The sequence below is a fragment of the Accipiter gentilis genome, unplaced genomic scaffold (genome assembly GCF_929443795.1).
Source record: "Accipiter gentilis unplaced genomic scaffold, bAccGen1.1, whole genome shotgun sequence".
Classification (NCBI taxonomy): Eukaryota; Metazoa; Chordata; class Aves; order Accipitriformes; family Accipitridae; genus Astur; species Astur gentilis.
This window is the reverse complement of record NW_026060956.1, coordinates 1,364,747-1,508,925: the sequence shown is the minus strand read 5'-3', so window position 1 is coordinate 1,508,925 and position 144,179 is coordinate 1,364,747. Positions and strand designations below refer to the sequence as shown.

At 43.0% G+C, this 144,179-nt stretch overlaps 1 protein-coding gene across 1 annotated transcript; it reads right to left on the bottom strand.

Moving 5' to 3' along the window:
- Positions 1-24,011: 24,011 nt before the first annotated feature.
- On the bottom strand, positions 24,012-128,771 carry LOC126037170 (electroneutral sodium bicarbonate exchanger 1-like; the record flags this gene model as incomplete). Its single annotated transcript, XM_049797443.1, has 6 exons — positions 128,729-128,771; positions 128,323-128,436; positions 127,823-127,984; positions 126,959-127,210; positions 24,728-24,796; positions 24,012-24,185 (listed from the first exon to the last, which is right to left on the bottom strand). Coding segments are annotated over exons 1-6 (801 nt in total), but the record flags the coding sequence as incomplete, so codon positions are not given.
- Between the last annotated feature and the right edge of the window lie 15,408 nt (positions 128,772-144,179).

Below are 144,179 nucleotides of genomic sequence, written 5' to 3'. Positions count from 1 at the left end.
TGGCCGTGCCGGAGGCGTCGATCTCTACCAGCTGCCCGTCGATGTACTGGTAGCCGGGGATGGATATCGGCATCACTGGGCAGGCTGGAGCCACCCCTGTCCCCTCTCCGCTGGTGCCCCCAGGGTGGCCAGGCCCGGGGCTGCTGCTAGGACAGCCCTGGCTGGCCCCCACCGCGTCCGTGGAGCACTCAAATAATCTGAGGGCCTCTTCAAGAAGCATGTCCTCGGACGCGGCAAGATCACCTGCAGTGTCCCCCAGGGCTTGACTCTGGTGGGCAGCGGATGGGCTGGGGGGGACATCGCTGCCCGGGGGGATGTCACTGCCCGGGTGGATGTCACTCCCCGGGGGTGCCCCTGCAGGGGTGGCCGTGCCGGAGGTGTTGATCTCTGCCGACTGCCCCTCGATGTGCTGGTAGCTGGGGCTGCATGTCGGCAGCACTGGGCAGGCCGGGGCCACCCCTGTCCCCTGTCCACTGGTGTGAGCAGGGTTGCCAGGTATGGGGCTGCTGCTGGGACCATCCTGGCTGGCCCCCACCACGTCCCGGGAGTAGCCAAAGAGTCTGAGGGCCTCCTGCAGAAGCATCTCCTCAGTGACTTCGAGGTCGCCTGCAGTGTCCCCAAGGTCTTGGTTGTGGGGGGCAGCGGAGGGGCTGGGGGGGACGTTGCTGCCCGGGGGGATGTCACTGCCTGGGGGTGCCCCCGCAGGGGTGGCCGTGCCGGAGGTGTCGATCTTCAGCAACTGGCCCTGGATGTGCTCGTAGGTGGGGATGGAGATCGGCAGCGCCGTAGGGGCTGGGGCCACCACTCTTGCCTGGCGTTGGTAGGGGGCAAGGTACTGTGTCTGGCCCTGGGGGGTCCCCGGGGCTGCCCAGGCCAGGGTGGCCCCGCAGCCCCAGGGCCCCCAGAGGGCAGCCCCTGGCAGAGAAGCAGCGCCTTGGCCGAGCGTGGCGCTGGCCGGTGGAGGCAGGTTGGTGGCTGTCCACTGGATGTGGTAGAGCCGGGGGTCGAAGGGGCAGCCCCACGGAGCCATCTGCAGACCTGTGTGGGTGAGAGGGAGCCGTGCTGGGCCGGGGGGACTCTCTGGGGGCACCCACCAAGCCATGCCCCAGCTCTGCGCCAGGCGCGCGGGGAGCTGCTGTGCCGGTGGGACGCGGTTGCACGTCGGGGAGGGGACTCCCTTCTAGGAGGTGAAATGGGAGAGGTGGCCCCAGATATTTGGGAAGTTCTCCGCAGATTGGCTTGAGTGGGCACGCGTCACCCAGGCGAGGGCAAGGGTGCTCCCGCGGGCTTGCTGAACGCCCGTGCGAAAACTGCCGGGGGGACGGGTGTGACAGGGATGCCAAAGGTGCCAGAACAGACTGGGGTGCCATACCTGCTGGTGGTGCCTGGGGGGCCTGGAGGGGCCCCCATGGCAGGGGTGCCCAGGCTGCAGGGAAGGGCTGCTCCTGCCCGGGCAGATGGTACAGGTTGGCTGGGCCTAAGAGAGTGAGAGAGAGAGGAGCCGTGGCCGGCGGTGAGCTCTGCTCTTGCCCCCACGAGCGTCCCTGGGCTGCGGGGCTTGGGACCGGTCCCTACCTCCAGGGTAGAAGGTTTCGGGGAGCACAAAAGTCTGAAAACGCTGGGACGCCGGGGGGCCCCAGGGCCCACGCGGTGGGAGCTGCCGTGGTGGCCGCGCCATGGTCCCTTCTGGCTGTTGGCTGCTAAGGACTCTTTGGCGTCTCCCAGGAAGGAATGCGGGGGCTCCCTGTGTTCCACCCCCCCCCCCCCCCCCCAAGAGCCTCCCCAGCTCCTCCTGGGGAGGGAGAGGGTTAAGGGAGGCTGGGGGGCCCCTGGGGCCTAGAGGCGGCTCTCAGGGGCCGTGGGTGCCAATACTCTTGGCTTTCAACAGTATTTTTCCGGTGGGGGAAAAAGAACCAGTTGATTCGGCCGAGCCGAGAGGGGACCAAGCCGAGGCCACAGCCTCCTTGTGGCAGGTGGCCAACGCATTTGTGACTATTGGCCGTGCTTCTGTTCGCTGCCTTGGCTGGAGTGACGCAGAAATAGGAGAAAGGGCTTTGAGGGCGCGAAGGAAGGTCCCGCGGTGTCACTCGGTGGCGTGCTTTCCCCCAGCCCTGGCTCAAGGAGTGCTGTCAGGGCTTTTAGTCACCGGGTCGTAAAAGCAGCAGCTCTGGATCCCCGTCGGAGGGGGCCGCGCTTGCCCTGGGTGCGTGACACCCAGGAGGAGACAGTACCCGCCGCCGCGTGCTCCCAGAAAAGGCCTGGGTTCTGCACAACGTCCGATGAGGAGAGGCTGGGGCTGTTTGTGCTCCACAGGGATGGGGTTAGTACATCCCGTCCTGGTACTTGGAGGATTTGGCGCTCCCAAGGACACCCTCGGTAGGAACGCAGGCCTCTCGCTCCCGCTGTGGGAACGGTGTGTGGCCTGGGGGAGTGGGGACAACCGCCGTGAACCGGAGGCCCAAGATCTCTCCCGGCCTGTATCCTGTTAATGAAAGAGATTGCTCTCTGTTGGCGAGGCACCTCTGGCTGCCAATTTGTAAGTCGTGGCAGGGACCGATGCCGGGGGCGTGAAGGCAACCGCGCTCGTGAAAACATAAAACTGGATTTCATTTCAGAGCGCAGCTGAGCAACCCCGCTCCTCGACACTCTGCCATCTGCACCGACCGCTGCGGCTGGGACTGGGCAGTGCTGCTCATCCCAAAGGCCGCCAGCTCACACCTGTGTCCCTGCTGCTTTGCCAGGAGCTTCTGCGCTGCGAGCGATGTTTTGGGGGCTGATGTCCTGGACTGCGAGAAGTGCGTCCCCGACCCGCAGCTGGCCAGGAGGATTGTGTCCCAGGTGGAATTCTCCCTCTCTGACGAGAACCTGGCCAAGGATGCTTTCCTCCTGAAACACATCCCGAAGAACAAGATGGGCTTCGTCAGCATCAAACTGCTGCCGTCCTTCAAGAAGGTAGGCAGCGCGTTGCGTTGGCCAGCCGGGGTGGGAAGTGGCCTTCACGTGGAGGATGCCTGGGTGTTGTGAGAGACTGCAAGAGTTACCGTCTCAAACGCTGTGGTGGGGCAAGTTCTGCTTGAAGACAAAGCCTGCACAGCAAGGAACCAAGGGGAAAAGCCCATCAGCTCAGACCTCAGCAACAGGAGGGGGAGGGCGTGCTGGAGGCTGCCCAGCTCCCTGTTCTGATCAGCTGTTCTGATACAAAGATAAACAATGGCCATGTCTGCAGGCAAGGAGAAGTTACTCCCCAAATGACCCCCAAGCCCAAAGGCTCACAAGCTGCTCATTAACCTGAGGAGTTTGGGTGCCCGCCCGAAGGAGGGGCAAGGATGATAAAAGGACACAAACTGAAGCCCCGGGCGTGCGAGAACACCGGGACTGGACCCCTAGGCTGACTGGACACCTTGGCTGACTGAACCAACGCTGGAGCAGGACTGGTGAAATCTTTCTCTTTTCCTTTCTCTCTCTCTGTCTTCTTCTCTCTTTCCTTTTCCACAATCCCTAGACCTCATCCGTTTCAAGATATAAACGGTTGACCAAGTCTGAGACTAAGAGTGGATCCAGCCGCCCCTGGGCCCTTCTCTGAGGAGGAGTCTAGAAAGCCAGGGGGTCTGCTCGGAACCTCGTGACTCAGCGGGAGGGATCTCCTTAGGATACCGAAAAGCCGGTCGAAGAAACTCTCTGAGACTCGTTTTGGAGTTTTAGAAAGCAGGCATTCTTTATTGCAGCGCTGGATGCACGGGGGATAGTTCCACCTCGCGTGCATGCCACAACTTCAGCGCTAACAGGTTAGTTAGAATAACGAATTGCATATGAATCAGATTAGTATACACGTACGTAAAAATGATTGTAACTGATTATCTTAGTACTGCCTACACCTGATCACGCACAAGGAAGGATCCATTTGAGTCGAAGGGCTGCTTTTGCGACCACCGACCCATTTGAAGTTCTTGCTGGCTGTCCTTGAAGTCTTGATTCTTGTCCTTTGCTCTTGAAGCTTAACGCAGCTTCAATCACATGTGGCCACTTTCAACACGGTTCTCATCGAGCGTACAGGAACATCTAGTCCTAAGAGCAAAGAACTGCAAAACTTCTGAGTAACTACCTCTACTAGTTAATGGCTTGGCTATACTTTTGTCTTCAATCATAGCCTTAGGATAAGAAATCTAACAATTCTTTACCAAATCTCACTGTTACAGTCACCTAGCAGCCAACCAGTTTCCACGGCTGGTCCAAAACACTAAAACCATCAAAATATTTAGACATGCCGTACAGAATGTATGGGAATATGCTATCACTGCTTCCCTGAATTGATGTCTGTGGTTACAGCGTTTAGAGAAGTAGTCTTATGCCAATTCCTGTGGTGAGAAACCCTGCCCCCTGCTTCCACGCCTCCCCAGTTCCGTTCGCTTCTGTCCTAACTACAATCTTTAACCGGTCGTTTGGTGTCGTTTCACCCGAATTTAGCGCGAGGGAATTTCGCCTTAAACACGACTCCCTGGTCTGTCCAGTCTGGGTGGTGAGCGGTGGTGGCTGGGTGTGCTCTGGCTGTCTGCGGTGAGGTGGACGGGGAGGTCCAGGCTCTGCTCAGGCTGTCTGTGTCCCTGCAAAGCAAAGCACTCGCTGGTGGTGCAGAGCTGGGCCCTGCTCTCTGCCTTCCATGGGCTGCGGCAGTCCTCCAACCAGGGAGGGTGAACAGCTGGGGAAGCGGTGAACAGTTGGTTGCCTCAAAGCCAGCCCAGGGCTGGCTTCAGCTCTTCTGGCCACGGTTTCCCCAGGCTGCTTTGGGAGAGGAGAGCTCGTCCTCCGGCGCTGAGGCTCCTTGATGTTTGGGTTTGGGGCTTTTCCTTTTCTGTTCTCTCCTTTTTCCTCCTCCTCTCGAGCAGAAGAAGGGCTCTCGGTGGTCCCCGAGAGCTGCGGGCGGTGGTGTTGCAGCGGCTCCAGGGGCCAGTTTTGGGGCAAGGCCAGTGCTTGTGGCGAGTCGGCGTGCGGGGCGAGACGCTGAGCAGCAGCGGCACCGGGAGCTGCGCCGTGCTGACGCCGACGGGACTGCGCCTGCCCGGGGTCCGGAGCGGCTCCCGCTGCCCCAGCGGCACCCCTGGGACTGCCCGAAGGAAGGGGCTCAGCCCCCCCAACCCCCCGGTGCTGGGGGACCTCACCCTGCAGGTGAGGCTGCTTCTCGAAGGTGCCGTGGGCTGCCTTGCCTCTGGGTTGTGGAGCTGGGATGGGAAATGGGCAATAAGGAGAGGTGAGCTTTCCAGGCACTTGCTGGCTGGTGCTGAGATTTTGGAGATTCATTTTTTCCCCCCTTCCCGGTCTTGCGGCTGCCCAAGGTGCAGCCAGAGAAGGGGAGGAGGGCCCCTGGCTGGCCCGCAGCTCCCTCCCTCGCCATTCTTGGGGTGATTGGGGGTTATTTTGCTGTGTCGGTGAGGCAGAGCTGGGCTGCGGGGCTGAGCGCGGTGGGACCCGAGGAAGGGCGTGATCGTCTTGAGGCTTTGAAGGGCTTTGCAGCGAGCCCTGTCCCCGCCGGTCGGGTTCAAGACGAACGCCTTGCAGCCCTTGTTGTCGTGCGTGTCCGTGTGCCCCCCGGCCCCCAAGGTCTGTCCTTGTCCCAGGGCCTGCGTGCTGCTTTCTGCGTGGGGCCGTGTCTGTGAGTCCTGCAGGGACCTGTCTGTCCTGGCTTCCCCACCAAAGGGCTGCTTCCCCTGGGGAAGGGGACAGGGGAGTTGTTCCCGTTCCCGTCCCGCCCCCGCCCCGCCATCGCCTGCCGTGCTGGTGGTGACTCAGGCCTGGGGGTGGCTGGGTTCCCCTCGGGGCTTGCTGGCTCGGATCTGGGGCTCGGCGGGGCTTTTGCACCTCTTGGGGGCTGTTTCCCGGTGCCCCCCGGGCTCCCTCCCCGTCCCACACAGGCACGGAGCGGTTCTGGAGAAAGAGCTTTTAATGGGAAAGACAAAAGAAAAGGTCCCACCACAGCTGCTCTAAACCCACCCTACCCCCCACCCGCCTCCCACCCACCCCCTCAACCCCCCCCAACCAATCCACCCCCCTCCCCTCCCACCCCCCACTCCCCCCGTCTCCATCTCACCCCTGTCTGATCCCCCTCCAACCCCCCACTCCCCCTATCTCCATCTCACCCCCGTCTGATCCCCCCTCACACCCCCATGTCGTCTGCCAGAGCCCTGCGCTTGCTGGGTGGCATTGGCAAGGAGCTCTGCGCCTGCCTCTTCCTCGGCTGCTCTGCCGTGGCAGACGGGGATGGTGGCAGGTCCATCCCCGCATCCTTCCGCGGCTCCTGGGGCTCCATCCCGACGATGTTAAATACGTCGAGGCTCAGCGTGGTGTCGCTGAGCTCGGGGATGCAGGAGTCGAGGGTGAGCAGCTCGTCCGGCAGCGACAAGGGGCTGAAGTCCCAGTCGGGGGTGGCTGCGCCGGTGCCCTCGGTGTCCCCAGGCACGGGGCTGCTGCTGGGACCATCCTGGCTGGGCCCCACCGTGTCCAGGGAGCACCCAAGGAGCCTGAGGGCCTCTTCAAGAAGCTCCTGGTCAGGCACTGCAAGGAGCTCTGCGATGTCCCCCAGGGCTTGTGTGTGAGGGGCAGCGCAGGGGCTGGGGGGGACGTCGCTGCCCGGTGAGATGTCGCTGCCCAGGGGTGCCCCCGCAGGGGTGGCCGTGCCGGAGGTGTCGATCTCTACCAGCTGCCCGTCGATGTACTGGTAGCCGGGGATGGATATCGGCATCACTGGGCAGGCTGGAGCCACCCCTGTCCCCTCTCCGCTGGTGCCCCCAGGGTGGCCAGGCCCGGGGCTGCTGCTAGGACAGCCCTGGCTGGCCCCCACCGCGTCCGTGGAGCACTCAAATAATCTGAGGGCCTCTTCAAGAAGCATGTCCTCGGACGCGGCAAGATCACCTGCAGTGTCCCCCAGGGCTTGACTCTGGTGGGCAGCGGATGGGCTGGGGGGGACATCGCTGCCCGGGGGGATGTCGCTGCCCGGGTGGATGTCACTCCCCGGGGGTGCCCCTGCAGGGGTGGCCGTGCCGGAGGTGTTGATCTCTGCCGACTGCCCCTCGATGTGCTGGTAGCTGGGGCTGCATGTCGGCAGCACTGGGCAGGCCGGGGCCACCCCTGTCCCCTGTCCACTGGTGTGAGCAGGGTTGCCAGGTATGGGGCTGCTGCTGGGACCATCCTGGCTGGCCCCCACCACGTCCCGGGAGTAGCCAAAGAGTCTGAGGGCCTCCTGCAGAAGCATCTCCTCAGTGACTTCGAGGTCGCCTGCAGTGTCCCCAAGGTCTTGGTTGTGGGGGGCAGCGGAGGGGCTGGGGGGGACGTTGCTGCCCGGGGGGATGTCACTGCCTGGGGGTGCCCCCGCAGGGGTGGCCGTGCCGGAGGTGTCGATCTTCAGCAACTGGCCCTGGATGTGCTGGTAGGTGGGGATGGAGATCGGCAGCGCCGTAGGGGCTGGGGCCACCACTCTTGCCTGGCGTTGGTAGGGGGCAAGGTACTGTGTCTGGCCCTGGGGGGTCCCCGGGGCTGCCCAGGCCAGGGTGGCCCCGCAGCCCCAGGGCCCCCAGAGGGCAGCCCCTGGCAGAGAAGCAGCGCCTTGGCCGAGCGTGGCGCTGGCCGGTGGAGGCAGGTTGGTGGCTGTCCACTGGATGTGGTAGAGCCGGGGGTCGAAGGGGCAGCCCCACGGAGCCATCTGCAGACCTGTGTGGGTGAGAGGGAGCCGTGCTGGGCCGGGGGGACTCTCTGGGGGCACCCACCAAGCCATGCCCCAGCTCTGCGCCAGGCGCGCGGGGAGCTGCTGTGCCGGTGGGACGCGGTTGCACGTCGGGGAGGGGACTCCCTTCTAGGAGGTGAAATGGGAGAGGTGGCCCCAGATATTTGGGAAGTTCTCCGCAGATTGGCTTGAGTGGGCACGCGTCACCCAGGCGAGGGCAAGGGTGCTCCCGCGGGCTTGCTGAACGCCCGTGCGAAAACTGCCGGGGGGACGGGTGTGACAGGGATGCCAAAGGTGCCAGAACAGACTGGGGTGCCATACCTGCTGGTGGTGCCTGGGGGGCCTGGAGGGGCCCCCATGGCAGGGGTGCCCAGGCTGCAGGGAAGGGCTGCTCCTGCCCGGGCAGATGGTACAGGTTGGCTGGCCCTAAGAGAGTGAGAGAGAGAGGAGCCGTGGCCGGCGGTGAGCTCTGCTCTTGCCCCCACGAGCGTCCCTGGGCTGCGGGGCTTGGGACCGGTCCCTACCTCCAGGGTAGAAGGTTTCGGGGAGCACAAAAGTCTGAAAACGCTGGGACGCCGGGGGGCCCCAGGGCCCACGCGGTGGGAGCTGCCGTGGTGGCCGCGCCATGGTCCCTTCTGGCTGTTGGCTGCTAAGGACTCTTTGGCGTCTCCCAGGAAGGAATGCGGGGGCTCCCTGTGTTCCGCCCCCCCCCCCCCCCCCCCAAGAGCCTCCCCAGCTCCTCCTGGGGAGGGAGAGGGTTAAGGGAGGCTGGAGTGCCCCTGGGGCCTAGAGGCGGCTCTCAGGGGCCGTGGGTGCCAATACTCTTGGCTTTCAACAGTATTTTTCCGGTGGGGGAAAAAGAACCAGTTGATTCGGCCGAGCCGAGAGGGGACCAAGCCGAGGCCACAGCCTCCTTGTGGCAGGTGGCCAACGCATTTGTGACTATTGGCCGTGCTTCTGTTCGCTGCCTTGGCTGGAGTGACGCAGAAATAGGAGAAAGGGCTTTGAGGGCGCGAAGGAAGGTCCCGCGGTGTCACTCGGTGGCGTGCTTTCCCCCAGCCCTGGCTCAAGGAGTGCTGTCAGGGCTTTTAGTCACCGGGTCGTAAAAGCAGCAGCTCTGGATCCCCGTCGGAGGGGGCCGCGCTTGCCCTGGGTGCGTGACACCCAGGAGGAGACAGTACCCGCCGCCGCGTGCTCCCAGAAAAGGCCTGGGTTCTGCACAACGTCCGATGAGGAGAGGCTGGGGCTGTTTGTGCTCCACAGGGATGGGGTTAGTACATCCCGTCCTGGTACTTGGAGGATTTGGCGCTCCCAAGGACACCCTCGGTAGGAACGCAGGCCTCTCGCTCCCGCTGTGGGAACGGTGTGTGGCCTGGGGGAGTGGGGACAACCGCCGTGAACCGGAGGCCCAAGATCTCTCCCGGCCTGTATCCTGTTAATGAAAGAGATTGCTCTCTGTTGGCGAGGCACCTCTGGCTGCCAATTTGTAAGTCGTGGCAGGGACCGATGCCGGGGGCGTGAAGGCAACCGCGCTCGTGAAAACATAAAACTGGATTTCATTTCAGAGCGCAGCTGAGCAACCCCGCTCCTCGACACTCTGCCATCTGCACCGACCGCTGTGGCTGGGACTGGGCAGTGCTGCTCATCCCAAAGGCCACCAGCTCACACCTGTGTCCCTGCTGCTTTGCCAGGAGCTTCTGCGCTGCGAGCGATGTTTTGGGGGCTGATGTCCTGGACTGCGAGAAGTGCGTCCCCGACCCGCAGCTGGCCAGGAGGATTGTGTCCCAGGTGGAATTCTCCCTCTCTGACGAGAACCTGGCCAAGGATGCTTTCCTCCTGAAACACATCCCGAAGAACAAGATGGGCTTCGTCAGCATCAAACTGCTGCCGTCCTTCAAGAAGGTAGGCAGCGCGTTGCGTTGGCCAGCCGGGGTGGGAAGTGGCCTTCACGTGGAGGATGCCTGGGTGTTGTGAGAGACTGCAAGAGTTACCGTCTCAAACGCTGTGGTGGGGCAAGTTCTGCTTGAAGACAAAGCCTGCACAGCAAGGAACCGAGGGGAAAAGCCCATCAGCTCAGACCTCAGCAACGGGAGGGGGAGGGCGTGCTGGAGGCTGCCCAGCTCCCTGTTCTGATCAGCTGTTCTGATACAAAGATAAACAATGGCCATGTCTGCAGGCAAGGAGAAGTTACTCCCCAAATGACCCCCAAGCCCAAAGGCTCACAAGCTGCTCATTAACCTGAGGAGTTTGGGTGCCCGCCCGAAGGAGGGGCAAGGATGATAAAAGGACACAAACTGAAGCCCCGGGCGTGCGAGAACACCGGGACTGGACCCCTAGGCTGACTGGACACCTTGGCTGACTGAACCAACGCTGGAGCAGGACTGGTGAAATCTTTCTCTTTTCCTTTCTCTCTCTCTGTCTTCTTCTCTCTTTCCTTTTCCACAATCCCTAGACCTCATCCGTTTCAAGATATAAACGGTTGACCAAGTCTGAGACTAAGAGTGGATCCAGCCGCCCCTGGGCCCTTCTCTGAGGAGGAGTCTAGAAAGCCAGGGGGTCTGCTCGGAACCTCGTGACTCAGCGGGAGGGATCTCCTTAGGACACCGAAAAGCCGGTCGAAGAAACTCTCTGAGACTCGTTTTGGAGTTTTAGAAAGCAGGCATTCTTTATTGCAGCGCTGGATGCACGGGGGATAGTTCCACCTCGCGTGCATGCCACAGCTTCAGCGCTAACAGGTTAGTTAGAATAACGAATTGCATATGAATCAGATTAGTATACACGTACGTAAAAATGATTGTAACTGATTATCTTGGTACTGCCTACACCTGATCACGCACAAGGAAGGATCCATTTGAGTCGAAGGGCTGCTTTTGCGACCACCGACCCATTTGAAGTTCTTGCTGGCTGTCCTTGAAGTCTTGATTCTTGTCCTTTGCTCTTGAAGCTTAACGCAGCTTCAATCACATGTGGCCACTTTCAACACGGTTCTCATTGAGCGTACAGGAACATCTAGTCCTAAGAGCAAAGAACTGCAAAACTTCTGAGTAACTACCTCTACTAGTTAATGGCTTGGCTATACTTTTGTCTTCAATCATAGCCTTAGGATAAGAAATCTAACAATTCTTTACCAAATCTCACTGTTGCAGTCACCTAGCAGCCAACCAGTTTCCACGGCTGGTCCAAAACACTAAAACCATCAAAATATTTAGACATGCCGTACAGAATGTATGGGAATATGCTATCACTGCTTCCCTGAATTGATGTCTGTGGTTACAGCGTTTAGAGAAGTAGTCTTATGCCAATTCCTGTGGTGAGAAACCCTGCCCCCTGCTTCCACGCCTCCCCAGTTCCGTTCGCTTCTGTCCTAACTACAATCTTTAACCGGTCGTTTGGTGTCGTTTCACCCGAATTTAGCGCGAGGGAATTTCGCCTTAAACACGACTCCCTGGTCTGTCCAGTCTGGGTGGTGAGCGGTGGTGGCTGGGTGTGCTCTGGCTGTCTGCGGTGAGGTGGACGGGGAGGTCCAGGCTCTGCTCAGGCTGTCTGTGTCCCTGCAAAGCAAAGCACTCGCTGGTGGTGCAGAGCTGGGCCCTGCTCTCTGCCTTCCATGGGCTGCGGCAGTCCTCCAACCAGGGAGGGTGAACGGCTGGGGAAGCGGTGAACAGTCGGTTGCCTCAAAGCCAGCCCAGGGCTGGCTTCAGCTCTTCTGGCCACGGTTTCCCCAGGCTGCTTTGGGAGAGGAGAGCTCGTCCTCCGGCGCTGAGGCTCCTTGATGTTTGGGTTTGGGGCTTTTCCTTTTCTGTTCTCTCCTTTTTCCTCCTCCTCTCGAGCAGAAGAAGGGCTCTCGGTGGTCCCCGAGAGCTGCGGGCGGTGGTGTTGCAGCGGCTCCAGGGGCCAGTTTTGGGGCAAGGCCAGTGCTTGGGGCGAGTCGGCGTGCGGGGCGAGACGCTGAGCAGCAGCGGCACCGGGAGCTGCGCCGTGCTGACGCCGACGGGACTGCGCCTGCCCGGGGTCCGGAGCGGCTCCCGCTGCCCCAGCGGCACCCCTGGGACTGCCCGAAGGAAGGGGCTCAGCCCCCCCAACCCCCCGGTGCTGGGGGACCTCACCCTGCAGGTGAGGCTGCTTCTCGAAGGTGCCGTGGGCTGCCTTGCCTCTGGGTTGTGGAGCTGGGATGGGAAATGGGCAATAAGGAGAGGTGAGCTTTCCAGGCACTTGCTGGCTGGTGCTGAGATTTTAGAGATTCATTTTTTCCCCCCTTCCCGGTCTTGCGGCTGCCCAAGGTGCAGCCAGAGAAGGGGAGGAGGGCCCCTGGCTGGCCCGCAGCTCCCTCCCTCGCCATTCTTGGGGTGATTGGGGGTTATTTTGCTGTGTCGGTGAGGCAGAGCTGGGCTGCGGGGCTGAGCGCGGTGGGACCCGAGGAAGGGCGTGATCGTCTTGAGGCTTTGAAGGGCTTTGCAGCGAGCCCTGTCCCCGCCGGTCGGGTTCAAGACGAACGCCTTGCAGCCCTTGTTGTCGTGCGTGTCCGTGTGCCCCCCGGCCCCCAAGGTCTGTCCTTGTCCCAGGGGCTGCGTGCTGCTTTCTGCGTGGGGCCGTGTCTGTGAGTCCTGCAGGGACCTGTCTGTCCTGGCTTCCCCACCAAAGGGCTGCTTCCCCTGGGGAAGGGGACAGGGGAGTTGTTCCCGTTCCCGTCCCGCCCCCCCACCGCCATCGCCTGCCGTGCTGGTGGTGACTCAGGCCTGGGGGTGGCTGGGTTCCCCTCGGGGCTTGCTGGCTCGGATCTGGGGCTCGGCGGGGCTTTTGCACCTCTTGGGGGCTGTTTCCCGGTGCCCCCCGGGCTCCCTCCCCGTCCCACACAGGCACGGAGCGGTTCTGGAGAAAGAGCTTTTAATGGGAAAGACAAAAGAAAAGGTCCCACCACAGCTGCTCTAAACCCACCCTACCCCCCACCCGCCTCCCACCCACCCCCTCAACCCCCCCCAACCAATCCACCCCCCTCCCCTCCCACCCCCCACTCCCCCCGTCTCCATCTCACCCCTGTCTGATCCCCCTCCAACCCCCCACTCCCCCTATCTCCATCTCACCCCCGTCTGATCCCCCCTCACACCCCCATGTCGTCTGCCAGAGCCCTGCGCTTGCTGGGTGGCATTGGCAAGGAGCTCTGCGCCTGCCTCTTCCTCGGCTGCTCTGCCGTGGCAGACGGGGATGGTGGCAGGTCCATCCCCGCATCCTTCCGCGGCTCCTGGGGCTCCATCCCGACGATGTTAAATACGTCGAGGCTCAGCGTGGTGTCGCTGAGCTCGGGGATGCAGGAGTCGAGGGTGAGCAGCTCGTCCGGCAGCGACAAGGGGCTGAAGTCCCAGTCGGGGGTGGCTGCGCCGGTGCCCTCGGTGTCCCCAGGCACGGGGCTGCTGCTGGGACCATCCTGGCTGGGCCCCACCGTGTCCAGGGAGCACCCAAGGAGCCTGAGGGCCTCTTCAAGAAGCTCCTGGTCAGGCACTGCAAGGAGCTCTGCGATGTCCCCCAGGGCTTGTGTGTGAGGGGCAGCGCAGGGGCTGGGGGGGACGTCGCTGCCTGAGGGGTCGTCGCTGCCCGGTGAGATGTCGCTGCCCAGGGGTGCCCCCGCAGGGGTGGCCGTGCCGGAGGTGTCGATCTCTACCAGCTGCCCGTCGATGTACTGGTAGCCGGGGATGGATATCGGCATCACTGGGCAGGCTGGAGCCACCCCTGTCCCCTCTCCGCTGGTGCCCCCAGGGTGGCCAGGCCCGGGGCTGCTGCTAGGACAGCCCTGGCTGGCCCCCACCGCGTCCGTGGAGCACTCAAATAATCTGAGGGCCTCTTCAAGAAGCATGTCCTCGGACGCGGCAAGATCACCTGCAGTGTCCCCCAGGGCTTGACTCTGGTGGGCAGCGGATGGGCTGGGGGGGACATCGCTGCCCGGGGGGATGTCGCTGCCCGGGTGGATGTCACTCCCCGGGGGTGCCCCTGCAGGGGTGGCCGTGCCGGAGGTGTTGATCTCTGCCGACTGCCCCTCGATGTGCTGGTAGCTGGGGCTGCATGTCGGCAGCACTGGGCAGGCCGGGGCCACCCCTGTCCCCTGTCCACTGGTGTGAGCAGGGTTGCCAGGTATGGGGCTGCTGCTGGGACCATCCTGGCTGGCCCCCACCACGTCCCGGGAGTAGCCAAAGAGTCTGAGGGCCTCCTGCAGAAGCATCTCCTCAGTGACTTCGAGGTCGCCTGCAGTGTCCCCAAGGTCTTGGTTGTGGGGGGCAGCGGAGGGGCTGGGGGGGACGTTGCTGCCCGGGGGGATGTCACTGCCTGGGGGTGCCCCCGCAGGGGTGGCCGTGCCGGAGGTGTCGATCTTCAGCAACTGGCCCTGGATGTGCTGGTAGGTGGGGATGGAGATCGGCAGCGCCGTAGGGGCTGGGGCCACCACTCTTGCCTGGCGTTGGTAGGGGGCAAGGTACTGTGTCTGGCCCTGGGGGGTTCCCGGGGCTGCCCAGGCCAGGGTGGCCCCGCAGCCCCAGGGCCCCCAGAGGGCAGCCCCTGGCAGAGAAGCAGCGCCTTGGCCGAGCGTGGCGCTGGCCGGTGGAGGCAGGTTGGTGGCTGTCCACTGGATGTGGTAGAGCCGGGGGTCGAAGGGGCAGCCCCACGGAGCCATCTGCAGACCTGTGTGGGTGTGAGGGAGCCGTGCTGGGCCGGGGGGACTCTCTGGGGGCACCCACCAAGCCATGCCCCAGCTCTGCGCCAGGCGCGTGGGGAGCTGCTGTGCCGGTGGGACGCGGTTGCACGTCGGGGAGGGGACTCCCTTCTAGGAGGTGAAATGGGAGAGGTGGCCCCAGATATTTGGGAAGTTCTCCGCAGATTGGCTTGAGTGGGCACGCGTCACCCAGGCGAGGGCAAGGGTGCTCCCGCGGGCTTGCTGAACGCCCGTGCGAAAACTGCCGGGGGGACGGGTGTGACAGGGATGCCAAAGGTGCCAGAACAGACTGGGGTGCCATACCTGCTGGTGGTGCCTGGGGGGCCTGGAGGGGCCCCCATGGCAGGGGTGCCCAGGCTGCAGGGAAGGGCTGCTCCTGCCCGGGCAGATGGTACAGGTTGGCTGGGCCTAAGAGAGTGAGAGAGAGAGGAGCCGTGGCCGGCGGTGAGCTCTGCTCTTGCCCCCACGAGCGTCCCTGGGCTGCGGGGCTTGGGACCGGTCCCTACCTCCAGGGTAGAAGGTTTCGGGGAGCACAAAAGTCTGAAAACGCTGGGACGCCGGGGGGCCCCAGGGCCCACGCGGTGGGAGCTGCCGTGGTGGCCGCGCCATGGTCCCTTCTGGCTGTTGGCTGCTAAGGACTCTTTGGCGTCTCCCAGGAAGGAATGCGGGGGCTCCCTGTGTTCCGCCCCCCCCTCCCCCCCCCCCAAGAGCCTCCCCAGCTCCTCCTGGGGAGGGAGAGGGTTAAGGGAGGCTGGGGGGCCCCTGGGGCCTAGAGGCGGCTCTCAGGGGCCGTGGGTGCCAATACTCTTGGCTTTCAACAGTATTTTTCCGGTGGGGGAAAAAGAACCAGTTGATTCGGCCGAGCCGAGAGGGGACCAAGCCGAGGCCACAGCCTCCTTGTGGCAGGTGGCCAACGCATTTGTGACTATTGGCCGTGCTTCTGTTCGCTGCCTTGGCTGGAGTGACGCAGAAATAGGAGAAAGGGCTTTGAGGGCGCGAAGGAAGGTCCCGCGGTGTCACTCGGTGGCGTGCTTTCCCCCAGCCCTGGCTCAAGGAGTGCTGTCAGGGCTTTTAGTCACCGGGTCGTAAAAGCAGCAGCTCTGGATCCCCGTCGGAGGGGGCCGCGCTTGCCCTGGGTGCGTGACACCCAGGAGGAGACAGTACCCGCCGCCGCGTGCTCCCAGAAAAGGCCTGGGTTCTGCACAACGTCCGATGAGGAGAGGCTGGGGCTGTTTGTGCTCCACAGGGATGGGGTTAGTACATCCCGTCCTGGTACTTGGAGGATTTGGCGCTCCCAAGGACACCCTCGGTAGGAACGCAGGCCTCTCGCTCCCGCTGTGGGAACGGTGTGTGGCCTGGGGGAGTGGGGACAACCGCCGTGAACCGGAGGCCCAAGATCTCTCCCGGCCTGTATCCTGTTAATGAAAGAGATTGCTCTCTGTTGGCGAGGCACCTCTGGCTGCCAATTTGTAAGTCGTGGCAGGGACCGATGCCGGGGGCGTGAAGGCAACCGCGCTCGTGAAAACATAAAACTGGATTTCATTTCAGAGCGCAGCTGAGCAACCCCGCTCCTCGACACTCTGCCATCTGCACCGACTGCTGTGGCTGGGACTGGGCAGTGCTGCTCATCCCAAAGGCCGCCAGCTCACACCTGTGTCCCTGCTGCTTTGCCAGGAGCTTCTGCGCTGCGAGCGATGTTTTGGGGGCTGATGTCCTGGACTGCGAGAAGTGCGTCCCCGACCCGCAGCTGGCCAGGAGGATTGTGTCCCAGGTGGAATTCCCCCTCTCTGACGAGAACCTGGCCAAGGATGCTTTCCTCCTGAAACACATCCCGAAGAACAAGATGGGCTTCGTCAGCATCAAACTGCTGCCGTCCTTCAAGAAGGTAGGCAGCGCGTTGCGTTGGCCAGCCGGGGTGGGAAGTGGCCTTCACGTGGAGGATGCCTGGGTGTTGTGAGAGACTGCAAGAGTTACCGTCTCAAACGCTGTGGTGGGGCAAGTTCTGCTTGAAGACAAAGCCTGCACAGCAAGGAACCGAGGGGAAAAGCCCATCAGCTCAGACCTCAGCAACGGGAGGGGGAGGGCGTGCTGGAGGCTGCCCAGCTCCCTGTTCTGATCAGCTGTTCTGATACAAAGATAAACAATGGCCATGTCTGCAGGCAAGGAGGCTCTGGCTGCCAATTTGTAAGTCGTGGCAGGGACCGATGCCGGGGGCGTGAAGGCAACCGCGCTCGTGGAAACATAAAACTGGATTTCGTTTCAGAGCGCAGCTGAGCAACCCCGCTCCTTGACACTGCTTTGCCAATCTTCCCGGGGGAAAAAACTCCTTCCTGAGCCCAGCCCTGGTGCCCCGAGCAGGGTCCGGGGAGCTCCTGCGGGGGAGCGCGTTTGGGGTCAGCAGCCAGGGTCCTTTTCCAGCCTGTTGGTGCAAAGGCATGGGTGGGCATGGGGCATCAGTCCCGGGAGAGCCGTGGCTGACTCCTCTTTCCCGGGAAGGGCAGGTCGCTCTCGCCGTGTCTCTGTCCTGCGCCCACCCGGGTTTCTTTGTCCTGCCAGCTGCTGCCCAGCAAGGAGGGTTCGGCTGAGCTCAGCAGGGATGTCCCGGGACCCGCCGAAGGAGAGCTCCTGCTTGGTCAGCATCCTGACCGCTAGCCCCGCTCTCGGGACGGCACGGCACGTCCCACGCGTGAAGCGGTGCCTGGGCTTGCCCTGGGAGCGGCACGACTCGGGAGCGTTCTCCGGCTGCTGCGGCTCCCGTCCGTGCGATGGACGGAGGCGGCGGTTTCCCTGGCGGCTCTCCGCTGGTCTCGGCCCGCAGGCCGCGACCCCTCGGGCTCCGTTTGGGCAGCCCTGCCCCGCACGCTGGGGATGGAAAGCGGCGCGATCCTGCTGCAGCTGCAGCTGCCGCGGGGACAAAGCCATGGGGGAGAAGGGGTGGGTGCTGCGGAGGGGAGGCGGGCGGGGCTGGGTGGGCTCTGGGCAGCACCCCCCGGGGCTGTCCCTGGCGGGGGTCTTCCCGGCCGGGCCTCCAGGATGGCTGAGGAGGCCGGTGCCCGCTTTTCCAGGGAGGAGCTGGCCAGGAGCGTGAGCGTGAGGAAGGGCAGCTGCCCGGCTTTGCGCTCCCCGGGGGCCCTCGGGCCTCCCAAGGGGCCGGGCCAGGCCGGGCTTTCCCCCCTGCCCGCCCGGTTTTGTCCAGCTTTGCGCTCTGGCTGCACGCGGCGCTTTGGCGTCGATCGGAGAAGCCTTGTTTCCTGCCCTGCAAGGGTGACTGAGGGACGCTGGCTTCCCTCTTACGGATGAACGGGAATCTGGCCTGGAGCTGAAAGCAGAAACTCCGTGGGCTTTGGCACTTGGATTTTCCTAGCTTGCTCCCGCCAGCGTCCGAGGGGACTCTACATTTCGTGGAGCACCGTCGGTCAGGACGTTGCTCTCGGGGAGGGGCTTCGGGCCTGTTTCTGGACAAAGGTGGTGGCGGCGGGGGAGTGAGCGAGCGAGCGAGCAGCCTCGTGGTGCTTGGTCGCTGGCTGGGCTGAAACCACCATAGTCCTTTTTTGCTGACATCATCGCAACTGGGGAGAGAAGGGGCTGAGCTCCCAGGGCCACTGCCAGCAGACTGTCATTAGGCACCAGAGTCAACGTTGACTCGAGAGGCCTGGGCAGAGCCCAGACCCCCCTGAAAGCAGCTGCAAGACCTGCCACGAGGTACAGGCCAACTCCTCTGATGCTTCGGGCTCACGCTGGAACCCCAAGCGCTCCAAGCCCCAAAATGCAGCTGCCTCTGCAGCGCAGCAGCAGCAGCAGCCAGTGCCGAGCAGCGTGGGGAGCTGGAGCAGAGAGGGGGGCGCCCGAGCCGGGCTCGGCTCCCTTCGGGTCCACTCGGCTCCCTTCGGTTCCCCTCGGCTGGGCTCGGCTCCTCTCGGCTGCGCTCAGCTCCCTTCGGCTCATCTCTTCGTCTGGGCTCGGCTCCTCTCGGCTGGGCTCGGCTCGGTTCGGCTCCTCTCGCCTGCGCTCGGCTCCCCTCGGCTCCGCTCGGCAAATCTCGTTTGTGCTCGGCTGCCCTCGGCTCCGCTCCGGCCGCAGCCCCGGCCCGGCCCCGCCTGAGGCAAGGGCGGGCGGCGGGCGCGGCGGGGCCGGTGGCCGTGGCGGGGGCTCCTCCCCGTCCGTGGAGCGGTGGGCTGCCCGGCGGTCGCCAGCGCCGGGGCTGCCCGGGGGCCTCGCAGGCCGGCAGCGGGGCTGAGGCGGCGGCGGCGGCGGTGGCGGCATCTCCCCTCGCGGCAGGCCGGGGCGCCGGGTCCCGGCCTTCCCCCCGCAGGCCCGGCCAGCCCCGGCCCCTCCCTGCCGCCCCCGGGGCTGCGGGGGCAGCAGGGGACTGCCTGCCGCTGGTGGCTGTCCGGCGGAGGCCGGCGGGCACCGCGGAGACGTGCGGCTGTGTGTGGAGAGAAAGGAGTTTCTGCCGGCTGTCCCCGCAGGGAAGGGACCCGCAGCCGCCGGGGGTCTCCCTCCCTCCCTCCCTCCCAGCCTGGCGTGGGTGGCGGGCTGCGACACAGTCCTGCCCGGGCGTTCTTGGCAGCCCCCGGGGCAAGAGGCCCTGGAGGGAGCTTCAGGGAGGTCGGCAGTGGCGTTTCCAGAGCAGTCGCGTCCCGTTGGCTCTCCTGCTTCCTTCCCTCGGCTGGGAGAACGGAGGACGTCCTCGACAGCAGGTACCTGTCGGTTGCCTGAAACCAGGAGGTTCCTAGGAGACCCTCAATTCGGATGGGACGGGGGGGGCTGCTCTTTTCCTGCCCTCTTTCACTGACCGTGAAAGCGGTCGCTTCCGAGGGGCTACTGCGCTTGCACGGGGGTGTAATGGGAGTAATGGGAGCTGTAAAAAGCGCTCCTGTTCCAGTGCCGTGGGTTGGTTTCGTGCTTCAGTGGGAAAAGAGGCTGGTTTTACTGACGGTGTTTTGAAATTTTATTTAAAGCGTTCAGCTGAGAAGCTCTCGAGCCTCTGTAGTGGTTTAACCCCAGCCGGCAGCTAAGCCCCGCACGGCTGCTCGCTCGCTGCCCCGCAGTGGGAGGAGGGGGAGGATCGGAAGGGTGAATCAACTCGCGGGTTGGGATAAAGATGGTTTAACAACTAAAAGCTGTGCACGCGAGCAAAGCAAAGTCAGGAATTCAGTCACTGCTTCCCATTGTCTGGCAGGTGTTTAGTTTGCAGGAAAGCAGGGTTCCATCACGCCTAACAGTTACTTGGGCATGTCCCCCTGTATTGGTTTTGTTTGGCAATGTTTTGGTAGCGGGGGGGGGTGGGTTACAGGGGTGGCTTCTGCAAGAAGCTGCTGGAAGCTTCCCCTGTGTTCGAGAGAGAGCGAGCCCATACTAGCCGGCTCTAAGATGGATCCGCCGCTGGCCAAGGCCGAGCCAATCAGTGATAGTGGTAACGCCTCTGTGATAACATTTTTAAGAAGGAAAAAAAAGTTGGGACGGAGAGAAACTGCCGCCGGAGTGAGGAGTGAGAACATGTAAGAGAAACAAGCCTGCGGACACCAAGGTCAGTGAAGAAGGAGGGGGAGGAGATGCTCCAGGCGCTGGAGCGAAGATTCCCCTGCAGCCCGTGGTGAAGACCCTGGTGAGGCAGGCTGTCCCCCTGCAGTCCAGGGAGGTCCACGGTGGAGCAGATATCCACCTGTAGCCCGTGGAGGACCCCACGCCGGAGCAGGTGGGTTCCCGAAGGAGGCTGTGACCCCGTGGGAACCCCGCGCTGGAGCAGGCTCCTGGCAGGACCTGCGGATCTGTGGAGAGAGGAGTCCACGGAGCAGGTTTTCTGGCAGGACTTGTGACCCAGTGGGGGACCCGCGCTGGAGCAGTGTGCTCCTGAAGGACTGCACACCGTGGAATGGACCCATGCTGGAGCAGTTCGTGAAGAACTGCAGCCCGTGGGAATGGCCCACGTTGGAGGAGTTTCGTGGAGGACTGTCTCCCGTGGGTGGGACCCCACGCTGGAGCAGGGGAAGAGTGTGATCAGCCCTCGTCCTGAGGAGGTGAAGCGGCAGAAAATAACGTGTGATGACCATAAACCCCATCCCTGTCCCCCTGTGCCGCTGGGGGTCTTGGTGGTGAAATCCGGGAGTGTAGTTGTGCCCGGGAAGAAGGGAGGTGTGGTGGGAAGGTGTTCTGAGATTTCATTTTATTTCTCATTACCTTGCTCTGGTTGACTTGTAATAAATTGAGTTAATTTTGCAAACTGAGTCTGTTTTGCCCGTGACAGTAATAGTGAACAATCTCTCTTGTCCTTATCTCGACCCGCGAGCCTTTTGTTATATTTTCTCTCCCCTATCCAGCTGAGGATGGGGGAGTGATAGAATGGCTTTGGTGGGCACCTGGTGTTCAGCCAGGGTCAACCCATCACACCCCCCTTCCTTCTTCTTCCCCCAGTTATATTGCTGAGCGTGACATCCTGTGGTCTGGAATATCCTATCAATAAAGCAATCTATACAGTTCAGTTGTACATATTCAATTTCCAAACTTCTTCCCAAAACTATTGCTGGGAGTCGCTTATCTCACACAGTTTCTATCAGGTTGAAGTTCCCCTGCTTCAAATTAAAGGTCCAGTGTTCTTTTCTTCTACAGCGCTTGCTCAAGGAGAGTGGGGGGGTAAGCCTTTTTGGTGTGGAATTGAGTTGGTGGTCATGATCTCCCCCTGCCACCTTTCTTTACCTTTCCTCCAGTTTTCGAAGATGTTTCTGACTTCATACCTATTAGCAATTATTCAACTTTTTGGCGCCTCCTGGGGTAGGATGTTCCCTTCTTCTCAGTCTTTTAGTTCTTCTTCAGGGGCACAGTTGTTAGCAAGGCATGCGTTGATCATACAAAGGGGATCTTGTTTCACAAGAGTTTTGTGGCCTTTTTCGTGTGGCTTAAGTACATAATTTCTTAAGTACATCATTTCCCCCTGTGGTGGGTTGACCCTGGCTGGATGCCAGGTGCCCACCAAAGCCCTTCTATCACTCCCCCTCCTCAGCTGGACAGGAGAGAGAAAATATAACAAAGAGCTTGTGGGTCGAGATAAGGACAGGAGAGATCACTCACCAATTACCGTCACAGGCAAAAGAGACTCCGCTTGGGGAAACTTAACTCAATTTATTACAAATCAACCAGAGCAGGGTAATGAGAAATACAACCAAATCTCAGAGCACCTTCCCTCCACCCCTCCCTTCTTCCTGGGCACAAATTCACTCCCGGATTCCCTACCACCCCCCAGTGACACAGGGGGACGGGGAATGGGGTTTACGGTCAGTTCATCACACGTTATTGTGATACTTGCCAAACCAACCAAGAAAGGTAAAACTGGAGCGCAGGGAGCAAATGCTTTTCTTTCACCTTAGGCCAACTGCTCGGACGCTCTCTATGCTGCCCTGCCACAGAGGGCATCCCTCTCGTACCAGTAAGAGACATAAGAGTGAATTAAAGCCAGGACCCCAAACCAGACCAAAAACCTGGTCGTGATCGAGAAGAAAGTGGAGAATGCATCAAATATAACAGAAAATTATTTTGGACATTCCCAGTTTACATTTGGAAAAAAGAGAAAAAAAAAGAGGAGGAATTAGGTATTAAAAGAAGAGCACTGAATGATAAAGCAGTAGCAGTCCCTCTACCACTACAAACCCACACCCCCACACGCACGTACGCACACAGACTTAACACCACCAAACTCCCCTTGACTGTGACCTTCACCTCAGCTTGCTGGTCTAGAGATACTGAATGCCTGAAGCACACCAAGGATAACTGAAAACATCTGCATGGCTTTAATGGGAATCCTCCAACTGAAACAAAGCGCTTTCTCCCTCTGTCTGCGTTGGCACATCCCCGAGTCACGCTCTCACTCCTCTCCTTCAAAGTCAAGATTCCTAAACGTGAAAAGCGGGAGTGGGGAAAGGCGAAGGGAAGAGAAAAAGAGGGAGAGCATCATCAGTGGAAGACCTGCCAGCTGCTGCTGATTCAGCCCTGTTTGGGGGACCACCCCAGCAGAGAGGAGCTGGTTTGCATGCCACGGTCCTCCCTGCCTGTTCCCAGGGACAGGCCGTTTGCTCAGCCTTGCCGGCCAAAGCGTGGGAAAAGCGTAGGCGTGCGCCGTCGCTTGCAGAGGAGCACGGACACGCTCACGTGCAATCCTTTACCTTTTTCCTCCCTGGATTCAAAGGGTTTCTGTCTTCAAAGTGAGAGCCTTCCATACAGTCATTTGTGACATTTCATCCAGGATAACAATCTCAGAAGGATCAGTCCTGCAATAAATATTTTACATAGCAATCTGTGATTATGGGAACTGATGCCAAGGGCATTAGCATCAGCAAGAGGAACAGCGGAGCCCCGAGAATCAAAGCTCCGCATAAGCGTGGGAGGTTTTGCTGGATGAGGAGTTTTGGGAGGCAAGCCGGGGAGCTGCAGAGCAACAGCTCTGTGCAAAGGCTTTTGCTGGGGCTTAGCCCCGGTCCGGGTTCCTAAGCCACTGCTGGTACAGATCACGCCTGCAACTCCTCATGTGTAAGTATGAGGATCTCCAGCTACCGTAAAGGCACTGATGAGGCAAGGTTTGGGGGTCAAACGCGAGTGCTGCAGCCACTCTGCTTGCGGTCAGAGCCCTGCAATCACCTCCTGCAGCCCTGCCCCCAAATTTGATTTTCCCACCAAGCTGCCTGCTGGTTTCTGTGGGATGCCCCACAAAGAGGCAAGGGGAGAAAACTCTGCCAAACACCTTCAAGCTAATCTTGCCGGGGGTCCTGGCGCTTGGTGGGGCTTTACCCGTCACTGCTTTGCTTTGGGATATCCACGTCACTGGTCTTCCCCACGTTCAGCTGAACTGAACTTGCAGCAGCAGCTTCCATCACCCTCCTGGACTCCTAATGTAAAAAAGGGACAAATCACGTTCTCTGTCTTTGATCCAAGTGGAGATAAGCTGAATGCCCAGCACAAACTTAGCAGTCTGCCCTCCGCTTCTGCCCCTTGGCAGCTATAGGTATTAGTGCAGCAGGGGAGAAACCGTTCACTCCAAAGATTTCGGGGCAGGGGGATTGTGTGTTCAAAACACGATTATGAGCAAATCTTGCCAGCAGCAGCAGCAACAGCAGCAGCAGCATCATCATCTAATAATAATCATCATAATGATAATGACCTTTGTGAAAAACGACTCGTTTTAAAAATTACACCTGTATTCAAGCGTTCAGCTCACTGCTACTTGAGGAAACAAAGGTTACAAAAGTTACAGGCTATTGGGATCTATTTCGATTGAGTGCTGATCTTCCCCCAACGTTTCCAGACAAGCTGTAAGAGAAACAGGCAATCTCACAGCCCGACGGAGATGTCCAGCCCCGAGGACCCAGCAAGACTTACCTCTTCTTCTTCTCCAGCTTCATTTCTGGCATCGTCCAACTTCTTCTTCCTTTCTGGCATAAGGTCATCCAGAAAGCTGAGCTCCTGCTTTGAGAAGCAGAAATCCATCGCTTTCCAGACAAAGACGAGAGCCAAAACCTTCACGAATAAGAGGGAAGATGCGGTGAGCTCAGAGACGATGCCACCTCTCACTCCAACGCTGCAAACACCCCGCTGCCGAGCGGCGGCAGCTCTTACCATCATGGGAAAGATGATGGCGGCACGGGACACCTTGATGGTCCAGAGCAGGACGAGGCAGGTCAGCTGGATCGCCGTGAAGAAATGCACCTTTTGCAAGGGCACGTGCCGCAGGTAGATGAAATCCGGCTGGTGTTTCGCCGGCATCCAAAACAGCTTCAAGCGATCAAAGAACTGCAAAATAAAAGGGAAAGGTTGCCACCTTGGGACTGCGGCAAGTTTCTGGCCCTCTCGAGACGTGGAGGCACTTTGCAGCATCTCGCTTGCCGTCAGAAATCCTGCATCCCACCGCATTCCTCCTGGGAGCAGCACCTATTTTCCCTTCGCTCCATCTAGCAACCGGCTTGCCCCTGAGAGCTGCCCACCAAACGGCAACTATTCCATGCCATTCCATTATTAGCATTTCTCGGCCCACTGAATCCCCCCGCGAGGATTTCCACCAGTGGTAGAAACTGCCTTCCCTTTGCACCAAATTCCCCCGCTTTCACGTAACCACACACTGATCTGCCCTAAACCCTGCAACAGAGAGCGCTGAACTTGCCTGGTCCTCCCAGCCCTATATACCTCCTGTACCTCCACCAATCTTTTTCTTACACAAAAGAGTTTCATTGCTTGCTCTGCGAGAAGTTTTTCCCATGCCACTGCTTTTTTCCCTGCTGCTACGGAGACAAAATACCAGGGAGCCGACACGCTGCACGCTGTAAAAGAGTCCGTACCTGAATTCCTCTGAGCGACGACACACCCATGTAGAGAAAGACGCCATAAAGCACAGGCATTGGTATAAACTGGGGGGGGGGGGAAGAAAAAAAAAAGTAAGAATGCAGTCGTTTCCCAGACAATGCCCAGATGTGTTTCAGGCGCTGGCACGGGCCAGGAGCCAAGCGAGATAGGCAATCTGAATGGTACCACCCTTGTTTGGTAGGTAAGGGAGTTCAGGTGCATGGATGTGAATCATACCATGTTATTTGACCTCAGAACCATTGAACAGCTTCTTTCCTCTTTAATTTCCTGCTGTATGTATTGTAGACATACTGCCTCGTGGTTATAGAGAATAAACGTACTTCCTATGGAAAATAATTATTACAACTAGTTTGACAGACATTTGTAAGTGAAAGATAATGTATAAAACAGCAATAAGTTAAATATATTGACATGAATGTGCTTCCTTTTGGCTTCACTGATAAGAAAGAGATAAACTGGCTTCTCTCTGGCTTTGGTTTTGGCATACTCTGATATACAAAGTGTCGGTTACTCTGTGGTTTGCAAATGAATTCAGAATATGTATGTTTTTTAAATTTTTAGCCAGTAACCTTTTCCAGTTACCCCCCATCTACAGTTTCCACATCAGTTATGGGTGAAAAGGGGTTGTCAGTAGTTAGTTATCTACAGGACTTAGTGCAAACTTCGTGTTCTTCGTTATACAAAATGCACACTTGAATATCCTAGAATGAATCAAACCCTTTCCGTCTCTATTCTGCAATTTAGTTTATTCCACATTGTTTCCATAGCTGTACAAACTAAAGCAGTCCTGTGTGAGAATGGCAAAGACTTCAGCATGTGACTCCAGAAGCAAGTGGACTTTTGAGGCTATTACTCTGCCATGTAGTCCCTTCTCAGCGTCATGTGTGCATTAAGACACAATCGTGTTCATGGCTTGAAATGTCCCCTAGTGGTTTTTGAAAATTTGTATCTTCTCTTCTGTCCTGATCATTGTTTCTTTCACTATGTTTCCTTAAAGACTGAACCATGGAAGATGAATTTTCTGCTTTGTAAGAAGGCCTTAGCCTCTTGAACACGCACTTCATTTAATGAGGTTTATTATAGTTAATCAACCTTATATGTATACTTTTATTCTCTAGATAAACTAGTTTGAGATAGGTGCTTGCAAAAAATTCCTCTTCATGTAGACTTTAAAAGGAAGTTTTAAGAAGCTTATATCCTTACCAAGTTAATACTGGGATCTCAGTGAAAGACAGCAGGAAGTAAGAATTTCATAGTTGTTAAGCAAGAAATGCAAGATCTCAGCTGTTATGTCTGACAGTTATCTGATGGCAGAACAGACATTTTACTTCCATTGGCAAAGATACATCCAGAGTTCTCTACAAAGGAAGATAGAATAGTCCATGCTAATGGTGAGATCCTAGTCACCCAAGACACAAGTTTTAGAACCTTAAGAAAATTATATTATTTATTTCATCTTCAAAAGGATGACTTTTTAAATTTATTTTTTTTTTTCTCAGAGCCTTCCAGGTTCCCTTCCACTCCCCTCAAAACAGGATTTTATATGGTCAAGAAAGTCATAGTTTAAATCCGTGGGATATCATAGCTTCTTTGGAAGAAATAGTACAATTTCAGATTACTTTAATGAGAACTTATGAATGCCACTGAACCCTGGGAGACTTTTGTTTTAATGTGGAAATTTTGATATGCTAGGAAACAGGCAGGTGTCTAATCAGTTCTTCATAAGCTCACTTTAAGCCACTTTAACAAAACTAAATACATTATAATGGCATATTGCATGAAAATGAACAGGAAATTAAAGAGGTTATGAAAGAACATTATTAAATATGAATATAAAAGGAAATCTTCTGTGTATGAAACAAAAAACCCTCCTAGATTAAAAACTGAGAGTTATGCTTCACTAATTCTATCAGCTGTCTTTCACATGGGAATGAAAGATAATACAAAGCCCAGAAGTACTGATATGTACCGAATCCTCAGTTAATAAAGAAGTTTATTGATTACAAATGGAACTGTGCCAAACTGGAAAAAAATGATAAATTGCTAATTTAATAACCAGCATAGCTCTACTTAAGAGTTTTCTGATTCAATTGGTGATTGTATGCCATTAATGTAGTTCTCAGAAGTACAGCCAGAAGTCAACAGTGTGTTCAAGAATAAGGCATGGACCAAATAATATCACCTGACAGTGAGAAACTGTTCCTGGAAACATGATGCCTTTTCAGGCAAAGGCTATTTTTTTAACAGTTATGATTATTATAATTCTGAAATATATAGAAAATGCAGAATATCAATCTACACACCTATTTTAGAACTTTATTTTGAAATATCTGCTTCTTACCATTCTCTTATTTATTTCTTCTTGTAGAATATAATCTTAGGAGTCTAGTTTTCATTGAAAACTAACTGTTCATTAAAAAAAGTGTTTTATCCCCAGTATAAAAATCTAGTAAAACATTTCAAAATTATCTAAGTGAATTAAGGAACAAAGTTGCATTTAAAATGTTACAGTAGGCACATGAAAACCCAAGTGCTATTGAATGTTATTTCTCTAGTCAGTTATTATCCATCGCAATAGAAAGATTTATGTGGAAAATTAGATTTCAGCTTCTTTTTAAAAGTTGCTCTACAAAGCATTTTTATTTTCTCTAAAGAGCTGAAAAGCATTTTTCTGGAAGTTTTAGCTTAAATTCATTGTGTTCTTCTTCACCCCTCTTTCCATAGCATATTTAGGGGGTGGGTTTCATAACTCAATTAAATTTCTGATGATGACTGTCACCAAGAGCAGGACAACTGTATTGTTACCACAGAACATAAGCTACTTAGGTGTAGGTGTAAAATGTCTGCACTATGCATGTCAGGAGGTATCATTTTCAATTAAAAAAATAAAATATTTCACTAACTAAATCAGTTTTGTTAACCAAAAGCCATGTACACTTTTCCTTGAGCATTAGTCAGAGTGGTGTACAAAAAGGTTAACCAATAAAAAGGACAAGCTTGACTGCATAGAAAAAGTCATGTCCTGGAGGCCAATATGGCAAATTGCAGAAAGAAAGGAGGGAGGATCAGGCCTTGGTAAGAATTAGAGCATGTGTGATGAAGACATGGTGGAAGGGATTTGGGCCTGATTAAAATATAAGATTAAAGCAAGAACAAAATCATATGTGAGCAATGAAGAGTAGTCAGTGGGGATTTATACTCATATGGTTCTCTGAAAAAGTATTTTGGGGATGTGCGCTAACTTAGGAGCTCTGAAATCTTGACACTGGTTTATAAGAACAGGGCTGAGTTTCTTTTTCCTTCTTTCATACGTGCTATTCACTCATCCTTGTAATACACAGCTGACTTCACGGCTAGAGCTTAGTTACCATTTATCAAAGCTGCCCAAGCAGTGCACTCTTGTTTATAATACAAGTGCAGTCTCTCAAGTGAATTACTGTTTTTATTTTTCTTTGAAGCTATCTATTATCTTATGGTAGGGTACCATGTGAAACGTAAGTGGGGAACTTACAAGCTTGCATTCAGCACTACCAAACAACGTACTATTGTCATGCAAATGGCTTTCAGGTCAATTTGTCTGTCCTTACTCTCTGATGCATCCCTTTGCATGGTAGGCCTCTTGCCTTTATCTTCAGAGGAACTATGGCAATTTTTTTTGAGTCTTAGACTGGGAGTTAGAGACCAACCCCTACACTTACCAGTCACACTACATATGTCTATTCCTCTGCAGCTGACATACTCTGCTTCATCATCACCTTTGACCAGCATCTAAAAGCAAGATTTTTAAATAACAGCATACGTACATTGGCTTTGTTCTAATTTATTCCCTCAGTGAAGTTCTCCTCTTAACTGACAAACAAAAATGAAGTACTTACACTATATGAGCCTTTATTCCTCTTTTAGTTTGGAGTAGTACTGTGGTTTCCATTATTGTCCCCCTCATTGTACATTGCTCACAAATTGATTTTTGTGCTTCTGAAATAAATTACTTTCTGAGGACATTAAAATGGAAACTTCAAATCTGATGCTTACCAAATAATCTCTATCCTAAAATGCAGAGGTAATGGTCTGAACCAGTGAGTGATGCCTGAATAGCTCTGGAACACAGGCATGCTGGGAACATGGTGAAACTAAATGTAGTTCAAAGCAAAGCTGCTGAATTTCACAGAGTGTAGTTATAGAGGTCTCAATACGAACTACTTTAATCTGTTGGTTCACTTCTTTTCCACCAGTTTACTTGCTAATGTTCAGAAAACAAAGATCTTTCTGAAGTTCTGTTCTAGTGTTATTCTTCTAGCTCATGAATTCTCTGATAATAGATGTTTGTTTAAGAAAGCCTAACACTGTTAAAAATTGCATGAGCCCATTGCTGACTTTTTATTTTAGAGCTCCTTACCAAAGTTTCCTAATGTTTCACGCTATCTTCCAGGGAATCCAACAGACTCTTATCAAACAGAATTTCTGTTCCATGGTTTGGATGGTTCAAACAATTTATTCCTAATAGCTGTAATTATTGACCTAATATCTTTACCTCTTTGAAGACCTAATGTCTTTATGTCATTATTGAAATTCTCTTTGTATTAGTCAACAGTCTTATTCAAGCACCTATATCATATGGATAGAGGTCTAATTATGAAATTTTATATCTCTGCATATTTATATATGCTAGCACATTTTCAGTTGTTTTATGATTTGTAAGTAACAGTTTGTATTACCAATTGATGCAAAATATTCAACTCTTCTGTGGTATTTTTCTTCTTTACCTGTGGGGAGTGCCTAAAAAATAATTCATATTTTCTGCAGTAAATATTTCTCAAAATTACCGTACAGCTTTCTATATGATATCTGATTCAGATTGTTCTAACTGTCTTATAGTTCCTTCCTTTTTTATTTATTAAGTAGCAAAACCCCTCTATTGGAACTTAAAATCTTATCATTTCCTTTATGAAGGAAAATGCCACTGCTTTGGAAAGTTAGAGAAAGAAAGAAATTCTGAGCAATATGGCTTCCCCCCTATCTATTCTACTACATAAACTGATGTTATATTTCATTTTAAAGGCAGGTAGAATTAGAATACATAATAATTCAGTACCATTTCAAGATCTCAATCACCTATTTCCTTCATTAGAGCTACCTACAGTGGGCAGTTGTCCTGCCAACCGTCTTATTTTCTCATTCAGGAATATTTCTGTAGCTTCATGACACAATTGTGAGTAACCCTGCCTGACAGAAAGCTAATTTTCTCTGTTATTGTTTTAAACTCTGTTACTAGAATGAAAAACTCCGATCTTTGCTTTTAAAATGTATACTGACTACAAATGCTGACTTCTCCAAAGGAGCCATTTTTGAGAGGATTTCTGATACTGCAGAACAAACATGGAAAATAAGTGACTGTTGGACACGCAGTAGAGTAACTTTGCAATTTAATACTAAGCAGATACTGTATTTCATTTATTATTTTTTAATGATGTGGGAGTTTTAATAGTTATGGGTCTATCTGTGTCTTAATATAAAACACGTATCAAAATGTGTGCACAATATCAGGAGGAAACAAACATAATATTTTCAATACTCCTTATTTCTGAATTGTGTGGTACTATGGACCACATAAAAACATACAACATATTTAGAGTTCATAACACATTATTACAATGAACATACATAAATACAAAAATTAGTTTTTATTCTTGAAGTATTTAGCTGAGTCTAAAATAGGTATGGTACCAATATGACATACTCTTCTTTCCAAGACTACTTCAATGCCAAAACATGAAAAATGAAAAGGGCTTGCTAAATTGCAGTGGTAAATAATCTCAGGTTTAGAAGACAAACATTCTGGGACTAGATCCTTACCTATATGGTGCGTGAAGTATGTTTTGCAGTGAATAGGAAAAGCATCTGCATTTGTGCTTATATGATCACCCTGTTAGCTGAGCTCTTGTTTTACTGCTGTTGGATTTAACAAAACTTCATAGCACCTTAAGCTATAGCAGTTCTCAGCTGCTGGAAACAGCACAGTAAGACAATGTTGAAATGGTAAAGGGCTATGCTGAAGTTCAGATGGCATGAAGCAGAGGCAATATGTACTATGTAGCAGTGAATTGTCACATGAGGGCATATGGGGACACTATATACAAAATCTGATGCAATAGTGTTTTGAGTCTGTGTTCAACAGACAAAATCACGATAGTGCAATTTCTCCCACCTTCCCTTTGAGAGGGGTCCCTGAAGTGAATTACATCCCAAACCATGGCTAGGTATGGAGAGCAAAAATAGTTCAGAGCTTGGGAGCAAGCAAAGAAATCAGCTGTTTTGACACAGGGTTTAAGATTACTCTTCAAATACCTTTTATTTAGCAGACACTACATCTTTGTCACTTATTTCACAAGAATTTAACCTATGTGTTCAGTAGAGATTTTTGTTTTTACAGCAGATTAATGATCTTTTATAACAGAGTATAGTCTCTTCATATTTGCTTTTATTGCATATTATTCTCCCCCACCTTTTCTCCACACACACTCCATTTTATTCCAAATGTTTTGAACTATGTGTTTCTGTCTGTTGCCTATAAGATAACCACTAACATTGTCCTTTTCCTATCACTCTTTTTTTTCCACAGTTGGTTCCATGAGCTACCAATAGACATTTATTTGCTCCATCTATAACTTGCCTCCTAAACTCTTGACCTTAACTTTTATTGAACTTTAAAGTTTGCAGACTATTTCAGATCTGAAGAAAGCTTGGAAGAAAAAAATATCAACCAAATCTTTTCCAACCTTACCAAATTATTCTAGTAAAAACATATTATTTCCAACTACACAGCTTGTCCTGGGTGCCTAGCCTATCACAGCTATATTAATATTAACAATTTTGTTTCTTTCAGTTATAAAAAAAGTAACTAAACATATTTTTCCTATACAAGGAAGTTTTTGAGAAGTGTTGACTTTGCCGAGTGCTCTGAGATTCTCAGAGATGAATTACTTTATCTTAGTCAAGTATAGACCAATTAATACAAAATGTGTTCCTATTCACTACATACAGAAGTCTTAAAAGTGAGTATGAAAATAATATGAAGCTAATAATGCATCACTTCCTTGTCTGTATAACTTCAGCAACACAGAAATGAAAAAGTCCTTATATAGTAACACTGTATCATGTGACTGGGGAGGAAATAGAAGGCACATGCTCCACAGAGCAATTTTAATAAAGATGTATTTATAGAAATTTATTTATAAATTGTCATTAGAATGCTTAAGTGTTATACTGCCACATAGGTTATTGATGGTTACTTTGTCAAAGATAGTTAAATTCCTTGATAGCAGCACTCATCAAATTACAAACAACGTCACAAAATGAGATGGTCGGTCCAAATTGTATAACCTTTCTTAGGTGCTTTTTGTAAAAGCATTAAAAGCTTCCAGCAGATGACTTTACAGATCAATGAGAGGGGTTCCTGTGAAAAACAGCAATCTATTTTATCTTTTGGAAAGCATATATCTACTCTGGAGGCTACCCCTCTGTTATTCCACTCTGGTGTTTCACAAAAATAAAATTTCCAGATCATGTTAAAGCATAGGAAGTACTACAAAGAAGAAATGCAAACATAATTCCTGCTTTATGTATTTATCATCATGAAAAAAAAATCAAGACGTTGAAAAAGTTATAAAGAGTAATATATTTATGATGTGTTTATAATACAAGAACATAGTAGAAATGTAGAAGAAAATGTGGCATGTAACAGAAAATAACCTTGTGACAAAACTCAGAGAGGTGAGGAAATAGATACTCCTTGCTTAATGAAAAATTTGAGTTAGTAATATGCTAGTAGATACAATGAACTTCTAAAGTTTTTAAAAAGCTTAAGAAAAATACAAAAGACAAATAAGAACAGTCACATTGCATAATATACCAAGTTCCTCATTGAATCCTTTAGTTAATTTTCCCATTTCATCCACAAGCCACACCTGTCAAAGGCAATCAATGCAGTGCTGCCTGCTTGCTGAAGCAGTGCCAGTTCCTAACAGTTATATATAAGCCAGCTAGAAGTAGATGGCCTATTAATATTCTTGAATTGGTATCTTGTGACAGAAGCATATAAATTTCCCAAATAATTGCTATCAGGTTAAGTGGAAGGTTCATTCCATTTATTAAATGAATATGTTGATGCATTTCTCTTCAGTAAGGCACAGTAATTGAACAGCATAATAATAAATGTGTAAGTCTCTATTTTAAACCAGGACTCCTTTTAACTTAGCAGATATTCCACGGAGCAATTTGCCTGTGTTAGTAGACATGTTATTAGGTATAAGTTTAGAAAAGTTTTACATTTGTCTGTATATCCATTTAAAAAAAATCTCAGTGCATAATCATTAGATTTAGAGTAAGAAAATAATTTAAGGCCTATGATACGTTATTACCATAGTCTAATTGCTGGATAGTCAAAGTCATGCCTTTGCTCCCTGCCATAGTCCTGTGGGCTATTTAAGATAGTAAAGTTTACATAACCAGTAAGACTTTTTGCAATCTGATTCCTTGAACATATGTTATTCCTGCTACCATCATCCAGTGTGCACCACTTCCCTGGTTTTGGCTGAAGAAGCTGAACAGCTGAATTCCAGAAAGAAAATCAAGTATTGGGTAGTTCTACCTGCCTAATCATTATCCAAGAACTTAGCATTCTTTCACAAGAGGAAATATTTCCATAGTTAAGAAGAGGATTTTTAGAATAATTTTGGACTGTGTATATTATTTTCTGTTTTAAAACCCCAAATTCTTCTAAACTTAAGACATTACAGGTGAGACATATTGAAGTTACTTGATGTATCTGACTGCTTTGCACATTGTGTCTGATATATCTTTGACATGTCATTGTCCAAATAATTATTAGTAGGCTATTCCTGGTTTATTGTTTTACACCACAGTGGATTTGAGATAATTCAAACTGATTCATGTGTAGTGGCTGTAGAACCATTTCAAGACATATATAATTTTGTATGATATTAAATAACAGACATCGTTGGGATTTGAGTCATAACACTGAAGCTATTCTCATAGAGTGATCCTTTTAGAATGATAAGGTAGGTGGTTGTTACTCAGCATTGAAAAAATCAGCAGGAGGTTATTTAATGAGCTATTAACTCTTGACTGTTGATTCTTCAGTTAGAAAATCGACAACGACTTCTTTAATATTTGCAAAGTGCAGGGAAGCAATTTTGTTACTAAGGTATTCCAGTTTTGCTTGCAGACTTTTTCAACAGATGTTAGTTGGTGTAGAAACCTAATTCCATGTGAGGTTAAACCTGAAATAAATAGCCAGTCCAGTTTTGACAAAAGTGACTTTGACTATGTTTAAAAACTAGTAAGACACATGTTGTTTCATCTTCTGACTGGTGCAGTTGTCCTCAGCCTTATTTTTTTTGTAGCAAGAAATGCTAATTCATATACAGTGATAGTGATGGGGAAATACCTGTACTTTAAATTACACTGAAGTTTGTTCTATTAATAGTTTTACCTGCTAATTAACTTGAAAAAAAAAAAAAAAAAAAAAAGGATTAGAAGATCAAGTTGTTGTTAATAAATCTTCAAGAAGTCTGTTGTTATTTGGAATAGTATTTGTTGTGGCATTACATTACATGATTTTTCTTAAACCATGTACATACCTTGTATCATGCATAACTTACATCAGGAAATACAAAAGCCTGCCTTCCATTCTATGTAATAATGTCTGCTTTTTGTGTTTGTTAACACAGTATTACCCTTAAAAAGTAATGTATAGTGGTTTAACTATGTGACATCTGCTGAAGTCAATCAGTTGGACTGTTTTATCACTCTAATGTAATATGGTTCCACTCAAATTAATAGTTATTCCAGTGTCAAACTCTGAAAAGATGCCTTAGCTATTGGATAACATATGACTTAGCCATATATGCTTTGAAAAAATTCCCAGGGACAGTCCACCTAGAGTGAACACGCATTTTTCTTCCCCTCTCTCCCCATTGAAAAGGAACAAAAATTTTAAAAGCTTGGCTATGTGTATAAATATATGTGAGATGCAATTTTTTGTTATGTTGTTCATTTTCAACCATTTTAATGATTAGTCTATACCATTTTGGGGGTTATCTAACCATCCATGAAGATTAGCCTGCAGCTAGTTTGTGTGTAACTTTGCTGGTATTTTTAAGGCTTGCTTTTAGCTGTAAAACTATTGGATGTTTTGGGCGATGCTATGTGTGAAAATGCATTCAACACAATGCTGTGTTTGCACTAACTATTTGGAAAACAAAAGAATTTAATTCAGTACCTTTAATTATATCAAGTTTCAATCTAGTTAGTGGTATTTTTAATCATGCCCTGGATATGTCACTTAAGATACAGAAATTATTCAACAAAAAATAGTCTTACTTTCAACCTCTGTATTAAGATGTTGGACAATCATTTGGAGAATGAAATCTTTCTACTTAAAAGTCAATAGAAAAAATTCTCATTGACCAACTGTGATCAAGATTTTTATTTGGGAAGTCTTATTTGTGCCATCAGCTGATTTATATTTTATGAAACAAACCTAATCAGCAAGTGATTAATATAAATTGTCTATAAGGTCCTGATCAAATCTGTAATTATCAGCTGCACTACTCGTACTGAACAATTAGTAAAACTGGCAATTTATTCAACAGAAAAAATTTCAAGAAGCTTTAAAATCATATTGCCTTTTACATTGTTTTGGGGTTATTTAAAAGATTTTATTCTGATGTCATGTTTATGAGTGTGAAGATGCTGGTAAGAAGACTTACAAAAAATTAGAAGATTCATGAGTAATATTATATCTGTGAGCTCCAGTCAGAAATTAAAATAGTTTTTGTATTATGAAGTGAACAAGTTTTAGCATTTCATGTTCTTGATTTTGCCAGTGTTGGACTTGCTGACTGCCAGTCAGTGAGGCTCAGGCAGACATAAAGTAATTGTATTCAGAGTGAGAACATGACCTTACAAAGTGCACAGACTGAGTCAGACACAGTACCTGGAGGAAAAAGTTCAGGGGCTACTATGATGCCTCTGTAGAACTGTAGGCATTGTCTCAGGACGTTGGGGACTTTCTTTGTCAATCCCCTCATTTTCTTAAGGTGCTGCTTGGTGACAGAAAATGTTTTTCCCTCCTCTGTAACTTGCTTTGTAAGGTAGTTTCTGTGGTGGCAGTAAATATGAGCATAACTGAGGTTAAGGTTTTAAGAACTTTCTGTCATTTCTGCCTTCTTGCTTTTTCTTATTGGGCTTATGCCAATTTCATTCCTTTTATTCTAAGTGTCTGAGCTCTGCTCTCAAGCTGACAACAGATATGGGCTATATCAAATTCCAGCACAACACATCCAACGTATCATTTGGTTTTACTTTATTTTGATGGCACTGAAATACATGTAAATGATTAAATATATACTGCCTTTTTAATATAATGAACTAATTCTTACAAAATTAATTCCATTTAATTACTTGGAATGGACAAAACTTTATACTTCCCACACAGTAAACGACTGAGTTCTTTCTTATGTCAAGAATGTAGCTTTCCAGTGTCAGCAGAAGACTGGTGTTGGAATTGCAGGCTATTCAAAGTGGTTTGCCTTCATTAGTGTTTCAGCTGGGATCAGGAATGCATTTTCAAGCAAATCTCACTATTGTTCCCACTTAAGAAAGTTTGCATCTTAGATAATTCTCAAAGTTCATAGACTTGTGAAAGGAAATACATTGCCATTAATGCACTGCAGTTGATAGCAGAGGTTTTTACTCATTAATGTAGACATAACTCGCATTAGGGTACCAGAATTCCAGTTCCACCTGACACAGTTTAAATTGTTTCTTTCTTTTTTAGGCACTTTCATGCTTTTTTTATGATTATATAATAATTCTAGCTGTATTTTGACTGAAATGAACTGTAGTATGTCTTTGATATAAACAGTAGTAGTAAAACATGCTCCAAGAGAAAAACGCACCAGTCCAAATATAAAAATAGAACCAAATATTCCACTTGTATTCTGTCTTGCTAATTAGTGGACACCTTTGCTAAATAAACACTGTTTTGTCAAATAGGAAATATTGTTTTAAGTGACTATTTTTTTTCCTGGTTTTGACTTTGGTTGCCTACAACAAAAATCCCTGTAGCTGCACATAAAAATAACTCTACTACCCAAATTCAGAAGTTTTGGCAATAGTGTCCCCAGTTATTTGTTAGAAAGGAAAGGGAAAGAAAAAGAAGGAGAGAAAGAAAGATAAAGGGAAAAAAATATTTTTGTGACCTTTTCTAGGAATCATAAATAATAGGATTAGTTGCCACACAAACAACAAATATTTCCCTGCTTGAAGTATTTTAGAGCAAGGGCAGCAGTAGCAGCAACAAGAATTCTTGTGTTCAGAATGAATAACTGTATGCAGGTACTTATTAGTCAACACAGGAGCTGAGTCAAGCCTGACAAGATGTCACTGCACCTACTGACCTACAGTGTGTTTATCTTAATATTGTTATTTTCGCTTACATGTTATGAAAAAGATCCCTACTTTTCTCACAATGATTTATCCAGTACAACAGAATATTATATGTCTTATGTGAAATAGTTTTGACAGTAGTGGCACAAAACACATCATAAAATGACAAAGACCAGTCCCAGTGTTGCCTGAAATATGTAATGTCTAAGCTTACTTTTCTTGTTCTACCGTTCCTAGGATAGATCTTGAGGACGACATTCAAAGTTGTTTCTGGCAAACACCTCCTTTCGCTTCCAGTGACCTTTCTAAGTAAAGTGAGACTGTTTATTACATGATATGAAGAATTCTAATCAGTGAATTTAAGAGCTTAATAATTTGGCTCACACATATGTTGTTTCATACAGTTTAAATCCCTACAACTAGATTTTCCAGTGGGACCAAGTAGTTTCATAATGACACAATATTGGACTTAGTGTCCACAGGAAAAGACAGTTTTCAGTTTTAAGCATAAGACGTGTGGTGAGTGAACAGTCAGGAGGAAAAGGGTATGTGTAACATGCTTTTTAGGTAAAGGTCAGGTTCGTTATGCTAGACCAAACATCATGGTTTAAGCAGCCATGATAGCATAATTGCACAGAGGGCAGAAGATGTGCAGAAATGGCACACATAGCACTCCTATGTTCTAAATCATAAATAGCTACTTACTGTGTACTACTCGTTTGTCATTTTTGCTACCTCTGAGCTTTATTAATCACTTTTGCTTCCTGAACTGCTGTTCTTCTTTTCTGTCCATAGACAATTTCCCACATGTCTTGGACTATGAATCCTGAGTGTTAATAATCCAATCAAAATTTACACTCACCTCCAATTACAATTTTTTTTTTTTTTTTTTTTAATTCAGAAAGAAGAGAAGAAATAGATAGCTTAAGAAAACTTTTGGTTGTAATTTTACTGAAATGAGGAATTTATAGAAGCTTTTCTTTGGGTAGATGTTGATAGCCACAACTTTATATAGCTTGTTGAGAAAAAGAATTTTCACAAAGGTTTTGTTTTTTTTTTTATTAAAGCTGATATATTTGGCTGAGATGCATCAATTTCAAAGAAACTTATTGAGATTTATGAAAGAGAGACTGAAAATACTGCCTTCTCAATTGATTAGCTAGTAGGTAAGTCCATGTCCAGAATTACCTGGTCAACTAGTTAGTCTGAATATTGGATTCGAATTTGGGATTGTGTTAAATAAATATAAAAAAATATTGTTTGTCTTAATAGCCTTAAGCTGTCAGCAGCTCTTCCAGTATCTGAACTCTGAGAAGTTAGCTTTTTTCCTGATATTTTATAACACTGTGTTAGTCTACTTTTTAAAGTTTTCATGTTAACACAGGCTACAAATAAAAAACAAAACCACTTATCAAGGTACTTCAAGACCTAATAAGTTTAAACATAGCCCTTCGATTGTTCATGGTTTTAAAAGACATGAAAGATATCCTGGGAGAAGGAAGTAACATTTTTGTAGAGATTGATACAGTGCAACTACAAAATGCTACTGATAATCTCAGCATTTCTGATTAGATGTGATGTTATCCTGGTTTTGGCAGGGATAGAGTTAATCTTCTTCCTATTAGTTGGTATAGTGTTATTTTTTGGGTTCTGTATGAGAAGAATGTTGATAACACGCTGATGTTTTCAGTTGCTCCCAAGTAATGTTTAGATTAAGTCAATGATTTTTCGGCTTCTCATGCCCAGCCAGCAAAAAGGCTGGAGGACCACAAGAAGTTGGGAGGGGACACAGACAGGACAGCTGACCCAAACTGGCCAAGGGGATATTCCATATCATGTGATGTCATGCCTAGTAGTTGCCAGGGAGTTGGCCTGGGGGGCGGTCACCTCTTAGGAGCTAATGGGGCATTGGTCAGCAAGTGGTGAGCAGTTGCACTGTGCATCACTTGTTTTGAATATTCCAATCCTATTATTATTATTGTTGTTGTTGTTGTTGTTGTTATTATTACTGTCATTTCAATATTGTTATTATTATCATTATTCTTTTTTTTTCTATTCTATTAAACTATTCTTAACTCAGCCTATGACTTTTACATTTTTTCCGATTCTCTCCCTCATCCCACTGGGTGGGGGGAGTGAGTGAGCAGCTGCGTGGTGCTTAGCTGTTGGCTGGGGTTAAACTGCAACATATATGAAACAGAGACTGACATCTAGACAATATGTAGTCTATACTAATGTGCTAAATATCAAAATTCAAGGGTGCATATGTTGTTAATCAATCAGTGGCCATTAAAAACCAACCAACCAACAAACAAACCACCCTTTGCTATTTTAGAAAAAAAAAAAAAACAAAAAACATTTTATTTTGCTATAGCTAAATACAAAGCAACCTTTTAAAAATTTAACGTTTGCTGTCCAATGGTCATATGGTTTAAAATTCGTCTTTCTACTTTTCTCACTCTTTTTATCATAAAAGGCCTGATGTTTGCTTCAGGGAAAATATTTCAGTGGTTTTTTTCCCCCTTTCTTATGTTAAGCCTTACTTCTGAGAAAAAAAAGAAGAAAAGGAAAGAAATTGGAATCTTGGTCTAAAATTTTTAAGATGTTCAGTTACAGTCATATTAAATATATTCATTGTGTCATTGAGCTTGAGGAGTTTCACAGAAACCTTTTAAAATGTGTGGCATTGTGCATCTGCTAGAGAAATATGTTGTCTCAGGTTTCCAGTCTGTTGCATTTCTGCTGTTTAGGTATTCCCTCCTTGTCAATCCGGACTTCCGATGTTGCTCATTGTATAATCAGGTACATTTTTATTAGTGTGTCTGCAAATTCCAAGGTGACAGAATTCCCAATTGGATGCAAAACACTCTCTGCTCAGACTCAAAAAAACATTTGCAAAAGCTGTATAATGGTTGCAGTCTGTGATTAGTCATACTGGCATAGAATAATCTTAGTTCTGAATTGCTCATTCTCTTTCTTATGTCTCTGAATATTGTACTTTGATTCAAGGCTAGCAGTAGGAAGAGGTAGTGATATCAGAAACAAGAGATCTCTTGCTTCTTAAACCAAACAACTACTATCTGATATAGGCAAGGTGATCTTGCCCCTTTTTGAAGCCACCTCAGTAACCTTCAAACTACATGTGGTATGAAGTCCACGAGAGGTATCAGTCTCTATCTATTATGGCTTGTCCGTTTCTTATTAAATCCATGTAGGAACATGCTAAACAAGGCCTCTGTAGAAGTTTTTAAGGGATATGCAAAGCTGCTTTGTGTAGAAAGAGATGTCCCTCATGCACTGAAAAATACATTGCCAATATTATAGTCTTCTCAAAAAAAAAAAAAAAAAAAAGAAAAAAAGAAAAAAAAAAAGGCAAGGGTACTTACTGCTTTTCACTCTGCCTTAAGTAGTCATGGAACTGTTTCAAAACAGGAGCAGTCTTGATATTAAAAGTACACAGAGCCTTAATTATACTCAGAGGTTGCCTATAGAACAACAAAACAAATGTCTCCACAATAGTTTTTTGCCCTTTGCCCCTGACTTGTGGCTATGTAGCACTCAAAGTAAAATATATATACCTGCTATGTAAGTAAAATAATAACTGCCATAAAAGATGAAAGAAAGACCACTTCTGTGTCCTTTTTAAGATAGCTAATATTCTATTATAAAATATCTTGCTGAAGATAACTCATCTGTTCTTATTATTAAATTGATTTTTCTCAGTGGAAATCACGTTCCTCAGTTTTACCATTACAAAGCCCATGCATTCCTTTTCTTCCCTTAGTTCTTGGTTGATGACACATCATTTTTTGATTCTTCATTTTTGATTATTTCTGTTGTATATCACAAAGCTGAGCACAATATGCCTATGAGTTGAAAAGCAAGTGTTACATTGTCACTTGCTCCTGTTTTGTGCTTTGGAGAAATCCAAGTAATACAACCAGTAAGAAAAACAAACAAACAAAACTCAAATGAAATCTGTCTCTTAAATAATTCTTTACAACTCTCAACCTAATTCTTTTGTGACAGATGGACTTTTGTTTTTAGTATCTTGAACTATATTTTTAAAACTGGTATTTTCCTTCTGTGTACTTTCCTCTGGTGTCTTTTTAATATACACAGATGTAGCAAAACATCAGTATACTGTGCATTAGAAAACATAGTTACATCAGCTCATATAAACTACATGGAAGTAATGAAAATTTCTTTTATAGAGGGAATGGTAATCCTGCTTATGCCAAATCCATTTCTGGAATAGAAGAGCATTGACAACAGTAGCATAAATAGAAGATGCTGTGTAGCTCCCATCCCCTTAGGAATGGCACGTAAAACACTGCAAGTCTAATTAGATCTCAGGAGACTAGGAAACCCCATTTGACTGTCAATTTAAAGACAGCAGTGCCAGAGCACTTTTATTTCCAAAGGCTTAGAATTGTGAGTTATCTTTGCATCAGTTGTGTGAATTCAGAATATGATATTTACTGAAAGTCCATATCAGTACATTTCGCATTGTAAGGAAAAACATGCCCTGTCTTTTTACTATTCATGTTAGCAGACTGAAAGACAAGAAAACAACATGCAAGTCTAGAAAAAGAAATATATGGCTACCCACTATTAAAAGAAATACATTAGTGACCTTAATTGCACAAGTTTGTGTTTAAAGTGTAGCTCACACACATTCTCAACTCTAATGTTCAAGAAACATCTTTACTCTGCAATACCTATATGTATACATACATATTGAAATAATTTTAACACTGAACTAATTTGAAAACTTTCTTATTCTTTTTACAGTTGAGATTTCTGACTAGCATAGAATGAATCTTTTACATTTGTTGTGGTTTAAACCCAGCCAGCAACTAAGCACTATGCTGCCACTCACTCAATCCCCCCCACCCCTGCCACTGGGATGGGGGAGAAAATCAGGAAAAGAAGTAAAACTCGTGGGTTAAGATAAGAACGGTTTAATAGAACAGAAAAGAAGAAACTAATAATGATAATGATAACACTAATACAATGACAATGACAACAATAATAAAAGGATTGGAATGTACAAATGATGCGCAGGGCAATTGCTCACCATGCGCCAAACAACACCCAACTAGTCCCCGAGGGGCGATTCCTCCCGCCCCCACTCCCCCCAGTTTCTGTACTAGATGTGATGTCCCATGGTATGGAATACCACATTGGACACTTTGGGTCAGCTGCCCTGGCTGTGTCCTGTGCCAACTTCTTGTGTCCCTCCAGCTTTCTCGCTGGCTGGGCATGAGAAGCTGAAAAATCCTTGACTATAGTCTAAACACTACTGAGCAACAACTGAAAACATCAGTGTTATCAACATTCTTTGCATACCGAACTCAAAACACAGCACTGTACCAGCTACCAGGAAGACAATTAACTCTATCCCAGCTGAAACCAAGACAAGATTATTATTAAAACAAATATATATTTATTTTAAATTTTGGGTTTGGTTTACCACCAATTAGTAAAATACAGTACGTAGAGTCAGATACTGTTTGCATAGATGCAGATGCTTCATGATACAAAACTTTGAAAATTTTATATATTTGGCTGCAATGTGGACTTCTGGTATTGCTTCCTTTGATTTGGTCTGGCTTCAAGGAACAATGGGACTGGAGGAAAAAGAGAAGGACTGTCAGATCATAGGATAATTTGGGTTGAGAAAGACCTCAACTTGAGGGGGAGATATTTGGGGTTGTCTTCAAAGTTTATTAACAATTACTCCATTACATTCTCCAGGTCTTTGATAAAGATGTTAAAAATGTCTCTGGATCTGATCCAGCTGCTGAAACAATAAATCTGCAGAATACAAAGGATATGAACATGCTATGTCTAGAAGCTGGAACTGTGTCCCTTCTCAGCTCTAATGATTAGTAGGAAAGCTTCCCCACCCCTATATGATTTCCTGGGATTTTGTTGATGACAGATCTAAGCAAATTGGAGTTTATGGACTGATTTATCTGTTGTATTAAAACACCTCTAAGGTGAAAGGAAGTGTGGATGGAGAGAAGTTAAGCCTGCAATTTTTCAGCGATAGCTTAATCCAGAGTGGACCAATAGGTTTAGGATTTAGATTGCTAAGAGTTCTCCCAGATGGTGATGCTCTGGGTTCAGGAACTTCTTAAAAATATAATGGCAAACATACTGCATCACTGCAATGGTCCATCTAACCTGTTTCTGAGAGCAAAATGATGCCTAACAGAAAGTAGAGAAACAGGATGAACATACATGATACTTTTCCTCAGTACTCTCAAACCCCAAACAAATGTTGTATCTATTGTAACATCATTGGCTATAATAATTACCCAATCTATAGTATAGTCCATTTTTCTCCAACTTCTTTTAGCAAGCACAATCAGAACTTGGTGTAGTAATAACTAAAAAGGTAGTTTTATTTCTTGTAGGATATGACTAATGTCTGTGTTACACCATATACCCCATGGTTGTCCTTTTGCCTCTCAGGACTTGCATGCTTGTGTATGCACATAGACTTTGCAATTATATCTAACTGAAGCTAAATTCAAGCTTATTGTCAGCCCTTAATATCAAAAAGGGACAGTAGAAAGGCCATGTTGTGAGCAGTAAAATGGATGCTAAGGAGGGGAGGAGCAGGCAGGGAAGGGGAGGAAAGATAAGACCTCAGTGTGGCATTGGATAATTTTAAGCTATTAGTTTAGTAAGTTACTGAAAATGTGTAACAACAGTTCACAGAGAACTATTCTGAAAATCGATCATTAAGCTAGGCAAAATCCCAACAAACACACAAACCCCCGAACAGGCCTTTCGGTGTGCATGTTTGCACTGAAAGTTAACTGTCACTAGGGAAGTTCTTCTTAAATGTATCATAAGTGTAATAAAAATTAGTTTCTTCAACCATTGGCACTTCAACTCTATTGACTAAACTAAGTAAAATAAAGTAGCTCATACAACCATAGCTGATTCTTTGTTCTGTGATCTATTGTTTGTTCAAAGAAAGCTAAGCTTCATCAAGTAAGATTGTCTTTGCAAAGTGAGAAGGTATATTCCTTTTTTACCTTCAGGAGACTAAAAGCTAATCTGAAAGGTTATAAACCATTAATAACTTATAATGGTGACAAAACACTCAAAGAGAAGCTATTATGAAAACAGGAAAAGCTGAATTCTAACGTGCTTGGCTCTCTCACCTCCAGCCAGAGTGTCTGACATTTTAATGAAACCACATTACATTTTTAAAAAATCAAATATGTTTAGGGCAATTGTTTTTAACATAGGAACACAGATTGTTGAAATGTTAAATTATTTTGCCAGAATATGGTAAAAACTTGAAGCTGAGCGCTGGGACTACTTACTTAACTTAGAGTAATGCAGGTGCAGTTAATGAATTAATGCCAGTTTTCAGTAGCTGGAGAGTAGTTAGTGAACATTGTATTGTTAATTATTCTGTGCAGACTCTCTTCACTTGGAATTAAAATAAATGAAAGGATGGCATCCTGTGTTTCATAGTAATTTTCCATTTGATCCTGTAATCAAAACTGATATTAGATTTTCTCAGTTTGTTGCTCTGAGATGCACCAGTTTGAAATAAAATTGCTCTAGTCAGTAAATAAAGGTAACATAACCTTGATACAAAATATGACTAAAATCAAATATGAATATGAACTTGTTCCTACATTTTTTCCTGGTTGTTTTCTTAGCAGTGCTATAAGTACTTGTGTGTCCCCTAATCCAGTTAATGTTCCCTGTGTGTAAGCTCTGTATTAAAAGGAAACTATGAGTCTGTTCTGACCTTCTGGGTTGCTGCTTCTGTAACATCGTTTGCTTGAAGGTAAGCGTACCTCCTTATCTTCCTCCTTTGCCTCCCAGCCACTACAGTGAAGGAACCCTTTGCGGTATCCTGGATCTGCTGACAAGGTATGAATGAATTAAACAGCAGGAATCTATAAATCTTATCTGCCTCCTCTGTAGATTGTTCTTGTTTTTACATACAGTCACAAAGCAACAGTTTGGGACAATGTAGGAAGGGAAAGAAACTTAAAAAAATATATGCTTGTATGTGTTTACACTTGTTTGTACATACTGATGGATCATGTATTACAGATTCCTTATCTCCTCTAAGGGAGGCTTACTACATCACTTCAGCTGTCTGATATGAAACACATTAGCAACAAATCCTTCTCTTTTCTCTAAGAAGAGATACTTTGTTTTTGCAGTAAATATTGTAGAAAAAAAATATGAACTATACTGGAATACCAGTTAGAACTTGACACATTGCTCTGTTACTCTAGTTTTACACTGACATAATTTTTCAAATGTCAGTGAAGTTACTGTAGCATGAAACCAAAGCAATACAATAGAGATTTAACACTGATTCTAGGTAGTCCTTCTCAGTGCTGTATTGTCAGTGAATTTGGCAAATAATTCCACAAAATTAAGTGCCAGCTGATTGCTGTGTTGTTAATGTTCATGTTAGTCTCCCATGACATTCTCTTCATAAGCTATCTCAATTCCTCTAAAGAATTGCTTTAGTGTAGCATGAACAACTACAGAACGTAAGATTTTTTCAAATATATTCAGTACTCCCAATAGATTGTAAATTAAGAGTTATTCCATAATTACAAATAAAACCAAAGTCAACCAGCCCTCAATGAAACAGTAGGGTTCTTTTCTTCTCTCTGTATCTGTCAGGAAGTGGTTTTCAAAGGCTTCAATTTTAATAAAAACGTTTCTGAGTTCTCTTTGTGCACTTGAATACTAACATTTCAGATGGATATTATTGACTAGTTCATAAATATCTTGGTCATGTGCATGACTTTAATATGAGCTGAAGACAACTAAGTGAAAATTTAACTAACTTGAAATTTAACTCCATTGGAATATTTGCTTAACCAGAAGAACATAAAAATATTGGGAAATTCAGTTGTACAAATCTTTTTTGTTGCTTATGCACAGAGGACAGGTCCACAGGGTATGATTATGACATAAAGTGATTTGAAAGCACTGTAGAAAGGACTACACAAGATAATAACAAGGAGATAAAGGGAGGAAAAAGAACTGAATACTTCTGAAATTCATTCATTCTTAGTAGGAACTTAAAATCACCCAAATCACCTTTGAAGCCAGCATTCAAGTGGCAAATTGAAGATGAGGTGCAAGACAGATGTTGTAAGGAATCGGCAGTTAACACACGAGCTCCGTAAGAGTACAGAAATCAGTTTTCTTCTCAGATCATGACAAGAGACAATATGAAGGAGAAGTTCTGGATTTTTCCCCCTTTCTTCAGTGACCCAAAAGAAGAAATAAATAAATAATTTAACCATTTAAAGAAGTGCCTCGTAAACTTAAAAAAAAAAAAAAAAGAATAGGGAAAAATTTAGGCTTACTTTAGGCTTTCATGTAGTCATTCTTATAGTCGAATAAATGCAGTCAAAAAGATTAGAGCATCTCCAGCTGATACAGATGTTATCTGTGTCATTGTAACCAAGTAGAAACAGAATGGCTTGCTGCTCATAGACACACAATAGAGTGTTGTCAATAAGTACAGTTTGATTTGATAAGTAATATTAGTAACAGTGGCACTGACCATTAACTTTCTGTGTACTTATTTAGGGAGATAGCAACATTACAGACAGAGAGACTGAGAAGCAGCCCAATTCTTGGAGGTCTTCAAACAGATCTCTTAGGGACTGCGCAATAAAAATGTACCACAAAGAGTTACAGAGCTCCCTCACAATGAGGATTCTCTGCACATAGTGAAATGTGAAATTTTTTGTAATTAGTAAAAAAATGTTGTGATAGAAAGCTTGCATTGTGTCCCCCTGCAGTCATGTAGTTGTCTTAAAACAGCATAAACTCAGTAACAGATTTGTTAAATTATGCAGGAACTGTTTCACAGTCATTCTGCAAATGATTGTGCTAATTGATGAATAGAGTCGATGCAGACAAAAAGCAGGTTTGTATTCTTCCTAGATCACTACTACCTCACAGTGAATATATTCTGTCTTTCATGAGGTGTAATGCATTTGTTCGTACATAGTAATATTTTGCATCACAGTTACAAACTTTTAGATTGTACCAGGATTTGTGTAGACACTTATCTATATTTCAACTAAATTGTTGCCTTTTGTATGTTCTTATCATCTGGTGAACAGTTTTAGCATAGTTCACACACCATTATCATTATTATTATTAATGTAATTTTAAAACTCTAATTAAGTAGTTTATTCATTACTTTTGTTATTACTATCTAACAAATGAATTTTTCATATTTCTCTTATAATACTTTCATAACACTTTTACTTTCAAAGAATTATCTAACAAGCAAGTGTAATTTTCTACTGAGAGGGCTGGAGATTAAATATCCTAATGAGACCTTCCCTTTAGAGGGCTACAAATATCTTAACCAGAAATAATTTATGAGTTTCTCCCATTTTTTACAAAGATAATCTGATTCTTTTATTAATTCTTCATATCACTGATATTATTTGAAAATGTTTATTTTGTGACTTGGTATTTACCAAGCTTATGGCTTTAATTTTATGTATAAATGTATATTTATTACTATGTATTTTATGTAAATATAAAATACTCATATTCTATTCCAAACAAAGGAAATAAAAACTTGGTATCTGTTTTCTGTTCCTGGAGACAATGACCTCGTCTCTAAAACTGTGGTGATACTCCACAGACCATGTGCTACAAACTTCCCCATTAAGGATGGGAGACATTCAGTGTTAACTTGTTCAAATCAGAGCAAATAATTTGAAGTCTGTCTTAGCAATGGACATGTGTATGGGAAGAGAAAAATGAGAGAGAGAAAATGGTTTGAAGGCATTATTATGTTTGTTCTGCAATGACTAATAACATGGCAGTTGTTTATTTAGAGCTTTAGTACAAGGCATGTTAGCTCAATAATTATTTTTTAAAAATCTCATGCTTTCTGTATTTAGGTATATTCATGGTCTTTGTCAGAAAAGAATTCTGTGTTTATGTGTGTTAGTAGACTGTCAGGATTATGTTACAGTTATGTTGTGGATAATGAAGTTAAACCTAGGTGTCCTTTTTCAAGAAAAAATAATTTAATTCCAATATCAAATTAGCACAGACACTTACTGATCCTTTTTCAAATACAGTTTATGCAGATATTACTTACAAATAATTTGTACTTTACTTAGCAGACCTGTGACTAAAGTATTTTTTTTAGATTTGATTGATAAAATGTCACCCTGTCTTAGTGATATTAGCATACAGCTGAGAGTAGCTTTCTGTAGCTAGAGTCATTCAGATCTCCAAAAATGGAGTCAACCCTGTGACATCTTTCTCACTGCTGACCTCCTGACGTCAGATCCCAGGAAGAAGTGTGATGTTGATGCAAATCACTAGGAAAGCAACTTCAGGTTTAATGCTTATACAGCTAATGTAATCTTGATACATGAGTTTACCAGGTACAGGAATATCTCTCAATATAACCTTGAACAGATTGCCTTTTGATACTCTACATCATTCTCGCATATTTTTGCAGAAGAAGGGATAAAAGCACTAACTAACCTCATCCGTAAATCTTCCTGGAAGAACAGTGTTTCTTTAGAGATTAATAATTGAAATGATCCAAGAAATATTCAAAAGTAAGTAACTCACAGTTGAGTCACAACACAGGAATCATGGAGTTCACTCATCGAGAACAGAATATATCAGGGATTACTGAGTCCTTAAGTCTTTGAGAAAAATTGTTAAAAGTTGTCTCAATCACCATCTGATCTCTTTGGACACCTAAAATGAGCCAATGATTCCACTCTGTACTCTGGGAATAAATATTTGGTAAGGAAAAGGGTGTTCTCAGTGGTGTTTATGCAGTGATAGTTATGACCCTCTTTCTGCACGCTCTGTTAACATTATTAAAACAAAGATCACACACTGTCAGAAATCCTTGATTCAAGGCAAGCTTCTTACCACAGAGGATTGTGATGTTGTTTGTGTTCCATCTGGACCTGTGAATCTTGTAGTTGGGATTGTCCAGTGGCTAAAAGTGTCCAATTTAGCCTAGGGTTTAAGATACTCTCTTGGGAAGAGCAAATCTGTCCAGGTGGAACTGACATCCTTGTTATTTCTCAAAACCAGACAGCTACTGTGAAACAAGGTGGGTGGGTGTGGGAAAAGTCTTCTTTCTCTTAGCTGCTCATATCTAGAACAGGATTTAATGGGAAACTCAGGATCAGAAATTCAGCCACACTGTGCTTACTTTTTCTTTTAATGTGGCTTTTGCAGCTTTCTGTCCAGCCTTTGAAGCACTGAATTGCTTCATAGAAGTATTAGTTGTAGCTGAAATGGAGAAGTGCAGGTGCCTCACTTTGACTCTTTCCAATGTTCCTTTGGAGCAACAAGCTTCCAGTTTTTCACTGGGGATTTTAGGGTGGGGAAGCTGCAAGAACAAAATTATGCTGCTCTGTGACATAAATTGTAAAGGATTTTTTCTTAGTGGGATTGGTGCAGAATGACAAAATTAATGCATTTATCTTTCTCCATTTTGCCACCTGTAATGATTTCCTTTGGAAGAAACCTCAGGGGGAAAAAAAAAAAAAAAGGGATAGAGGGGAGCATGTTAGGGCATTCTCCAAGAAAGTTGCTGGTGTTACCAGAGTGAAGGCAAGGAAATTAGGGTGCTTCTTGGACCCCTACATATAACATGTATTCAATACGTTTACAAAATATACTTTTTTCATTTGTAAGCATAAATGTATTAAGCAAGGTGCATTTGTAGACATCTAAGACATATTGTTGCTTTTAGAAAATTTCATCAATATGCAAATTGTGTCAAAGCTAATTCTAGCAAAAATGAAAAGCTTTAAGGAAATATAATATTGTGCTTTAAATGGTTTCAGTTTATAAAATGTTATAATAAAATTAATGTGGGTATTATAAAACATGTACAAATAAATATTGTGGTACTACGATTAATAGCAAAATAGAAAATGATTGCAGTCTACTGAATGGTACACTCTATGGTTAAGGATTTGGATATATGGGAACATGTTTGGTTTTGATTTACAGTATTAACAATCTTCTCCTTACGCTGACTTACACAATTGCTTGGTCATATGATAAGGAACTGGTGCATATAACTATTCATTCAACACCTGCCCAGGTTTTGGCTAACACGCAGCCCACGCTTAGGCTCCATGTACATTGGGAGCAGCGCCATTAGATCCACCTGAAAGCAGCACGTAGGCAGGACATGATGGCCAGGAAGGACTAAAGATCATTATGCAGCCACTATCAAGCATAGCTTGCTGTCTCCTGCAGCCATAATCCTTGCACACTGATTGTCTGGCAGTTTCTTCAGAATCCACTAATTTACAGAAACAGTATAGACCCAACTTCCAAGCTGCAAGGTATGATTGCATCAGCTTACGCAAAAAGCTTTTGGAGTGGATCCAACAGGGCTGCTGGGGCTTTTGTGGTTCCTTGTGTGATACAGCGGACACCTGCACCCTAATGGAGGAGGAAGGGTGCGCTCTCACCCTCAGCTGGGTTAGGATTTTGTTCATCGGTATGCAAGTTAGTTACAAGTTGCAAGGTACAAATTGCAAGTTAGGAGGTATGAAATAGAGAACTTGTGAGCTAGAAACCTCATAATTAAGTGATGAATTAGTGAATTCATGTGTTAGACTAGTCTGTATGAAGGGGATTGACCACTTTTTTGTCCTGTTTGTTTTCTTTCCTAATGAGCACTTCAAGTAGAGTTTAAGTGACAGAATACATTGTCCTGTAAATTTGAGAGCTCCAAACAGACTGTGACAGTGCAGACAATGAAATAGTGGGGGGTGGGGGAGGGAAGCTGTTTCGGCACAGAATAGAAATCACTGCCTTTTTTCAACGTTAATTTGAAATAAAAATACATGCAGTCTTTGCTTTAGCATTGATTTTCAGTTCCAATCTCTGATAAGAATTTAAACAGGTTATACTTTCATTCATTAAAATAATCATGTTAGAAAAGACTTCACACAGGGAGGGGCATATGATCCTTCTTTTCATCTTTTTGTCATCTTTGACCCTTATTACAAAGTAAGAAAAGAGTATGGATAGCATCTGAATGTTCAAAAAACTTGAATGTGTTAACTTTTAAAAGCTGGGTAGTCATAAGATAACAAATACATTATTGATATAGCTTGTTTACAGCACTGTATTTATTAGAATTTTAATTAAATATTTGAAAGTTCTGTAATCCCCTAATTTATTATTACCTTGTAAGTCCTTCTTATTAACCCTTTTATACAGGCGTATGTGTTTCATGTTCTTTTGAGATTCTCAGTGTTGTCACAAATCTCGTAAGAAGGAATCTTGTTATAAAGGTCCTAAAATACCCTTGTCTCCAGCAATCTTCCCAGTGACAGATGATTTCAACCTTGGGAACGTTAGCCAGTGTACACCTTTAGTTAATCTCTTTCTCTACAGCAACAGTCGCAAGATCTCTTTGAACAATATGCTCACATAAAAACACTCTAGGTATGAACTCCAATCACTGGATAAGGGGTTTTACATTTGGACCTTTATGGTGTTTGAAGACACTAACCTCAGGGGCAAAACAGATTAGGGTGCGCTGTTCATACTTAAATCTGGTTCAGAATTTTCTCTTTAAGTGAGTTGTCATTTTAAAATATTGCTTGACAAAGCCTGGTGATTTCATTAAAAAAAACCTGTTTTGACTGAAGTTTAATAAAACCCTGATGGAATTTTAGAAGAGATCTTGCTTATAGCTGATGAACTTCCAGGAACCTTCAGTCTTACTTGTTCTGCAGTTCAGGCCGCCTTCTCCCTGTGCTGCTCCTGAACAATGCTGGCACCCTCAGGGCTTCTACCCTGTAGAGTCCAGGCTTCCCAGTGGTATTGGTTGCCACTGACTGTAAGGTTATGGGAAGACACCTGTGTCTGACCTGACTGTAACTTTTGAAAGTTAATGAAGCTATGTTAAATTATGACATTATTTAATTTCAGTCTTAGTTCATATGGGAATAATAGCATGTAAAACACTGGTTTGTAAGAGATGTTGTGTAACAGGAAATCTTTATTTGAAAAAAACTGCTCTCACAAAATCTTGTCAGCCTTGGTTACCCAAAAAACTCCCAAATCCAAACCAATCAAAAAACAGAACAAGGGTACACATTTTACAGAATTTTATGCATACATTTGAAGAAATTATTCTCAGGTTAAAACATAGGAAAGAACAAAGTGACCTAAAGTGGATTACACACAGAGTCACAAATCTTCTGACGATTCATAATTTAGAAGCAAAATGAAAAAAAAAAACCATCATGGAAACTCTTCATCCTCATTTTTCACCAAATTCCTGTGCTATGAATCAAATGTTACCTTTACCAGGCAATTTTGCAGGAAAGGGAATTTGGCTACATATTTAGCTAACAGGTCTTTATTTAGAGGCATAACAGTAAAAGCAGAATATTGACATTTTTATCTGTGTAGGAGGTTGAAGCTTATAACGGCTGGTGTAGTAGAGGGTTTGTGAATCCACACCAAGAAGTTGCAAGGGCATCTAGTGTATCCCACATGTGAAGGAGTTAGGGGAAGTGCCAAGGAAACACACTGAAGTGAGAATGAGTCTGGTTTAGTGTACACTTCAGTACTTTTTCCTCTTGGTTTTCACAATATTTTTTCAGTCTTTCAGATTCTGAGCATATGTTTTATTCTAAATTTTTCTACCTTGGCCTCAGGGGAGAAAATCTCACTGTCACCAAGGGGCAGGAGGATAGGAAGAGAACAGATGGAAGGGGAAGAGATGGAGGACTTAAATGCAATTCTGCCAATTCAGTCATTATGTATAAGCAGGGATGTGGAACTTGCATATTAGTTTACTCTGCATCTCAGGTGGTAGAAATAAACTGTGGGAAGACTGTGAAGGCTAATCCAATGTGTACTCTTCTTAATTTTTAAAAAAATAATTTCTAAAATACCATCTCAAGTCCCAGATGACTTCCCATTTTTTTCTAACCACTTAGAACAGGGGAGAAAGGGGCATGACTGCCAAATAATCAGTGGTTTTAAACAATATGGATAGAACAGCTGAGACCTTGGAGGATAGAAGAAACATTGAGGTAGGGGTTGACAAGTAGATTGTGAAGCTTTGGACAGACTCTTTTGGAATATGTGTATGACAAATAAATCAAAGAAGTGGGAAACTTTAGCAAGTACATGACAGAAGTCTGGACTATTTCTAGGGATCATACCTAATAACATTTCTTGTTCTTGTGTGACAACTGAAATTTCAAAAATTAAGGAACTTGATGTAGAAGTTAGTTTACTAACTAGCAAACATTTGGTTTTCTAATGAAAAATACATGAGGAATTTTGCAGGTGATAATTTTTACAAATCCCTTAATACCTTGTTAAGATATTAAGCAAATTTAGAGGAAATTGTGAGAAAACATATTCTGTCTGATTTTCTGCTTCCTGCATGCTACATTAAATGACTATTTTCTGCATGTCTAGTATGCTGATCAGGATCAGGATATATACTCTTCTGGTGTGACCTTCCTTGAAATATTAGGCATATCAGTTACAAGTGGCAGAATGAAACCAAAAAGAAGTCTACCCCAAACAGTATAAATAAATCTACGGGAAGGTCATGCCATGTTTCATTTACACATTAGCCTGTAAGATAACACTGGCCAAATCAGTGATAGAGGATGGAAGGGAGGAGTTATTTGCTACTGGTTCCTGTTTTATCTTGTAATACCACAAAACTACTAGACATTTTCATTCTCTGAACTCTTAAATTTTATGTTCTTAGAAAGACTAAAAGAAAAATCTTACAGCTGAAAAATAAAACTATAATTAATAAGAAGATATTGGTGAAAATAAAAAAGACATAGCACTTGATTTTGAGTTGATTACCATATCATGATTATCACAATACCCTACAAGGAAGAGAAGTTTCAAAGGGCTGCAAAGTGAGAAAAGGCAGGTTATTCTTCTTTTCTTAGCTATCTGGGATGATAGTCTATCTAAGCTACAGTAAGCATACTATTAAGACAGAACATTCAAGAGAGAAAGAAGAAAGTAGTGGTGAAAGGAAGAGAGGCAAAAGATAGCAAAATCATCATCAGTAAGCAATTCTACATTTCTCTGGTGCCCTTAATCAAATATATATGAAACTTTATAAACTTACAATGTTAAACTTCCTGTCCTGTCATTGTGTGACTTAACATATAATCTGGTTTGGTTTCTCCTTCCAAATTGACCGATCACTTATAGAAGATACTAGTCTGACGTAATTCAAGACTGAAATAGCAGTATTTTCTACAGTACGTGTCAAGCTCAGAATGACCATCTCTGCCACCAAAATAAAAGGAATGCAGATACTCAGTCTGGCCTCAGGGTGCATGGCATGCCAGTGACATTATGACTGCAGTCTTTGTAGTTTAAATATGTTTGTACTGGTATCATTCTCAAACCAAACCCACTTTTTTTGCACAGACAAGGTGATAACTATGGCTAGATGCTACGATGGTGTTTCCAAGTGTCCTAGTTTCAGCTGGGATAGAGTTAACTGTCTTCCTAGTAGCTGGGACGGTGCTGTGTTTTGAGTTCAGTATGTGAAGAATGTTGATAACACTGATGTTTTCAGGTGGTGCTAAGTAGTGTATAGTCTAAAGTCAAGGATTTTTCAGTTTCTCATGCCCAGCCAGCGAGAAAGCTGGAGGGGCACAAGAAGTTGGCACAGGACACAGCCAGGGCACCTGACCCAAAATGTCCAACGGGGTATTCCATACCATGGGACGTCACATCCAGTATAGAAACTGGGGGGAGTGGGGGCAGGGAATCGCCGCTCGGGGACTGGCTGAGTGTTGGTCGGCAGGTGGTGAGCGATTGCCCTGCGCATCACTTGTACATTCCAATCCTTTTATTATTGTTGTTGTCATTTTATTAGTGTTATCATTATCATTATCATTATTAGTTTCTTCTTTTTTTGTTCTATTAAACAGTTCTTATCTCAACCTACGGGTTTTGCTTCTTTTCCTGATTTTCTCCCCCATCCCACTTGGGGGGGGGGAGGGGGGTAGTGGGGTGAGTGAGCGGCTGTGTAGTGCTTAGTTGCTGGCTGGGGTTAAACCACGACACCAAGCACTGACTTATTAGATTTGAACTGAAAACTCATGTGCAGTATATATCGTCATTCTGTAGCACAGAACCCTATTTTCTGTGAAAAATTATTTAATCTCAAATCAATGAGCAGATATTGTAGAGACTCCTGCAGACTCAGGCAGTTATTTAAGAAGTTTCTGCTTTTTTTTCTTAGGAACTGCTTCTCCAACTGAAGGTACTGCCTGCTCAGTTGTCTAAGTGGAGCTAACTGTGTGGGTTTTCTTCTGTCTTGTTCAATAAAAAGTAAACAACTTTAGTTTAAATTGGTAATGAAATTATTTTACTTTGCATATGGATGAATAAGAAACACATGTGACTGAAAATAATCCAATTTAATTTGACCATGTGTGTTACTTTGTCAAACTTTCCTGCATTTTGTGAGTTACACTAAGCAAGTAAGGTAAATCGCATTCTACTGCTATTTTTAATGAAGATATAAAATAGTTGCCTGAGTCATATCAGGCATAACAGCTGTCATTCTCCCCACATAGCTGAAAAGGACAACATTTTTTCCTACTAGGGTGATTGTGTGATGGCAACAATCACATAGCTTTAAGATTCCCCTTGTATTTCAAAAGAAATGTTGGATAATGTATTATTCTAATTAGACAACAGCAGTCTCTGTCCTAATAATTCAATGTGTTCTTTTAGCCCTTTCGATGAGAAGATATATTGTAATGATACATGAGCAAGAAAAAAAATATTGTACTTAAAATATTTGCCTTCATTATCTTACTCCCCTTAAGAATTTGATTCTGCATGGTAATAAACAAGCCCTGTTCATTCCTGTGATAATACTGAATAGGCAATATATTTTTCCAGTTTCAGCAGAAATAGTAAGTTTTTATATAAATAGAAGAACTTTGTGACCAATACTGTCTTTATTGTGGTGGTAGAACCTTGTCTGAAGAATTCTGGTTTGGCAACACTGACAGTTTCTCCCATCATGTATAACATGGCTACCTGATCTCAAAGTTTTGCTTTAAGCTTATCATTAAGTTTTACCACACAAAAAATAGAAAACAATGGTCAAATACAGAACATACCCTATTTTACAGATTGGAAGTCAGGCATAATGAAGGTAAAATCATAATATGGTAATATTGTGTCACTGAATGTCTTAAAGGAAGACAGAAAAAAGTTTCCTCCAAACATTTAAAAATCAAGCTTGTTCTTATAAGTAATATAGATTCAATATACTGTACCTCACTACTATAAAATGGCCTGACAGAAAGAAATGCAATGAAGTATAAAAGATACCAAGCAGATACAGTACCTTTTCTAAAGGAAGAGTCACTGAGTGCCTATAAAAATTCCCATAAAAATGATCTTATTACTCAGTTTAGCAACAGTTTCCAAGACCCTTCCCTGGAAAAATCACTTGAAATGTACCAATAACAGACATCATATTCAATCTGGAATTTTTAGGAATAGAATTTTAAATTAAATAAGTACAAATACTAACAACCTGGAAAAAATAATTAAAAATATGCATGCAGTGCCTTAGAAGAGAGATTGTCTGAGTTCTCAGTCAGTGTGCCTCACAATAGGCAAGCAGATTCTTCCCTTGCTTTTAAAACATTTATGTTTTGCTGTTTTAACCAGTATTAGGGAAAGGTGGAATTCAAGGGCAGTATAAGTTGAGTACACACATTTAGTATATTTATTCTTTAAAAAATTCTGCACACCATCTCTCTGAACTGAAGATTGAAATACACGTTAGGTCAAATTGTTTGACTTGCAAGACACATCAGGATTCTCAACCAACTTTTTCTTGTTTCCCAGTTACTTGAAGTGTAACAGGAGATTTTTCTGTCCACTAGTTCATAGCTTGTTCCTTAGAAATGGGGGGTGGGACATAAGTTACATTAAGTTACATTATGAGTGTACAGGAAAAAAAATTGCTGCATTCATAAAGTATGCCTGCATTTACCATGAGTGATCTCTTTATGCAACTGTTACTCATAATGGATAATAAATTAGTCAATATATAGTCCCGCTGATGTGAACTAAGGTAGTTCTTCAGAACAATTCTTACATAGTGGTTTGGGATTTTTTTAATGTTTAAAATTTCTTTTCTGCTGGTACAGTTTCTGTAAAGATGCAACAGTTGAATTGTTTCTCTACATTATGTAGTGACATATTTCAATAATTTTCAATCAGAACAAGTCTAAAAAAGAGTGCTGAAGAAGTCCTTGACAGTTCCTGTGCCTTAAATGTAAGTAGTAAGTAGGTATGACTCTCTTATTACTAGTAGTGCAAGACGCAAGTAGTATCATGGGAGACTGCCCTCATTCTCCGTACAGAAGTACATTATCAGTTCAGTTCACATGTCCAAGGAAAGCCACAGCAAAAATTCATTGAAGGAAGATATCCTTAGGACATTCCATGTTTCTGTGTATATTCAGATATCATGATGTAAGGTATATATATTCCTAAAAACCTACCAGTGAAAAAATATTTGAAATGATTGGTGACTGTGAAGCTTGATAAGGTAGTTACTCCAATCAGTGTAGAAATCACAATTAAAGGAATGAAGTGAGTTTAGTGACAGCTCAGGAGCTGAGCCAAAAAGGGAGCAGGATGGAGAAGGAAGAAGTAGGCAGGGTGCTAGTGAAAAGGCTTTGTTTAGAGGTGTTGATAAATTGTAGTTGATTGAATGAAGCCTGAATGAAGGACTGAGACTACTGATACAGGTAAGAGTTTGAAAACCTTGAAATTTAATAAATTGAGATTAATATTCCTGCACATTCACATGTCGTAGAAGATTTTATTAACAGTAACAACATCTGACTGTAAGCGAGATGGAGGTCTGTTGAGAGGCAATTGGAAATTTTGTTTGTTCCAGCTAAATGGTGGCAAGGCTACTACATTCATATGTAGCTACTAGAATTTTGCAAATATGCTCCCTCAGCAAATTTGCAGGTGATATTAAATTAAGGGAAGTGGTGTACCTGCTGAACAATAAAGTTTCAATCCAAAGCAACCTTGAGAAAACTGTATATTGGGGACAACAGAACTCTTATGACATTGAATACAGAGATGTGTTAATTTGAGAAGCAGTAATTCCACATATCACTATAACCTGGGTACTGTCTGGCTAACCTTGCTAAACCAGATCTGGGCATCTCAGTACTGAATATGTGCCAGCAGTGTGCTCTCAGTTCAAACAAACAAAACCAGATAGCAGGTTACTTTACGTTGAGCAAGTCTGAGGAAGGTTCTTCTTCTTTACTCAGTGCTCGCAAGACTGCAGCAAAAATACTATGCCCAGTCTAGGACCTTCCAGTTCAAGAGTGACATTAAAAACAGTAAAGCAACTCAGATGGCTGGGCACCTAAAGTACTGGACTCCAAACTTTTTTGTTTCTGCATCCATATAATTAACAATTTTTGAGCATGCATCCCAAATATATGTATATTTATTATTTATTAATTATATGGATGTACTACTGTACTCATATACATTATAAAACCCACACAAAAATGGAAATGGATGAGACAAAGGTGAAATAAATATCATTATTATTAAAGTATTATTTTATTTTACTTATTTAACAGTGGTACAAAAAAACCCCTTCCTTCCTGTACCTCAATGGATTGTCTAGCACACCCATGCACCCTAGTTTGGAGACTATGGACCTAGACCACGGAAGGAGAGGATGAGGGAGCTTGGTTTGTTTACTACAATGAAGAGGAGACAAAGGGAATCATTTTAATGGTAGCTTTTGCTTACTTGAAGAAAGGTTACAGGGCTGAGGAAACAAACACTTCTCCCACAGGGGCCCATGGTATAATAAAGGGCAGTTCCACAACTTTTAGCTTGGGAGAGCCAGGCTAGTTTTTAGAAAGCAATTCGTTACCATGGGGTCTGTGCAGGACTAGCATGGATCACCAGAGAGGTTGTTCAAACTCCACACCTCAAAGCTGTCAAGATTTGGCCCACAAAAGGCATAGCTGACCTGACCTAATATTGCGGATAGCCCAGCTTCAGAGTGGGTGAAATGATCCCCAGAAGTCTCTTTAAACTAATATTTCTATGATTCAGTGCCTTAATTTTAAAGGAAAAAAAAAAGTGAGATAAAGCTTGATGAATATGTAGAACTACTCTCCAGTTTGGTTGACTAGTGTGTGCGAGTGTCTTATACAAGAATGATTTTTCTGACTTTGACCAAAAGTCTATATCTAGCTCTTTCCATGAATGTCCAGTAGCAGGTATCTCAGGTATCTAAAGAAGAACTAGGAATGAGGAAGCAAAGTAGTGGTACTTTTCTTAATAAAGTCTTCTTCAGTGATTTGTAGCTTGGAGACTTTCTGAACTAAAAGTGTTATCTGTGTGCTTTATAATTCCTGTCCAGTAGTATGGGCCCATCTATAAATTTATGGAAATCTGCTATGAGTTTTCATAGTTCAGAATATGCAAAGCTTTTTTATAACAATACCTCCTAACAAATAAAGGCAAATGTATATTTTTTTTTGTGCAAACAAAGTCCCATTAGCTGTTAAGATTATTATTCTTTTCTTCATTTGTTCTACCAGAAAACAAGTCTGAACTGGGTATTAAGATACTGTTTTTTAATCCTATGATACTTTATGCTTTTCTGAATATTGACATATACTATTTTATAAGGATAGAGGAGTATCTAGGGCTTACTGAAAATATCTGCTAGCAGCTATGCAGGAATACCAGTTGTCAAATAAGCAAACTGTTCTTTTATAACGTGGAACAATTTTTTTGGTGAGGGAGTAGGAACTTACAGTCACACATTTTTTGCTTATATAGGTATGGCTGTATGAACATTTTCTGCAAAGAAGAAGGAAGAAATGTACAATTCTGTTGATAGGATATCAAAAAGTTATGTAATGCTGAGTTTTGAAAAGTAATGATGAAAAAAGAGGCTCAAAATGCAATTTCCATTTTTGTGAGTGATTCCACTTCGTCTGCTTTAAAACTACATGGAAAGCAATATATATTTAAATTTTCCATAAAATAGAGTTTTGCTCACAAATTTTAGTTTTAAAGATGTTCTGTTAGCATTATATTTAGAGTATTATCTTAATATTGGCCTTTTTGACAATAGGTGCTATGATATATACCAGATAAAATTTCCTTTCTGCTTTAATGTGTAGCTAATTGTAGCTTAAGTCCTCATTCCATAGCCTTTTATAGATTGAAATACAGCTAACGATAAGGATTATAAATAAGAGATCCTGCTTCCTTCATCTGACGGACTGTGAAATACTTAGGTTTAAATACATGTGCAGTATATGACAACTTCAAAATGAAGTAAATGCAAAGATCAGCGTAGTATTTCTAAACTTTGGGTTTGCACTGCTCAGAGGGAGGATTATATTTTCCCTAATACATTTTAAGGGGCCTAAGAATAAAGCAAGTTTATTTCTCTTTTCTTCATTATAGAGGAAAGTTTATCTTCAATAGCTGTACCATACTTCTTTCACACAGCTTTTGGTAACTTACACAACTGAGGTGGTTCTCCTGCTTTATAAATAATTAACCTACAAAACCATAAATACTTGTATTTGCTACTGTGAGCTAACTTTTGAAATCCAACTGTGAAAGTAGAAATGCTGAATTTTGGGAATGAAAACTTGACAAGGAAATTGGACACTGGGAAACATGTCAGATGTGTCTTCAACAAAAAGTTAGCTCAGTTTGAATATTAACAAAAAGATGAATTAATTTAATTAGTTATACAGATTTGCCAGATTGTGACAGTGATCTCTGTAGACCAGATCCATCAAGCACCTCTGAGAGTTTATTACAAATATGTATGTATGCTTGTATCTATAACAATTGCCCACAGTATTCTGATAGCATGGACAGAAATTAACAAAATTATCAAATTAAACAAACTCATGTTATGCAGGGAGAGTACAAAGCCTACATGGAATAAACAGACAAAACTTTCCTGCTGAAGAGATTGTTGTGAGTATACGCCTAGGTTTTCTTCCCCCCCACCCCGCTTAATGGCAGAAGTCAATTGAGTCAGTTCCCAAGCAAGTCATATATTTCCACTAAGAAAATGCTGACCTTAAATCAAGGCTTAAGGGAAGGAGTGACCCAGCTTATGTTGGAGAATTAGGGGAGAAAAACACATATATTTCTACAGAAAAAATATGGAAAAAGTAATCACTATTTAAATCAGATTTTCAGTGCCCACTCAGTCAGTCCATGGTTCAGTACGTTTGCTGTTTATACAGACAGGCTCCACTTGCATTGCAGTTCTTAAAAAAAAGTATCAGTCAGCTAAGATTTTAACATTTCTAAGCATATGTTTACTACATGAACTGGTCTGAATTCTGCTTTCCCAGCAGCAATTGCTTTTGTCAGTTGTGTAGTATGACATATGTATCTTAAGATGAATGGTTCAGACAGATATTGTTAGTCTATTTATTCACGGCAATCTACTGAATGTTGGTGTAGCTCTATGGGGCCTTTAGCTACAACAGATAGCTAAACTGTCCTGTTAGCTATTAGAAGAGAAAGAAAAGAGACAGCAACAGCCTGTCAAAGCGGTAAACCAGGTGTGTGCTCTTCTGTGCATCATAACAATCCTCCAGGCAAGCAACAAAAAGTAAAGTAGGATGTGGTTTCAGGGACAGGGTCTGTCAAATTTAAACTCTTCCTGCCGCTTCCCCAGAAAGTATCTAGGACATCTGGAGATATTTTTATTGCTTGCAAAAGTTCTTGTTGATTGAGTTCCAAACTGTTTTTCTACTGTTGAAAAAAAAAACAACAAAAAACCAAAAACGGAAATACTAACCTGGAGAGGTCTGCTTGTCTCACAGTGAACACAAATGTGGAAATGAAAAGCTTAGTGAAAGGCTGATGTTTGTAGTTAACATATTTCATGACACATGAGTATAAATGTGCTCAGATTGTTAACAAAAACTACATGTGCAAATCTGGCAGAGAAAATACTAAGAACTAGTGTCTGAAATATCTGTTGTATTTGTCCTCAGTCAGCTTACCCTGTTGACTGAAAGCTGGCTATAGAAGGGAAATAGGAAAACACTGATCCAGGAAAAATAAATAGATAAGAGCATTTGGTTGTTGAAATCTTACTTTTCAAATATGTATGGAAAATTTTGTTTTTTCCTGAATGTTTTTACAGCAGTTTAAAGTACAAAGAAGTTTTAGCTAATAGATTGTTACAGACTTTTAAAACTACAAGCAGAATAAATGATAATAACTTAAGCCTTTTAGGTTTATTTGACTCCCTTCCTCTTCCATGGTTGGCTTTGTTTTTCTCCTTATCTGAGTCAGATGTCTCCAAAATCCAACCTTCTTTGCTTAGAATATAGCAGCAATTTTTTACAGTTTTAGGTTTGGGTTTTTTTTTTTGGGGGGGGTGGGGGTGGTGTTTTTTTTTCTGTTGAGTATTACTTGGTCAGACTGACTTGTATTTTTGCTTTTGTGTATGTGTATGTATATGAAGGAAAATGTAAAGGTAGTTGCTTTTATGATAAAAAGTTTCAGGACATACAAATTCCTACATGAATAAAAATATGAAATGCAGCCCTGTCACCTGCATTATCCAGTCGCATTTCTTTTTTTCTTTTATTTTTAAATAATATGTAGTTATGTTAGACTTTGTCTTGAACTTTCTTTTTCACAATAGATAGATAATCTCTACTGAGGAAGTATGGAGCTCACATCCTGGGGAGAATCTTGTGACCAAGCGCGCTGTGGAACTTCAAAGAACTGTGGCAGTTGTTTTCATGAAATTGCTGTATTTCTTCATTTTTTTAAATTGTCTTTGTATTTCCAGAAGCAGCTCATACAGCATGAAGTTAGTACAAATTACACTTCTAGTTATTAGTAATATTGGCTAATTAACTCACTTGTCATTATTTGTCTATCTATAGTTCTCCACTGTGGGAGAAAACTTGCCATGTGAACAGGAAGAACATAATTCCTGTTTGTTTGTACAGCAGAAAAGCAAACATATGCTTATTGCATATGTCTGTAACCTAAATGACCTGAGACTGCTTTGGCCATGAAGTCAAGTGATATATTAACATGTCTGATCTAAACTAGCAGGAATACATCCTTTCTCAAAACACATCCCACACAATTTTCTGCCTCTGGCATATATGTCCATATTTCTGTATCATGACAGGTGATGGTGGCCTACTACACCTATAACTTATCACATACTTATTTCTTACATCCCCCCTACTTCATGATCTGGATGGCTTTGTCACCCTGGACAACCAAAGGTTCCCTGCTGGAAGTTAGTGGAAGAAGCCTCCCTTCGTCCACATTTCTCTGCTACCTCTGCTGCATGCTGAACCTATGCTACTTGAGGACCTGAGTGATTGCTGTCTCACCCTAGTATGCTGAACAAAGCCCAGGAGTCTCCACCATACCATGCATATCTGTAATCCATTGTATCAGCAGTTATGCACAGGACATGGCACAGTAGCATAGCAGCTTGCTATGCACACGTAATTTTTGACAAATGCTGCTCTATCTGCTGCAGTTTCTGTGGGAGACTGTCTTTGTGTTGCAGTGACAGATTCATGCCACTCTCTGTCCTGAGTCTGTCCATGGTCAGCAAGATTCTGACCCCAAGACATGTAGGTTACCTTCTTCACCCTCTCCTATTTGCAGGAACAGAAGAGTTTTCACTCACCAGAGTCTGACTTCAGGTCTGATCCCATTCCAGCGCTCAGCTCTCCCTCACTTGGGATCTCCTGAAGAGATATCTGAGGTAGCAGTGCCTCTCATGGCGTATGATGAATCTGAAAAGAGAGCCTAGCATTGTTGGCTTGGCAGTCTTAAGTAGACTCCATCAAGGACTGACATCCTTCCTTTTCAACATAGTCTTGTTAATGTAGACAGCACTGCTTAGCAGAACTAGAGCAGGGGGTCAGGTTGCATACCTCCATATAGCTAATCCCTGTGCTGTGGTGGGGTATTAATAACCACCATGTCTCCCTCCAGGCTTCTTCCTATTTGATATTCATACTGAGAGGCTCTTGGTCTATGCTAAACCTCCTTAACTTTTGCCCAGTTCTATACAAGAATCCACAAGGACTCCATCCTTGGGTGTCTTCTTTTTGACTCTTACACAAGCAATAATGAACGTCTTAACTATGACATTTTAGGCATCTCAGTCAGCCCAGACAATTGAACCTTGGGGGCATGCTGAATAGATATGGCATTATCTGTACCAACACTACAGATATTCCCTGGTCTGGGTCAATCCTCAGACCCTTCTGGGCATTGGGTGGGAAAGTGCTGTCAGGTGGGAACAGGCTAAAACTGTACTAAGAAGCATTTTGACACTCAGTATGGATAGTAGCTGAGCATCAGTACCCAGACCCACATTTTGGCATTGTTTAATTTACTACTGTGGACTTAGCTGATGGGGAAAAAATTTTCAGTAAGGACAACCTGAAAACTTCCATTTAAAAATCATCAGTCTGCAACTTTTTCTCCAGAAATAACTGCTTGCAATCTCCCTAATTATAGTTTGCTTTGCTTTTGCTGAACCATCTTGCTGAGGAACTGTGGTAACATCTGGCTTTCAGTTGCTTTTAATCTAGTTTTATATGAGTCCTGAGTATAGTTTGAGAAATATACTCAAATTGCTATTAATCATGGGTAAGGTGTAATAAAATACTTTGGTCCTATCAGTTGCCTGTATTAGCATTGATCCCAGAATGGCACTGGAATACCTTTAAAGCAAATAAGGCATAAACGCAGTCTTTGAGTGCTTTCACTCTGAAAGCTTCAAGAAGTTGGAAAAGTGCTCTAACTTTGCCTAATGAAATGTTCATCTTCTATCTTTTATTCATTTGCTTTTATTCATTTGATGAGAATTGCAGAGCCATTTGTGCATAACCACTATCCATTTGAACTTTAAATATGTCTCCTCAAGCAAACACAAGAAAGTGTCCACTGGGTAACATGTAGATTGTGATTACTATGGGAGTTCTTTGCCTTTATAAAATTTTTTTAAAAGCAAGAACTGCTATGTGGCTGACATGAATTAAATGATACAAATTTAATGAAACAGCATACACTGAAGTGTGTGCTGAGTTAAAGTAGTCTTTCCTACTTATTAGTGGGTTGCACTATTATACAATTTTATATAGGGGAAGGTAAAGACTTGTTAGGCTGAGTTCTTCTTTCTAAGCTCTCCCACCCACTCTAGAACAAATGCAAGGTACAGACTTCAACAGTTTGATATAAGCGAGGCTCATCTGAGCCAAAGGAAAACAGAAGCATACAGAACCAATAGCAATAAGGTGCCTTGTATATATAAATGGCAATAAAAACACCTACCTGCATTAAATGAGAACCTGCTAATATGAGATTTGAAGCATGTCCTATAAAACATTCCAAGCATGTTACAAGGTAACAGTCCATTTTGTGAGTATGTTTTTTACTTAAATATTGCTATGAAGTAAAGTATCTGTTGACAGTAGGCTTCTCTGATCCTGTTTCTAGGGAGTTTAATTATAATCCGTTACCAGAATTTGTCACAGCTGTCTTGCTTCTTCATCCACAAATCATCATAGTTCCCTTTTTTTAAGTTATAAAGAAAATGTCCTTTCAGTGTGACCTCTTCTTGGGTTTTATTCCTTTTGTGATCTCTTAAAAATAGGACCAATAAATTTGACTGTGTGCATCAAAATATTTTGTAGTCAACCAAGAGAATGAAATTGGGAAAAGAGCATTTTGGAGGCTAATATCCTTGTGGAACATTTGCTTAGGATGAGAATACTTCCAGATCACATAGCTTTAAGTCAGGTGGACATGCTATTTGCAGGTTAGCTATGTGCACAGGCAGATCCTGACTGTCCCTTTTACTTAGGATCATGCACAGTGGAACAATTTCCACTCTTTTGGAAGTTAGGCTATTGTAACTAAAAAGAGAAAATAGCCCTGTGTCCTTTCCTAGTGCTGTCAAAATGTGTACAGTATGGCCAAGAGTGATTGTTGAAAGACATTCCTAATGTATAGTTGCATGGGAAAAGTTCTGATGGTTCCCTGGGCTCCTTCCAGGTACATCCAGGTTTTCATCAGCTTTTATAATCTTAAACTAATAGAATTGTACCAAGTGTACTTAGTCTGGAGAAAATAAGGACATAAAAATTGAAGTAATATAACCTATAAAGAAGCTATAAATACATGTATATATTTAAGTTCAGGTAACATAATTAAATGGTACATTTATATCTATAAATTAAAGCAATTCTCAAAGCAAGCACACAAGGAATTAAGCATCAGATTTCCATTCATTTTTGAATCATCACTGGGTGTTTAGTATCTGTCGTCTTTTGGACAATTAACTCAAACTCTCTATTGTACTCCAACAAATTTGCACCATGTGGAATTTCAGCAGAGACACTGCAGGATCAGCATATTAATGCTGAGGACAAGCTTGACAGGTCTGGGGGATGGATGGATGGTCCAGGGAACATCATCCCAAAGTTCTGTTTCATCAATCACAATTAAAAAAAAAAATAAAAAAAAAATATTGCTCTGAGAAGCTGAAAATAGCCTAAGTGGTTATTTGGTTCCCATTTCATATTAATCAAAACTGTTTATTTCACAAAAAGGGGAAAAAAACAGCCTAGCCATTTCACTAGAGCTGGCTTTTACAAGAGTGTTGCACTTCCCACATTCATAGAAGCAGGAACATCTAACCAAGCATTGGGGCAGCGCAGGCCATGGTCAGAAATTTCAGGCATGAACAATAAGCAGTTTTAAGTCAATCAGAAAGTTTGTGTACATTTCAAGCAAAGTTTGAGGATTAAGTTTAAGTGCAATGTTTTCAAGTAAAGATGATAGCTAGTTAATATTTCTATTTATCTTTTGGGTTGCTTTTTAAATGCTATTTTACATTGACAGCCTATGTTTTGCCTTTACAGCAGTATCTACGTGATAACTTCAGAATCTAAGTATTGTTTATTATTACTTTTTGAAATTCTTCAGAGAGTTGACTTCTGAATTTTGATTTTAACCATATGTATGTTTCACCACCACCTACTAGTAAGGCTAACTGCAGAAAAATGTTCTAGTTAAGAGACAAAAACCCACAAGGTTTTAACTTACTCATGAATAATTTTTTTTTTTTTTTTTTTTTTTTTTTTGATAATGAGTGAAAGAGAAGCAAAGAGTTGGTTTCTGAACTGAATGTAACAACATCTGAATTGTTTTGGGTTTTGGTTTGGTTTGGTTTGGGTTTTTTTTCAGTTTACTGCATTAGCTAGACAGCAGAAAACTTTATTTAGCCTGTTTAGATGCTTGCATCATATATTGTTCTAATCTACAAAAGGATACTGTGTATAAGATCTTGTGAAAGATAAATTGCATTGAAGAACGCTAACTAGTTGTGAAAGCGAAGAGAGGGTGGTTTACACCTCCCTGAAGTAACAGGTTGCTTTTTAGGGGGTGAAAGGCAAGCGAAGTCTCCTACTGTAACAAATGTGTAGGTAACTGTGGCAGATAACAGTTTAATTAAAAAGAGGAAAAATATCCTCTACCTAAGGATGGAGGAAAAAAGAGAAGGATTTTTGTAGTAAGTATTAGCAGTGTAAACTCTCTGAAAGATCTGTAGAGATTAGTTCCAACTTCCACAATGCCAAAATGCCTACACAGAAGCAGAAACCAAGATTGCCACCTTTTCAGGAAGGCAAGAGGCATCTCTTTTGTAACTTCAGTTAAGCTGTGGGGGTTGTTTTGTTTCTTTCTTAAGACTTTTATAAATATTTTGAACTGTGCTTTATGGTTTGGATATTACAGATAAATGCTTTTCATGTCCCATTTGTCTTAACATGGCATTATGTGTAATTTAAATTAACTGGACTACAGAAGGGCTCTTATCGTTCAAGGATTTGATGATTTTAAAAAGTAGGACCTGCAGCAACAGAGTGCATTTCCATTTCAGTACAAGTCAGAGGTAAATCATCACAAAGGCCTGAAAAATCAAGTAATCTCCAGGCAATTGTTGGTGACCTTGAAGTCTTCTGGTATACAATAATAGCATTATGTAAACACTTGAACCTCCAGATCACAAGAAGAGTGTCCCAGAAGTGTACTCCCAAGTACCAATTTTAGAGAATTACTTCTAAAACTTTTTAAAAAATACAGTAGTATAAGCACTCCTCAGTTCCTGGGAATTTTTAATTTGAAAAGTTCAGAAGGCCTTAAGGTTTTTATGGTCATTTTTATTGCCATGGACATCAATAGAATGCTTTAAAAAAATCACAGTTTGTGAAGATCTGCAGATAGCAGCTAAATACACACAGAATATTTTGCTGAAGTAGCGTTCCATGCCTGATTTAAAGGAAATCCATGCATGTTTCTAACCTCTCCTTCCCCCTGTGAACTTTGGCAAGAGACAAACATAATTTTGAAGGCAATATTAGCTAGTGTCATTGCAGTCCTTCAATATTATCAGGAATGCCAGCTAATGGGAAAGACATGTCAGAAACTGTTGTTGGGTATGTAAACTGGTAATGAATCAGAGAACTGTAAAGCTAGAGTATAATGGCACAGAAGAGAGCAGAGTAAGCAAAACTTCTTGCAAAACTGCTGTAAGATCCACTACTCATTCTCTGCTTGTGTCCTGGTTGTCCTTCCCATTTGTAATCACAGTGATGGTCTCTAAGGTCCAGTTCTCAAAGAAACAATTTGGTTCCAAGCCTATAAAACAAGGACGAATAAAAAAAAAAAAGCATAACAAATCAAACCTAAGAAGGTAGAGTAACCATGGAATCCATCAGACTTTTAGTGGTTAATCAGCTATAGCATTTATAGCTCAGCTTGGGTAATATGAAACAAGATCTCTCTTCTTCATAGTGCTAACTCATCTACCATTCTGTACTCATGAAAGTTCATAGCCTGTTTAAATACCTCTGTAAGCAACTATCTGGAAAGAGCAATTTGCAGATGCAGTCTGCAAATATGGAAAAAGGTTGAGCTGTGTAGCTGTGATTCAATCACACTCTTTCTGATATATTCCCAAATATTTTTGGCTGATGTGAGACAAGAGTAACCTACCACAAACCAGCCTTAAATTGAAAGAAAAAGGTTGTTTACAATAGACAGAAAGTAATTTTCTCAGTTATATTCTTTAGGTGGCACCTTTGGATGCTGTTTATATTTTTAACTATTTTAAACATTGTTTTTCAAAATACTAATATGATACCAAGGTGACTCAGAATTCATTTGAGCTACATTTTTACCCATTCCTGGTACTGTTCTCAAACTTCTTTTTATTACTGGATGACAAGGACACAGAGGTAATGTACTTACTGAGAAAAAGGAAAAGTTGCCTTTCTCTTTTATTACTTACTGAATTTTAGATTGCTTGGATACCAGTATGCAAAGCCAAAATAAAACTAGAACCATATAACCTTCACTATTTTTGTTTGCTGTGACAGAATCCATAAAATCTCTTATTTTCTTTTATTAAAGATGCATGTTTTTCTAACCTTGAACAAGAAATTGCTGAAACAAAGAGATCAACTTTTACTGAAGTATAGATACTGGACTTGTAATGTACCTGCGTTGCTTGCACAATACTAGGATTAACAAATGCATAAACAATGATAACAGAAAGCAGTGTTGGTAGTTAGTGAAGTTGAGCCAAACTTTCAATTATTTAAATGATGAGTTTTGTCATAGTTTAACCCCAGCCAGAAACTAAGCACCTTGGTGCCGCTCACTCAAACCCCCCAACCCCACAGAGTGAGATGGAGGAGAAAATCGGGAAAAGAAGTAAAACTCGTGGGCTGAGATAAGAACGGTTTAATAGAACAGAAAAGAAGAAACTAATAATGATAATGATAACACTAATAAAAGGACAACAGCAATAATAAAAGGATTGGAACGTACAAATGATGTGCAGTGCAATTGCTCACCAAGCGCCGATCAACAATCAGCTAGTCCCCGAGTGGTGATTCCTCCAGCCCCCACTCCCCCCAGTTTCTATACTAGATGTGATGTCCCATGGTATGGAATACCCCGTTGGCCAGTTTGGGTCAGGTGCCCTGGCTGTGTCCTGTGCCAACTTCTTGTGTCCCTCCAGCTTTCTCGCTGGCTGGGCTTGAGAAGCTGAAAAACCCTTGACCTTAGTCTAAACACTACTTAGCAACAACTGAAAACATCAGTGTTATCAACATTATTCTGATACTAAATCCAACACATAACACTATACCAGCTACCAGGAAGACAATTAACTCTATCGCAGCTGAAACCAGGACACTATCCACTCATGAGATGTTTCTTATGGAAATTTTGTGAGAAGAAACAGTATTTTACAAACTTGCAGTCATCTAAGTTCAGTGACTGCAATGTCCCTAATCCTCTGTGGGGCATGTATGCCAGTTGGGAACCTTACCCTGCTTCTGGTTCTTAATATCTTGATGTTTAACCAAACATGTGGCACAATCTAAGATGTTAAGATTAGAGAATTCCAAAATTCTTTCTCTTTGGTTTCAGATTGTCAAAATACTTATAACACCCTGCACCCACACATTAGCAAACGTATGCTTCCATTCTAATTGAATTTTGCTTGCCTGCCATCTAGTATGAAGGAATCCAAAACCATTAATCTAGTGTTGTTCTGAATACAGAATTACTTTTGAGACCCTATTAACCCTTTCTCCTCCTAGCAATAACATCAATTCCATATGTCCCAGAGAAAAGTATTCATGAAGAAAATCTACATGACCATAGAAAGCAAAGCTTGGCTGCTCTTGTCACAATAGTAATTCTTATTACGGGTTTTAGTAGGCATTTAAAACATTTTAATTAGAGCTGTTAAAGATGCCTTTCTGAATATTCAGCAGCTAATAGGAAAAGACTTGCTAACCCAGAGTATAATAGCAAGTAATACGAGGATGCTGGTGACATAAGTTAGTTGCTTGATCACCATGATATAATATGCATTATTTACCAGTGATGATGCAATATCTCCATTAGAAACAATTATTTAGTAACATGTTAATGCTGCTGTTTTATCTCTTGGTAACTATGCTGTAAACCAGTGAATTCATGTCCTCATTATATTCAAGTATCTCAGTTAATATGTAGATATTTTCTAACAATTTCAATGCTCTTTGTGAGAATATTTTTACAGATAGCTTCTTGGGTTACAAATAAATCATTTTACTAACATATATGAGCTACACCTGCATTTGAGAATTATTTTATATTCAGTAATGTAGGTGTTCTGAGTTCTTTTTGATTATTTTAAAATTTTAATCCAGTAATGTACTAACCGTAATGTGCCATACTGAAAGATACACTGAACTCTAAAGAGATTTCTAAACCAGGTTATCATGAAGCTTTCTTTACCGGGAACTTTTTTATAATTTGCAAGGTCAGACTCATTAGAAGGAACAAATTTATTGTCTCTCTATAGGATAGAATGATACAAGTAAACCATCAGATCACATGAAAGTTAATTCTGAGTGTTTAAATGCACACACCTGTATTATCTCTACATTTAAAAAAGTTTCTATTACTATTTGCTTTTGTAAAAGTGCTAGAACCTGTATGAAACTTATACTGCAGGTCACTGCACTATAAAGCAATGCTTTTACATGGAATCATAACCAAATATATTATAAATCATGTTTCTACTATTAGTCTTTATTATTTCTATTACTAAATGTAGCATACAGCAATTGCCCAGAATGATAGATTAGTCAGCCATATAGCTGACATCATTAGGCATATTACAGTGTAATGTACAGAAAAGCAACCTCAGCTCTCAACACCAATTTCTTTACATAATTGCTTTAGTAAATCAGCTCTACTTGTGCCACATTTTGTATTAATGTAAAATAATTAATGCAAGAAAAAGCACTACAATGAACAAAAACCCAGATGGAACTGTGTTCAATAGGGCTTTATTTAGCAAAATAAAGCATGCCGCTAGGCAATTTCAAGGTAAAATGTGTAATTTACTGAATGTTCTTACACAGAGTTAGTAGCAAGACTTTATTCCACTATTCAGTAAAATTGGTAAATAATGTCAATTTTGTAGATCAGCAAATAATAAAATATAACTACACCTGAGGTGGCATTTATATCCACTAGCTGGGCTTGTGCAATGTTTCTATGAAACATTATACGTAAGTTCTAGCCATTAGTTAATGTCCAATAACAATGGATTTTGAAAATATTATCTTACTTCCCTTTATGAGAAAAACTGAACTAAGTAATTCCTGACTTTCCTGAAATTGTGACACATAGCAGCTATTGCAATTTTATCTATAGAGCACTCATTGAGACTCCATGTAGATGTGATTCATAACATGGAGGAGAAACTACCCATGTTATTAGATTAGAAAGTATTTGGGTGCTTCAAATGCCACTGGATTCCTATAGTGACCAAACAGTTTTGTAATCTTAGTATTTTTTCAGTGTTTTGGACAAATGTACCGTTCCTAGTGCACACAAAATGTGTTGAATATGTAATTTTAAGATGTAAAGTTAGCACATTTTCATCTTCTTGGTATGCATTAGTGAAAATTAATGCATACCACAGTGACTCAGAAGGGTATTTCCTGATGGAAGAAAATAAATGTCAAGTTCAAGAGAGTTCAGCCTAAAACTCCTAACACAATTTAATCTGAGATCTGAGATGAGCACTTTTGGGTTCCATTGCACACACAAAAACACAACACTCAGTGTCCCTTCTAACATATGTAAAGAGTAAATAATTTTTTTAAGAACCCTAAAATCTGTTGGAGTTATGTACATCTGATTTAATGGTATTATTTGTGTCCCTCTCACTGGAATGACCACTGCATGCTTAATTTCATAACGCAGCACAGTTTTATTGTCAGGTTCTGCAATATCACAAAACTTTATTCCCATTTACTTACTGTTAATTCTTTCGTAAGTGTTATCTGTGCCACTCCAATACGTGCAGAAAGGTTTCTAATTACCTGTGTTTAGAAGATTTTCTATTTTATTTTAAAAGCTGGAAGCTACTTGCAATGCATTACTATAATAATAGCGCTTTGGCAGGAACTGAAACTGATTCACGGAGTGGCTGATGTTGGAAGTGACATCTGTTGAAGAGGTCATCTTGTCCAATGTCTCTGGTCAAGCAGGCTCTGATAGAACACATTGACCAGGACCCTTTCCAGGCAGCTTTTGAAGATCTCCAAGGGTGGAGATCTTCACTGGTTGCCACTTGAAAGATCCTGGTTCCATCTAATTTGAACCCTTTCTTTTCATATTTAAATGCATGGATAATTTATCAGATAAGCCTTCTTTTCTCTAGGATAAACAGTACCCATGTCTTTTAAAATTTGTTCCTACGTGAGATGCCTAAATGCCCATCATCACCTAAGCAACTGTGGGCTGAATTTGCTTTAGTAGCACCATCTCTCTCTAGTCCTGGGGAGCCCAGCAGTGAGCACAGAAACAGACAACATGTACCTGGAAGAGCAGAGCAATCCCCTCCTGTCTGCCCACCACAGCCATGAGGTCTTGGGCTGGAGGCATGGGGCTGCTTTTAGAGAGAAGTGTCAGAGAAAGGCTGAGACTAATGTGACCAGAGAATGACCAGGGACGTCTGGGTGTGCAGGCACCAGCAGGAGGACCCAACAGGGCTGGGGCTGTCAGCATGGCCTGTGTCTGTGGCAGGTGGACAATGCACAGGTCTTCAGGATCTGCACCCTGCCAACTGGTCAAAGTACCTGGACAGCCCCACGTTGGTGCTTGGAAGTCAGAGGCTGGGAGAGCACAAGGGATATGTTGCCTGTTACATCACTTTAATGATGTAATGAAATCATTGTATTTTGCACTTCCCCTTGTTCAACTTCTTGGAGCTCCTGCCTTGACAGGGTACAACCCTAGGCTGATGCAGACAGCAGCACTGAGTCATGACTTTCTGCAGGAGGAGGAATTTGGGTGCCACTGTAGCGAGGCTGCACCCAGCAGTGCAGGCTGGTAGGAAAGCAGAGCCCCAGGACGTGGGAACAGAGGTGCGGTGAGGAGGAGGATGAGCCTGGGGTGATGAGTGGTGGGGCAAGGGCTGGTCCTGGAGAGCTCCCAGCTGGAAACATCTGCCCAGAGAGCATCTGCCTTTGGGGGCGATCAATGAAATTACCTGGCAGGCATAGAAGAACCCATCAGCATTAATAACCCAGTCCTCCCAGCAAAAAAGAAAATAAGGGCAGGGATAGCAATGCCACCTGTGCTGTTCGTAACACCGAGACATTTTTTCTGTAGTTTTCATGCATTTATTTTATTTGGATAATCGGATTTAGAGGTTCAGGAGCCCTTAAGAGCTGATGCATGCCCCAGCTGATGGCCCAGGCCTGGTCCATCCCCTGAGGCATCCTCCAGGGTCGTCAGTGTGGTGCTCGCATCTTGTTGGCTGTAGGGTCCTCAGAACTGCTGGTCCTTCTCTTTGGGGCTCGCCGTGGCCTCGCAGGGGAGCGTTCACTGCCCTGGCTGGAAGTGGAAAGCCTGGGCACAGGCTCCCCTGACTCCTCCTGGGGCATTTCTTGCTCTGGCAGTGATGGCAATGGGAGCAGAGGAGTGGCTGCTGGGAGCCCCACCAATGGCAGTGAACGAGGTGCTGGTAAGCTCATCCATGCTGGATCTCGCTGGGCTGCCAGAGGGGGCTGGTCCGGGGCTGGGAGACCCTCCTGCGAGCACAGCAGACGGAGGGCCTCCCTGCTGCACCGTCGCACGGCAACGCGGATAAGCTGTTGCACGAATGTAACCGTGTGGTTTTGGAGGGAGACCCCCAGTGTTCGTACCAGCAGCTCTCCATCCACCCCGTGATTGGTAAGGATAGCCGTAATGGTGTCCTCCACCATTGCTGCCTCCGCCCAGTTGTTCCTAAAGATCTGCCTCAGCCTCTGCTGGACCCAGGGAAGCAGGGTCTGGAGGAGTGTCGGATGGTCCCGGAAAAGAATCACCCATTCCTCAGGCTGGAGGCCTCCCACAGGAGCCCTGGGCACCTCTTCCACAGCCCATGGTTGGGGTGCTCCAGACTGACCGAGGTCACGGGAGGCTGGGTGTCTGGGAGCTCCTCCTGCCTGGTGGACGATGACTGATGGTGTAATGACATGCTCCATGTAATCATCGTCTGCCTGCACCGAGTGCAAGATGGAGAGGATCCTCCTCTTGCAGAGGGGGCACTCAGGCTTGTTCTCAGCCCACCGCAGGATGCACGCATAGCAAAACTGGTGGAGGCATGGCATAACAAAGCTGGCCTCCTCCCAGCTGTCCAGGCAGATGGGACAGCGCTTCTCTAGTTCCGTGGCCATGCTCTCCACGTGCGGTGGTGGGCTGGGGGGAGCTGGTGATGATGAGCCGCTCCCTCTCACCAGCACTGTAGCAGCCGATATTGCGCTAGGAAAGGAAGAGAGGTCACAACTGTTGGCTGGCCTGGGGAGGGGTGGAAGTGCCCAGGTCCGTCAAGAAGGAAACCCTCCCAGCTCCCCAGGGTGAGGCGTCCCCTCCCAGCTCACCTCTGCTGCTGCAAGTGTAGCTCCTGGGTGCCCCGGCTGCCTGGAGCTGGCAGGGCCGGGGAAAATCCTTCGATGGCTCTGGGATCGGGCACTGAGAGCTGCAAGGAGCAACTCCCCGAGCACGACACCAGCGCCAAGGCCTCGCTCAGCACTCCAAACCTCGCGATCTGCTCAGCTGGAGTGCAGGTACGAACTGACTGGGAGGAGCCTCAGCACCCGAATATAAAGCAGTGAGGGTTGCATGGTCACAGTCTGTGGCTCAGAGGTGTCACAATCATTGCTGGGTGACGTCACGACAGGCCCAGCAATGCTGCGGCCCCAGCGCACGTGTCTGGGGTTACCACAGCACCACTGCCCGCTCCATCCCCGCCTCTCTTGTCTCTCAGCATGGGTATTTCACACCAGGCGTGGAGGCCTCGGCCGTGTCTTCTCAGGGACATGTCAGGTCACTCTGGCCAGGGCAGACATCTCCAGGCACCTCTGTTTGTAAAGACTGAGGCAAAGGTGGCATTCAGTACTTCAGCCTTTTCCTGTGTCCTGGATCACCAGGTCTTGTGCCTCATTCAGCAGCAGGACCACATTTTCTCTACTCTTCTCTTTACCACTGATGGATTTAGAGAAGCCCTTCTTGTTGCCTTTGGCATCCCTTGTCAGATTCAGTCCTAGGTAGACTTTGGCTTTCCTAGCCGTGCGTTCTTCCGTTAGTGTCTTTGTATTTCTCCCAGGTTACCTGTCTCTGCTTCTGCCTTCTACACAGATGTATACACTTCTTTTTCGAGTCTTGTGAGGAGGTCCTTATCATCCACGCAGGCCTTCTGACATTTTTGCCCAATTTCTTACTCACTGGGATGGCTTACTCTTCATCTTGGAGGAGGTGATTATTGAATATCAGCCAACTTTCTTTGGGCTCTCTTTCTTCCAGGGCTTTATCCCATAGGACTCCTTTAAGCATATCACTTAAAAGTCCGAAGTTGTGATCTTGCTTTTTGCCCTTCTCCCTTCTCTCAGGATCCTGAACTCCACCATGTCATGGTCACTGCAGCCCAAGGCTGCCTTTGACCTTGATGTCCCCAACAAGCCCCTTTTTGTTGTTGATTATGAGGTCCGTTACAGCACATCTCCTCTTTGTCTCCTGTCACTTTTGTCAGAAACATGCCATCAATGCTCTTTAGGAGTCACCTTGATTGCTTGTGCACAGCTGTGTCATTTCTTCAGCAGTTATTGAATTTCCTCAACCAGACCAGGGCCTGAAAACACAAGGCTACTTCAGGCTGTCTGTAGAAGGCCTCATCCAGCCTATAGCAGACACCCACCACCATGTCATCCATACTAGTCGTCTTTGTCAGGATTCCAGTTGTCAGGCCTGCCTGGATGGAAAGCAATCCTACTTAGTCCAGCTAAAAAGAATACTTTCCAACTAATGCAACACTATTGTTGTTAATTTCCTAACCAATTAGTGTAACACTATTGAATATTTATTTGATCAGTAATAGTTTGTGTGCCTGAAAATTCTCAAGAATTTGACCCTAAGCTTTAAAATAACAGAATTAATGGTTTTGAAAAATTTTGCAAAACTAATTTTGAGAAGTAATAGCAGCCATGCAGATTACTGCAATTTACTACATAGGCTGCAAAACTAACAAAAACCCGTGATTTTTTCAAGATTTTCTTAATATGCAAAGGTTATGAGCTTTCTCTTAGACCTAATGAAAGTCCATTAACAGGCCTAAACTTCCTCTCCAGCGTGACTGCCTGTCAAGTCTGGATAATAGTGAAAACTGAGTTAGAGCAAAACTCGTGATATCTTTGTCAACTGTTGTTCAGCTGATCTTGTGCTTCACTGATTTTGGTAGATTCCATGATGTGAAATTTCCTAAGCTTCAACTTTTTTAGACAATAGCTATTGGGCATATTTTTTTAATTGATAAAAACTCTGTCACTGGGAAAGCTAATCTATGCATGGAAGAAAATCGGATGCATTAAATATAGCCTCTTACTCAAGAGTAGGTGGAAAGAACTGAAGAAGCAACATCTCCTACCTTGCCAGTTAGAAAAATAAAATTGCAGAAGATGTGAAAGTGGAAAAACACTTATCCTAAATTGTGTTTTCTAGCCTTGGCTTGGGTTGGATAGACAACAGCAGGAAGCTTCACTTGTTAGATGTAACAGAGTAATAATTGTTCCCATTGACTTTCTGGAAACAACACTGACTTTTTATCTGAGTTCACTCTAAAGAAACTATGCTGGACAGACATGACCATTGTTACTTTTTTCTTCTGGGCATGAAAAAAAAAGAAAAGGCAATCTCAACAGTTTCTGAGAGCTGGTGAAAATACACAGTTTATAGGCAGTAACCAGAAATGGATTTCCTCACTGCTAATTATGGTAGTGATCTGAATATCCCGGACAAAGATACTCAGTTAGTGCCAGGAACCTTTCATCATCAAAACTACAAGATCCACATCTCCTCTGACATATGATGTCTATGTAGGGATAACATTGCATAGTAATGTTATTGCTGTGCTACGTACATCAAAGGTTTGAGGTCTGGTCAGTGTTTGTGCTTCTCTGGTGACCATGAGGTATGGATGTTAGTCTCCTAATGCCTAAAGAGACAAAAGCTTCAACTGATGATCTTCCCATGTATGGCCTTGCCATCAGCAGTGGCCAAGTTGCTCTGGAAGAGCCATAGTAACAGTGCATGTGAGAGGACAAATGATGTTACATCCCTCCACAAGTGGCCAAGAGAATATGATCCCAAATTTCTGCTTTTCAAGAAAGGCTTGCAAATTTGGACAGGTTTAATGAAAAGCAGTACATTTCTTCTAATCTTTCAATTTAATGTGCCTCATGAAACATTATTACATTCTGGTAGATTGTGTTTTTCTGCTTGTTTTGTATTACTCAAGGCCAATGTTTAAACTATAAATGTTTTGTACTCTGTGTTCTTAAAGGAGCTGAACTGCTGGGTTAAATTAGTCATGTTAATTAATTTATAATAGTAGGGATAGAAAATAAACTAGTAGCCTATTTAACTTCACCATTTGGAGATTAAGGACATAATCTGATACTATCCCAAAACTGAAAAGAATATTTTACTACTTATGCCAGTGCATAGTTCAAAGAAAGATGGAAACATTTGCCTTCAGCAAGAAATATAAACCTTGATAAAAGACAAAAGTCTTCTATATTGTAACATTTTTCAAAAAGTGAATAATAATAAATCAGATCTAGTTTTGTTATAAAATTCTTCATTGAAAAACATTCAGCCTGAAGTGAAACAAAAACAAAAACAAAAAAATCAATAAAATATTTTTTCCAAGTCAGAAAAAAAGTGCAGCTGTAGAGCTTTACAAATGTGTCCCATCTTTGCTGATATAAATTGTTCTTAAATTTATATGGCAGTTTTACTAAAGACTTGAACTGACTTCCAGATGTTAATATAAGTCAATTCTAAACACATGCAGGGAATATTTTTATATTAGACTAGTCTAAAAGGAAATATGAGTAGATTTTTACATCGATAAAAGCCATTTGGACATCTGCAGAAAAGGACACAACAGTTTCTTTTCCAAAAATAAAATCTGAACCCACAATACTGATATGAGCTCTTTTCATGTAGAAGAAGATGTTGAAAACTATCTATGCTTTTTTGGCCTTTCTAAAACAAAGCTTAGACAGTTTTTGGTCTATTTTGGAAAAGAATGCTCTAAGTTCTACTTTCCTTTTCAACAACTTAGTTTTCTGTACTCCCAGTCTAACCATGTATCATTACATCTTCTTGTGGCTTAAAAATAAGAATATTGTCATAGTCCAACAAAAGCAAGTGATTTATGAACAATGTAGGTATTATGCTGTAAATTGTGTATACCAGTTTAACTTTAGTTATTAAGCTAATAACTAAATACTAAGAAATGTGATCCTGAGCACTCACAGGTTTGAACCCTCTAAAGGATTGTTGCTCCTTCTCTCCCATGGGAATATCAGAGGTTTAAAGTGCTTCAACATGACTGCTAAGCTAACTAATGCTGATCAAAGCATTGCTTCAACTATTAATGTGGCTAGTACTAGAGTTTTTTATCTAATTGTGCCTACCAATGCATTGTGTTGAAAGCAGACTTGCCAAAGCTTTCCTCACTCAATTCTCCTTGTTAAACATCTCTGTAAAGGAAGATGTGAGAAAGTACCACCTGAAAGGTCAATGTTGCACTAGTGATGTGTCACACTTTATAAGTTGGTAATCAGGGTTTCTACAGTGTCTGAATAGAGAAATCTGTAGGTGGATTATGATTACCTTAAGTTCAATGCAAGAAGGATGAGGTTAACTACTGGGGGGAGGAAGCCTTTCAAATACACAGCATCTGAGAGAAGAGTGGTTGGGAATATTTACTCTTTCTGGCTGGCAAGAGAATTGGAGAAATCTTCATGCCCATCTATTCATGCTGGACTCTCCTATGGTGTTTTCATCTCTTCCATTCCCATGATGAAATACTCAAAGTATTCAGTCTCATAGAGTATGAGAAAGAGGTCACAGAATATGGTACAGAAATGCCACAGGCAGTATAAAATATGTGTTTAAGTGTGGCTACCTGTACTGGGTCTGCATGTCAAGATTTTGGTAGCAGTGGGGCTATAGGGGTGGCTTCTGTGAGAAGGTGCTAGAAGCTTCCCCTATGTCCAACACAGCCAGTGCCAGATGTCTCTAAGCTGCACCTGCTGCTGGCCAAGTCTAAGCCCATCAGAGATGGTGATAGCACCTCTGTGATAACATAGTTAAGAAGTGGGAAAACAAAACTGCTGGGCAACAGTAGCCAGAGGAAAGGAGTAAGAATATATGAGAGAAGCAACTCTGCAGGCACTAAGATCGGTGAAGAAGGAGGGGCAGGAGGTGGTCCCGGTGCCAGAGCAGAGATTCTTCTGCAGCCCGTGGTGAAGACCATAGTGAGGCAGGCTGTCGCCCTGCACCCCATGGAGGTTTACAGTGGAGCAGATATCCACCTGCAGCCTGTGGAGGACACCATGCCAGAGCAGGAGAATGCCCGAAGGAGGCTGTGACCCCGTGGGAAGCACATGCTGGAGCAGGTTCCTGGCAGGACCTGTGGCCCCATGGAGAGAGAAGCCCACACTGGAGCAGGTTTTCTGGCAGGACTTGTGACCCCGCAGGGGACCCACACTGGAGCAGTCTGTGCCTGAAGGACTGCACGCTGTGGAGGGGACCCATGCTGGAGCAGTTTGTGAAGAACAGCGGCATGTGGGAAGGACTCATGTTGGAGAAATTCGTGGAGGACTATGTCCTGTGGGAGGGACCCCATGCTGGAGCAGGGGAAGTGTGTGTTGAATCCTGCCCTCCTGAGAAGGAAGGAGCAGCAGGAAAAACATGTGATGAACTGACCATAACCCCCATTCCCCCTCTCTTTGTGCTGCTCAGGGGGAGGAGGTAGAGAAAATCAGAGTAAAGTTAAGCTCTTGAAGTAGGCAGGGGTGGGGGGAAGGTGTTTTAAGATTTGGTTTTATTTCCCATTATCCTACTTTGATTTGATTGGTAATAAATTAATATTTTTCCTCAAGTTGAGTTTGTTTTGACCATGATGGTAATTGCTGAGTGATCTCTCCCCATCCTTATCTTGACCCAAGAGCCTTTCTTTCTATTTTCTCTCCCCTGCCCAGCTGAGGAGGGGGAGTGATAGAGCAGCTTTGGTGGGCGCCTGGTGTCCAGAGAGGTTCAACCCACCACAGTACTGAATATATGAGTCACTTGGGGTTGGCTTATCCATACATTTCCCTAGAGTGTAGCAAAAACTTAATATCAAAGGAGAACTGCAAAGTAAGTAAATTGCAAAGTCTTCAATTTTATTGCAAGTAGAAGTCTTCTGAAGATTGGACATGTGGAGTAATTTAGAATGAGGAAGGGCATAAGTTTTCATTACCAGTGGACACTCTTCAAAATATGTCTTGCCCTACTGCAAGAAATTAGACTAATCTTCTCGAAAGATAGTGCAGAAGTAGTTAAAAATTTTAAAAGAGAGCTAGAATACCTAAGTAAAAATCGTTGTAAGTTTTTATGCCTGCAATCAATGTATCTCAATGGGCACAATTGAGCAGTGAGATGTAGCTGAAAATATATGATGGAATGTCCTTGTACATTCATTTTTGTGGAGAACTTGAACATGTGTACTAATGAGTGAACTCTTTGCCAGCAAATGCAGCTGCGTTTACTGGAAATTTTGTCTAGAACCAAATTCAACATTTACTAGTCACATTGTCAGGAAATATGGAAAATCAGTTTGAAAGCAAACATTAGATATCCTAAAAGTTTATTCTGAACAAAAAATCCAGACAATAGCTGCAGTTAAAAGTTTACTCATCTGAGCTTAATTTCCAAACTCGTGAAATTTATCCCTCCATTTTAAAAGGTCACTATGCTTTTTCTGCTTAATAGAAGATAGCTGTGAATGCATTACTTTTGTGGAAGTCGTTGCTCTAGGGTGCAGTAGATATTAATTTACTTCACAATATGTGTTTTGAGGGAAATTTTAAGACTTTGCTATGTGTTCTGGAGGATACATTTTCTGCGATAATTTCCATCCCAAAATGCAGAAAAGCAATATGGTAAAGATTTCATTCAAAGTTATTCTGGGCAGCTGTGTAAAAAAGGAAATTCCTCCTCATTCCCTCTGAAAGCATCTACTTTTCTTTATCTTCAGTAACATCTAACAAAATAAATTACCAAATAATCAAATATACAAACCAGCTACAATATGTTGTGAAAGACTAGACAGGTCTTCCTTTTTCATGTACTTGATATGAGAAAACATACTGTTGAAAACCGCAGCTACATATTAATAACATTGAAATGCAAGTGCTGATTTCTGGTGACTAAAACCAAGTTGGTAAAAGCTAGTAATAATTTGCATGAGATCTTTGCTATTTAAAAAGATAGTAAGAAACAAATAGGATGAAATATTGTGTGATTGTGTGCAAACCAGTATTATATTAATGTACAACTGTATATTTTATGATCTAATTTAGCAGAATTGTTACTTACATGAAACACACAGGTAGCAGGAATTTTTCTCTTAGAGGCCTTCTGTGCTGGGTTGACACTGGCCAGATGCTGGATCCCCACCCAGCCAGTCTCTTACTCCCTCTCGTGAGCAGGACAGGGGTAGGAAATAAGATAAAAATTTGACAGGTCAAGATAAAGACAGGGAGATCGCTTACCAGTTATTCTCATGGGGAATACAAACTCAACTTGGAGAAAATTCATTTATTATAAACTAAAATGGAGTTGTACGGTGAGGAAAAAAGAGAAAAGCTAAAATACCTTCCACTTCTCCCCAGGCTCAACTTCACTCCTTCATCCCCAGCTTCTCGGCCTCCCTTTCTCCAAGCAGCAGAGTGGGATGGGGAATGGGGGTTGTGGTCAGTTCATAACACTTCAACCCTGCTGTTCCTTCCTTTCCACACCTTTCCTCTGCTCCACTGGGGGATCTGCAACAGGCAGCAGTTCCTTAGGGAATATCCATCTGGTCTGGCATGGGGTCCTCCGCAAGCTGCAGTGTGGATACCTGTTCCAATGCCCGGAGAACCTCCTCACCCTCCTTCTCTGGTTTTGGGGTCTGCAGTGTTGTTTCTCACACATTTGTTTTCTTCATTCCTCGCACTGCTGGGTAGTGGTTTGCGCTTTCTTAAAGATGCTTTCACACTGACACACCGCTGTCATGTCCCACAGGGAGGGTGGAGTGACTAAGATTTGCAAATCTCCTCAGTGTGGATTAAGGTGAGATAACACTCAAGGTCCGTACATAAACATCAACTTTAATAGAAGATTTCTATAGAAAAAATATTCTGTAAATGTTGGCCCCCTCACAGTTATATCTAGCTAAGCTAGGCAGCTTTATAGGAAATCAAGGTAGGCCTTGTGTCACTTAACAACTTTAAGAGGAAGTGGGGAGAGAGATAGAGAGGAAAAGAGAGAGAGAGATCACCAGTCCTGGATCCAGCATTGCAGCCTCCAACAGTGGTATTTGGTGTAGAGCGCCCCAGACACTCCTATGTGCCCCTATTTGTTGGCCTCATGTCCTAGACTTCTGGAACCTTCTCTCTCCCCAGTTCCAGGAGCAGTTGAAACACCAGTTGGTCAAGAGAAGTGACACCAGGCCCCTCCCCATAACTTCCTGTTTTAGGGTGGATTTGAGGATTCCTGAGAAGGCAAACATGCACACACTGACTAGAAGGGGAAAAAAAGCAAGCATTTATTAACTACAGATGTGCATTATGCTAAGGGTATCTTGTAAAGCAAGTTAACATACCAACCCGAGGGCTGTAAGGAAGATAGACCACCCATACATTTGTCTTGTGCTGCGAGCTCAGCCCAGCAATCGGTAGGTGCCAGCTTTACATGGGCATCCCCACAGAGGCAATGCTGGCCTTGCTGTACACCAGCCCGATGGTCTTGGGAAAAATCCTGGTATTTATTCCTTTGCAGATGAACGGGTTTTGGCACACGTGGCCAGAGGGTGCCAAAACACACCTCGGTTGTAACATAGGGAGCCTATGACGCATGTGCTCGCTGGCCAGGCACACTGCACGAGCCATAGCTACCATGTCTATTGGTTCATGGGCTTTGTACATGCGACATATTGTCATCATCCAGCAGTCATGCGCCAATCATGCACACAGCTGTGCTGTGCAACAGCCTGCTGCCTGTCCTCCCCCAGTATCGCTCAGCTCTCTTATCTCTGTGGTCAGCATTCCAAGCACCAGGCAACAAACCATCTATTTTCTGTGCTGACTGAGTTTTTCTTGGCTATCTACCTCTCCCTCCCGCAGCGTTAATCCGTGGACCAAAATCCCATCTTTTAACCCATCTGTATACACTTCCATTTTCGGGCTTCTGGATCCTTCTCTCGAGCATTGTCCAGTCTCACAGTACAGTCACTTGGGGCTTGTCCCTTACAACTGGCTTGGCTGTGGGTCTTCATATTTTATGTTAAATGAATCAAAAATGTTGAGTTACGGAAGAGATACACTCTACACAGAGCAAAGTGAGTTTGTGTCAAATCACACAGAGGACTGCGTATGATTTTGACTTGGTATTAAAAATAGCTAGGCTTGAACAGTGTATGGGGCTGCTTCTATTCGATTCTCAGTCTAGCATTAGTCATAGGTGATTTTTATATTTTGGATAGATAAACAATTGCTATTTCATCTTCCTCTTTCTTTTATGTTTCGTACTGTGCTGACCTACAACTTAAGTTAAAACCACTGGGAGGAAAATGGTGGTGGAGGTGGGAGAATTGTGTTGAGAAAAGAAAGAAACACTGAAGACATATCAGCTGAGGTCCATTGCTCAAAGTCTTTCTCTACATCAGAAGAAATATTATATAAATGTTCTCGAGACCAAAATTTTATGCCTAAGACTTTGAGAACACCAAATTCAAGCACAGTTCAATGCACTCTTCAGTGCTGTTCTAGAAATGAACAGACTTCAACTGTAGCAATGCACATGCAGAATGACAATGGGGGAAAAGAGCTCCCCTCTTCGCTTTGGCCATTGAATTAAAAAACATCAGAGTTAATTAGTTAAAACTCTTAAACTGAACTACAGAAGTTCTGCTGCTGTAAGAGTGACAGGCAAAATAGACAAGGAAGACAGCAAAGAGGAGAGGATTTTACCTTTTTTCAGTCTTAAAAAGAAGAACCAAAAATAAATACATTAATATAATATTTAAACATCAGTACAGAGAAAATTATTAATTTACAAGTGTTATCCTATTCTTTTTTAAGGTGCCTATTATAATTGTGATAGTCTGTTAATCCTAAATATTGCAGTGTTCAGAATTTTTTAGCCAGCATAAAATAATTTTTATGTTTGCAATTCTGATTTATAAGCTAAAAGTGCTCTGCTTTATTTTTACAGGCTCCCCCCAGATATTTTCACTTTTTTGGTTCATAATTCTTTTATAATACTATTAGTTTTATTTTATACTTTTGTCACTTTGATATCTTAAAATGCCATTTCTAAACAAAGGTGCACTACAGTGGGGAAAAAATATAGGGTAGAAGACATAATGAGGCAATATCTCTGAGAAGTCAAGAAATCAAGAATAACTATGGAATTGAGTTATGTATTAAAGTAAATTTTAAGTGCTAATTGTATTTAAAGTATATAATACATATGAGGTATGCCCAAAGTTTGCAGAATTCACCATCATGGATTTGAATATTTCCATAATGCAGATGTGTACACCTAAGTTTTAAAGTTTCACTATGTTTCCATTGCTTTCAAAAATAATTTTGCATTTAATTTCTGTTTCTCAGTTTCTTCACCTCTGACATTTCAAGAAATGACATGAAAGCAACATGCCACAATGGCTTCTATTATTCTTGAAGGTCAGTATTTTCTGTAAACAGTGGAAGTGGGATGGAAAGTGATCATTATAGCCTTGGCTGTGTCTAAAGGATTCTTTGGTTTTGTTCATCATTTGCTATTTTCCCACATCATACTCTACAGGAGCAAAAGCACCTAAGCATCTGCAGTCCCGGACAGTTTCTCTGCATTAGCAACAGGTAATCTTATAGCTGCCACAAATGAGATTGTCAATTTAGTCTATGTAACGAAGGTAGTAATTGTTTTCTACTTATGCATTTAATTATTTGCATGCTTAGTTTCACAGAACCCGTTCTTTAATCAGACATAAATATATATTTATCCTGGAAGTATTTCTACAAGGCTCTATATCTGAGCTCTTCTCTGAGCTCTGATTCACAGCACTGTGTTCTCGTCTCTTGCTCATAAACAGTTTCTCTGTTAGGCTGTCCTCCTTAGCTCTCCAATTTTGCTACGTCTGAAGATCTGGGAGGCTGTTGTGATCATGAGATGCAAAACCTAAGCTGCTTTCTTTCCCTTCCTGTGTGTACGTAATTCTGGACCCATTCAATTGCCTTCAGAATTACAATGTTACAGACTTGGCCTTGATTATGCTAAAAATTGCTTAATCACTTTACAGAAGCTGAGTCTCAGTAATCAAGTTTGGCATTATAAAATCATACAATACCACATAATTATGGTTAAATAGTGATGAATATATTATTATGTATTTGTTGTATATAAGAATCATTCAGATAAATAGGAATCTGGATAATAAGGTGACAGTAAAATAATTCATACTAAGATGTCATAATGTCATTTCCATAGGTGAAACTGAGTTAAAGAAACAAAATAAGATATCTCTTACAGCTTACAGTAGCATAGCTTTTCCACTAAAACCTGAGACCTATGGACAGTGTTTGTCCCTTTTAAAAGATTTATTCCCAAATCACTTTTCTATTTAATTTGTATTTTACAAGTTTGTGTTAGCAATATGGAATTAATGACTACAGAAACCAGTGTATAGGTTTAAGTCAGTCAACACTATATTGAAACACATCATTTTTATGATAACAATAAGAGGGAAATCTGAAGGACTTCAAGGTGCAGAATATTACAGTTAAGCTGGAAAAAAAATGGAACAATATGAAACATTTTCATTTATATTGAAAACAGATTAATAGTCCTGACTGTAAAAGACACTCATGGAATACAGATATGAGGACTTAAAATAGTGAGTGTATATTTTTTACAGTGTACACAGCTAACAATCCATACCTGTCTATTTATAGCCATCCATATAATTTTCCAATTTAACCTGAACATGTAACTCAATCTAAAATTGTATTGCGTAGTATATTTAGATATGTTTACCTATACATATTTTGTCACTATATATAGCTGTAAATTCATAAGCTGGAAGAGAGACTTCAAAATTTCTTACAGACCAGAACAAAAGACAGCAAGAGTGTGGTTTATTTTTTTTCCTTTCATCACTTAAAGATTACAGTTTATATTTTTTTTCCTCTCTTTCTACCACAGATTGCAAAAAGTAATCACATTGGTTTTTACTTCATGTGGTTTTGCTAACATTGATTCCAAGTTCTTTTTTCATGAAGTTGATCAAAGTAAATGTGAAATTACTAAATCTGAGAATAGCACAAAGATCATTGAATTGTTGGGTGATGAGGAAGATAAGACGGATTTATGGATGATCTTTTCTTCTAGAAACAGTAACTGAAAACAATGAGGGATCTTAACTTTTTTTCCTAATAGATCTGATGATGTACACTGCAGATGACATGTCAATAAACAAAGAGACTACTGGTCTAACCCGTGCAGCAATTCTGACATTGCCAGAAAGTAATTTGGTTGTTTAAATTATAAATTGCATTGTCCAGAATGCTTATAAACTATGCACATTTATTAAATAAGTTGAGTTGATGTCAGCTTTCATTAGGGAAAGAGAACTCAATAAGGAAACTAAAGATTGAATATGTCCTCATTCAAGCAGAGTAATTAGCTAATTCCATCCATGATAGAGCAAAGACAAATTCAGATTGAATCTAAAATCTAATGAGTCAAAAGTTTCAAGAATCTGCTAAATTAATCTTACAGTTGGACTACCCATCAGTATACGAAAGGGTGTACTATCTTAAAATTGATTACGGATGGTCATGTTGATCAGGGAAATAATAGCCGCTAAGCTAAAATTTTTTGCACACTACCACATCTAAGGCTAGTATCTTATGAATGTATTGCAGTTGGCGACCACCCCAGATGCACTGAAAAATAAATTATCCTAGACAAGGCAAAATGCTGCAGAATACCTATGTTTAAAACCATAAATTACACTAAATATGGAGATGTAATACAAATAACTTATGTCTGGAGACTGCTTAAAAGTAACAGTGGGTATTGGAATTCTGTATAAATTCATACATAACTTTCAGACTAATTTGGGGGTGAATTTAGAATGGTTGTTATACATAAAGTTCTCTAAAATAGTCTTCTGATTTCTCAGTGTGAATACCATTTGAGACACTTGACAGTGTTGTTAATAAAGTCTACGTGAATAACAAAACCTATTGCAATTTGTAATAAAATTTAGCTACCTACAATGGCAATGAAAAGCTAATGCAGTTATGAATATAAATTAGATATGTTTTGCATCTTCAATTTATTAAATTGCAATAGTTTAATTACTTGTACAATAAATTACATGATTGTTTAATGAGAACTGGGAGTAATTATGTTAATTGTTGCTTGCCATTGTATATCAAAAGGAGATAGTGTTTTCTTGACAAAACCACTTTGCACAATTATTATTTTACACGGAGGTACCAGAGAAGATCCATAGTTAAAGTAGTGTCAAGATTTATATTTAAAAGGTTTTATTGAACTACCACTGAATTCAAAAACTCTTTCTATTGTTTTAGATGGTTGTTGGAGTGGATCCCAAGTAAGATTAGAACTTATTAAAACTCTTACAAAGTAATTAGACAGTTCCCTCCTCTCCTTCCCTTTGTGTTCTTTCTCTTTAAAAATGCAGATCCATGAAATCATCAACAACAGGTTTAGTTAATGGGTAACCATCTTACAGTCTGGCAGCAGAAAAAAGGCGGCATCAGGAAGGGATGGGAAGTTCTAGTTAAAAGTTGCTTATTGTTATATAATACCTTAGCTTCCAAACAGAAAATGTCTTCTGTTTATTAAGTCACGTGTTTGTGGTTTTGTTTTTTCACATGGTACTATGTTTCAAGGTTTTAGAGGAAATTTCAAGTGCCATCTATCCAATATTGAGGCTTTTTTAAACTTGTGGTTTTTTTATCATGGGCTTTACTTCCAGGAAACTGTGAGTTTCTATTTTGACGTCTTTTTCATGCAGAGTGTTTTGTGGGCCTTTTAAAAGCCTCTCTGGTTGGAGACGCAATAGAATTTAGGACAATCTTTTGAGGGGAAGGCTTATAATTTAAAGATTTCCTAGTCAAACCTTATGAACGTGTCTCAGATGGAGAAATGCCTAATCATGGAACTGAAAAGGACCCAGATGTGGAATAAAAATCTGTTTGGGATGTGATAGTTAGGTGAAGTTCATGCACCCAAACCTACCTGTCACATCAGATGACAAGTTCAGGATGTGATTTGTGTGCAGAAATCTTGTGTCTGATTAAAAGAAGTAGAATGAGAAAAGTCCAGGACACAGTAAGAGAAGTCTTGACTGATTTTCTTCTGACAAAAGATGATGTCTGATGTCCATTGTAACACTGTAAGAAGGACAGCCTAACATCCTGCAATAGATGTTTAGCTCTAGCAAAACAGAATATAACTGATAAAGATTGCCAGTTGTGAGCTAGAAGGGAAGATGCTGAGTCCATTGCTAATTATTATGGTAAATGAAGAGAAGACTCCATTAACTACAGTCTCTCAGGATAGGGGAAATAGTCTCTTCCCTTGAGACTCACCTTATGAATTAAACCAGGATTACATCCTGGGTTTGGCCTATTGAGCAGAATAACCCAGTAAGGCTGTATTTAGCAAGGCATGGGTTTTTGCTGATTTGCAGAAATCCAGACTTATTTTGGATTGGTCAGGTAACGAGAAGTGGGTCAGAGGATCAAAACTATGTCTTATGTCTGACTTTCCTTAACTTTTAATATCTAGGTCATTAAAATTGTTTAAACTTTTTCTTCTATTAAGTTTAAAACTCCTCCTCCCCCCCCCCCCCCCCCCCCCAATTATTTTAAGCCTACTCCTTTGGTTTTGTTCTACTGCTTTTACTGCCCTACAGTGTATCTGTGATTTCTCAAGTATCATGGGTCAGAATAGCTTTATAGGGTTAGACCAAGGAAACATTTACGCCAAGAGCATCTATAAAGAGCGGCTGAGAGGAGGCAATACATTACTTTTCTTCTGAATTTTTCCAGTGTCCAGTTACCTGCAGTTCAGAGCTCCTCTTGTGGGAGTTGATGATTCTGTATTTAGTAACCTTCCACAGGGGTTTCTTCCAGATACTTTTCAGTCTTTCCTGAACTTGCCTATTAGGAATCAGTACTGCAGGTGTACTACAGAAGAAGCATTCTGTGGAAGTACACACTTTTCTTTGTTCTGAACCAGTTGATTCCCCTTAACTGCTGTGTTTAAGGCGATAGTGGAAAAGTATTCCTCATGGTTATGATTTCTCTATATATTCCCCAGAAAAACAGAGCAGAAATTCAGTCTTTTCAAGACTGAAGAGTTTTAGCCGGCTTAGTTGTTCCTTGTATATAAACCATTCCAAGCCTCTGAACATTCTTGTTTCCTTTAAAACTTTTTACAGACAGCTTTAAGTATGTGCAGATACAGTTTCTACTTATTTGCTGAGCACATAGGTCACCTGACTTCACATTAATTAGGTATGTTTTTGTTCTCTTCCTTGCTGCTCTTTCTCCTAGTTCGCCCCAAAGAGATGTCAGGCTTAGGGGCCTGATGATTAGATCTCTTTGCAAACCTTTTAAAAAAAAAAAAAAAAAAAAAAAAAAAAAGAGGAAAATAAGGCAGCATATAGGTATACTGTCTTCTAGTTCTTGAGTACCAAGAGACAGTAAGTGAGCAGTCAAAGTTCATATTTTATCTTTGAATTCTTTCAAAACTGTTTCATAAATGCTCTCCCATCCTTGTAACTTATTACTGCCATTTTTATCTGTTTGTTAGATGGCTTCTTCCTGCAGTTTCTTTCAGTTCAAACAGATCCCCGGAGTTCCTATGGGGGAGGTTGCCAGCATAGGAATCTTCCAAATTTCTTCTGCAATGAACAGAGAATACTTTTAGAATTTCCACAGTAACCTTATCTTCTCTGAATGTTCCTTGTGCAGCTTGATCAGGATTTGGCCCTAAAGACAGCCTGGTGGGCTTCTTGCTCCTGAAGCATTTGGAGGAAAAGTTCTTATTGGTTTTGGCTGTTTTTACTAGCTACATCACAAACTCTTGGACAGCCTTATTGTGCTTTTACATTTAATCTGTCACAGTTTGATTCTTGCTATTGTAGTCATTTGAACTTGTGTCCAGATTTTTGAAGCGTGACCTCTATTTTCTAATAATCTTCCTTACCCTGCTGTTTAGCCATATTGCATTTGTGCTTTCTCAAGTTTTTTTCTGTCAGGTGGCATCTACTGACCTGTGCTTCTTGAAGGATGCCCTTAAGTGTTCTTCATGACTTTGCTAAAGGTTTCATTCTCCTAGTTATCCTTTTTCTCCTTTTTCTCTTTTCTTACTTTTTTTTCTTTTTTTTTAAAGTAAGTTTCCTAATTTTTATGCCTTCAAATTGAATTTTAAATTCACCTAGGTTACAGAAATTTTGTGAAGATTTATCTCTGTAGTGGTCCATTTCTAGCAATGATAGAAAGCTTGAAATCCTGTGATCTCATACTCAGAAAAAAAGGCTGTTTAGTATGTTTACTTAAGCAGTTGCCCACTTCTAATCACCTGAAAAATGTCAGTAGGTGAAGTATTTCTACATACAATTAAATGTATGAACTCACAAAACCTGGTTTCCCAGTGGGCTTAGTAACATGTATTCCAAAGGTAGCGTATTCAAAATCCTTATAAAGCACATAAGAAAAGAGAATCCAAAGATTTTAAGGACTGGAGAAAGAGGAATAAGGGAGTTACTGGTAATTCATGTTCACAGGAGGCAAAAATACTTTCTGTGGGGTCTTAGGGAAGATCAGTGACTAACTTCAGCAGGTAAAATTTTATTTCAGAATAATGGTGTTTCTAGGAGGACTTTCTTGTTTTCTAACAGGAGTTTGCAGAAGCAACTGTTAAGTGTCCTTGAGTAATATATATTCTTAATATACATGCACATTACATAAAAACACATGCAATGTTCCTTAATTTGCTTGGTCTTTCTTAACAAAAATACATCATTACTGTAGCCAGAACGAACTGTAGTCCTTAATGAAACGTAGCTCATTTAAGCAGGTGTTGGATTTTTTTAAAAGATGGATATTAAATATCAGTCTAATTTTAATTGGGAAGGAGAATTCTGCAGCTGACAAGATGGGGACTCTGTAAGACTACTAAAACCTGTAAAAGTACAAATTATTTTAACAATAATTGCAAATCCCATTGCCACAGGAAAACTAACATGGTTTTGAGTTGTCTGTTAAGAGATACAACCAATGAGAATTTTAGGTATGAGTCTGTATAGCTACTATAAAATTCATAGAAAAAAATCAGAACATAAAATGAAGGAAAAAAGGGTGAGACCATTTCTGATAAGCTGTTCTTTGTTAAATATTTGTGGTAACAGTTTTAGCTTGAAATGGATCCCCTAGAGTGACCTGTTTATCCAGTAAGATTTAAGGAATCTCTGTTGTGGAGAAACATCAAATGGGACAATTCCTTATAATAAAATTAAAAACAGTTATGAGAACTCTGTAATTTTTAATAATTTTCTCTTAAATAAATAGTGTAGTAAGGCTTTCTATCACTCTGATGTAGAATTCTTCTGAACCATTTAGACTTTTTTATTTTGATGTGTGTTTGTGAAATTTTGTTAATTTCTGCAGGATTGTCCTATAAGATATTGATTATGTTATTCAAGCTCACATTACTGTTATCTACTTTTTGACTATATCAGTTAAAAAGTAAGGAGATGTGTGGACTCCATGGCAGTTATAAAATACCTTCTGCTTATAATCTGAAGTTAAGCGTTTTAACTGATAATGAAGTTCCTCTGGTAGCTATCTGCTGTGTTTCAAAATCTCTCTCTATGCTACAGAACTGGATAGTATCAGACATATCTCTCCTATTGTCTTCTCCAATTCTTCTTTAGCCTGTATCACTGTAAAGGTCCAGGATGGATCAGAGAGTTAAGGTGTATCTTACATCTCCGAGCATCTAGATGGGGTGGGATTCTTCAGTAAGAATAAAAAAAAAAGGTGTGGGATGACATTCAGTTAGTAGCATATCTATTGGCTGGCTTCTGATAGAGGACAGTTTGCCTCAGGTGAGTTTGCTGTAGGCCAGATTACTGGCAGCATGGGTGCACTAATACTCCTGTGGTGGTACAAAGGAATTTTGGTTTTGGCCTTCTTGGGGAAAGGAATGAAAGAAGGAATAGGTAATAAGTACAGTAGTAAGAACCTGCTGAGGAAAAGCAAGCTAATAAAAATGAGTGAAATCCTGGCACTATTGAGGTTAGTAGCAAAAATACCATGCTCTGAAAAATGCCTCATATTCATTCAGTGGTAAGAACAGTATTATTAATAATACTTAATATAAATGACAATGTCTCTCATATGACAAATCTTTGACTCTTTGAACTTAGTTGAGGAGAAAATTATGCAGATGCATAGTAATTGTGCAGTTCATGGACCTTAGTTCACTTGGAAAGAAAGAGCTGACTTTATGATACAAAATACAGATGATAATAGCTGTTAAGTGTGTTTAGTTAAGTTTGGCTAACCAAAAGAAACCTGATCCCCAAACAGGTTAAGTCAAAGATGTATTGGAAAAATGTCTCAAAACCAGAATACTTTGAATCGAGTAAACAAAGACTAGCAGCAAATATACATACCTTGCTCTAGGGAAGCAAAACTTTGTTAGGAACTTATACAATGAAGAAACTGTGTTAATCTATTACTTTAATGTCAGAAAAATACTAAAATCTAAGTAATGGTGGATATGAATATGTACTTGAATTTGTTTCAATTTAAATTTAATCTTATACATGAGGCAATATGCTACTAATTAAACAACAGTGTAACTGCCAATTTTTTTGGTTTGTTAAAATATTTGGGCAGTTTTGTCAATGTGACCTTTCTTAAGGATCTGAAATATGCTAAACTAAACTATAACGTTTCTGTCAGAATAGCTAATATTGTAAATTGTAGCATAGTTTACTCTTGATGGCAGACAGTCTTCTTCCAGTTTGAAACATTTTTTTTTCTGTTGGTGAACTGAAAATTAAGAGTCAGGTGTATTTAAGTACTGTGTATAGTTCTGCAGAAATATTGTCCTGTATTTTCATACAAGATTGGATTTTATGTGTCACAAGATAGCACACAAATGACAAATTGTGTTTATCACTGCTTGTGGATTTATTTATTTATTTATTTATTTATTTATTGTTAGGGATTGCTAGCATCAATTTACAGATATAACTATATTGCACAGTTTGCATTTTGCATGGTGGCAATGTCCAGCTGGGTGAACCATTGTACACCCTAGTTAATCAGGGTGAAAATAATGTTTTGGGGGGACAGCTTTTTTTGGTTGCTTCTCAAGTCAAATTTGAATTATAGTCTAGGCTTTAAAAAGCAAAACTTGATAACCACTTCCATCAAGTAACATAACTACGTCATGATAGGCAAATTTGGGGAATTCTAAAACTTATATTATTGATTTATCAATACAGGCTGAGGGATGTAGAGATTGAGTGCAGCCCTGCAGAGAAGGACTTGGGAATACTGATGGATGAAAAATTGGACATAGGCTGTCAATGTGCACTCGCAGCCCAGAAAGCCAGCTGTATCCTGGGCTGCATCAAAAGAAGTGTGGGCAGCAGGTTGAGGGAGGTGATTCTGCCCCTCCACTCTCGTGAGACCCCACCTGGTGACCTGCATCCAGGTACAGGAAAGGCATGTAGCTGTTTGAGTGGGTCCAGAGGCGGGCCACAAAAATGTTCAGAGGGATGGGACACCTCTCCCATGAAGAAAGGCTGAGAGATTTGGGGTTATTCAGGCTGGAGAAAAGTAGGCTCCAAGGAGACCTTATTGCAGCCTTTCAATATATAAAGGGGCTTATAAGAAAGACAGAGAAAGACGTTTTACCAAGGCCTGTAGTGACAGGACAAGAGATTTAGATTTCCACTGGGCATAAGGAAGACTTTTTTAATGATGACGGTACTGAGACACTGGAACAGGTTGCCCAGAGAAGTTGTGGATGCCCCGTCCCTGGAAGTGTTCAAGGTCAGATTGGATGGAGATTTGAGAAATCTAATCTAGTGGAAGATGTCCCTTCCCTATGCCAGGGTGACTGGACTAGGTGATCTTTGATGGTTCCTTCCAACCCAAACCATTCCATGATTCTGTGTGTTGAAATTTTTTTTTCAAATCCAGATATAATACTAAACCAAGAATGAAATAGCTTTTGTAAGTTCAGTGTCACACACACACACACAAAAAGTGACTCTCATTGGAGATTTCAATTTGTTTTTTTAATGAATTTACCAAAACTTTGCAGAAAGAACCACAGTATCAGGTCTATAGTGAAGAAATACAATGCTTTATGCTGACTTGCTCATTTGAAAAAGTGTCAGAAAATCAATTAATTTAAATCAAACATCTCACATCAAATATATTACAGGAAATTACTACCTCTGAAATAAAATAACACCAAAGCAAAGATAATCTATTTCTAATACTATTTTGGAATAACTGATGGCTTAATCTTATTCTTGAAAGCTACTAGGGAGGCAATTTCTGAAACCTTTTGCTTGGCTGCTACTTGTTTTGAAGAGGTACAGCTGTGAAGAATCTTTGTTATTTAACATGCTGAATATGACTATTACAAAATTTGTCTCACAGATACTTCTATAGCAGCAAAACAGTGAAACCTGAGAGGGACAGAAGGAAAAAAAAAAAAAAAAAAAATCCAACTTGATGAAAATATGTAGTCACAAAGTAATTAACATAACAAATTTTATCTGCAGAGTTCTCTGTAGCATACAGCTTTGCAAGATCCTTTTCATTGGTATAGCACAGCAGGAACAGACAACAGTTTACAAAACAATGCAAGACTTTCCAGACTTTCCTACAAAAGATTTACAATCTAAATTAAGACATCTGAAAAATGTATGCATAAACACTACAAAAACCATATGTTTCCATACCAGCTTGACAAAGTTATGGAATTATGCCTTTTATTGGTGTGAAGCAGCCATCTATAATTTTGTCCCCATCTAGGGGGACAGAGGTCAGTATGAAGGATAAGAGAAAGTAATAGTGAGGCAGGGGAAGGTATTTGTACAGCTATGAATGAAGTGTGGCAGGAAACTAGGATGGGGACAAGGAAGCAATTAGATGAACCTTCAACTTGAAGATGAGAAGCAGATCTTTCTGGATGCAGAACAACCTTGGGAAGAAGGGAATGGATAACATGCTGAGTATAGAGAAAAAGTTTTCTTTTTGCATTGTAAATAAAGCCTGGAAGATGCTGAATGTAAAACTCAAGGTCTCTTCAAAGTGCTAGTTGTGCATTATTTTCCCCTTAAATAATGTTATGTGCATCAGATCCCTGGTTCTTCTGTGCATCCTGTTTGCTGGAAGGTGAACACTGAAGAATGCACTGCAAACAGGGTATTACATGAGCAATCGTTCATATTTTTTCTTTCATCTTGCAGGAAATGCTAGCAACATGAGTAAGTTTGGCCAAAGAGCAACAACCAGGTTCACCCTTGAGTTCACAGATAAATTGGAAATACAGGGCTTTTTTGCAAACTGTATAGATCTGTAAGAAGCAGGATGCAGTACGTCTTCTAAAACACTTCCAAGTAACCCTGTAAACTGCAGGTCTAGAGGGAAGGAAAGAAGGCCTGGCAGCCAGTAGGTTTGGTCTTTTTTTTCTGATCAAATATGTTTTACAGTTGCTTTTTTCAGCTGTAATATCCTCTCCCTTGTTAATTTATAATTTATGCATCTTCAGTCTTTGCTATTGTTCTTCCACGAGTATGCTTCTTGGTGGTCCTGCAGAATCCTGCAGAGATTAAATGCATTTCTTTGTTTCTCAAAATCATTTTCTTATTTTATAATGTATGGATCCACACAGGACACAGTTTTATTAACATTTAGGCATAAACTCCTGCTTTCCTGAAAATTTGGTGTATACATAATATATATTAACTGTGTTTTCAGTAGTTACTTATTCAGTGCAGTACCATGGCAAATTTTTGTAACTTTACTATATTTCATCACTTTATTAGTACCTCATGATACCTTGCTGAATTATGCTTTGCTTTGATGGAGACGAGTTGAACAAGTCTAGACTTTTAGAGTTAGGAAAGGGTTTCTCTTAGTGTTTTGATCAATACCACTTTTACAGTATGTGGTGGGTTGACCCTGGCTGGATGCCAGGTACCCACGAAAGCTGCTCTATCACTCCTCGCCTCAGCTGGACAGGGAGAGAAAATACAACAAAAGGCTTGTGGGTCGAGATAAGGACAGGGAGAGATCACTCAACCAATTCCCGCCACAGGCAAAACAGACTTGTCTTGGCGAAAATTAACTTAATTTATTGGCAATCAACCAGATTAAGGTAATGAGAAACAAACCCAAATCTTAAAACACCTTCCCCCCACCCCTCCCTTCTTCCCAGGCACAGCTTCACTCCTGGATTCTCTACCCACCCCTGCCGGCAGCACAGGGACATGGGGAATGGGTGTTACGGTCAGTTCATCACATGTGATTTCTGCTGCTTCATCCTCCTGAGGGGCAGGACTCCTCGCACTCTTGTCCTGCTTCAGCATGGGGTCCCTCCCACAGGACACAGTCTTCCACGAACTACTCCAGTGTGGGTCCTTCCAACAGGCTGCAGTTCTTCACAAACTGCTCCAGCACAGGTCCCTTCCACAGCAGGCAGTCCTTCAGGCACAGACTGCTCCAGTGTGGGTCCCCTGTGGCGTCACAAGACCTGCCAGAAAACCTGCTCCAGGGTGGGCTCCTATCTCCATGGGGCCACAGGTCCTGCCAGGAGCCTGCTCCAGTGTGGGCTTCCCACGGGGTCACAGCCTCCTTCGGGCACCCTCCTGCTCTGGCATGGCATCTTCCTGCTCTGGTACGGCATCCTCCACGGGCTGCAGGTGGATATCTACTCCACGGTGGACCTCCGTGGGCTGCAGGGAACAGCCTGCCTCACCACGGGCTGCAGAGGAATCTCTGCTCCGGCTCCTGGAGCACCTCCTCCCCCTCTTTCTGCACTGACCTTGGTGTCTGCAGAGTGGTTTCTCTTATGTGTTCTCACTCCTCTCTCCTGCTGCCATTTCTGTGCCCACTGCAACTTTTTTTCCCTTCTTAAATCCGTTATCCCAGAGGCACTACCACTATCACTGATGGGCGTCTGTCTTGGAGCCAGCTGGCATTGGCTTTGCCAGACATAGGGGAAGCTTCTAGCAGCTTCTCACAGAAGGCACCCCTGTAACTCCCCCACTATCAAAACCTTGACACACAAATCCAATACGCAGTACTATCAAATTAAGTGTTCCAGACTACCATTCCAGTATCACATTTTGTGATGACACTACTGTCAAAATTCTAGCTCGTGAACACTGTTCCACAGATTCGTCCAACAAAATACAAAATCCTTTGCACCTCAGGTGACAAGAAACCAGGATGTGAGTTTTGGCCAGTTAGAGGATATTCAATGAAATTAGAAGAATTCTCAGCATCAGGTTCATTTCAAGGGAAATGCTGTAACTGCATTCTTCTTTTCTTTTTTACACAGGATGTATCCCAAAATCCTCTCAATAATTTTTATGCCTAATTTGCATAGTTGTTTTTTTTTTGTTGCTGTTATTTGCCTCATTCATTTCTCTGTCATTCTGAGGAGTTTTAGAAACCAGGATTTTCACAAAATACTGCTTTTTGCCATGGTGAGAAGAAAAAAACATGGAGATACTTATCACATTCCAAAAAACTTTCCTTTTTCAGAAATACCTTGTCCACTTTGATTACGCAGGAGATAATGGTACCGTTTCCTGTTCTTTCAGTGTTTTTCCACCTTTCATCTTTTACATTTATGGGCAGTTGTAGAATTACTCATATACTGAAAATTTACATCAGTCTAACAACTTTGTTTTCAAAAGTATGATTACATTAAAATATTTGTTTACCTGCTGCACTTTAGATTGAACAATACAAGGCTCAGCCCAAAATCCTTATATTTGTTCTTCTGCTGTACTGTGGAGCTGTTTGCTGTTGTGAATAGATCATTTTGGCCTTCTCTACCAAATTTCAATCTAGGTCCTGTCTGTCAGAGATGCTATAATAATATGTTTTACTATATTTCCAAAATATGTCAACAGTAGTGATGAGTTGATCTCTTCTGTAAATCTGTCCTGTACACATTTACTCATCTTTCAAGAACGTTTTTATGGTCTGAGCAGAGAATGTAGAAGTAACTGGGGCCTTTCATAAGAAGAAAAGTTCTCCAAAATGCAAGAGGTTATTACAGACTCACACTCTTGTGTTTATTAACAGTACATGCTCTGCATTTTGCCAATACAAGTTAATTGGATAGTAGGAAAAATAAATGCTTAAGATTACAGTGTTGTCACTTCTCTGAGAATGAAGTGAACTTTAGGAAGGAATATAAGCACTGGACAGGCTTCAAATTACATAACTAGTTATTAAGAACAAATGATGCAATGTTTCATCATTTTTGATTAAACTTTTCTGAAAAATTTCTGCCTTTATAGATGCATCTTTAGGCTAATGATTTGATTCTGCTTCGTAAAAAGTTTCTGGAAAAGATTCTCTGTAAGACGTTAATGAAGATAAAGATTTGTTCTCTAAATTATATTAATATTAATTATTTTAAATGCATAAATTATTCATTAGTAATTAAAGTTTCAAATATCAGTTCTGTTAGCTTATAACTAATTGGAAAAAAAAGATTAGTGAAATGTGGTAATTAAACAAGAAAAACTTCTTATGAAAATTACTATAAAATAGTTATTTGATAGTGCATAATACTGTCAATAAACATTTGGCTTTAGAAGAGGATTTAGAAGAAATGTATTTTACACTGAGAACACAAAAGCATTGAAAGCCATGTTAACATACTTCACCTGCTTTTTAAAACTAATAAACTTAAAAAGTAGGTGGAGCATCTTGCCATGGTTATCAATGGCTTATATATACAGCATATATAAGAAAAAAGCAGCTGTGATGTGTGAGCATTTGTTTTAATAGGACAACTGGGCAAAATTCTGCATGTCTTTGAAAGGAAAATGTCCCTGATGATCTATGACACTTTTCTAGATGGTGATAAATATTGTATTTTAAGGTGAGTATTTTAATTTAGCTACAGCTACAGCACCTTTCTAGGTCTGACAGGAAACAATATGTGATTATCATTCTCTCAGTTCTGGACACTTCAATAGGCAAAAAGATAGCTGTACATCCTGACATATCCTATATATCCTATTTATTTTTCCTTTATTTTATTAAAGCAGCATAAAGTGCAAGAAACTAAGAAAACAGACAGATCTCTGCTTCTTTTTGCACTATAATTCCTGAAGACATGATGTAAAATATGAGGTTAAACTAACCAAATGCTTTTCTTCCCATACTGATTTGTTTTAACGTTAAAACTTTCTCAGCTTCTCTGCAATGATGAATCCACTTTGAGAACAACCTACCCTGATTCATTCAAGCTCAAGTGAATATTCACATGCTGTTTTTGCCAGCTACCACTTAGCTCTACTCTTAGCCCTGCTGAGAAGCATTCAGTCTTCATTCTTGCCGGTTGTGAAACTCACTGTCACGGAAGGAGGTTATGGTCTCCCTACCTTGTTTTCTGTATATTAAACTACATTTATCAGCTATAGTAGTTGTCCCCTTTTCCTTTACCTTCTCCCTCTCACTCACTTTCTGTACAACAATATGCAACACGTGAATATGGTAGGGAAAGATTGAAATAAAATTTGTGTTCCGGTCATAAAGAATTGAGAAAAGTTATTTCTAATGGTTTATGTAAATTTTATTTAAAGTACCTGTATCTTAATTTTCTAGCTGGCACAAGTTACGTTTAGTCTTTAATTAGTGAATATTCACTCCTCTTTCTTACAGCATTAGACTTACAATTGTACACATTATTGGATACTTAGAAATTCATGACTGACCCATAGAGTTGTATTCTCTTGTACTGCCCATTCGTAACTGGGTTTAGGTGCATTACTCCTTGAATTTCCAGTTAGTAAAAATAGGACAGATAAACACTATGGCTTAAGAACATTTCTAGTTTTTAACCAATTACTGAAAATGCTAGATTCAAAGATCGTATAGCCGTTTGAGTGAATGTAGTTTCTTGTAACAAATACAAAAGAAACATTTTACAAATCAATTACTTTGCAGCTAAGAAAACTATGGCCTTCTGTTGTGGTTAGTCAATCCAAAAGCCTTCCTCTTTTATTGTTAAATCATATACCTTTTTTTTTTTTTTTTTTTTTTTCCCCCACGAAGATGTTTCTGCAATGGCACAAGGTGATTACTAACTGTGATCTATTAAATACATAGCTCATTGTGTCATAAGATGAAATCATTGACCTCTTCAAATATCTGCACGTCATCTGATAGAGCAGTTTGGGAGTACCAACACAAAATGTGAATTAAGAAATCCATTAGTTAATTGATTTTTAAATTATTTTGAAAACTTATGAAAAAAAATCCTTCAAATTTTGCCTACGTTGTGCTGGAAGAGAAAACAATCATTAGTGTATATTTCAAGTCTGTTCCTCAAAACCAATCATAAAAACATCAGTCTTTTCCTTTGCCTGGTAGAATGGTTAAATATGATCAGTGGATGGGTTGTTGTTTATTTCTTACACAAGGATCTGTCCTGGTTTTTTTATTTTTTTACATTTATTCCTTACACAAAAAAAACCCCAATGAAACAAACAAACAAAAACCACTCACAAGCAACAGCAGCAGTTACACTCTTTTAAAAGTTTCTTTTACTGAGCTATTTAATGAATGTATGGAAAGGTGGGGCAACCTTTGCTTTGAGAGACTCTAGATCACTGTGGTCAGTTCAATGAAAAGTAGTGTGCAACATGATTCTTGTTTAAAACAAAACCAGGACAGGCTAGGGAATAAAATAAAGTTGCTATTATTTAGATCTCTATTATACAAAGCCTTGCATGTAGTGCTGACACATACTTCAGGTGCATATGAACTGGAATAGAAGATGTGGCAAGAATGTAGAAATTCCAAGGAAATGTATGTTCTTTTACAATAAAACAAGTTAACAACGAATATTTCATCATTTAAAAAATGCTTTAAGGGAACAAGATTTAGCAAAGTGTTATCTCATTCATTGTCAACTAAAAACTGGTCATGCCATTTCTTAATTTCATTCGGGGGTAAAAACAATGTTTTAGAATCAGCAATAAAATACTAGAGCTGTGTGTATGTGTTCATTTTAGTATTGGAATTTGCTTCAGTAATAGGTTACTTAGCTAAATAATATAACTTCATTTTTGAATATGTTGCATAATTTTGTAACCATTGATCACTAACATAAAGTTCACAAATGAAAAACACTATGATGAAATATCTTACATCACTTATTATGAAGAATTTAAATTATATTGTTAAATAATGATTTTAAAGGTCTGCAGTTATTATAACAATAATTTGTATTACATTAGACATTGAAAATTGCACTATTTTGGACCTCAACAAGAATAGACTGTGTCTCTTCCCCCCCCCCCCCCCCCCCTTTTTTTCTCTCTTTTCTGATGTATCCACCTTGGTTTTTTAGGATTAGATAGTGCTTGTCTCAAAGTAATTGGTAGAATTCTACCTTTTCTCTGCCACATCAAAGTACTTGTTGGCAGAAGTGTAAAAGTAAGCATTCTTCCTTGGATGGAAATGCAGTTGGGTAATAGATTTCTGTTTGTGGCTCAGACTCTCTCTGTAGCAACACCAGTCCCCAGGGTTGTTTTATACATATATATATATGTGTGTGTGTGTGTGTATGCATATATTTAGTCCTTGTCATGCTATATTCTTCTCCTTCTGTAGTGCTTCTTAAGTCTTTCTTTCTCACCCCCTTCAGTGAAAAGGATCATTCTATATCTACGACATTTTGTCAAGCAGACAACATCATTTTCTCTGAGAGAATCTCAGTGTTCAAAGGCAGAATATTAATATATATCAAAAGCAGCTAATGGCCCATGTTACATGTTAAACCCCAGTTATAGTATTTGGATACCGTAGGTAAAAATCTGCAAAGGTGGCAACACTTACTAAACACTTAAAGCATACTGGAGAGTTAGGCACTAGTCTTCAGTCATCTCTTAGCATCTTTAGCATTTTTGTATGAAAATCAGTGCTAGTGCACTGCTTCAATTCATATTATTAATAACACATAGCCATTCTTGTTTTCTTAATATTTTATCTTCTTAGATTAAGAAAGAAAATTTTAAAATCATGTTGTGTCTAGGATCATTCATGGATTTTACACTAGTATTTTTATAGTCTCTAAACAAGGATACTTTATGTAATCAAATTGCTTAATACAGCATTTTACATTTTGGTACTGTAGATCTGAATTTTTTTTCAAAGATTCTAAAATAATTTCCTGTATAATTAGGCACTTCCACCAGATGTTTAGCAAATACATTTTTAGATCTGGGAGTCCTTGGCTTCACATATGTTGTGCTCATTCAATTTTTTCTATTCCTTCAAATTTCTAGTATAGCAAAAACATGTAAGAAATTAATTCTGGTTTATTGTCTGAGAATTTTCCATTAGAAAATAAAAACATGTTTATAATAAACAGTGATGTTATTATATGAATCAGTCTATATTTTCCTCTTACCTTCTCTCAGTTGTTGCTATTTTGAACCTGATATTTTGCATTTCACTGAAAAATGTTTAATGTTTTCCTAAATCATTGCCTTAAAGTGAGGGTGGCAAGAGATGAAGAATGCACCTTAAAATTCAATTTTTTCCTTAGAAATTTGTCCCTGTGTCTCACCTGTTTAAAAAAAAAAAAAACAAAAACAAAACCAACTTTAATACCCTACTGTACTGCTTCCACACGTGGATTCTTCTGTCAGTTCCCCAAAGTCTTTAGTAGGGCTTCCCAGTTAGCTCATGTTTACACCTTGTTATTGAAACACCTTTTTCTGCCTTTTATAAGGTGTTGCCCCCAAGTACTGGACCGTCTCCATTTTTTAAATCTTAAATGCAGCAACTAAAACTAGCTATTCTGGTTTTGGTCTCAGTGAAGCTGAATATTGCTATAAAATTAAACTTTTAACTTCATTTCTTGTCCATACATCTTTGGATCACCTTAAAGCTTATTGCTACAGTGTGTGATCAGGAAGTCATGATGTAATCTATCCCTTTTTAATGAAAAATAGGCCTCATGTACAATCTGATCTTCATTTCACTCTTTAACAGAAGCATAAAGTAAAGAAAATTTGGAAACTTAGTGTTCAGGCTATATGGAACCAGCATGCTGAAATTTCCTTTTCTTCTCCTTTTGCATTTTGTTTTATATATCATTCTGGAATTTTGCTATATATGATATAAACATATATATATATTTATGTATATGCTGCTTGAAGGATGCTTAGCTAGCTGATCCATACAATAAAGAGAATGAAGACCAGTTTTCAGCTATAATTTCTTTGAGTCTATCAGATTAAGAAACATGACAGAGTCCTTTTTATAGAAAAGATAAATTCTGTGTATGCAGCGATATAAAATATGCATTTCTACCCCAAAACACCTGGTCCAAGATCTCTCTTCTTCTTCTGCTGCTGACAGAATTATTTTTTGGAATATTGCCTTTTCCCCTACATTTTTCTGATTTGAAGTTACTGAAAAAAGTGTAAATGTGTAAAGCATAGAAGAATTTTTGAAATTGTCTGCCGGCCTTGTGGTAAGGTCTAAAAAATTTTTTTAAATCATAAATTGTGGTGAGGAAGGGGAGCAGGCCAGGAAAAGAGCAGACTATGGAAAATTCAGTTCTAATCCATAAAGCAAGTGGTAACTAGTATCTGCTTTAGACAATTAGATCAGATCCATTTCCATGGATTTATGAAGATTTCTCAACAGAAAAGCTTTTTTACACAGCAAAAGGAGTGCCTTTTACAAAACAGTAACAAAATTAAAATTGTATGACACAACATCATTTTTATTTGTAATCCAGTTGTTGTTGATCAGGGGGACATTTCTGGAGGTTTTTATTTCCACCCACATTTTTTAATGTATTTTCTATTTGAAGTAAAAATAGTTTTAAAAATTTATATGATGACATCTGTGAACTATAGTGGAACAGTTATTTTCACAAAGGTTCACAGAGGACACATATTTAAAGTACACAACAGCTACAAGGAAACCTGATGGTGACTTGGAGTTCTTGCACTGTTATGGTTGAGATACAATTTGTGCTGGCGTTAAAGGTTGGTCTGTAGGGAAGGTGACAAAATTCTATATCTGAATTGAATCTGAGATATGGTTTACTTGATTTTTTATACGATAAGCTCCATGTTCTTATTACTTACCAACTTACAGTGTACAAATGATGCATATAATTTTTTTGGTAACTGACTGTCAGTACTCTAGGGCAACAAAAGCTTGGTTTGGACTTGATTTTTAAATACTCTAGGAAAAAATCTGGTAGACAAATAAATAAAGGTTCTCATATTCCAGCAGATTTAGCTCCAAACCAAGGACTAAAGTCAGTTATTCTAACTGCTAAGGAATGTAATATTTTTATGAGATATTTAAGGAACAGCACAATTACATGATTCTAAATGAACTTGTGCAGATGTAAAAGACCTGGAAAGACCAAACAGTTGTTGAAGCATTACTTGAAACGGTTAGAGATGAATAGATATTCCTACAAGATGTTTGGGTTTTTTCAGCAGATATTTTTCAGAAACATTACAAGGAATCAAGTGCACAAATGTTTCCAGAGGACTTTTTTAGCATGGTTCTCCCTCATGGAATTATTGTGACTATATTTGCAAAAGACCTTAGAACCTGTTAAGCCTTTTCTTAAAATGGAGAGTTGTCTACTAGAAAAATGTTGGCATATATGCTAGCTTGTATTTCAAGGTGACTTCTCAACACTGGATAGACCCTTACAAAAAAACATAAACAATGTAACTTTCAGTAGAATGACTGTTAGAATATACATCCTTCAGAAGACAATGCCAGGTCATCTGTTATAATCACTGATGGAGAGAGTCTGGTCCAAAGACCAAATGGTCAGACATTGCACTGACTTTAACAGAACATTGTAGAACTTGAGGAATATTAACACTGCATAGAGGGGCAGAATGTCCTCAAGTTGCTGTTGAATACTTATCAGGAGCTGAGGCATGTGACAGATGATCTAACACAGATGTTCATTTCATGGACATAGCTAGGGGTCATAAAATCTACCAATGGTGAAAATGTTTATGTTTCATAACCAACAAGCCAAGCTCCATCAAAATTACTGCTGCTGAACAGAAAATTAAAAAAAAATATATATGAAAATAAGTTACATGACACTATTCTTGATACTATTTGTAAACCCTGCTTCTTCAAGCTAACCCTAAGACCTCTGTGAAGAAATAGAATTCTCAAATTATTTACTGAAGAACCACATAATTTCCAGCAGTGTCTAAGCTTTCCTGGCAATGTGTAGAAAAGTGTTATCATGACTGAAGACATTGCTTTGCCTTCAGTGAAATAATTTTTTCCCTGCAGTTTAGAAAATTGGAACCAGTGAAGATTTAAAAACCTTAATGTAGTACATTCTTGGGTTGGTGCATGCAGAAAATTGATAGTAGGCCATTCAAATCTAGGACCAGCCAAAAGAAACTGAGGAGCATAAAATGAAGTAAACCAAACACACTTCAAATGATAGGAGGCCTTTTGCCAAATCTTTCAGAATACACCTGTATGTTCCTAAACGTTCAATAACCAAGGTCTACAAATGCCAATTTTTATCATTTGTGCCAGAAAGTGTATAATGGACCTGACCTAGCTTTCATGAAATAGTGCTCTTTCTTTTATTGTTGCATTGCTGCAAAACATAAGGAGCAAAATGCCTGATAAATAAATCCTTTAGGCAGAATCTAACAAACAGTGGCCAGACAGCTGACCCTAGAAGGGATTTGAACAGTCAGTGGGGAACCAGTTCATTGACATAATCTCAGAAGTTATGAAATGTCTATTTCTGATAAACCTATACATGCGTATGCATTATTAACAGACAAACTTCACAGATGTGTTTGCAAGTTACAAACCTCAGCAGGGAAAAGACTTACAATTGAGACAAGGGCAAGTGGGATTAAAAAAATGAATATTAAAGCAGTGGGAGAAAAATAAGAATTCTGATATTTGAAATACGCATTGGATGCCATTGGTACATATTGCAACACTAACAGTAAGTTAGCTGTTAAGTAGGTATACATACTGAAATGTGGATGGGGGTAGAGGCACTGTATCAGAAACATTGTCTGGTAGTAGTTGCTTTTAGCCTTTAGAAAAAGTGCTGACACTGAAGTGAAATGAGAAATACAAAAAAGAAGAGATTAGAGATTCAAAAAGTTGCAAGTTTGCAATATGTCTGAAGACTTTCAGAAATTACTGGTTTTTTTAATATTAGTAAGTGGTGAGGCACAGAAAACTTAATATTATTTCATATAAATACAAGTGTATTCATACTGGATGAAGAAGCATTAACTCTGGCTTTGTGCAAGCACAGCACAAGTACAAAGGCAGGTTAAATTTTTGTCATGCTGAATCTGAATAGATCTAAATATAAATAGCACCTTTTAATCATGCTCCTGGGAAGAAGAACAATGCTTCGAAGCTGAAATGTAGTTTATAAATTTTGAACACAAAAAAATTCCTAGGTCACCTCATAAAAAAGTGACAAATATAAAGATTATAGAGGCAGTTTATTGTTTACATGATGAATGATGCGGCTGTCTGTCATGGTTTAAACCCAGCCAGCAACTGAGCACCACGCAGCTGCCCACTCACTCCCCCCCATCCAGTGGGATGGGGGAGAAAATCGGGAAAAAGAAGTAAAACTCGTCAGTTGAGATAAAAACGGTTTAATAGAACAAAAAAGAAGAAACTAATAATTATAATGATAACACTAATAAAATGACATCAGCAATAATGAAAGGATTAGATTGTCCAAATGATGCGCAGGGCAATTGCTCACCACCCGCTGATCGACACCCTGTCAGTCCCCCAGCGGCGATTCCCCACCCCCACTTCCCAGTTCCTATACTGGATGTGACGTCCCATGGTATGGAATACACCGTTGGCCAGTTTGGGTCAGGTGCCCTGGCTGTGTCCTGTGCCAACTTCTTGTGCCCCTCCAGCTCTCTCGCTGGCTGGACATGAGAAGCTGAAAAATCCTTGATTTTAGACTAAACACTACTGAGCAACAACTGCAAACATCAGTGTTATCAACATTCTTCGCACACTGAACTCAAAACAGCACCGTACCAGCTACTAGGAAGACAGTTAACTCTATCCCAGCTGAAACCAGGACACTGTCTTGAGATACCTTTTTCCTAATGCTAAAAGTCTTTTTCTAGGTGGAATCTGACATAAATCTCTCTGGTTTACCACATAGAAGTAACCAATTAAATACTAACTCTCCTCTTCTTTGTAGCTCTGATGTTCACTTTCTGAAAAGTTCCAGATTTCTTCACCAGGTCTTCTGCAGGTCTGCCGATACTTAAGCCCCTAAACAGCACATATATTAAGTCAAAGAATTTCTAATTCATATGTGTTTTAAAATGTACACCACCATGGATTCAGAAATGTTTCTAACTATCCTACCACATGACATATTTTACTGATCTTTCTTTTATACCTGAAGAGGAATGTATGCGAGAATAGTCAGATTTTAGGCCCTGTAGTCCATTTTATCTTATAGTGTTGAAACAATGGAACTATAAAGCTGTTCTTTCTGCCAGACAATATTTTTCATGGACCAAAGTGCCTGATTAGAAATAATAAACAGAACTTTTTCTCCAAATGCAGCTTCTATTTTTGGAAAGTGGCTACTTCTGTTTTCTGTGTCTTTATTGCTATAGTAATATTAATTTTCTACGTTAAGCATGAAGATAAGACTCTTGATAGCTACAGCAGAGTATGAAATTAATCTTTCTTTACACAGAGAAAGTGAGGAGAAAAAAGAAGCTTTTGAATAAAGCAATAACCCCTTTTGGCAAAGATCATAGGATTGACAGTAGTTCTTTTTTCAATGTGTCTGCCAGGTCAGAAGGAATATTCCTCAACCTTTATAAATTGTCTGCAAATCTAGATATCTCCATATCTAGATATCTGACAAGTAAGCAGCAGTATGAAGCTGTAATGCTTAGGTGTGAGGTGTTACAATTGTTAGTACCACTGCTAAAAAAGACTGCATTGGAAGTCTCCCCTCCATAGGGCTGTGTGTGAAATGTCTGTTTGTATTGAATTTCTTTGTGGATTCCTTTACATTAAGACACTGCAATAAACTGGGGAAAAAAAAAAAAAAAAGAAAAAAAAAAAAGAGATTCTTTTCCTTTCTGAATAAATTCTGATTTTTACACATTCCTTTAAAAATAACTGGCTTTGCATGATCTCATTTAATGGTGTGGATTGCTGCCAGCTGCCTTTCACTGTTATTTTATTGTCCATGGGCCTGCTCTGTCCCTCCATACCCCATTCTTTATAGGGGACTTTCAGGAATAAAATTTAACACTTTTAACATTCTAAGTAAATTGTGAAAATAGGTTTTGATTGATATACTAGCTGGTAAACATGGCGTAGAACTTCATGCTCACAGATTATGATAGCTTTGGCAGATATTTTGCCTATATCTTTCCACTGAACTTTGGCTGTTAACCTTTTCTGGGAATGATGATCCTGTAGGATGAGTCCTCACTTAAGCACAAGGGATTTGGCAGAAGATTCCTAAGGGCTTAAGTAGAAGATTCTTCTGACTGAAAGTGTATCTTGCAATTTATTTTCAACTTTGCTAATTGCTTTCAAGTCAGTTGCCTGATGGACAGTGATGTTTTTCTCATGGTCCCATCTTGTTAGTCCTGCCACATTACAATCTTCATGTTTTCTGAGATGTAGAATTTTGGAGTCAGTTTCTGTGCACTGGTTGCTAAACATGCTTCTGCACATACCTTTACCTCAGCGGCTGTCACAAACACTGCAGAATTATGCAGGCATAATGGGAGGATCTGTATATCATCCCTCAGTGCTTTTGTTCCCTTAATCCCTTTTTGTAGCAGAGTTATGAAACTTATGATATCTGAATTAAAAACCTTGAATGAAATAAATCTTCACTGCATCCAAATGCTCTTGCATTTTACCACTGCTTCTGTTACAACAGGCTTTTTGAAATTTCTTAACTTTGTACACCCTTGGTCTAGAACTTGGAAACAGTTCATGTAGGACACAGCAAAGGAATCATGGAGGGATTTCCCCTTCAGCTTGTGTATTAAAACCAATTTTTTATTATTATTATTATTATTATTATTTTTATTAGTGTTTTGTAGTCTTTTAGATTATGTAACATTCCTGGGGCAGTAGCTATCTTACTAATAGCCTGGAGAAGGAGAGTGGGTAGAATGTGCCCAGACATTACTGACCCATAGCTTATTTAAGAGAGAACTTTAATATCTTCTTGATTGTTTTTTTGTAATTGGAAATGGGTATGTGAATTACCAGGTCAGCTGCCATCTTTTGTTTCTGACTCAATTTTCAGCAACTGTCTGTAGAGGAGAAAAATTCCTTTTCAGTGAGGCAATGTGTAATGATGAAAAAGAAGCCTTTCTTTGCACTAAACTGCGTATGTTGTACCAGCATATAAACTGACAACAATTTAAACAAATTCATGGCTTATGACTGAGAGCAGACCTGCTGGAAAATAACAACTCTGTAAAAAAAAATTGATTTGGGGTATCTGATACTCAGCTTTACTTTGAGAAATGTTGTGATGAGTGCCTGCCTTCCATCTGTCTTGTCGTTGTGATGGCACTTGACAGTCTGTTTGCAGAGAAGTGAAATTAAATTTGCAGTGTTGTTTTTGAGAATATATCACAGACATACCTGTGAGTCACTTATTCTCTGCAAATTCTTCTGAAGGACTAAGGTCCTGTTAAAACTGTGGAAGTTCGAAGTCACATATGGGAGGGTATGATCTTTAGTTTACCCTTGTACATGTTGGGCCAAATATGGACTAGATCCAGCCTCCCCAGAAATGAATGATTTAGTTTATAATTTTATTTATTATCAATAAACATGAAAATAACCAACAGATTTAATTTTTGAACTTCAAACATCCTACCATTATTAATAAATATTAATATTAATATTATTTTTAAAATTGTTGTTGTTATATAATCTTGCTTTTTTTCTGTACCTAATAATGTGTTGCTTTTACAGTGCTTATCTTGTAGATTTTGCCAGACTGTTGATGAAGTGGCACCAACAAAGTTAGTAGTCTAGAACGACTAATACTAGGAACCAAAAAAATCACTAACACAAATGCCCCGAAGTACAGATGTTTCATTGCAACAATAACAAGTGCAGGAAGGTAAAACCGCATGTTTTCATAAAAATCAAACTTGTTAAAATGAAAGAGAGGTTGAGATTTCTAAAAAAAAAATACAGAAAATCACAAATGTATAGATTTGACAATATTTATTTTGAGATAAGAAGCTTGCTATTTTAATGATTGCTTTACTGCCTTACTATTAACTATCCTATACAAAAACAATTATTTTCTCTACTTGATTAAAAATACTGTCAGAAGATTAATTCTTGACAGAGAAATCTAAGCATGGATATGCATGATTCTTTCCAGAAATTGTTCAACCCATACCAGGTTTATCTGTGCCAGACATATTGTGTGCTCTAATATCTTAGCCACCAGTATTTGAGCAGCTCCATATAGCAGAAAGAATGTCTCCCATACAGGATGAAAGCATTTCAGCTCCAGTAGGTTTGTTGGTACATTTTAAAGTGACATAGAAGAGTTAGAAGTTCTTTAATTGCATTTTTATTCCAGTGTTATGTTTATAACAAAAAAATATCAGGCTAGAGATAAAAACCATTAATAAGTATGTGTATTAGCATTTTTGTCTGTAAGGTGAAATGCAAGCATTTTGTTCTGGTTTTTTTTTGTCAAAAAGCCAAATTATGTAGAAGTCAAGAACAAGATTAAAGATTTGTTCAACTAGTAACAGCACAACTTCTTAACTCCACTATATGTTTCATTTACAGGCTAGCTAGAAGCTCATCAAAGTTTATGTGGCTCCACTGTCCCGTCAGAGTGTCTGCTTTTCTCATAATCTTTGTGTGACAAAGGCCTTTATAAGAATCTGCTTTTGTGTAATATCATGCTTATATAAAGCTACATGGTATAAATTTGCAAGCGTTATTCATTTTGTGAGGCAACATGACCTAGATCCTTTGCTAATAATATGGTATAATTCCTTTGTCAACATAGCTTTGCTGTTTGCAGTAACTGAGGACCTGTAACCTAGTGATTACAGAACATTTCAATTCAGTCATTAGATGAGAAAAAATCCCAACATATTTACCCATCTCTGCTCTTATTTAACAGTTACGAAGGGAAACCTCTATCTGAATCAGAAGGTTAGGTAGCAATTATGGAGCACTGTACCTACCACAGTTACAGTCTCAGTCAAACTTCCTTAACTTCTTTCTTAGGAGACCGCCCTTTTGGGGATATTCTTGGTTTTATAACTTCCCATTTCAAGGTTCTGTTTTTGTAAAAGTGATGCTTTAAGTTGTAGCTATTTTTCATCAAACACGCAATTTATTATGTTGTGATTTGTAATAATGTTGTACTGCCTCAATATAGGACAGTATTTCTATTAGTGAGATAGATGTAGTTAGGAATATAGCAATCTAGCATAGTAGCAGTCAAAGAATTTTCATGGTTATTTGTTTATTTTACATACATACTGATGACTGTGTGTATGTGTGTATGTATATGCAAACATATACTATGTGACATAGTGAAAGAGAGCTTACAGAACAAGGAAACCTGCAGATATTTATTGGGTTTTCCTTTCAGCTGGAGTAATGTGAATGAAACTAAGGGGGGTTAAATTTCATGTATCAAAACCAGAGAAGAGGAACTGAGGCATAAGCTGACGGTAGCTTCAACATATGTGATTTGGCATATATGTAGTATTAACATATGTGGTGCATGATCTGACAAATGTAGATGGTGAGGAGTCTGTATCTTTCTATTCAATAAAAAGCAGCGCAACATAAACACAGAAATTATATAACACTAGTGATAAAGAAGGCAGAGGTGTTTCCACAAGCTGATGACCACCTACTAGCTACTGACAGAAAGGTGGCTTGCAAACTGGTCAGAAGTTTGTAACTGTTACAGTAGATATTTTATGAAAGCAGTGTCGATGTTCACATTTTACAGAATGATTTTTTTCCTAGTTATAGAAGCAAACGTGTCTTAAAGCCATAAAGGAAATCTGTCTTAGGATTCAGCCTGCTGCCTTTCAGTTCAGAACTCTCTTCCATTAAGTTAAATGGAATTAGAGTCAAGCTTTTAATAATGTGTACTGTGGGAAACCTAGGAAGAATGGTCAATAATGTCATCAAGAATTTTCAGTTCCAAATGCTAGTGATCTCTCAGGAGCAACTGAGGCAGCAGATTCCTTTTATATGAGAATCTGTGATTGACACAACAGAGTACAACAGAATGAGGCACATAAATATTTCCTAGTGATGTTTGATTACAGCAGTAGAATGATACTACACATTCAAGGAGTGTGATAGGTAGGCTTTTAGCAGGTTGAAATGTCTCTTATTTTATTGCATCTAATAACTATCATAACATGTATTTCATGCAAAAATACGGTCAACAGAAAAAAAGAACTCAAACAAAATTAGTGTCTGTGTACTTCTCTCTATCAGAGAGGTGCTGTATAAGTTCTGCTTTCCTTTGGACTGCTATTAAAAAAAAAAAATCAGTCTCAATTATTAGCCTAGAAAGCTAGGCCATACACACCATAAGTAGTCATGTCTTTGTTATTCAAATGCATTTAGTCCATTCTTTTACTCTTTTTTTTTTTTTTTTTTTAAATTTGCAAAACATAGTTATAACTAATACAGCCAGCTACATCAAATGGAAAGTTTTCATCAAGATAGAACATTCATCAGAATTGCAATGAGGCCTACAAGGGAGAAGGGCAAAGAATTGGGAGGTGATTAAGAGAAGACATATAAGACAATGTCCCCTCTGAAGCCCACATGGTGCCTCTTTGCACTATCATTTATGCATCGGTATATATTTATTATTATGTATCATTTTTCAGATATTCATAGATGAATAACTTGCTAATTTCTGTGGAAAATAAGAAACATTTCTTTTGAGAACTTCTTGACTATATTCTTTACTACATTGATCATTGTGGAGATCAGTTATTTTGGAAAATCTGTTGTGATTTCACATACAGTTCTGCACATAGATGTCATACAAAGTATGTGTGTGTATGTTTTCTCCATTGCAGTGAAAATGTATGTAATATACTAGCAACAGAAAGAAGTTCTTAGATATATGACACATGTTTGTAAAAATTTAAGACAAATTAAGAGGAAAATGTAACTCACCTCTCATTCAAAAAAAACCCAGTGCAACCCAACGCAAAACAAAATAAAACGCTAAGCTGAGGAGGAAAGTTTTAGGGGAAGATCAAGGAAAGAAATGTGAAAAATTGCTAAAAAAAATGATTGCATTTCTGGAATTTGGCAGCCATGTTGCCACATAGTCATTTGACTGCAAGTTCAATGCTCACTCAAGCAGAAGAGTTCAGAGCTTAAAATTATTCTATATTTTGAGTCCTCAAAACCTAAAGCTGAGTTTTCAGTTTGGCATGTGTGACTTAAGGCATAAATATTAAGGTTTACACCTTAAACTGGAATATCTGTCTAGTTTTGTCAGAAAATAGGAGTTAAGAGAGCAAGTGAAAGTTGCAGACTCCCCTTGCAGTTTGTGTTCTTAGGACTGGATCAGAAAGGATGGTATAAGATACTGTTTTACTCACAGAAACCTCAGAAAAAGCTTCACTTTGAAGTCTGACAGTAAGCTAATTTTCTTTGCATGATAAAATTTTCACAAGGTTTAGTTGACTTCCTTTAAAGAAAATCCCTTACTAGGAGTTTAGAACTAAGTGGGATACTGTGTCTCGAGATTCCAGAATGTTGGTGTTAAAGAGCTAACATCAACTGTATCAACCTTAACAGGCTTTGTTTTCTTGGCAACTGAACTACTTAGTAAGTTTAATTCAGTGTACTTGTTACTTGACTGATTTAGTAACTGGAGTTATATTTTGGCTTTAATCTGAAAATTGGATCATTCAGTTTGTAGTTTTTACATAGTTTACAATAGTGAGAATTTTCCTTTCAACTGAGAGCATAGGTCAGGATGCTGTATGTGTTTACAGACAAGCAACTACCTGTTTACATCTAAGTTAAATTTCACATCTCTCTAAAAGCTCAAAAGAGGAATTCTGATATGTATTCCCTTTTTGTTCTAACCAATGGTGTCAAAAAATGATGCACAGATAATTTTCCACTTAATCTACCAATGGATTATCAGGGAAAAGAAGTCTTTTGGCTATTCTAGGACATTGCTTGTATTTACTTAGGTGCAAATACTTGCTAACTTCAGAAAATGCAGTTGGATGTTGGCTGATGATAGGTAGCACACTGTGTCTTCTGTACCTCCTAAAATCCCCTCCAGCTGTGATTATGCCACATATTTTCTCGTGCTCTTTTGAAGTTTCCAATGTAGCTACAGTGATTAAATATTATTTCTTGAGATTGTAAGATGTTCTTATTGTTTTTTTTTTATTGAGAGATGTGAGAAACACAAATTGTTTCTTTGAAAAAACAGCTCTTTGAAAAACATGAATGAGTTAGTCTCCTTCTGTGCATTGCTTTGTTGTCCTACTTGTAAAGACTGTGAAAAGGATGTCTCTGAGCACTAGGTGGCTTTCTCTCAACATTGCCCTTAAGGCTTATGCACACTGGTGGGGTGCTGGTTCCAAAAATAACAGAATTGAATTTACATAAGCTTTTGTTCTGCCAGTTAGGTCAGTCATGAATAAGTCCTTTCTTGCTGCATTAGTTCATATCTTGGGTTTCAAGCCTTTCCTTCAATTAAATTCTGCTGCTTTGAAAACTTAACGACTTACTTTATTTGTGTAGCTTTGAGACCTCTCAAGAACCCCTTCAAGGCAGTCATTTTGCAAAGTAAACAGAGAGCAAATGGGCTTTACAAAAGCAGTCTTCTCTCCTTATCCTTCTTCTGGATTGTAACTGAATCTGCTGAAATCCAAGCTGATTTAATCATATACTTAGTCATATTTTATACCCCATACCTAGGAAATTTTGTTTAACTGCTCTGCAAGACCACAGGTCTTGAGCCCAAACTTTTACATATCAAGTTGTATTTTTAACTACCATTTTTCAAGTAATTTCTAAGCATTCATAAGTGTAGGCTGCTTTCTAAAAAAAGTCTCTTTTCAAAGCATAAAACATAAATGTAACACTTTGAAATATCTGCTGATATAAAGTTTTACAGAACATAGATGAGTGCTAAAACTCAAGTTATAGACAAAGAATAACAGCAGAGTTCTTTGTTGACTGTTTTATCACAGTGCAGTCCAATGCTAAAATATTACATACAGAGTTGTCAGAGTGTTTCAGATCTATTCCTTTTTCTTTCATCAGTTTTCTTCTAATAAGGCTGGCTAGAAAACAAGGGTTCTGTTTTTTTATGTACACTTGGAAGCTTTGAAAATTTCTGTTCTGCAATGAGATGACTGAGATATTTATTTTCCTTGAAATAGTCTCCTCCAGAGAGAAGACTGATAATAACAAAAAGTTCTTACAAGCGTTTTCTGGGATATGGAGTATTCACAACTTGTCTCTCTCTTGAACATGACTTATAACTTGAGTATTCCTCAATGTCACGGTTTAACCCCAGTTAGTAACTAAGCACCATGCAGCTGCTCACTCACTTCCCCGCAACCCAGTGGGGTGGGGGAGAGAATCGGGGAAAAAAAGTAAAACTCATGGGTTGAGATAAGAACAGTTTACTAGAAAAGAAAGGAATAACACAATAAAGATAATAACAGTAATAAAATGACAATAATAATAATAAAAGAATTGGAATATACAAACCAATTGATGCACAATGCAATTGCCCACCACCCGCTGACCGACACCCAGTTAGTTCCCGAGCAGTGATCTCCCTACCCTGGCCCAACTCCACCCAGTCTATATAATGGGCATGACATCACATGGTATGGAATACCCCTTTGACCAGTTTGGGTCAGCTGTCCTGGCTGTGTCGCCTCCCAACATCTTATGCCCCTCCAGCCTTCTTGCTCGCTGGGCATGAGAAGCTGAAAAAATCCCTTGACTTAGTATAAACACTACTTGGCAACAACTGAAAACATTAGTGTGTTATCAATATTCTTCTCATACTAAATCCAAAACATAACACTATACCAGCTACTAGGAAAAAAACCAACAAACCTCTATCCCAGCCGAAACCAGGACACTCAACATCAATTTGTAATTTTTCAGGCCAAGTCTATTCCTTGGCTTTGTCCAACCAGTCCATCTCGGCCATGAGAATTTCCTATAGAATTTTTTTCAGCAGAAAAAAATTTAAAATTAAACTTTATTTTAAAAATAGAAAGAAATCATCTCTTGCTCTTAATCACTAGTGGTTTTTGCATAGGTGATATATTTTGTAGAAAAATTTTCCTTTAACAGTGCTTTTATTATTAAGGATTTCAAGACCTGTGTGTATTTAATAAATAAGTAAATAAGGCCCACTTCCTAATACTGCCATTTATTTAAAAAAAAAAAAAAAAAAAAAAGAAAAAGAATACAACCTGTATTTCATTCAGAATTCCAGAATAGTTTGAGATTAAAGAAATATGCATACATTCTTTAGTTAGTTTTTAGTTAGTGTAAATAAGAGTGAGATTGTACTGTAATAATTTTATCTTATGTCTTAAGTCTCAGAGAAATATGTTTCATAAATATTTCAAAGTGTCAAACTAAACACTTTAGGTTAGGTTGCAATTTATTAGTCTTTATTGCAACTTAAGCAAAAAATGCTTTGCATTCCTTCAAAGCTTCCTTTTCACCTGAACAGCTTTAGTCTGTGGCTTTTTTTTTTTTTTTTTTAATTTTCCATTTTATGAAGTCCTTTCTTTAAGGCTGAAATGTTTTTTAACTTAAAAGAATTTATCTTAAAAATATTTGTTTAGAATTCTGTATTTGCTCTTTTACCAAATTGTCCTTTGACTTGAATAGTAATAATAAAAATTGGATACTTCCATATCTGCTTGCTAGGGGGTCCCAAATATTCCTTTCAAAATGAATATATAATGTTCTTCATTTTTATTTTGTAGTCTTGCTACACTCAAGGTCACTTCAACTTTTTCTTTTGTCCATTTTTATCGTACAGGTACATCATCAGAGTTTTTACTAGAATGGTGTCACGGTTTAACCTGGCAGGCAGCTAAACACCACACAGCCACCTGCCAATTCCCCCCCAACAGTGGGATGGGGAGGAGAACCGGAAAAAAAAGTAACACTCATGGTTTGAGATAAAGATGGTTTAACAGGTAAAGCAAAAGCCGTGAAAGCAAGCGAAGCGAAACAAGAAATTAATTCACCATTTCCCATCGGGAGGCAGGTGTTCAGCCATCTCCAGGAAAGCAGGGCTCCATCATGTGTTACCGTTACTTGGGAAGACAAATGCCATACCTCCAAACATCCCCTCCTTCCTTCTTCTTCCCCCAGCTTTATATTGCTAAGCATGACATCATATGGTGTGGAATATCCCTTTGATCAGCTGTCCCAGCTGTGCCCCCTCCAAACTTCTTGTGCCCCCAAGCCTACTTGCTGGTGGGCTGGGGTGAGAGGCTGAAAAGGCCCTGACTCTGTGTGAGCACTGCTCAGCAGTAAGAAAACCATTCCTGCAGTAAGAAAACCATTCCTGTATTAATACTGTTTTCAGCAAAAATCCAAAACATAGCCCCATACTAGATACTATGAAGAAAATTAACTCTATCGCAGCCAAAACCAGGACATGGAAATAATAGAAGCGGTTACATATTTTTTTATAAATACAGGATAATCTAACTTTAAAATTTGTGCCTAACATTCATTCCACCCTAAGAGTTTTGAATCAAGGATGAATTAAAAGCTTACAGTCATGGCTGTCTTTGAGATGTTTATATAGCACTGGACTAATATTACATTAGTGTTATGAGATTTATGCCTTCAAAATGGCAAAATGGATAAATCTTGTCTTTAACCTTTTAGCACTGAATAACAACAGAACTCATAAATTTCCTGATACAAAATGGGCTATACACCAAAGTGGAGAAAAAAGAGTTTTGAGAGTCCACTACTATGTAGGACATCTAATTTTCCTATCTCTCTCTTTCTTTTCTTCTTTCTTTCTTCTCAGATGGAGTGAAAAATTGCTGCTACTATGTAGATTGAGATTAAAGACCTATTTCCAGCAGTACTCAATTCTAGGTGTGTTCTCTGATGTTAGGTTGCAGGATTACCTCTTTCTTTGTAACTGTGTACACCTATAGAGTGGGCATAGGTGTGTTTTCACATAATTAGACGAGTCCTTCACCTCCTTTTACACTAATTCTATTTTAGAGATGGGCAAGAGGATCTCATAAAACCAGCAATGAGCACAGTACTCCATCCCTGGAGATGTTTATCTGGACTTGAGCTCTCCACACAGAGAAGCAGACATTACTATTGCAGACTTGCAGTTATCTTCCAGAAATTCATCTGATTAATCTGATTCACAGCAAGACAGTAGGACACAGGTGTCTGGTCACCCGTTTTCCAGAGTAAGCTTGGAAATTAACTTTTCCGATATACAATTCTCCATGCAAGAACGTTAGTGTGTTAAAAGCATTTTTAAAGCATATTGGCAGACCAGGTTTTGAAAAAGCCTCATAATTTAAGAAATGCTGGAGATTAATTCTTAAAAAAAATGAATGCACTAGCCAGTGCCTCACCACTTTAAACCAAATGCTTTGTCTAGTAGTTCTGGAGGCCCTGTTTCTGTGTCTTTTCTGTTACTGTTGTCAGTTTGTGTGCCTCCTAGTACGCAACTCAAAGACTGCTTGGGGATCAATGGAGAAGTAAGATCTTGGAGGCCAAGTCATCAACAGGGAATCCAGCCCTTGTGGCCATGGTTTTCATTTCTCAACTCTGCAGAATCAGAGTCCTCTTCTGCGGTTGCATTTTTTTCTTTTTTTCTTTTCCCTTGGCATACTGTACCATTTTATGTAGCATCTGTGTCTACCTTGGAAACATGCTGTATGAAACCTTCTTTCTAAGGGAATGCTCATTGTTCCATGAAATATGTTGTCTCTTAAGTCTTCCTTGATAATGATATGGTATTTTGAAAGTGATATAATAAAGTATTTTGCTTAGCAACATTCCTGTTGCTAATAAGCACTGAAAATTTTATCTTCTTGTAAAGGAGATAGTTCTGCTTAAATTCTTCCTCTTTCTTTTTATGTCAAACTTCAGAAACTTCCTCCTGTGAAAATTTGTGCAAGGATCTCAGAGTAAGATGGTTTCCTTCTTGCTCCTCTATCTCACTTTCTAGACTGCTTTGGTATTTTTAGGTACTGTATTTGATAAATATATAAGCTCCAACCCTAGACATTCCTGGAGGGAGCCAGGACTCAGATACTGAAGAATGTTTCTTCAGTAACTATAATTATGAATATAGATGTGATTAAATTTTTTCTTAACATTTCTCAGACACTATTAACACTTTACTGGCCTTGCTTCTTTTGTTACTATTAACATTTGAAAAGCTTTATTTGATTAAACTTTGGTATTAGGAAATCAAGAGGTCTTACCCTCCAAAGCATATTCATACACAACTTGCGACATTATTCTATAAGCCAGTGTTTTCAAATCACAAAGGTCAGGCTATTATTCACATTGGTTTTGAAAGGTTTTGTTATCGTTTAACCATAAAGCTTTCCAAATGGGAAATGTAACTAATGTGAAAAATATTCTGAATAAGTATTTTGAATTGATATTTGCATAGACATATTTGCACAATTAATATAAGGGTCTTATTTTTGAGAGAACAATATAAGGGTTATCCAGTTAATGTTTTTGGAAAATGTCAATTCTATGCATACTTCATTCATCTGCACATGACATTATCTCTGAAATTTACAAGAGTAAAAAATGAACCAGTATAGTAGGAGCTATAATTTCCCAAGATTTTAATGTAGACCGTTGTCCAGTCACATTGATACTTTTATGGACTATTTCTTCACTATGGAAACTTGTATCCTAACCGTCTTAAACATGAGACTAAATAATTATACTTATTAGTTCCTGTGATGGGTTGACCCTGGCTGGATGCCAGGTGCCCACCAAAGCTGCTCTATCACTCCCCCATCCTCAGCTGGACAGGGGAGAGAAAAATATAACAAAAAGCTTGCGGGTTGAGATAAGGACAGGAGAGATCATTCACTAATTACCGTCACGGGCAAAACAGACTCAGCTTGGGGAAAATTAACTCAATTTATTACAAATCAACCAGAGTAAGGTAATGAGAAATAAAACCAAATCTCAGAACACCTTCCCTCCATCCCTCCCTTCTTCCTGGGCACAACTTCACTCCTGGATTTCTTCACCAAGCCCCCCCAGCGTCACAAGGGGGACAGGGATGGGGTTTACGGTCATCACACGTTATTTTCTGCCGCCTCTAATCCTCAGGGGGAGGGCTCATCACATTCTTCCCCTGCTCCAGCATGGGGGCCCACCCATGGGAGAGAGTCCTCCATGAACTTCTCCAACATGGGCCCTTCCCATGGGCTGCAGTTCTTCACAAACTTCTCCAGCATGGGTCCCTTCCCACAGTGTGCAGTCCTTCAGGAGCACACTCCTCCAGTGCGGGTCCCCCACAGGGTCACAAGTCCTGCCAGTAAAACCTGCTCCGTGGGCTCCTCTCTCCACAGATCTGCAGGTCCTGCCAGGAACCTGCTCCAGCGCGGGGTTCCCACGGCGTCACAGCCTCCTTTGGGAACCCACCTGCTTCGGCGTGGGTCCTCCCCGGGCTGCAGGTGGAGATCTGCTCCACCGTGGACCTCCCTGGGCTGCAGGGGGACAGACTGCCTCACCAGGGTCTTCACCACGGGCTTCAGGGGAATCTCTGCTCCGCCGCCTGGGGCACCTCCTCCCCCTCCTTCTTCACTGACCTTGGTGTCTGCAGGGCTGTTTCTCTTACATGTTCTCACTCCTTGCTCCGGCGGCTGTTTCTCCGCGTCCCAACTTTTTTTCCTTCTTAAAAATGTTATCACAGAGGCGTTACCACTATCGCTGATTGGCTTGGCCTTGGCCAGCAGTGGGTCCTTCTTAGAGCCAGCTGGTATGGGCTCTTTCGAACACAGGGGAAGCTTCCAGCAGCTTCTTACAGAAGCCACGCCTGTAACCCCCCCCCAGCTACCAAAACCTTGCCAGACAAAACCAATACAGTTCCTTAAATCTTCTTCCTTTTTCTTTTATGTGAATTTATGCTAATTTGTGTCCTGAAAGCCATTTCTCTATTACTTAAACTGAGTTCTCCTCTTCCAGCTAAGGAAGAAGGTTCAGCCATCCAGGCTTTTGTGGCTACCTGAATTTTGTAGTTGGCTGTAATTTTTGATTTTGTAATTTTTGTAATTTTTGGGGGGGCTAGGGAGGGGTCAGACCAGCTTGGATGGGACCTTTTCTCTTAACTTTTCAATTAAAAGCTGTTTCTCCAGAACCGCTCGGTGCCCACGTGGGAGGGAGAGGGAGCACAGGGGGCACCAAGAAACAGCACCCAAGAGGTGCAAAAGCCCCACTGAGCCCCAAATCCGAGCCAGCAAGCCCCAAGGGGAACGGAGACACCCCCAGGGCCCAGTCACCACCAGCGGGGCAGGCAACGGTGGGGCGGGACGCGGACGACTCCCCTCTCCCCTTCCCCAGGGGGAGCAGCCCTTTGGTGGGGAAGCCAGGACAGACAGGTCCCTGCAGGACTCACGGACACGGCCCCACACAGAAAGCAGCACAGAGCCCCTGCAACAACGACAGACCTCGGGGGCCGGGGGGGACACAGGCACACACAACAGCAAGGCCTGCAAGGCCTTCGTCTTGAACACCACCAGCGTCCCCTCCAGCGGGGACAGGGCTCGGTGCACAGCCCTTCAAAGCCTCAAGACCATCACGGCCTTCCTCGGGTCCCACCACACTCAGCCCCAGAGAGCCCAGCTTTGCCTCACTGACACAGCAAAATAACCCCAAATCACCCCAAGAATGGCGAGGGAGGGAGCTGCAGGCCAGGCAGGGACCCTCCTCCGCTTGTCTGGCTGCACCTTGGGCAGCTGCAAGACCAGCAAGGGGGGAGAAAAAATCAGAAGGAAAATAAAAATAAAAATCACTGCACCAGCCAGAAAGTGCCTGGAAACTTCATCCCTCTTCATTGCCCATTTCCCATGCGAGCTCCACAACGTGGGAGCAACGCAGCCAATAGAACCTTCGAGAAGCAGAGTCACAGCCTGCTGCAGCTGGCCCTGCTCGAGCAGCCGAGGTGGGCTGGATGACCTCTAGAGGTCCCTTTCAGCATCCATTCTGTGCTGCTGTGACTGTCTCCATCATGGTTTAACCCCAGCCAGCAACTAAGCACCACCCAGCCGCTCACTCACTGCCCCCCCCCCTCCCTCCCCCATCCAGTGGGATGGGGGAGAAAATCCAGAAAAAGAAGTAAAACTCGTGGGTTGAGGTAAGAATGGTTTAATAGAACAGAAAAGGAGAAACTACTAATGATAATTATAACACTAATAAAATGACAACAGCAATAATAAAAGGATCGGAATGTACAAATGATGCGCAGTGCAACTGCTCACCACTCGCTGATCTGGTTGACTGTAACAGAGGAGCCTCCAGGCAGCTCCTGCTCGGTACCAGCGATTACGCCACCTGCGCGGCCCTGCCGTTACCTAAAGTGCAGCAAGAAGTCCGCGCGCGAACATCCTTTATGCATAGAGATGTTTTCTTCTAAGAAAAGTTGTATAACACCGTGAATGACCAAAAGGAGGAACTTCTCCACAGGCAGGATCTGTACAGTGTGCCAAGGGAAAATCCATCTGGGGTCTGCCCAATGCTGCATGAATGCAGGGTCCCCAGCATCTGAAGGGACCTAAGATTTACTTGCTACCAGGATGCCTCTTCTTCCTGGCTACGTCGCCTCCCAAGATCTTGCCCACCCCCAGCCTACTGGGGAGGGGAGAATGTTAGAGAGACAGCCTTGATGCTGTGCCAGCACTGCTCAGCCATGGCCAAAACACTGCTGTGTTATCAACAGCTTTCTAGCTACCAGTACAGAGCACAGCACTACGAGGGCTGCTGTGGGGTAAAGGAAGTACAGAGCACAGCACTACGAGGGCTGCTGTGGGGTAAAGGAACTCCAACTCAGCCAGATCCAATACAGAAGGAAAGCGGAGAAACAACAGAGGGAGCAGCCCAGGGACACAGAGCCCCAGGTCTCATCTGGCCGCTCCTGTGACCATATGGTGTATCCAAAATCAAATACCTGAAGTGCTCCCTTAGATGCAGTTTACAGCCAGGGGACAAGAAGGTGGCAGTTCTGCATTTTGCAGCTCCCAGGCTGATGGCAGAGCCAAAGCAAAAAAAACAAACCCAAAACCAAACCAACCAAGAGAGGTAAAACTGGAGCGCAGGGAGCAAATGCTTTTCTTTCACCTTAGGCCAACTGCTCGGACGCTCTCTATGCTGCCCTGCCACAGAGGGCATCCCTCTCGTACCAGTAAGAGACATAAGAGTGAATTAAAGCCAGGACCCCAAAACAGACCAAAAACCCGGTCGTGATCAAGAAAGAAAGTGGAGAATGCATCAAATATAACAAAAAATTATTTTGGACATTCCCAGTTAACATTTGAAAAAAAGAGAAAAAAAAAGAGGAGGAATTGGGTATTAAATGAAGAGCACTGAATGATAAAGCCATAGCAGTCCCTCTACCACTACAAACCCACACCCCTACACGCACGTACGCACACAGACTTAACACCACCAAACTCCCCGTGACTGTGACGTTCACCTCAGCTTGCTGGTCTAGAGATACTGAATGCCTGAAGCACACCAAGGATAACTGAAAACATCTGCATGGCTTTAATGGGAATCCTCCAACTGAAACAAAAATGCCTTCACTTTGCACTGAATTCCCCCGCTTTCACGTAACCAAACACTGACCTGCCCTAAACCCTGCAACAGAGAGCGCTGAACTTGCCTGGTCCTCCCAGCCCTATATACCTCCTGTGCCTCCACCAATCTTTTTCTTACACAAAAGAGTTTCATTGCTTGCTCTGCGAGAAGTTTTTCCCATGCCACTGCTTTTTTCCCTGCTGCTACAGAGACAAAATACCAGGGAGCCGGCATGCTGCACACTGTAAAAGAGTCCGTACCTGAACTCCTCTGAGCGACGATACACCCATGTAGAGAAAGACGCCATAAAGCACAGGCATTGGTATAAACTGGGGCAGGGGGGAAGCAAAAAAAAAGAAAGAATGCAATCGTTTCTTTTTCTGTATTGCATTTTCAGTATTACCACCCTCTTCCACAGGCACTGCCTAAAATTGCTTGAAGCTTTCCAGCTTCCATTCAGGCTTAGAGATGGGTCAGATTTTAACCATTTTTTTGCCATTTTGTGCGCACGAGTGAGCTAAGGCTCTGCTTTAGGCTGAACTTGGGAGTTACCTCTCCTCAGAATAATCCTATTTTCCAGAAAGGTTGGAGGAAAATAGGCGATTTCACCCGTGCTACCCTATGCCGCATTCTCTGGCGGTAGAAGAAACACTTCTGCCTATTCTTGGGGCAACAGGCAAAGGCCACAGGCCTCCTTTTAGCCTAGAGACGAGATTACTTTGTGGGAGGAACGTGCAAGGAAGCCCACGGGGATGACCTCAGTGTGTTTAGCTCCTGGGAACGGCTGCTCCCGGGCATTTGGGGAGCAAATTGCAGCCACTAAAGGGCTGCCTGTTTGAAAGACAGCAGATGTGCTGGTCTGAATATGCTCAACTGTAACCCATAAACATGGGCGGGCCTGAAAGACACCCAAAAATTCAAGCAGTTGCATTGCTTGCTCGCCTCGAGCACACCAAACGGGGGCCTGAAGGGCTGCAAAGCCTAACTGAGGCTGGTTCCCACTGTGGGTCAAGCCCCAAGGGTTGGGATCACCTCCTCCTCCTCCGCTCCACAACTAACTACTCAGGCCTGCAGAGAGGGGACTGTTTTTCTGTAACCTCCAACAAGCTCGTGGTTGTTGGGTGGTTTGCATTTTCCTCTCACCTTTAACACAGAAGTGAAGAAGACGGAGCAGCCCATGAGCACAAAGATCAGCAAGCCAGTGACTCTCTGCTCTCGTATCCCCAGAAACTTGGGTTGTTCTCCTGGAGCTGAGCAGTCAGACTCTACTTTGAGGCTATTCACGTGGGTGATGGACAGGACGGTCGCAGCCACAAACCAGGGCAGCCCCATCACAGAGCACACCCCGAGCATCACGGCCACCACAAAAAGGTCCAGGTGGTACCCGCATCCTTTCTGCAGGCAGGAAAACAAGAAACAGAGCATCCCATAGCACAAGAGCAAGGATAACGTCGCAAGTCAGACTCAAACCCTGCTCGAGCACAAGTCAACTTCTTCAGAATTCAAAACAAGAAATGGAAATAAGGAAGGGTGTATGCAGGCTTTGCACAAGCACGTGGCATGAAAATCTGGCAGGAGTTCAGAAACAATGGATATGCAGAGCTTGTGCGATAAATACTTCTCCAAAAAACAACAACCCACAACCCAAAACCACCAAACCATTTTTTCCACTCACAAAGAAAACTGTACCACTTGGATGGAAGGTGTGACTCTGAGTTATCCCTGGCAGCACATCAAAACAATTCATTCCCCACACCTGCTGCTGCTGCCATTTTAAAACGAAAACACGTTCCTATATTGCTCCAAGATTAATTTGCTCCTCCAAAAGGTTGCTCATCTGAACTGCCCTGTCACTTGCTCCCTGCATCATCGTTAATCCAGGAGAGCATCCTGCCATGCAGCTTGACCTTGTCCCAAACCAATGCCTTGAGAAAGCATCGGGAATAAGAGCCTCTCCCCAGACCTGCAGCCCAGAAGGGGCTGGAGTCATCTCTCGCAGGCCCTTACCTTCAGCTTGTGCTCCTTCCTGTTCACAATAATGGCACTGATCTGCTGGTCCATGAATATCAAGATGGTGCAGAGCAGAGCTGGGACGAGCGCAGCCAACACCGTCCACCAAGGGTTGGGTCCTATGGGGTTGATGAACCACCCGCGGTCGTCTCTGGTAGGCTGCAACAAAGCCCACACATCAGCATTGTCTCCCAGCCCAGGCACTCCACTGGCTTTCATTTTCCCCTCCCTCCTTGTGTCAGAGCACCTCCCAGCCCTGGCTTCATGTCCCCCTCTCCCGGGGGCTTCAGCAGTGCCAGTCTCCTCTTTGCAAGCAGCTCTAGATACTTCCCCTGTAGGTATCTAGTTTTGGGGCCATCTTCTCGTTTCCAGGAGGAAGCAAGGCACTTGGAGGTGGAAGAGGAGATGGTCACACCACCAGCATCTCCTCCAGACTCAGCCCTGCCCTGCCCCGGCATCACCTTGTGGCACCCCCATGTGCCAAAACACCCCATTACCTTGAACGCATGGGGGACCTGGAGCTTTGGCGATGGGATCCCAACCACAAAGTCAAGGAGCACCATGATGACGATGGTGAGGAAAACAGCAAAGTCGCTCACTGTGGACCGCACCTGGGGCGAGAAACCAGAGGTGAGAGGGGCATGGCAAACAGGGCCGTGACGTGAGATGCAAGAGTTGCAGACATCCACAACATTAAGGCTGCTTAACCAAATCCCATCACCCCTCTGAGCACATGCAGCCTGATCCCTTGCTTAGATACTGCTGCTGTGTTTGTCCCTGTGAGATCTGGTGTCAGACAATAAAAAAAAGCTTAACTAGGCCGACAAGTGTTGGTTTAAGTCAAAACCTAAAAATAATATTAAAAATAAGAAAAGAGATGTCTGCCACTACAGCTACACTCACAGTTACAATGGCAACAAGGCACTGAGGCATCCTTTAGTCCTCAAAAGGAAGTTCCTCACTTGAATCTACTTTCTGCTCGAGCACATAATGCGCAGAAGGTAGGGGAAAAAAATAACAAAAAAAAATAACATTACAGTTTGCAGGAGTCATGGAAGAGCAGGTTCCAGATATTTTGCTTTTCCTCCTCCCCTTCTTCCCCCTGCTCCCTCCCATCACCTTAGAGCACGCTGCCCTAACAGATTCACAGAAACTGAAGTGAACGAATATCTTAACCCTGAATTAACATAGAAGCAATACTATGGAGAGTGGAGGTGTGCTTTTAAATTTAACAAGTTCTACATTTAAGAAGCCTCCTCCTTGCCAGCACAACACATGCAGTATTGACCTGTTTCAAAAATAAACATATTCCCCTTTTTCGGAATATTGACCCAATTCAGTTACAAAGGAACTGTAATTCAGCCCCAACAAACGCCTGCTTTATAAACGGGAAACTTTTTCTAGGAATACCTTTCAGTATTTTCAAAATTGAAAAAGAAAGAGAAATTAACCAATAATTTTCTGTATCAGTTACAATCAGCACATTTTCTTCAATAATATTTGCAATGCTACTACTGTACTCTGAAGATTTGTTTCAACTTAACTAACAGGAGCATTTTTAAACAGGCAGTATATTGGTCTCATTTCCTCGGGAACGGCAGGGGCTTTCTTCTGTCTCAGGAAGAAGATGACAACAACAGAACTCATCAGCTGTCACCAAGCTTGGCCACAAAGTAATGGCATCATTAAAAGAACGTCCCCTGGCTTCCACAGCTTCCCAACTATTAACTACATCTTTTGTAAGCCAGCTTCTCAAAAGTTGTTCACTGCCAGGTATCGGCCAACAATAAAATGCACAGGGAGAGAAAGTCTCAAAGGAAAGCTGAACCCATTCAGAAGTAAACAAATGTCGCACAAGTGTCACTTGGAAATAAGGAAATAGGGTGGAGTGTAAGGAATTACGGCATGCAAGTGTTCTCTGGTATATGGTCTGGCAGGCAGCCATTCTCATATCCTCCACATTCAGGGGCCCCAGCCAGAACTCGGTCAGAGATGAGAACTCTCCTTCCTCTTCAGAAAGGCCCTCTCCTCGCTTAATATGGAACAAGTTAATGAAAGGAGTTACACAGCGCGCCACAGCAGAAGGACAGATACCACCCACCCAAGACTCACGCTGTGGTCATGAAGTCTTCATGAATCACCAGGGACACAAAAGTACGATTCAGGAAGGGACGCTGAAGAGGGTGGAAAGAATGGAAGAAAGCAAGGGGCGATGACAGGCTGCCAAACAAAAACAAATGCAGTGCTCTCTCTACCATCAGGAGATCAAACACCTGCAGGCTGGTCAGAAACGTACGCACACTACTGGCAGCGCTGTCCAAAGGGATTACGCTGAGGGAAAGAGCTTGGTCACAGACAAGAGCAACATTTCAAGCATCTTCTGAACACCACACGACACCACAAGACAGACAACACACCTTCCTCTCCAAAATCAACACAGAGAACAAAACAAGGAGGAAGGTTAATCCTCCTAGATCTGACGCTATTCCAGCAGAATGCTAATAAGCAAAGCTAAAGAAACAACTGTGTTTCAATTCATCCCAAAATAAAGTCATGCAGCAGAATTTCAAAGACTCGGCCTACTTCTCCAAAGGAAAAAGGAGACTAGTGTGGCACGAGATTTAATGCAGCTTCAGGTCTGGAGACAGCCTAATTGGCGTGGTGTTCATAGCACAGTCTCTTCAATTCTGCAGCAGCTAACAACAGTCACTTCCAGAGTAAAGCCAGGCCCTGGCAATGCCTGTGCACATCTCATTGCCAAAGCAAATTCACTCACACTCATAAAACCACTCTCTAGGCAGAGGCTTGAGTCATTGCCTATGGCATTTTAGCCCTGCTGCAACCTCACTGGCATGAAAACAGCCCTTTCGGGATGCCACGACACTGTTCTGTTCCTCTGATGCAGGGATACTTCCTGGCTCAAAAGGATCTCAGTCCTAGTTTCTGCACGGGTGCCACCACCTGAAAAGAGACTTCACCTCAACAGTTCAGAACATTTTCCAAAAGCCTCTGAGGGCATCAACCTTGAACTGCTGTCTGATGATGATCACAGCCTTGCAACAACATACACAGGGAGCCAGATCATGCTGAGCCACGGCTTTTTTATTAATACTTATGAATACTATCATTATTCATTTTTTATCAGAGGCTGAGACACCAACAACAACTCATAAAGTTTCAGACCAAGTTTGAGCCCTACAGAACACTCCTTCAGCAGGACCCAATCTAGAGGCACCTGCTTAAAAATACAACCCTTACACCTAAGCAGCTCCAGCTCCTTTTTCAGAGCAGCTCAAACTTCTGGAATTATTACAGATCGCAGCCTCCAGCAATTCCCAGTCCCCTCTCAAACTAAAAGCTCCAGAGCTCCTCGACTGAGCTGGTCAAGGTTTTGCCCACTCACAGAAGCACTTGCCCATCATCTCTGTCTGCCTGACTAGCAGACACAAGCAGATTCCTCCAGGGCAATACCCTCAGGGAAAGTCTCTTTTTCACTTCTAAAGGACCATCCTCCTCACTTGATTTACATCCTCCCCAGCTGACCAGGCTGCTCAGCACCCTGTGCTTTAGTTACTTTGCTGGCTGCTAACTCAAACTTCCCATTGCAGCCTTACCACACAACTGTTACCTCCCACAACCCTCCTATTCCTTGTGCCCTGCACACCCAAAGGCCGCTTTCCTTTCTCTGCCTTGCATGCCAGCAGTACCACAGACTAAAACACTCTCCCTTCACTCTCCTTTCTCAGGCTTGCCACTACAGTGCCTTCTAGAAACTGAGAGCAGCAGTTATCCTAAAAGGCCTGCTCAGCCCCTCTGCCTGCAGCAGAGGCACGCTCTTCTTTCCAAACAGGACAGGTTTGTCACAAACACGTCGCAAAGAGGAGTGGCAGCGCAAGGGGAACCTTGTGAAAGAAAAAATCCCAAGAGCACAACAAACAACTGCTGCCACTGAGAGTTTCCAAAGACTCTTTCCACATCCACACTTGAGCGCCAGATTGCCAGGCCAGCAAAAGGCACATTGCTACCAGCAGACAGCCCAAGAAAGAAGGACATACTTTGCGTACAGAGCTCCACGGCTGTGCTGGTTTTGACTGGCAGAGAGTTAATTTTCCCCACAGTAGCTTGCACGGGGCTACGTTTTGGATTTGTGCTGAAAGCAGTGCTTACCCAGCATCAAGGCCTTTTCTGCTCCTCACCCCACCCCACCAGGGAGTGGGCTGCGGGTGCACAAGAAGCTGGGGGGGGGGGGGGGGCAGCACAAGGCTGGGACAGGTGACCCCAACTGACCCAAAGGATATTCCAGACCACAGGATGTCACGCTCAGCAATATAACTGGGGGAAGAAGAAGGAAGGGGGGACATGCCCAAGTAACTGTTAGGCGTGATGGAACCCTCCTTTCCTGCAAACTAAACACCTGCCAGACAATGGGAAGCAGTGACTGAATTCCTGACTTTGCTTTGCTCGCGTGCACAGCTTTTAGTTGTTAAACCATCTTTATCCCAACCCGCGAGTTGATTCACCCTTCCGATCCTCTCCCTCCTCCCACTGCGGGGCAGCGAGCGAGCGGCCGTGCGGGGCTTAGCTGCCGGCTGGGGTTAAACCACTACAGAGGCTCGAGAGCTTCTCAGCTGAACACTTTAAATAAAATTTCAAAACACCGTCAGTAAAACCAGCCTCTCTTCCCACTGAAGCACGAAATCCACGCACGGCACTGGAACAGGAGCGCTTTTTACAGCTCCCGTTAGTCCCATTACACTCCCGTGCAAGCGCAGTAGCCCCTCGGAAGCGACCGCTTTCACGGTCAGTGAAAGAGGGCAGGAAAAGAGCAGCCCCCCCCGTCCCATCCGAATTGAGGGTCTCCTAGGAACCTCCTGGTTTCAGGCAACCGACAGGTAGGTACCTGCTGTCGAGGACGTCCTCCGTTCTCCCAGCCGAGGGAAGGAAGCAGGAGAGCCAACGGGACGCGACTGCTCTGGAAACGCCACTGCCGACCTCCCTGAAGCTCCCTCCAGGGCCTCTTGCCCCGGGGGCTGCCAAGAACGCCCGGGCAGGACTGTGTCGCAGCCCGCCACCCACGCCAGGCTGGGAGGGAGGGAGGGAGACCCCCGGCGGCTGCGGGTCCCTTCCCTGCGGGGACAGCCGGCAGAAACTCCTTTCTCTCCACACACAGCCGCACGTCTCCGCGGTGCCCGCCGGCCTCCGCCGGACAGCCACCAGCGGCAGGCAGTCCCCTGCTGCCCCCGCAGCCCCGGGGGCGGCAGGGAGGGGCCGGGGCTGGCCGGGCCTGCGGGGGGAAGGCCGGGACCCGGCGCCCCGGCCTGCCGCGAGGGGAGATGCCGCCGCCACCGCCGCCGCCGCCGCCTCAGCCCCGCTGCCGGCCTGCGAGGCCCCCGGGGACATACTGAGTCTCTGGAAAGCAGAGATCCCCAGTGCTGTTGCGGCTAAAGATAGGCTGCAGGGGGACGGTGAAGTCCAGGAAGAAGTTTCAGGGCTGGCAGCTTCCTTGTGGGAGAAGGAGCCGGACGTTTGCCTTTTCAGAAAACGTTTCTGCCGCGAATCAAGAACCGTGACATGCTGAGTCTCTGGGAAAGCAGAGATCCCCAGTGCTGTTGCGGCTAAAGATAGGCTGCAGGGGGATAGTGAATACCTGCATTAGCTTTCAGGGCTGGCACCTTCCTTGTGGGAGAAGGAGCCGGTCGTTTGCCTTTTCAGAAAACGTTTCTGCCGAGAGTGAGCACCGTGACATGCTGAGTCTCTGGGAAAGCAGAGATCCCCAGTGCTTTTGTGCCTGTGGATAGGCTGCAGGGGGATAGTGAAGACCTGCATTAGTTTTCAGGGCTGGCAGCTTCCTTGTGGGAGAAGGAGCCAGACGTTTGCCTTTTCAGAAAAAGCTTCTGCCGAGAACGAGCACCGTGACATGCTGAGTCTCTGGGAAAGCAGAGATCCCCAGTGCTGTTGTGCCTGTGGATAGGCTGCAGGGGGACGGTGAAGACCAGCAAGATCTTTCAGGGCTGGCACCTTCCTTTTGGGAGAAGGAGCCAGACGTTTGCCTTTTCAGAAAAAGCTTCAGCCGAGAACGAGCACCGTGACATGCTGAGTCTCCGGGAAAGCAGAGATCCCCAGTGCTGTTGTGCCTGTTGATATGCTGCAGAGGGATAGTGAAGACCAGCAATTTCTTTCAGGGCTGGCACCTTCCTTGTGGGAGAAAGAACCAGACGTTTGCCTTTTCAGAAAAAGCTTCTGCCGACAACGAGCACCGTGACATGCTGAGTCTCTTGGAAAGCAGAGATCCCCAGTGCTTTTGTGCCTTTGGATAGGCTGCAGAGGGATAGTGAAGACCAGCAATTTCTTTGAGGGCTGGCACCTTCTTTGTGGGAGAAGGAGCCAGACGTTTGCCTTTTCAGAAAAAGCTTCTGCCGAGAACGAGCACCGTGACATGCTGAGTCTCTGGGAAAGCAGAGATCCCCAGTGCTGTTGCGGCTAAAAATAGGCTGCAGGGGGATAGTGAGGACCTGCATTATCTTTCAGTGCTGGCACCTTCCTTGTGGGAGAAGGAGCCGGACGTTTGCCTTTTCAGAAAAAGGCTCTGCCGAGAACGAGCACCGTGACATGCTGAGTCTCTGGGAAAGCAGAGATCCCCAGTGCTTTTGTGGCTAAATATAGGCTGCAGAGGGATAGTGAAGACCTGCCAGATCTTTCAGGGCTGGCAGCTTACTTGTGGGAGAAGGAGCCAGACGTTTGCCTTTTCTGACAAAGGCTCTGCCGAGAACGAGCAGCATGAGATGCTGATTCTCTGAGAAAGCAGACATCCCCACTGCTGCTTTCCCTGAAGATAGGCTGCAGGGAGACAGTGAACACCAGCAAGATCTTTCAGGGCTGGCACCAGAGCTGGCACTTTCCTTGTAGCAGAATTAGCTGGACATTTGCCTTTCAGGAAAAGTTTCTGCCGAGAACGAGTACTGTGATATGTTGATTCTCTGGGAAAGCAGAGATCCCCAGTGCTGTTGCGGCTAAAGATAGGCTGCAGAGGGATAGTGAAGTCCTGCAAGAGCTTTCATTGCTGGCACTTTCCTTGTAGCAGAATTGGCCGGACGTTTGCCTTTTCAGAAAAAGGCTCTGCTGAGAGCGATTATCATGAGATGCTGAGTCTTTGGGAAAGCACACATGCCCAGTGCTGTTGTGCCTGTGGATAGGCTGCAGGGGGGATGGGGAAGACCAGCAAGATCTTTCAGGGCTGGCAGGTTCCTTGTGGCATCAGGAGCCGGCCGTTTGCCTTTTCGGAAAAGGCTCTGTCAATAACGAGCACCGTGAGATGCTGAGTCTCTGGGAAAGCACAGATGCCCAGTTCTGTTGTGCCTGAAGATAGGCTGCAGGGGGAAAGGAAGAGCAGCAAAATTTTTTCAGGGCTAGCAGCTTCCTTGTGGGAGTAGGAGCCTGCCGTTTGCCTTTTCGAAAAAGGCTCTGCTGAGAACGAACACTGAGATGCTGAGGCTCTGGGAAAGCACACATGCCCAGTGCTGTTGTGCCTGTGGATAGGCTGCAGAGGGACGGGGAAAACCAGCAAGAGCTTTCAGGGCTGGCAGCTTGTCTGACAAATTCAATGTCTCAAACATCCGCTAAAAGAGCTTTAGTGGACAAAACAACCTCTGTAAAAATGCTGGAGTTTTGTGAACAGGACAATGTGGACAGAGGAGAGGGCCCCACGGAGGGTGGGAACGCACTTCTCCAAAGCCCCAATTCCTTATCTTCAGTGGCCAGGAGAAGGAACACAATTTATGCCTTCCTGGAGGAAGAAGGCCCCATGGAAGTTGGGACTGTGCTTCTATCTTAAGTGGTCATGCCAGCAGGAAAAGAGAGGCAACTCCACAATGAACACCCCTCCCCAAAGCTCACTAACCGATTCCAGTGAACCCCGGGTGTGGGAACTGCGCATGTTGAGATCATCAACAAACACACTATAAAAGAGGAGAGAACGAATCCTCAGCGTGCGCCCTCCGGAACTGGATCTCTACGCTGGCTGGACCAACGCTGGACCCAGGACTGGTGAAACCCCTCTCTTCTCTCTTTCTTTCTTTCTTTCTTTCTTTCTCTCACTCTCTCTCCCTCTTTTCCTTCTCTCTTTTCCACAGTCCCTCATCCTTTGAAACATAAACCGTTGACCAAGTCTGAGACTATGAGTGGACCTAGCCGCCCCTGAGCTCCTCTTTGAGAAGGAGTCCAGAAAGCAAGGGGGTCTGCTCTGAACCTCGTGACTCAACGGGAGGGCTCTCCTTCTGGTACATTTCATGTTCCTTTTTCCATTTCATTTTCCTGTACTTCCCTCCTCTTCTCAAATAGCGGCTTAGTGACATGTTGCAAGGTTCATACTAACAAATTCATGTGTACTTGGACAAAGTTAGCTAGGTTGAATAAATGTTGGTTGTTGTTTGAACTCCCCTGGTGTCGTTTCACCTTAATTCTGACAAAGGAAATCCACGAACCTGAGTCGCTCCAACTTTGGGACTCGACAGCGGGTCTCAGCGTTGCTCTGCAATCAGCTGTCACCTCCCTGAAGGGCGCTCTCCAGTGCACGCTAAGTCTCCAGGGGGTCTCCCTGGGGACAAAGATTGAAAGGGAGGGATGGGGTTTGCATTGCCCCCATGCCCAGGCTGCCACAAGAGAGACCTGCCACCCCCCAAATCAGCTGTGGCATGTGGACACCACGCATGAGCTGCAGACATGGACGGCAGTGGGGCTGTGGGGAGCGGGCAGGCTGTTCTGGGGTGCCCCCAGCGCTGCCAGAAAGCAGAGCTGGAGAGAACAGGGGGCAGCCAGCAGCCGGCAGTGGGGCCCGGCAGGATGCAGCGCCTGCGGAAATCCCCGGCTCCTTGAGCCTCAGCCCCAGGGCTGCAGCACGGGGCTGGCACTACCTGCAGCTTCGCTGGGAAAAGTCAGGCAGGGGTGACCCTGAAAACCCACACGGGTACCCAGGCCCGGGATTTGACAACCCGTTCCTTTGCCCATCGCCGCCACAGGATCCAGAAAGCAGTGCCACCGGCCCCGGCATGGTCCTGAGCCATCTCTCGATGGGTGAGTCTTTAACCCAGCCTAAAAAGAGGACAAACTGACCAGAATTCAGCTGTGCTCAAGTTTTTGCAGGCAGCATGGTGTTTTGAGCTGCCTGGTGCTGCCGTGCCTGGGGAACGCTCAAGAAACAGGGCGGCTGCCTGTACCGGCAGGCAGGCGGTGGAGTGTGTGCAGCAGGAGCGAGTGGTGGTTGGTGCAGCTGTTGAATGGGTTCAGGCTTTAAATGTGTCCAGACTGGTACGCCTGGTTCCTTTTTCCTTGCAGTTTGTATTTAGAGCCTAAAGAGTACTCTTTTTAAAAGCAAAAACATCAAGCAAAAAAAATACAGAAGCAGCCCAAAACCAGCTGGGTGATTTCCCCCCCCCCCCCCACTCCCAGCTGTCCTTTTTTGCCCTCAGTCCTGGCCACTACGCAAGGCAATGCTCATCGCCAATATTAGGGCACAGGACTGGGCCCAGGGCAGGGCTTTGGCAGGCAGCACAGTCCTTGAGGCTCCCGGTGATGCAGTTCCTGGGGAGTGCTCCAGAAACGGGGGCAGTTGCCCAGAATTGCCATTTTTGGTCTCTCCCCATCACGCTCTGTCCGGCTCCCTGCCCCCACTTTTTATTTCCTCCCTCTCGCCACTACTTTCTTCTTCCTCTTTCTTTCTCTGCCTCGCTCCCTGTCCGTATTTCCTCCTCCCTCCCTCTCCCGCAGCCTGGCCCCTCATTCCTGCCCGTATCCCCTCCTGCTCAGCTGGCTGGGCCTTCTCTCTTCTCTCTGGGCCTCCGTGCTGCTCCCCAGCCCCTTCTGCTCCTCCGCCGTCTCCATCCTGGAGGCCATCGCTGCTCTGTCCTCCTGCCCCTCCTTGTCCTGATCCGCACCCCTCTGGTTCTCACTCTCTCTGGGCTGTTCCCTGTCCTCCCCTTGCTCTCTGTCCCTGCCTCTCCCTTTCTTTCTCTCTTCCCTGCCGGTCTCCTCTCACCCTTGCCCTCCGTCCCTCTCTCCTGCTCCCTGTCCCATCGCTCTGTCGCTCCGCTCTCCTGACGCCTTTTCCCTCTCTCTGCTCTGCCCTGCCCCTGCCCCTGCCCCTGCTCCTGCCCCTCTCCGGCCACCGCGCCGCCCTGTCCCCCCTTCCCCTTCTTCTTTTCTCTTTCTTCTCCTCGTCCTCGTCCTTCTCCTCGTCCTCCTCGTCCTCCTCCTCGCCCTCGTCCTCCCCCGGGCAGGCGGCCATGGGGCCTGCGGGGGGCGGGGCCGGGCCGGGGATGGTGTCCCTGCAGGGTCAGGCAGCAGGAAGGAGCGCCCCGGGGCATGCTGGGAGCTGTAGTCCTGGGGCCTGCAGGAGCCCTGGTGGTTCCCGGGGCATGCTGGGAGCTGTAGGCCTGGGGGCTGCCGGGCGGCCATGTTGGTCTCTGCAGCCTCTGCTCCAGCTACGGCCCGGCTGAGGTGAGGGCTGGGGCTGCCCGTGAGGCGAGGGAGGCCCTTGGGCGGGCGTGGGGGTGTCTCCTGCCTGCTGGCTGCCCGGGGGAGGGGGCTCCAAGCTGGAGCCGGGCCCGGCTGAGGGAAGGAGAAAAGGGACAGGGCGAGGGGGGTCGCAGCCCTGACTTGGCCGGTTTCACGCAGACGCCCTGTTCAGAAAACACAGCCTCCGTGTGGGTCAGCGGTCCCTGCAGAGTTTTGTTATTTATAGCCATGTTTACAAATACAGGACTTCGCACAGCGGGCTCACGCGGTGCTGTGCTGCTTGTAAACTGAATCGCTTCTATCCCGGCTACAGTCTGGAGGGAGCGAGCGCCAGCCGATAGACTAGGATGGAGATGAAAGCAAGCGATACGCTTGCGATGGTGATCCTGCCAGAAGGCATGCTGCTTCTTGATCTGGGAAAACGCCGCAGTGACTCTGTCAGAGAACAAGGTTGTCAGTGCTATCTCTGCGTGTGACACCCAGGGGATTTTTTCCCTCTGCGTGCGTTTCTGTGCAGGCATGTGCAAGAAACGTAGGTGTTTCTCTGTGCTGTAATGGGGACTGGTGACAGCTGGGTGGGTGGGAACCTGTGCAACCTCAGCAGAAGCTTCCTGCAGCTGCCCTGCCATGTGCTTCAGGATAAAACAGCTCTTCTGGTTGTTTGCTGTCGTTGAGAGCTACTGAGGGAGGGCATGGGAAGGTATTGGGTTCTTCCTCCCTGCAGTCAGCACTGGTCCTCACTGCGTAGCCTCCCACAGCAGCCAGTGCTGTGTGCCCCTCTCCGTTGTTAGGCAAACAGCTGTAGCAGGAAAGTGTGGCATGTTCCTCTGATTCATGCATTCTCCACCTGGCACAGCAGCACGCTTGAAATACTGAAATGTGCTCTCTTTGTGGCTGCTAACATTCAAAAATCTTGTCTTGGTCTAGTCAGCAAGGTATTTGGAAAACGTCACGGTTGCATTTTGAGAATAAAGTAGGTTTCCATCCTGCCCCCTACCCCCCAAACGGTGCAGGATCCAGACCTTTTCCCCCTACCCCGCTATGCGTAGCCTGGCTTTGTTCATTTTGCTGCCTCAGAGCAAGAATATAGCAAAGAACTGAGATGTGTGTCGTGTGCTCCAGGCCAAAGACAGTTTTAAGTGTTCCCCGTTTATTGCGTGCAGCTGTGCAGCATGGTACATTTTGGAAGGCCCACTGGGATGATGTATCAGAAGTTGCTGAAAATGAGGTGATGCTGGTAGTGGTTTATTTTCAGTGCCTGGTTGGGGAAAGAATATACTCAAATTTTCTAAGATCCAGATCTATTAGAGGAAAGGGAGTGCAAGGTAAGGAGCATCATGCTGCATTTCTTGCTAAGTGTCTGCTTTCATTTCATTCAAACTAGAAGGTAAACAAAGATTGAACCTGCAACAGAATTTGTTTCCCAGAGTGAGCATTCAAGCACTGGGGAGCAGTTTGCAGGATCAGAACTTCAGCCTGCTCTGGGTTCTGGGTGATAAACCCTCAGGAGAGGAGAGAGAAACCCCACTGTTTTAAATGCAGCTCAACTTATCTCAAGATTTCTTCGTGTTAGATTGTGTTGGCGGTCAGTCTCTAAGCACGTGACGGAACTGTTAAAAAAATCAAGACGTTTAAGGATTATTTACTGTATTAAATCCTCTTACAAGCACTGCACTCTGTTGCCCTGTGGATAGTATAATGTCATGACTGGCAATTTCCCTTTTCTTTTCCAGTACAAGGATGCATGTATGAAGGCAAATCGAGGGTACAAGTGGTGCCCCACAGCAAACCAGCCTGCGAAACCCCAGACATCTACTGTTACAAACAGGAAGAAGCTATGGGCCTTTGCCTTGGACTCTGCAAAAGATTTACCAAGCCTGAGGAAAGTGACAAGAAGTGACAAACTGCCACGGCGTAACTTCAGGATGGCAGGTGAGATTTCCATCCATGTTCCTCAAACGTAGCAGCCTCCTTTTGTTTGCGGATGCAGCGTTGGAATTAAACTGCAAGACCAGTTTCCTTTACTGCACCTGGTACTGTAGTGCAAATACCTTTTATGTCCCAAATAAAGTTGCCAAGACTCTAGTTAAACCTCTGCATAACAGCCTCGAATTTTCCTAAGTGCATGATTGCTTTCAAGAGTCAAGTCCAGACATGTGACATATCATAAGCCATACCCCATTTGGGGTCCAGATTTGATTGATGTTTAGTTCAGGCTTATCTGCTGTTAGAGATTTTCATTTTCTAGTCCAAAAGGGAAATGCTGATGGTGTGCATTCTTTTTCTCCTTCATAGAGTGTTGTACTATGTTTAGTAATTTGCTGTTTACAGAAATAATTTGCAGTTGTCTATGAAGCTGGAGGTGTTAACGTTCTTGTGGATGAATGTACCAGTGGAGCTAACTTCTGGTATTTAAATCGAGAGGAGGCGTGTATTCTAACCATTTTAAACATGAAAAAAAAAAAAAAAAGAAAAGAAATCCATTGAGAAGTGGATTGCCTGAGCTGGGGAAAGGCAGATAATCTCAAACTGATATCCACAAATCGCAGAACTGTAGCAATCACGGAAATAGAAAAATCAGTGTTAAGTACTGGCAGCTTAAGAGCCTAACAGTCAAGGTAGAAACTAATTTTTACCCCACCACCCTTTTTTCCTTTTTTTTTTTCTTTTTTTTAATTGCACTTTGACGTTTCTAACTTTATAAATACTGATGGATTTGAAACTTTGTCATATCCTGCCTAGTTTATGCCAAGTGTGTGGCAGATAGGACTTTCCTGCTTAGAGGGATCGTGAGCTGGAGAGTGGAAAATGGTTTTATGGAACAAGTATAAAAGGAGAAGAAGGGATAAAAAGGCTTGGATGCCTTTTTTGCCAGTTTAGTGGTATGGAAATTCCTGTAATGAAATTTCTTCTGGCTATGAAGGAACTGTGAATTGGGATCAAAATAAAGTGTTTCCTGCTCCATCGTTATGATATATGGGAGACCAGTTCTGAAAACCTCAAGCCCCTTCATCCCGTTCTGTTCTTGTTACCAGAGGAGTCACTTTTATGCTCCTTCAGGTTTATTGACTTAACGGAGAGAACAAGGAGTCGGTCTTGGTCTAGGTGGCTGCTGTCCCCCACTGCTCCTGCCGGGATATCCAACTGTAGAGCTTCTGAGTCCGGAGAGATCTTGAATCAACACCTATCAGAGCAGAGGACAGAGAACTTAAGAGTTAATGAGAAACTGATCCAAGCCATTGTTTTCTCTAGAGAGCCATAATTTCTGAAGAAGGCCCTCTTTTGTGCTACATGTGATTTTTTAAAAATTCATTTATTTATTTTCTGCTGGCTGATTCAGTGAGTATGGTAATTCACAGGGGTCTCACTCCAGTCCTCGTGCAAGCGAAGGCTGGCTGTTACATGAGTGCAACGATAGCCCACAGAATAACGACAGCCTCTGCCCGAGATGTTAGCAGCAGCATCTAAACCCGGGCATGTCTGCCATGCAAAGTGGATTACTTTTTTGTCAACTATATTCCAGTTTGTGGTAAATACGTGTTGTTGTATTCCTCTCCCCTCGACTTCATGTGAGAGCTCAGTTCAGCTCTGACTCTTCTGGCCAGTGCAACATCTTTTAAAAGCCAGGCTGCATGCTAATTGATGAACTAAAATGTAGCTGAGCACCTGTAGAAATGCCACTGACTGTCTGGCATCTTCAAGGCAGATAGCTTCCTTCGGACAGGGATTATATGATTCCAGAACAATTCCAGGAAATCTGTTGACTTGTTGGTAGCTGTTAATCCTGTCTTGACTGCTTTTTACATACGAGATTTCATTTTGGAAAGTGTAATACAGAGAGAGTAAGATCTTCCTTTCTTTTTCTGAAGTCCCCCACAGGCCATACCTCTCCTTCATTTTTGGCATTCCAACAGTAACCACCCCACGTTTTAAGTTTTGCATATTGACCTACTGTTGTGTCAAGAACCTGAGGTGTGGCACCAGCGTTGGGCTTCTGACCTGCATGCAGACCCACTAGTGGTGTCCTTGCTCATCCAGCTGGGAAGTTGTAATGGAGCATGTTTTCCTTGTGACATGGCTCACCTGCAAAGACAACTGCTGTTTGCAGGGGTACGTGACCATTGCAGCGCCTACCGTCACAGCTACAGAGCTAAGTGGGCAACAGCTTTCCTATGCAAATGTGCCAGATTCCCAATGCTTTCACATTTCCGCATCAGGAGAAAACGCGCTGGGCCAAAAAGCTTTTTAGTGAAGTGAAGGGTGGAAAAAAGACACTTCCGAGCATAGCCAATATCCCGATAGGATGCAATTTTTGTTTTTAGAAAGAAGCTTCTTTCTGCACCCAGGTGAAAGGTAGTTGAAACTGGTACCTGCTGGCCTTCTTTCTGCTTAGTTCTTCCTCAGTTCTTTCTTTCCTCTGATTGAAAAATTGCAATAATGAACAAGCCAGCCTGCTGAGTTTCTAACTGGACCAATACTAACAAAGAATGTCATTCCCGAACAGTAAGATAGTTGTAAGCTTCATCAGTAGTAAAAGATGTTGAGACAGTCATGAATCATCTCCCATTCTGCAAGTCCAATTCTTGACTATTTTCTCACTACTGTTGATTTAGCTGTAAATTGCTTTAAAGTAGCACTTAAAATGTGTAATTTTTCATAGCAGTAAGTTCTTGGTGCCATGAGAGAAACATTGTGCTGAGAAGGCACTATAAACATATGGCAATGTTTGTGTATATACACTTTGTCTTCCCTTAGATGGAGTTATTTTGTAATTTGAAGCCATAGTGGAAGGATTTTTTTGTTGTATTATGATCAGACATCGAGGTGCCAGCCCTCTGCTACAGCTGCAGAATAAGTAGTCAAGTTGCTTTGGCATGAATTTAAACTTTCACGTTCCACTTAGCTGTCAATTTTTTCCCTTCTCTTCATTTTTATATTTGAATGAACAGTTTAAGTATTTGCTTACTTGGGGATAAAAGAGTGCTATCCTTGTCCTGTTGTGATAAGCTACATAGCTGAAGGGCAGCAAGCTGAGACCCCCAAGAAGATATTTAGAAGAGAGGGAAGAAGGGGGCCTACAAGAAAGCCAGAGAGGGACTTTTGACAAGGGCACGTAGTGATAGGACAAGGGGTAATAGCTTTAAACTGGAAGAGGGTAGATTTAGATTAGATAGAAGGAAGAAATTCTTCCCTCCGAGGGTGGAGAGGCATTGGAATAGGTTGTGCAGACAAGTTGTGGACTCCCCCTCCCTGGAACGTTCAAGGCCAAGTTGGATGGGGCTTTGCTCAGCATGATCCAGTGGAAGGTGTCCGGGTCCATGGCAGGGGGGTTGGACCTAGATGCTCTTGAAGGCCGCTTCCATCCCAACCCATTCCTATGATTCAGTGAGTCTATGATTCTCTTCTATGTTCTTCAGCTGGCCAAAACTGAGGAGGGGGAAGAAGAACTACAGGTAGCTAAAGGGAAGGACAGGAGAGCAGCTGGGAGCCAACAGTGTGATGTGGGCATAAGAAAGTGCTACGCTGCAGTGTGTCAGGCCACGTATTTTCAGGAAGTGTAGAGAAGAGTTAATGCCACTGAACAGAGCACAGCTCATCTGACGTGGCCTCCCTGCTGGTCCTTCATGTACAAGAAAGATGACCTTCTGGAATAACTGGAGAAGAGAGCTGCAGGGATTGCTGGGACACGGGCGATGGACATGCGTGATGACATCAGGAGTTCATGATTTACCTAGGCTAGAAAAAGCAGGTGGAAGAAGAGTGGGCTGACTCCTGTAAACGCAGGAGAGGGAAATACCATTTAGGCAGAACAGTTTTTAGGCTTAAAGGAGTGGGCACCGGAAGA